We start from the raw sequence: 130051 nt of genomic DNA, 5'->3' as shown, positions 1-130051 counted from the left end.
GTGTTGGAAAAACTATTCATAATATAGCAAGCTGTTTTTTCGTCGAAATTAGGAAGCGCATTTTAAAACGGCCTTTTTATCCAATTTCCACTACATTTAATCTAATCCAACATTTTATCTCAGTTCTACTTTTGCCAACTCTTCTAATAATTTACCCTACTAATCATAGTTATTTTTGCCTTGCATACGCCATGTTACCTTATTGGGAAAACAACATTGGGATAAACCCAACTCACATACTCACCAACACATGATTTTCCAAAATAAAACTCCTAGCCTTAGAAATGACACGTAGATGAGGCTTTAGTTTTACTTACTAGTGAAAATCAAACACATAATAGTAGACAACGGCTATGATGAATAATGCTTAATGTAAGAACTTAAGTAACGTTGGCGATGTTTTGTGTATTTTAGTAGTGTATTCTAAACTAGTAAAATAACATATTTTTTTTTATAAAATGTGAGCAAAATAACTTAAAATTTGTTTATACGAATTAGAATGATGCAAATTTAATCGCAATGTATTTGATTACACTTTTATTTATTTTATTTTTTTATTATTTACATGAATACTTATTGGTATTTTACATCACGTTTATAAAAATGTTGAACATGTGATTCTAGAATATATTTGTGTAATATTTGAAGGCAGCAATAGTTTGTAAGCTTGAATATAAATCATATTTTTATTTCAAAGTTAATACATTTATTTTTATTTCATTAAATTCTGATTTGTCTTTTAAGTGTAAGAAAATGAATGTCGAATAAAAAAAAACAAATAAAGCAACGCTTCTGCTATTATGTTTTTCCTTTAAGTTCATTTAAGTGTTTTTTTTCTATAAAAATAATAATGCTCATGAAATAAATGGAATATCGGAAATTCCCGCTATTACTTTTGAAAAAACCCGAATGGTAATTTTTTTTTCCTACTTTAGCCAATCACAAGGTGTAACTGGTGAAAAAAAAACCCTGGAAGGATTGGATACTAATTCATACATCCTAAAAGTGCATTTTCCTGCTTCATATCCTTGTTTATATTGTGTTACATTGCGTTATATTGAACATGGATAGAAATACAATAAATACAATAAATACATTAATTCATTCAGAAAATAAATCGTTGAAGTATCGCGTTATATTGAAATATCGATATCAGTTTTTACATTAGTTTTCAGCCTAACTACCGCAATATAAAAAGTCACTTTGAAGAATAAAGGAAAAATATTTTTCCTAAAATGTCGATTGTACTAAGAAATCAGTGCAGGCGCTATTATGGTGTGACCTTCCTAGTTGGAAATATCTTCAAGGATTGGTCTGCCAGACTTTAAGGTATCCTGAAGAAAATTTCTGAGAAAAAAAAAACGTTTTCCTGCTAAAAAAAACACTTATGTCAACTCGTTTCGTTTTTTCGAAAAAAAAAGTCCAAATAAATTTTTTAACCAATAATTCTGAAAAAAGTCCAAGTAAATTTTTAAAAAATAATTCCGACAAAAAGTATAAAAAAAAAATTAAACGAACACTTATACTGCGAACGAATTCATTTTATTACTTGGAGACAAAAACACTGCAAATTGTTTTTATTTTGTCCATTGGTTTAGTTGAATTAATTTATGTAAGCGACACTGATTGGTCAAGTAGTACAATATACCAAATCACATGTTTGAACAACAAAGTGCTTTCTGTGTTACCGTTATTATATATATATATATATATATATATATATATATATATATATATATATATATATGTGTGTGTGTGTGTATATTTATATATATATATATATATATATATATATATATATATATATATATATATATATATAACATACTTTGTTTCTTGGGGGGGGGGGGGGAGAATGACACCACGAAGTTCCGCACCGGGTGATACCCGCCTTAGCGACGCCACTGAGCCTGAACTTGGCACTATTGTGTTTTGGTGAGGTTCTGCGGTTTATATAGTTATACCTTCCAAGAAAAAACATAATATATTCGGGGAATCGATTCCCCTCGAGTCACGATGTCTATGTTTCGGAATCGATTATTGAGGGAATAATACTACCAAGGAATATATACTATAGCTATATTGCTTTCTACAATACGAAACAAGATAAAGTAGAAAATAAATAAATTAATAAAAAAATAATTTAAAAAAAAATAAAAACTTAATAAACCTTCCATCTGCGCCTAACTTGTTTTATTTTATATGAATATGGTCGTAATTAGATGTATAATTTGTATCGTAGAAGTTGGAGACATGCATCGTAGTTTAACTACTAATGGAAACAACAATTAAAATGACAAAATTTATTTAACCTGGGTGAATGTTCTTTATAGGGAAATTGACACATGTTTTTATTTATGTTTAAACCATTTTTTGTGGCTTAATTTAAGCACTGTTCTTTCTTACTTTATTAATATCATCATCCTCATCTTTTACCCGTTCGTGCCCAAGACACATGGGGCAGATGAAGTAGAGTGAATCTCTTTCAGAGTCCTCGGCATATGAAGATGCCCACCCTCTTCTGCCTTCCATAACTTGAGTTAGTTACTCATCGAGTTGCGTGTACTAAAGGACGTTCTACTTTCATGAACTCGGATTAGAACTCGAGTTGTCGAGTCGGTTAAGCTCATGTTTGCTAAACCGTAAAGTCTCGTGTTCGAACCCTGCTGCCTTGTAGTTTGTTCTTGGTTGGAAAAAACAGGCTGAAAGAAAGTAGAAAGAAGACTACATCGAAGGAACAACTCCAATTACAAATCTTGCAGCATTCTTATACAGAAATGATTGCAATGTTTATAATTAAACATGTGTGCTAATATGTAAGGGCAGATAATCAGGCCTTCCAGATCTAAAGTACCATAGGGCTAGAATCCGAATATGCTGTCATGCATAATGCTATTCTACTTTTGACGAAAATACAAGTGGCCTCAACAAGAATGTAATTTTTTTTATTACACTTTTGTTTATTTGTTATAAATAGGGTTGGTGTGTGTACTAATGGGAACTGTGTTTGTCTTTGGTCTAGCTACAATTTTGTTTATTTTATGTCTTAAATCTATGGGTGTTGGAAATTGCGAGACGCGAAAACCAAAAGTCGAGGCGGTAAACTGCGAGAAGAGCGCGAAAACCGTCGGTCACGTGATATTTTTGCCTCGCATTTTACCCGTGATTCTGCAGGTATGTCTCGCATTTTCTTCTCGCAGTTTACCGCCCTGCATTTCGCTTTTCGCGTCTGGCAATTTCCCAACACCCTAAAGTTATATACTATGGGACCTGTGTCTGTCATTGGTTTAACTACACTTTTGTTTTAGTCAAGTTTTAAGGAGCGATGAAAGCTGTTAGACCCCTAGGGAAAGCAGAAAAGAGGGCGCCCAAGACAGACCTGGAGGCGGAGTCTTCTTGAAGAACTGGAGCCAACAGGGATAACTTGGGAGATGATAAAATTAAAAGCCGGGGATCGGAAGAAATAGAAGGAAATGGTGGAGGCCCTATCTTCCCAATTAAGTCAAGAAAACTGTTAGAAAAATTCGACAGCCTGAATTGTCAAATTTTAAATATATTTAGTTCACATTGTTATGAAGTTAATTGTTATGAACGCAATAGCGATGTTTGATTGCATGTTTAAAAACGTGATGCAATTTATATTATATGTTTGTGAAATATACAAATGAAATTTAAAATGTGTCATTTAATGCTATCAGGTTTATAAATCACGCACACACTTTATTAAACCTGGCATCCATACAAGAGACTCGCCATGGTCTGGGAGACTATGAGTTTCGTCTCTAAATTACGCTCAACAGCAAGATATGAAGACGAAGTGATTCATTTGAGGTGAAACATACAATTTTATTAATACGAGCCGACCCGAGGCGTATCATTCACCACTGTTTAGTGACGGATGAAGACTTCCAGAAAGACAGTTGTCCAAATGGGGTGGGTGGGTACACACTGTTGCGCATGCCTGGAAAGCGAGAGAGGGGGCGGGAGGAGGGCTAGAGAGTCGGCGTGCGTGCGTGGTGTCCCGCATGGTTGGGCGACATAAATATATATATATATATATATATATATATATATATATATATATATATATATAGAGAGAGAGAGAGAGAGAGAGAGAGAGAGAGAGAGAGATAACTAACACAATGTTTTTTTCTTTGCTCAGCTAAACTTTAACGTTAATCTAAGTGAGCCTAGATCTTAATACAAAATTATATTATTACAATTTTTATTTAAAATGCGCGTCCAAATTGTTGGCGGAGATTCCCAAACAATTTAAAACTCTTACAAAATTGTTTACTGAAATAAAGCTTTGTAGCGTATGAACAACAGGAAATATCAGTCCATTTGTGTTTTTGAACAACAAGAAATGTGATTTAACAGCTAGAAGTTCTAATAATGTAGATAGATGTTGCAATCCCTTGTCATTTCCCCGTTTATTCCCCACGTCATTAAGCTCCAGATCAGTGATTTCCCTTGTTAATTACCCCTTGTTACTATAACCCAAATATCTGAGGTATGACATGACCCCCCCCCCCTCTGTCTCATTCGCGGTAGTCATTTAGAAACAGAGATACGGATATGGATAGGTCAGGGGTCGGCAACCTTTTGAGTCCGAAGAGCCAAAAGTTAAAATCTATAAAATTTCCCAGTTTTTAAAGAGCCGCCAAAACTTTTTTTTAATATTATGATCTTTATTTAGGATTTGGTATATATATATATATATATATATATATATATATATATATATATATATATATATATATATATATATATATATATATATATATATATATCAATGTTTGTTTGTGTGTGTGTGTGTGTGTCTTGCGTTCTGCATATCGGGTAAGGGGTACTACTATGTTCAGCGGCAAAACTGCAACAGGTGCAACCACCGGCGCCTCGTCGATTGCGCGATCCGAAGCGCCCCGGGCTCACCTGCGAGCACTATGTCGCCTACGTTCGTTTTTTAAAAATAGGCTATACACTTTAGACACGCGTCGATTTAGTCGCTTACTAAATCGAATCAGGCTCATCCTCCTGCTTCTCTGCAGGGTGCGATTTGGCGCTCAGGGTTATCCTGCGAGCACCAAGCGCCTATCTTAGTTTTAAGGAGCACCCTACAATACGACATACGATGATTAAACCGAGCTAGGGGCCGTACGCAGCGCCACTGCGGTAGTGTAATCGGGTTCACGAGAGCGTCACTTTCCGTCCTCGACATTTAGGCGGTGAGTGATTAACTTCGAACGAGGAGATGGAGATGGCTGGGCCATGTCCTACGCATGAGCAAAAAAAGACTCCCCAACATGGCGCTGAAGTGGAACCCACCCGGAAAGAGAAATAGAGGAAGACCACCGGGAACATGGAGGAGGGAGATGGAAGAGAAGTACAGGCTTCTGGCAAAACCTGGCATGAACTAAAGTGGCTCGCCCAGGACAGGGTGGAATGGCGGAGATTTGTTGCTGCCCTATACTCCACAGGGAGTGATGAGGATTAAGTAAGTAAGTAAGATTAACTTACACTCAAGTCTTTCATACAGCACGCCATTGTGGTAGGCGGTAGTGTAGGTAACCAGTGCCTCGATAAATATGATTCAAACACGGGCATTGTTTACATTTAAATAACTCAGCTTTAGAAAACAAGGAAGTACATTGAAATAGGGAGTAACTAAATATTCTAATAGAATAGCGAGTGTTTATTGTTTATATTTGTTATTAAATCGTTCATTACCGAGTGTTGCAGACTAAAAATTTTATGAGTTTTAAAAATAAATTAAACAATTATTAATAATTGTGCACCGAGCTGAAGAGCCGCACCGTAAGACCAAAAGAGCCGCATGCGGCTCGCGAGCCGCAGGTTGCCGACCCCTGGGATAGGTTAAGGATAATATTGAGTTTTAGGATATAAAACTATAAGAATAAGGATAACAATACTGATAGGATAATGATTAGGTCAGGGATAAGGTCAAGGATATAGTAAGGATAAAGACAAAGATAAAGTGAGGATAAAGCATAAGGAAGCGTATAATGATATGGATAAGGTAAATTATAACGTCAAGGATATTATCAATTATAATTCCAAGGATAAGGTCAAGAACGAAGCCTAAGAAAGGGTAAAGGATACGGTGAAGGATAAGGTCGAAGATAAGAATAATAATACCAAAAAGGATAAGGATTGGGATAGGGTTATGGTTAATGCTAGGGATTAAAATATTTTTTTGTTAAGGATACAAATTCAAGGATAGGATCAAGGATGAGGTCAACTATATGGTCGATAAGGTGAAGGAGAAGTTCGAGGATAAGTATGCTAATGAGGATAAGGATCGGTATTGGGTTACTGTTAAGGTTTATGCTTGCAATTTGATAATACATGTTTTTGTTAAGGATATAAGTTGTTGTTTAATGTTATGGCTAGGGATATGAATTAGAATCTTGATATGGAGATACACACAGATAATGATAGGTATAGGTAAGTATACTATAAAAGGGGGAGGGGTGGTAGTTAGCAGAGTGTATTTTACAGGTAGGTAATTGGTAAGTGGGTCATGATTTGGGGTCAAAGGCATTGTCTGGGGTAACTGACCTGGTTTTTTGTTAGATCTCTAATTGTAGTGACGTACATGGTAATACAATGTACAGGCTTATTCATAGTTATTGTATGCTTATTTTGAATAATTATATCCAGATAATTTTTTTTTAATTGTTAAGTTTTTATACCAAAGCTTTAAATCATGTTTAGTATTTATGATGGTATAAGATATAAACGTGAGGTTTTATGCTTAGCAAGTCGTAAAAATAGTTCTTATATTTATGGGTCCGACTAATTGACATTGTACGAACGAAATTTTGTAATGTGTCTAGCCTATTTGGTTTAGGTCGCCGATTGATGTAAAGGTACAATCAGCATCTTAACTCTGGCTCTAAAACTGCATTAGCCGAAAATATAATGAAACAAGAAGTCCCTTTAAGTAATTATTTTTGGTTGCAGATGGCTCAGCTATAAGGCACAACAGATAAGCATTAAAATATGAGGCTGATATCCTTAGTTTGTTTGCTTTTTCTTCCTGGTAAGGTGTTGTCTTTGTTGATTTGTTTTAGCTATTTCTTACTGTTAATATTTTGCCTTAGTTTATCTAATAGTTCTTCCTGGTAATCGTTGCGTCTGTTGATTTGTATTTATTTCTTGTTTGGTTGTTGGTCCATGATTAATTCGTTTGCTAATTCTTACTGTTAAGATTTTACCTCTGTTAATTTGTATTTACTTCTTGGTTGGTTGTTGGTCCATGTTTGATTGGTTTGCTAATTCTTACCGTTAAGATTTTTCCTCTGTTGATTTGTCTACTATCTCTTCCTGGTAATTGTTGCGTCTGTTCATTTGTTTCTTATTCCTTAATATGCAAAACATATGTTTATTAGGGGGTTTAAACTTGCCCTCATTCTTTCCACGAGAACTTCACTTTTCATCAGTTATAGTGAGGTTACCACAGATTAAATTATTTTTTTTAAAGAAAAGAAGACTTATTTCTTTTCATCTACCTGTTAACGACAAGTGATTAAACAATGAAAATTTAAGCATTTCACCCTTTTTTGGATTACCCAAAACCTTCGCTAATATGAAGGTTGTTGAACGGAATCCTTTACTGATCAAATCTTGTCCATAAACTGTATCTTTACTTTACTTCTACAGTCGTCCTGTACAAAAATAGTGCGTGTGTATGGAATCCTTTACAAATCAAATCTTATCCCAAAACTGTAGCCTATATCTTTACCTTACTTCTACAGTCGTCCTGTGCAAAAATGAATCGTTTGTAGCGATTATACTAGGCCTGGAAAGGGACTGTATCAATTATTACTGCCGGTACACGGGTCGACTCAATGGCCATTTTTGGCAGCCTTACAAGATTCTACCCCCGGAAGTGGTGATCAAACCTTGCGTCACTCTGGAGATTGAGTATTGCTTCTTTGATACTCTTGATGAGTGCCATGAGAAGGAAGAATTTTGGGTACCCGTGAGTCGTGACATTGTCTTGTAATTAGTTTTGTGAACACAGTCTAATTGCTGGTTTTATTTAGAATGAAAAGTCACAGTTAAATTGGGTGTTTTTTGTTATGCCTTTTTTTAGGGGAGGGGGGTCGAAAATGTATAATTTATATAGAAAATGCATTATTTGAACAACATCCTCCCCTCCCCCCACACCAGAAATTTAAGTCCACCTTCACCTTCTGAGCGTTTCAAGTGCCCTACCCCCCCCCCCCCTCCCCAAGATCAGAGAAAAATGTTAAGAAACACTGGTCTTAGTTCTGCTCCAAATATGATTATTGCAAGACATCTTTTTTCTGCTTTTTAGCGCAATTTCCATTATGGAGAATTGCGTTTATTAACTCGTCATTTCTGGGAATGGATGGATGAATGAATGAATGTATGGATGAATGTGTGTCCGGGCTTTAAGTCGTATCTCCTCCTCAACGAAGCAATATCGATGACTAGTCCCAAAAGCAATTATGTTAAGCAAGTTACGAGAATGAGCATAGGCCATAAAAATTCCGGGTTTCTTTCATGTCTTTCCAGGAAAAGCCAAAAAACCTCGAAAAAATGCAGTTTTTGGCCCATATCTCGGCAACCAGACCACTTAGCGACTTGAAACATGTACCAATCGATTCCTGCCATAAATTAGAACAATATTGCCGAAGAAAGTTTTCAAAAATATCCTCTCGTTCCGTCACAAATTTTAAAATTACATAAACACCTACAAACCGATCGTTCTTCTAGCTTGAACGCACCCCAGCATTATACGTCAGAGCTATTTTTGGATAACAAGGAAATTGCGCATTAATGTCACTAGACTTTTTTAATTAACTTGTTTTTTCAAAAATCGTTGTCACTAACACCTTAATTTCATAAAAAGAAAACAATCTATAATTTGAAAAAAAAATATTTTTGGCTCCTGTCTTCTCCGTATACGAGAAAGTGGAAAGAGGTCACAAATTTAACTAACCGGGACATAGCAGTTTTACCTTCAGAAACTGAAATAATTGGTTTTAAAATTTTAGTATAATATCAAATTTAAAATAAAACTTACAGCTTAAATTTAGTTGTTTCCCTTGTCAAGGTATAACGCTTATATGTCATCTTTCTGTACATTAGCTTTTTTACTTTCTGGTATATACGAAGTATAGAGAAAGTCTTGTAATCGTGCAAAAAAAAACGTGATTTTTGCAAATCTCGACGTTTTACATCTCACTGATACGGAAAAACATAATTTTGCAATCTTTTCCGCATGTCTGTGTGTCTGTGTGTGTGTGTGTGTGTGTCCGTGTGTAAACACGATAACTTGAGTACCGTTACAGCTAGGTTGATGAAATTTCATATATAAGTATTTTATCAAAATCGTAGATCTGTATCAACTTTTGAGCGATTTCCGATAACCGGAAGTGGTACTTTTTCTACTTTGAATTTTTCAAAAGCCTATAACTTGAGTACTATTTCAGATAGATATATGAAATTTGATATGTAGGTAAAAGATCTATTCTCTACCTTCTGTCAAATTTTGAGTAATTTACGTTGACCGGAAGTACTTATTTACACTATTTCCGATTTCTCAAAAACGCATGTAAATTTATAAAGTACTAATAATATTGCGCACTATTATGCACATCTTTATTTAGCGTTCACTTGGTGTGCATTTCTTTTTTCTACGAGATTATATTCTATTTTTAAAAATTTGAGTAATTAAAATGGATTAAAAATTATGTCTAGAAGTCTATATCCCGAGTTGCCATCCCCCATAGTGTTATATTAGAATATTCGAGAAAGTTTAGGGGAGATCACTCCCGTTTATTTTTTTTTTCATGTAGATGTTTCAGCTTTTAAATTTCAAAATAGTAGTAGTAGTAATATTATATTTAGCACATGTAACTGAAAATTTGTGTAAAATGTTGCTTATTGTCTTTACATTTTGGCGAAGATGCACTAACTGTGTTAGTATCAAACAGTTAATTTTTAATGAAACCTCTTTCAGATGTGCCCAATATGGTCGTTCTGTCCCAATTATGAATACTGTAACGATCAATCAATGGGGTATAGATGCTCATGCAAGAAAGGTTCACCATACGCTTTTACCGTAAATGTGACTCGTAACGGTAAACTGCGTATAAACTTTTACCGGCTGCTTTTTTTAAGCCAAGCGATAGGTCATCCTCGCATAATAGTGGCATCAAGCAACATCTTTGACCTCCGGACTACCCCAGGTAAGTCACATTACCTTCTAGTAAACTATTAGTGTAGATATTAAGCCAGTTCCAGCAATGGTGCCAGAGTTTATTCCAGGTATCTCTTTGGATGGGGAGGGGGGATAAAAGTCTACCGCCGAAAGAAACAGAATTTATACAGCAGAAAATAAACACCTTTACCAGTTTCCCCCCCCCCCCCACCCGGAAATTTTAATCCCCCTCCCTCCCCCGGAAAATAAAGTCTAGAAAAAGACTGAATGGTACTTGCTAGAATATACACGACGCATGTTTAAAACTATTTACGTTTTGATAACATTTTCTATGATTTCATTTTACAGCGCTTAATAATACATTAAATTTAATTCGGTTGTTGAATTAACACGTTTTTCTTTTTAAATCTAATTGCAAGAGGCAATTATGTATTATATTTGGGAAAAAAAACTATTGAACTAAAAGAATTTGAAAGATATATTTAAATATGTACATAGATCTGTATAAAAGAAAGTAATCATTTCTCGTAATTTTTGCTTCTCTAAATAAAGTTCACTATTACTTTTTGACAGTGAAGTTATATGTATTTAATGTTATATTTTCTTAAACAGAGAGTACAAAACAGGTTGTGTTGTGTGTTGTATTTCTTGTGCTTAGTGTTGCCTTTTGTTTAGGCTGATGTTTCGTTTTATGTTGCTTATTGTTTGTGTTTTTTTTTTATTTTATTCAGAAAGTTCTATTTAAAAATTATATTTAAATATACATATATTTTGACAGATGACTGGGATCCTATTGAACTCAATGGAAAGAAAAATTTGACCTTTCGGACAACGAATGGTAACCCTCCACTACGTGCAGGTATTTGCTATTAGCCTGCAACAATATTAATTATCAGAAATATGAGCAACCTAAAAGTGTTTCACTTCTGGTTGCACACATGCTCTGTCCATATATGTATAATGTTTGTTTTTATATCAAATTTCAAGTTAGGCAATTAAACTGTAACTATTGCTTATACATGATCTCATACCTAAAAACTAATCTACAACTTTTTTATTGACACTTGTGTTTGTTTATGTCTTAAACAGGGTCGATGTGTGTACTCATGGGAACTGTGTTTGTCACTGGTCTAGCTACACTTTTGTTTTTGTCAAGCTTTAAAGATCGATGAAAGCTGTGAGAATAATTCGGCAGTCGGAATTGTACCTTTTTAAATATAGTTTGTTCAATATTTATTTACAGCTAATTGTTATAAATGCATTCACGATGTTTGTTATTACTTTTCAAATTATTAAAAAAAATTATTAACTCATACATATCACAAATCTCCACTAAAATTTACTTAAATCACAGTATTGAATTTTTAAACTGTTGACTTATACTTTGCAAATTACTAAACCTCAAATTCTCCGGATGATTAATATTATCAATAAATAATGATAACGCCTAATGCAACAATGGTTTTGATTGAAATTAATACTTATAAATCATTCAATAATTTCATATTGAATGGGAATGTTTTTTTTATAAAAACTCTAATTAGAATAATTGTGTTAAAGTATCAATAACTACCTTTTACATTCATTTTTTTTTTCAATTTTTTTTCATTAAATTTACATATTAGTTTGAGTTTAACCTGGTTTATGTTTTTTTTTAATTTAACAAATATACAATATACTTATCTAAGTTTCGTAAAAAATAAACAACCTTTCAAATTTGCATTCAGCTTTCATACACACAGAGTTAAACTGTAACATAAATGCAAATCCAGCTTTTTTTGTGTCATGATTTGCTTAAGTAGACTTTGTTCAAAAAGAACAAACTACATAGCTGTAGTTGTTTGATTTTGGAGTTGTCTCTCCTGGAAGAATGGCTGTCTCCAGTTGTCTGGGAGTTCAAACTCGGGACTTACCGGTTCAGCAACCATGAGCTTTACCGACCCGACCACCGTGACCACCTTTACTAATTGTTAGAGAACGACGTAATAACTCAATACTGACTCATAAAATTTAGTAAAACTAACAAATAGGTGGTACTCTATCTGTCTTGTTATCATACAGACATGGATAGACAGACAGACATACAGACAAACATACAGACAATATTGCAATACTTGATTGTTTTCTGACTCAGGGTGGAGTAAAACGTCAGTACTTGTTTTTTATGTATACAAGAGGAAAAATAAAGGGAAGTAGTCCAATAATTGAAACTCTGTAAGGCAGTGTAAGAGTTATTCTAGTTGATAAATGTATCCAGTCTCGAAAAAAAGAAACGTAGCTTAATAATGTAAAACAGTTTAAAAAGGGGAGTAAACCATAAAATAATATTTGACGTTGTATTGTTAGTGTTACGGTTACTGTGTACATCGATCATGATCGATCAAATAACTGCAAATGAAGAAAGATTGTTTAACAATATGTTGATGTTATTTTTTTTATTACACCGTTTGTCTAACGATAACTCCCCCCTAAACTTATTTTGTTAATTACTCAGAATGAAAAACTAATACATGTGTATATTATTTAAGAGCAATACGTATACTTAATGTGAAAAAATGGACACAAATGAGCTATGTGTTAATATTATGCTGCTACAAGAGTTGAAACGCTTGTCTCACTCCCCCTCCCATTTATATATTTTACCTTTTATATTGTTTGTTTTTTTAAATTGTTTTTATCAAGAATAGTTTTACATGACATAAACTGATTGAAAATCATATAAAATAAAAATAAAAAAATTCTGCAAATGGCCTTCGGGCTAGTGTACATTCGGGCATTTGTCCCATTCGGGCATTTGTCCTATTCAGGCATTTGTCCCATTCGGAAAAAACGGTCATGAACAATAAGTCTTTCGGGAATTCGTCATATACACCACACCAGTATTAAAATCTAGTTTCCAAATTGTTTCAACCATAATTAAGCTTCCTGCAGTGAAGAAAAAATAAATCCCACTTCTCAAAATTAGAACGTATGTGAAATCTGCTTCCTGCAGATTATACATCTAAGCATGCTAGTACTAATCTCGTTACGTGCTGTTTAACAGGCCTATCGGATACTTTCACACACATGTTATATCCAGATAGTGTATTGACTTGCTGACACAGCCTATTCAAGTTAAAAATAAAAACTAAGTTGACGTTTAGTTTGTGAAACGATCAGCGCTATGGCGTGTGTAGAATAGATAGTGAGCCATGGGGTAGTTGGGGGGGGGGGGGGGGGGAGGAGAGATAAAGGTACTTGAAATTTTCGGGGGGAGGAGTGGAGGCTTACTAAATTTTCCGGGTTGGGGGGGGGGGGAGCCGGAGCGGACACGGGTAAAAATATATATAATATCTGTATTAATTATTTTTCGTTATGGTGGTCGTGTGGGGGGGGGGGGGGGGGGGCTTCAAGAGATGCATGAAAGACACTCTGATGGTGAGTTATAAATTGTTAGCTGGGTTGTCACGGGGTCGGTTTAAAATAGTGTCACAAGATGTCAGACGACCCACTTCCCACAAAGGCTGACGTCACACTTCAGCCACCCCCCCCCACACACACACACACACAATTTTCTTTAATCCAGTGTTTGTCATTATTGTGTTTATAAAGTATTAATTGAAATGAATCAAGATATAAAGATAAGCCACATCGGCATGTTTTATCACAATTTAACTTTTTTTAAATTATGAAATTGCGTTGTAGTATTCAGTTATTAAATAAAAAAACGACTTTCTAAAATGTACAGCATGTCGTGTTACTTGATAAACACCCTCCTCCCCCTCCCACCCCCCACCCTCCTCTCACACATACCTCAATCTCCTTCACGTCACATCGATACAAAAATCCATCCCCCAAACCAGGAGTCAGAACTCCATTAGGGTTTACCCGCTGATCAAAGAAACAGAAAACCAAACCCATAAGTCCCAGGGCAAACTAATTCCTCCCCCGTCCCGACCTAATTATGTCCTTGAGAGAAACAGGATAGAGTAGTACCTATTTATGTTATCTATATTTTCCTATGTTATATTTTAACAGGGAATTTAATCCCGTAACATCGAAATAGATACTATGTTTGCATGGCAATTACTACCATGAAAAGAGGTATGTTTCATGAAAAAGGTATGTGATTCACGCATACTTTGTAATAGAAACAAAGGAAAACCAGTATCTTTTTTTAGTAATGTTTAAAAATAGATCGGTGTTTTCCCGTTTAATTATATCCTCATAGCTAAGCCACTTGTAGAATAAGTAGATTCACGATGGGGGCGGTGTAATGAAAGTGGGCAACTTTTAAATTTTCATTTAAGGAAACAAAATTTTGTATCTTGAAAGATTTAATCCGCTGCTGGAAAAGACTTTCAAACAGTAAAGTTGAATCTGATATATACAATGGCGAAAAGTGGACCAGAGGATGGGGAACGCACAGACAAGATACAAGTACATTTGAGGTAAAGAGATTTAATTGGGTCTAAGTTTTAATTATATATAAATGTGTTCGATTATTGTTCTTCTTGTTCTTTTTGTTCTTCTTTTTCTTTTTGCTCTTCTTGTTCTCGTTGCTCTCCTTGTTCTTGTTCTTTTTGTTCTCGTTCTTCTCGTTCTTCGTGTTCTTCGTGTTCTTCGTGTTCTTCTAGTTCTTCTAGTTCTTTTTGTTCCTCTTGTTCCTCTTGTTCCTCTTGTTCCTCTTGTTCCTCTTGTTCTTCGTGTTCTTCGTGTTCTTGTCGTTCTTCGTGTTCTTCGTGTTCTTCGTGTTCTTCGTGTTCTTCGCGTTCTTCGTGTTCTTCGTGTTCTTCTTGGTGTTCTTGGTGTTCTGCTTGTTCTTCTTGTTCTTTTTATTTGTAGTTTTAGTAGTAGTAGTAGTAGTAGTAGTAACAGTTTGTTTTAACAAACAGCCCTTTTCTATACCCGCCAAAACCTGACGGTCAAGTAGGGTAGGTGAAGTAGAGTGCAACTGTTTCCGTGAAGGGATAGTGTGGTCAAATACTATGCCTTAACTTTCCCTAACGTGAGTTAGGTACCCATCAGAGTTGGGTGGACTCAGGGACGGTCTACTGACTTGAACCCGGATTCGGGTTAGCAGTCCGGCTCTCTACCGCTAGACCACTCCGTCAGGTACCCATTCTATATAGCGACGTCTGGTAGACGTGAGTCCGGGATCCCAACACGAAACTACTGGGTTACGTAACGGTGAGTTCTACCTCCCGACCACGTTGTGAGGAGACCACGACAGTCTAAACTTTCAGACCTTTCCGAGCCCAGTGTTTCTTCCAGAGTTTTTTTCTCTCCGGGGGGCACTTGATATTTTCAGAGGGGGGCGGACTAAATTTTAAGGGGGGGGAGGAGAGCGACAACTGGGTATACTGTATGTTTTCTATTTAAATTCCATTTCTTTCGGGGGTGGGGGGGGGGGAGGGAGGGCAGTAGAACTTTTTAGGGGGGAGGGGGGGGGAGGGGGGTGGCCTTTAGCTCTCTGCCCCCCCCCCCCCCCCCCGGCCCGAAGAGATGCCTGAAAAATCATATATAATATAAATATATATAGTATATATATATATACTATATATATATATATATATATATTATATATATATAGAATATATATATTATATTATTATATATATACTAGTATAAGTATATATATACATAACATATCTATATATATATATATATCAGATATTCATATCTTGTCCACTAGGATACTTTTGAGCAGTGGTGACGTTGTCGCATTGCTTTGAGTTTTAGTGGTCTTCGCGCAGTGGCTTATAAGTACATCACTAGCACTCAAGGTTGGTTAGTTTAATATTGAAAAAGAAAAAAAAAGAATCCTCTTTCGGACTTAACGATCAATTGGGGCAGATGAAGTCAGAGTTCATATGTTTCTTGACCTCGGGCATGTGAATGGAAGGTGTGGTCAGCATTTTGCCCAGCCGCCTAACGTGAGTTAGGTACCCATTAGTGCTTATTGGACACAGGGACGTCTACATACTTAGACCCAGGATTTGAACTCGAAACGTTCGGGTTTTAGCAGCCTATCGCTCTACCGCTAAGGCCACGGCCGTCACATAGTTAATGTTTAGCCTACTTCAAAATTGTTTAAAAAACTAATCATTAATAATTAGAAGAATTGCATAATTGTCTTGATCACATCCTCTCAATTATCAAGTTTATATAGTTGGATTGATATTGTCAAAGAACCTTTTACACAGTTCAAATTAATTATTTATAAAGTAAGTAGTTGTAATATTAAAATTGGAAAGGATCTATAACTACTTTACCTCGTATTTAAAGTCACGTTTTCCCTTAGGCATTTTTACATGGGGACTTCCCTCCCCCCCTCTGAATACATCCACCCCCACCCCCGAATACATTCACCACAACCCCTTTATAAAAGAAACCCTTATCTAGAAAAAATAATGATATGGTGGTAGCAAAGAATATTAAAAACAACTAAAATTGGGGACGCTATGATTACCCATGGTACAAAATACCACGGAGAGTGACACCTAAGGCCTTATGTTCCACCGGGAAACCATAAGGACTACAATTAACTATCATATTGTTGCATTTGTATTGTATCACTAAAGAGCAGAGGCGTAGCGAGGGCGGGGCGGGGGGTGGGGTCCGGCAACCGGGTGACACCATTTAGAGAGGTGACACCAGGGAAAAAAAAATTGCCAAATTTTTTTAAGTAGGCCTACAAATTTAGTTATATATATATATATATATATATATATATATATATATATATATATATATATATATATATATATATATATATATATATATATATATTTATATATATATATATATATATATATATATATATATATATATATATATATATATATTTTTTTTTTTTTTTTGGGGGGGGGGGGGGGTGACACTACGAAGTGCCGCACCGGGTGACACCCGACCTAGCGACGCCACTGCTAAAGAGTCTTCTGTTCCTCTCTGAAATTGTAAAACTATTTGCTTTCTTTCACAGCCATGGCAGCAGCCCATAGCGTGTGTGTCTTGTTCAAAGTTTGTCACACAGCAAGACCCCTCGGCTAGCGACACGCTACTCAGGACATTATCGAGACGTCCAAGAAAACATGGCGGGGACATGTGCTGCGCGTTTAACGACTCTCAGATGTCAGCTCTCATGGCACTGGTGAGGCGCGTGAGGTTAAATAGAACGAAAAGTGTGATGACGATAATTTAGACGGTTTTTTAATCAGATTAAATATTCCTTATCTTCTTCGATCGTACTTGTAAAATTTAAGGGCATTTCCTGTATTATAATTAAGTATATGCATACTAATAGTAGTAGTACTATTCTACATTGTATACGCCGTATAGGCCGTTGATTCCGATTCAGACTGCTTTTCTTGTCGGATTTACTTCCATAGCCTTTATTTAACCAAGAACAAACTGCAAGGCAGAAGTTGTTTGTTTTGGAGTTGTCTCGCATAGATGGGTTACTGTCGCTAGCTAACAAGTTTCATCTGTCCAGGGGTTCGAACTCAGGACTGTTGGAGATAGCAGTCATACGATCCCCCGCCGCCCCGATAATTAATATAAATTATAAACTTAGATTTTAGAAACGGGTATATTCAGATTTTATGCTAATGAAGCTAGTTTAACATGACGTATAGGCCACTGTATTGAATATTTAAATATATTTACGATCTGATTTATTGTTTCCGACCTTTTGAAATCCTTTTTTTTTTGTTTTAGAGCATGCGTCGTAACAACACCCTGGAAGGTAAGAAAATTGAATGAATAAGGCACGTCTAAATAGGACATCACTTCTTTGTCTGGTGTGTGACACCATATACTAGGCGAAGATCAATTTTTTTTGTTCCAACTTCTCATTCACTGACACGTGTGTTCCCTTTAAGACACGTACTGAACCAAAGACCTCAACATATCTGGTTGTCTTTCAGCTCCCCTACCCGAGTTCAATGTGAGCAAATTTCAATTCAGCCCAGTCTCCGCCCACAGAGCTCTATGCCCACCAATCAATGCCTTTCTTACAGAGCCCAATGAAAACAGAGGTAACATATGTTTGAATGTCTGCTATATTTTTATTAATTTTGTTTTTACTCATAGATGTTTAGCTAACATAAAATTATTTTCAAAATACATATATATTTAAATAATGAAATAAAATAAACAGTTTCTTGGCATTTTTCTAGAGTGTAAAATGTTAAATAAAAGAGTTTATATTTAAAAAAAAAAAATTTTTTATATATAGTTGACTCCGATCTTCAACCTTCGATTGCCTTTTGTCCCACCAAGAACAAACTACAAGGCAACAGTTGTTTGATTTTAGAGTGGTCGAACTCGAGACATTTCGGTTTAGCAACCCCGACACTCGGTTATTATTGTCGAAATTTTATTTTTTTCAATTGTTGTTTAAAACAAAACAAAATTAACATCTTCTACTTGTTCTATAGCCCCACAGTTCGAGAGCGGTAAAAACATTGTGGTCAGGTTTGAACACGCCAACTGCATCCCCTCCCCCCAGACCGAGCATGTGAGGGGGGTGGAGGTATTGACCTACGGGCTACGTATACAACAGCCAGGGATGTACTACGTCTACAGTAACATCCGCTTCCGGCCAGAGTCCAATCAACCATGCAAAGAGTTCAAGTTTCAGGTCAGTATTTTATAAACATACGAGCTGACCCGCGACGTAGCATACGCCGCTGTTTAGTTGTTCTATATTTTTCATATTTTGATAATTCGACACTACCAATGCTGCGACTGAAAATATTTTGCTTTAAAACACTGTCAGTAGCTAGTGAAGGACGATTATCCTCACCCTCACTTTCCACTCCTCTCCCCCCCCCCCCTCCCCAGTGAAAGCAGCCATCCATGACGACAAATTTACAGACGACAATGAAAAAATCAAGCAGAACGTGTTATTACCTCCCTTTAGTATCAAATAGTTTAAAAACTAAATTATCTGCCCATAATAGCCGTAACTAATTCGACCCGATATTAAACAGCTCACCAGACTGGTGGGAGTGGGGGTGGCGGGTGGTAGCGATATGGTTTGTTGAGCTTACGTCTTTGTGTCTCGTATGATCCCCATGAAGAGAATTATATATATATATATATATATATATATATATATATATATATATATATATATATATATATATATATATATATATATATATATATATATATATATATATATATATATATATATATATATATATATATATATATATATATATATAGTTCTGCCTATGTAGGCTGGGCTTGTAACAAACCAAAGAGGCGATTTTCATCATCTTTCTTCCGATCGCCAGTGTTATCTTCTTTTATCGTTTATGCCCAAGACCCATCACACAGAACAAGCGTACTCAGCGTTATATCCTGCCGTCTTAGTTTCCCTAACGTGAGTTAGGCACCCAATAGAGCTGGGTGGACTTGTGGACGCCCTCAAAGACAGACCCGTGCCCTCGATCCGAACTCGAGACTTTTCGCTTTCCAGTCATGAGCTCTATGATCCGACCACCGAGTCGGATTCGTTTCTCCAAAAACCATCAGATCAAGCCAGACCCAACCCCAACCTAAAAAGAGCAAATAATTCATAATCTCTATCCCTAAAAAATGTTTAAATGAACACGTTGCAGCGTGTCTTTTTTTAATGAAACGCAAATTGCATATGTACATGTTAAAACCACCTCTATTTACACCTGAAGCTTAGAGTCACGAAAGTATGCACTTTCTTCCAATTTTTCTTTCTACTCCAATTAATTGGGTGATGTGTTTTATGGACGATACGCAGAATATAAAATTAATAAATGCTGCATAAATAAAGATTCAATATATATATATATATATATATATATATATATATATATATATATATATATATATATATATATATATATATATATATATGTGTGTATATATATATATATATATATATATATATATATATATATATATATATATATATATATATATATATATATATATATAAGGCTACAGTCTATTTTAACAACAATGCTATCATGATTGACACATCCAACTAAACCAGACCTGGGGACATTACGTCCACAAGACAAGGGTCAATGACCCAGCACACACTGGACGCCTGCTGCAGACAACCTACACCTGCTGTGACGAATGTGCCGCACAGGACGAGACCAGTTACTTAGGTGAGATTCACATCCATAGGCGGCTTCAGCACATTGCTTGATGAGGGGAGAGGGCAGCTAAGGATCACACACTATTTAGCCCACTATGTATATATATATATATATATATATATATATATATATATATATATATATATATATATTGATTTATTTATATATATATATATATATATATATATATATATATATATATATATATATATATATATATATATGTATGTATATATATTTAAAATGGGTATATATATATATATATATATATATATATATATATATATATATATATATATATATATATATATATCCACACCGCCATTGCTGCATCATTCAATCATTTACAAGGCAGTGTTGATTTAATACATCGACTATTATCTAATTAACTCAACATGTTTATATGAGAAACGATGAATTTGTTATTCGTATTCTTTTAAATTTTTAATGTTAACATAATATCTATAAAATAATATACTATACGAGCCGGCCCGCGGCATAACATACGCCGCTATTTAGTTGTTTCTAATTTTCAATAATTCATAATTTGTGAATTCGGCAGTACCAACGCTGACACTGAAAATATTTCTTTAAAACACTATAAGTAGCTCGTTAAGGACCATAACCCCCCCCTTCCCCCCCCCCCCTACCTTTAAAATCGTTGGCTCTGCTTGTAAACATTTAGAGTGAACACAGCTCACTAAAACCATGTAGGGGTGGGGAGGTAGGGAGAGCGTTTGCAGCTTGTTTTCTAACGGCTCCCAGAAGAGAATTATATATATAGATTATAATATTATATTATTATAAAAATTATATTATTGTAGTGATATTTATAATATCCCGTGTGTTTTAAAAAATACGCTTGCACAAATTTATTAAAAAAAAAACTATTAAAAAAAAATAAAAACGATGTCTCTATTATGGATCCGTCTGTCTTCAGGTGGCGTGTTTCACTTCCTGGATGGTGACGTCATCAGCATCCACGTCTCTGGTCACGGTCTGGTCAGCTATGAAAACAAAACCAGCTTTGCCGGGTTGTTGATGCTGGGGTCTCCAGACTCAACGGCTGACTGAACCTGGTGTAGAGGAGAGTCAGAGAGGATGGGAGAGGATGGGAGAGGATGGGTGGATGGAAGAGGGTGAGAGGAGGATGGGAGGATGAGACGGGGTGCGAGGGAGGTAGGGGGAGAGAGGGTGGTAGAGGGTGAGAAAGGGTGGAAGAGGGTGAGAGAGGGTTAGTGAGGGTGAGACCGGGTGAGAGAGGGTGGTAGAGGGGGAGAGGTGGGGGAGAGAATGAGAGAGGGTGGGAGATTGAGGATAGTAAAAATTAGTTAAGGATGGAAAAGAATGAGAGGATGAGAGAAGTTGAAAGGTGATGAGCTATCGCTTGGCTGTGAACATTTTTTTAGCCGGCTCTGTTGCAATAGTAAATTGTTGAAGCTGGTGAACCTCTAGTCCGTTTTCCTTCTGTACTAGAGGCTAAAGAAGTATCCTTTACTATACCATTCAAGTAAGCACTGTAATGAGTTCATTGTTAGACCAGCATTTCACAAAACTAGTGCGTAAACGTATTTTTTAAGAATTGTCGCACCTGTTCTTGACAGAATAATTGTTTGTAATATCAGGAAACACCTGGTAATAATTATTGGATCTTTGGTGATCACAGTGTTGAAAAGAATAGCATTTGGCATTGGGTGTTTTTTTTTTATTTATATGTTATTGGGATCTACGCACCATTTCGCCAAATATCATATGTGTTACATACGTTTAGCTGTCTTTTGTTACTGTTTTTTTAATCCCAGACAAAAATACAATAATTATTCCAAACGTTATTAATTTATTTTAATTATTTTTACTTTTACACATACTTTTTTATCTAAATTGTTGCCTAAATTTTTAAACAAATGAAACGTGTGTAATGAAATTGACAAAAAAAATGCTTTACAGCAATGCAAATACTTGTTATGACTACGTTTAATTTAGCAACGGTGTTTTTGAACAATTAAATAATATTTAAAATATAGAACACATATGCAACGTATAAAATAATCAATAAGAACAACATATCATAATAAAGTTGACTCATTTTGTGCCATTCACTCTTTTGAATAGCGTATTATTAAAAAAGCCACTTATTTCTGTATTTTGTATTAACAAAGGTTACTGATACTGCCAAAAGAAAAAATATATATAATAAATTGAATTTTTAGGAATAATAGTTGAGACAGAAATGTGAATCTATAAAAGTAGCATACGCTTTAGGAGCTTTAAAGAAAATACCATGTTATTTAAGTTGAAAAATAAAATAAAAAGGTTGTATCATAAGCAGAGGCGTAGCGAGGGGGGGGGGGGGGGGCTAGGGGTCGAACCGCTCCGAGTGACACCATTAAGGGGGGGGGTGGTGACACCAAGGCAAAATATAGCAAAATATATAGAGAAAAATGATAATTCCAATTAATTAAGTGATTAATTCGAGTGTTAAATAGTCTTTTAAGAGGTGCAAATCGAAAGTTTGAAGAGATTGCAAATCCAAACTTGAAAGTTTGTCCCCGCAAAGGGTCGCTACGCCTCTGGGGTGTGACACCATTAAGTGCCGCACCGGGTGACACCCGACCTCGCTATATATATATATAAGGTAAAAAAAAATTAATTAAGACAAACGTTTCAACTCTTGTAGCAGTATAGTATTAACATAGCTAATTTATGTAAATTTTTCAAACGGTGAGTATACTTGCTCTTTAATAACATGCAAATGTATTAGTATTTCACTCTGAGTGATTAACAAAATAAGTTCAGGAGGGAGTTATCGTTAGACAAACGGTGTAATACAATAAAATAACATCAACATAGTATTAAACAATCTTTATTCATACGCAGTTATTTGATCGATCATGATCGAAGTATGTCTACACAGTAACCATAATACTAACAATGCTAAGTCAAATATTATTTTATGGCTTACTCCCCTTTTTAAAATGTTTTACTTTATTAAGCTACGTTTCTTTTTTCGCGACTGGATACATTTATCAAGTAGAATAACTCTTACACTGCCTTACATAGTTTCAATTATTGGACTACTTCCCTTTATTTTTCCTCATCTACACAGAAAAAACAAGTACTGACGTTTTACTCCACCTGAGTCAGAAAACAACCAAGTATTGCAATATTGTCTGTATGTTTGTCTGAATGCTTGTCTGTCTATTCGTTTCTGTATGTTAACAAGACAGCTAGAGTTTCGCATATTATATAGTTAGGTTTACTAAATTGCATGAGTCAGTATTGAGTTATTACGTCGTTTTCTAACAATTAGTAAAGGTGGTCAGGGCGGTCGAGTCGGTGAAGCTCACGGTTGTTGAACCGGTAAGTCCCGAGTTTGAACCCCTGCACAACTGGAGACAGCCATTCTTCTAAAATCAAACAACTGCTGCTTTTTGGGAAAGGCTATGTAAGCAAATCCACACAAAAAAGCAGACCAAAATGGTACATAACCAGTTGACACGTATTGTCTTGGAGGAAATCCCATCCAACACTAAAATTAAGAACGGAGCAGGTAACCGCAAGTGGTCGGCCATTTTTATTCTATTTTTGTTTTTCCACAAACGTTCAGAATTTCAGAATTTGACATCATCTGGCAGCCCGTTCAGTGAACTTTTTGAATCTACGTGTTTTTCCCAGAAACGATCGGTTTGTCATTAACTAATCTGCGATTCATATAGCCGATTTCTACTAGAAATACCATCCCAGCCTTTACACGAAAAAGAGTATAGGAAAGCTCACAGCCGCTTTATTAATAGTCAGTGTAATCAAATAAAATGATGTCAAAATTATTATACACTTTTTGTTCAGCATATTTGATTGATTTACAAAGTAACCACAACTCTTATAATGCAATGTCATTTACTATTATTTAATAAACTCCCCTTTTTACGTTATTTAGTAACGTTTGTTTTGCTGCGACTTGACCCATTCTAGCAACAATAACTCTTAACAAGCCTTACATCTTTTTAATTATTTGATCACCGCCCCTGTTTTATTGTAACGAGTATATTAGTAGTAGCAGTGCTAACCGGGTAGGTCTATAGTCTGTGAGTATTTGAAAGATAGATTGTAGGGACAGAGTACAGGATGATTAGATACTACAGAATATACTTCATTGATGGGGTTAAAATCGATAAGGGGGGAAATGGGATGTGCAGTTCATGGGTGTCTAAGTGGGTAGATGATGTGAGTGTGTGGGTTAGTTGCCAGTGTGGATGTGTAGGTGTTTGAGTGTGTAGGTGTATGAATGTGTAAGTGTATGGGTGTGTAGATGTGTGAATGGATGGGTGTGTTGGTGTTTGAGTGTGTAGGTGTTAGGTGTTTTGAATGTGTGGGTATGTAGGTGTATTATTGTGTACAAACTGCATGTTGGTGTGCTGTTAGTGTGTTTGCATTCTGTGTGGCTGTGTTGTGTGTGGTTGCGTTGTGGTATTTAGTCCAAACACTGCATTTTGTCGTTTACGCCTCATCACTTATTCTTAACGTGATAACGTTTCAACTGTATGTCTCAACCCTCTGGCATTATATTAAAAACCTAAGTCTAACACAGAGCACGTAGTCGTATTGGAAGCTCAGCGTGGTAGGAAAAGTACGCGTCGTCTGTATCTGGTTGTAATGTATTCTAAGCAGTGGCGTCACTAGGTCGGGTGTCAACTGCTGTAGTTATTGAGGGTGTCACCCCACCCCCTTTAAAAGTTCTGCATTTTCGGGGTTGGTATCACCCGCCTACGGCTACTATTTTATTATTTTAACGGAATACAACATTGTTTAGATATTACATTTTTCCATTTTTTAAATTATGGTGTGTAACAGTTAAATGTAGATGAATGTATGTTTCGAGTATGTATCTTAAAAAGGCGATATGAATATAAAAATATAGGATGGGTGAGTGGATGCGCTAAGGAAAGGAAGCAGAGAGAAGTAGATAGAGCGCGAGGAGATGACGAAACGGAAAGTCGTGGTTCTAGTAGTGTAGCTGCTATATATCTGATATCAATAAAAGACTGTAAAATCACCAATAATGTGGTTTGTATTTGCCTTTAGTTCGTGCCATGAACCCAGTCATACAAAAGGGCTGTGACATGGTGTCACTCCCTGAATGATGCCACCCAGTGCGGTCCGAAACACCCCGCCTTGTGACGCCACTGGTTCTAAGTCTACAGTTGGTACAGACACCTTTATCCACCCTGCATCGAGCGTCAGTTCCACAACAGGAAGTGGTTGGACGCTGGGACGTTGTACTAACGCCACCCAGAGGCGTAGCGAGGGGGGGGGGGCGGGGGGTGCGGACCTCACCGGGTGACACCAATGCAAAAATAGCAAAATATATAGAGGGGGGTGTGCAAACCGAAATTTAAGGGGAGGGGGGGGGGTGCAAATCGAAAATGTGTCCCCGAAAAGGGTCGCTACGCCTCTGGGGGGGGGGGGGGGTGACACCATTAAGTGCCGCACCGGGTGACACCCGACCTCGCTACGCCACTGACGCCACCGTCGTCCTCCACCAAGGCCTTGATGATGTGATTAGTGCTCGACTGCTGACTCAGAAGTCACGAGTTCGGATCCCTAGATGGAGTCTTTAGGACGTCCCTGAGGCTACCAAACTCTAATGGGTACCTGACACACGTCATGGAAAGTGAACGCGATTGGGGTGTAGTACTGACCACACTACGCTGTCACATTCCGAGGTCACAGAAACAGATAAACTCTTCCTCACGAACACCATGGACCGCCAGGTTCGAATGGGTATCATTTTATTTTACTAGTTTGCCTAGTGGTGCTACATATTGGTTAGATTAATTGCGAGGTACCAAGTATAACTCTTGTTAAGTCTCATGGGTATAATCAATCAACAAATATTTAAGTTAATTAAGCGAGTGACATTTTTTTTTCTTTTCCCCCAATACAGTGATAACCTCGACATACGAGATTTTTGAGACACGAGCAGCATTGTCTGAGATTTTTGCTTTGTGTTACGAGCAAAATTTAAGATAAGAGGAACCAGGTTTCAGTTTTCATGGAAAAAAAAACACCCCGAAAAATGAGCAACTGATCGTGCAGCTCAAATCGTTTGATCTCCAAAGAATATACTTTTAATTAAAAAAAATGGTTTTCTTTACTTTCTGCTTTATGTTTTTATACAACACTTATTATTTATAAATACATTTTTCTTATTAAAACTATGTTGGCATTTTGAGGTCTGAGACGAGATATTGACATTTTATACAAATTCATTGGAGAAAATTATCGCATCTCGAGGTAGCACTGTATTTGTAGGGATTTTTAAACTGCAATTCGACGCTCGTGAACCAAAAAAATAAAGCGAGTTACGCGTATTTATGTATAGAACCGTGTAGCCCTCGGAGTCACGCTAATATTTTCTTTTCACAACGAGGGGTACTTTGTTGTCTGCGTCAACGTGTAAAGGCTGTACATAAATCTTGGAACTTTGAAGTTAATTAAGTGACAACTCCCACCCCCGCCCCCTGCTTACACAGAGACCGCATGCACAACACTGAGGTACAGGTACAGGTACTCTCATAAACCATGGCACACGTCTTCGTCACGTGATCGAGCCTGTCGCAGGTTTGTCACCTGGATTTCGTGACGTCATCGCCCACCACCCAGACACCACTGCGATACCTTGATATCCGGAGCCAAAGCCGCTGGTCAGTGCTAGAACTATTCTCTTTTGTCTGGTGCCCCGAGAGATAACTGTGGAAGTCTGCAGAACCAAGGAACAGGGCAAATAGTGATATACATATACAAATGACTTACATTGGAATATATTTTCTTGGGATATAACCTGCACCGACTTGTGTGTGGATAATTTGACAGTGGATGAACTAGCGTTGGCAACATTAGACAATGATAAGTGGACTATTTTACTGAGATAGAATTAGCAATGGCTGACAGACGAGGGAGTAGATTTACATCCAAGCAGAGATAGACTTTAAACTAGATTTTAACCATTACGCGAAAAAAACCATCTAAAAAGCAATTGGATCATTCCCAATCTAAATTCCAGGTTTAGGTAAGTTAATGTTTTCTAATGTTGCCTATGTATACATACATATATTCAGATTCACTTTTGCAGCATGTTTATAAATATATATATATATATATATATATATATATATATATATATATATATACATATATATATATATATATACATATATATATATATATATATATATATATATATATATATATATATATATATATATATATATATATATATATATATATATATATATATATATATATATGGAAAGGAGAGGCGGAAGAGCATTGTGCTGTCCACACTATCTCTTCATATATCGAATTCACTGAAAAGGTGAACTCTACTTCAACTGCCTCGTTGACTATAAGGTTCAAACAGGTACTTTTATATATATATATATATATATATATATATATATATATATATATATATATATATATATATATATATATATATATATATATATGCAGAAAATTACAAAATCATGGCATTCTATAAATTTGCTAGTCATCGAATGCCTATTGGTGGTTGACAAATTATAACATTTTTGGAATAATATTTTAAAATGACATACTTTATCTCGGTATTGTAAAGAATTACTAACCATGTAGTCGAAACATTATGGGACGTGGTCAAACAGTAGACATTTGACTGTTAACCTGTAAGTCGCGAGTTCGGGTCTCTGGTTTAGAGTCGTAGCACGTCACTGAGTCTACCCAGCTCTAATGGGTACCTGACTTACGTTAGGAAAAGTAAAGGCCGCTGGGCTGATCACACTTCTTCTCATGCGGAGGTCACAGAAACAAGCGGACTCTACTTCACATGCCCTATAGGTCGCCAAGGTCGATAGGGATAATTACTATTGAATCATTACTTTTTTTTCAGTTTAATAATGAAATGTAAAATTTGGAGGGGAGTTAAAAACGAAAGTAAAAATATCAACTGAATATTTCTGTCGAGGCCTATAAGCAATGTTTTTAAACAGAAAAAAAGCAAAGCATCGTCATTTGTGACTCGACTTATAAAAATAACAAAGACAAGTTGTAACATGAAAAGGGTACGGCTTACTATTCTTTTATTTTTAAATATCAACTATAACGCTGTTACATAACACTGCAGCTGATTTTTATAATTCTAATTTTTACAAGTTTTTTCCGCTGTTTTCAATGGATGTGTAAAGTTTGCCACAATAACACATGCTTGGAAAATCAATCGAACTCCAGATAATTGTTTCTCATGCAGATGTTCCAGGGTTAACTCTAATTTGATGTGATTCTTCTTGCTTATTTACATAATCACAAAGTCGTTTTAGTACATAATCAAACCGTAGCTGGTGAGTAGGGTAAAGCGTTGGAATACACCCACTGCAAAATTGTCAGTTATAATAAGCAGCTTGTTCTACATTTTTATCTATAGTCCCTGTATGACATTCCGTGGTTTTTTTTTTTTTTTTCAATTATTGTCAAAGAGAAGCACTCCTTAAAGAGCCATGTATCAATTCCTCTCTAAGTCTGATCAAAGGTGGACTTACCTAAGAGGTTTGTCAGAATCAGTGGCGTCACTAGGTCGGGTGATACCCATTTCAGTAATCCTGGGGTCACCCCCTCCTCGGGTAACGACTATATCTTATTTTTTTATCTATGATATGATAAAACTTAAGGCAATTTGGTGTCACTCACCATCCTGAATGGTGTCACTGCCCATCTTGAATGGTGTCACTCCCCATCTTGAATGGTGTCATTCCCCATCCTAAATGGTGTCACTCCCCATCCTAAAAGATGTAACTCCCCATCCTGAATGGTGTCACCCCCCATCCTGAATGGTGTCATTCCCCATTCTGAATGGTGTCACTCCCCATCGTTAATAGTGTCATTTCCCATCCTGCATGGTGTCATTCCCCATCTTGCATGGTGTCACCCCCATCTGAATGGTGTCACTTCCCATCCTGAATGGTGTCACTCCCCATCCTGAATGGTGTCACTCCACATCCTGAATGGTGCCATTCCCCATCCAACATGGTGTTATTCCCCATCCTAAATGGTGTCACCCACACCCCATCTGAATGGTGTCACCCTGTATCTAATGATAAAAATAACTATAATACGCGATTCAACTGACTGTAAAAGAAGTTGATTTCCATTTAAGTCAGCTATATTTCATTTTCGGTTTCATCCGGGACTGTCGCCCTCTCCCACCCCCCCCCCCCCCCCCCAACCCCCCGCCCACCACAACCACCTCATTTGGGACGTAACTAATTCAAGTTTGAACATAAAATACAGAGCATGCAGAAACAACGTTAATAGAATTACACCAACTATACAGAGTTTTCTATTCCTAATCTGGGACGGCGTGGTCGAATGGTAGAGCGTTTGGCTGCCAGCCTGAAGCCCTTGAGTTCGAGAATTGGGACTGCAGGACGCCTCTTAGTCCACCCAGCTTTAACGGGTACTTGACCCTAGAGTCCACCCAGCTTTAACGGGTACCTTACCCTAGAGTCCACCCAGCTTTGACGGGTACCTTACCCTAGAGTCCACCCAGCTTTAACGGGTACCTGACCCTAGAGTCCACGCAGCTTTAACGGGTACCTGACCCTAGAGTCCACCCAGCTTTAACGGGTACCTGACCCTAGAGTTTGTGGAAAATAAAGGCGGCTGGGCATAGTACTGACCACATCATCTTTTCTTATGCCTAGGACAAGAAACATGAGCTCTACTTCATCTACTATAGATCGATAGGACTAAAAGAGAGATAGTTGGGCATTTTTCCATTTAATTAAAGTTGTTTTTCCGTATGTAAAACTACTTGCAGACTTTATGCTGTTTGAAGTTTTACGGGTAAAGACATTTTATGCAGTGGGCAGGCAGGGAGGGGAAACGTCGGTTAGCTTAATTGGCCCGAGCTGGGAAATGGTGGTCAGGGGTGAGGGGGGGGGTCTATCAAAGCTATAGCGACGGGCTGAAATTCAGTGCACAGTTTTAGAATGTAAATACTTGAGACTATCGAATGCTGTAGCACGATTTGTTTCTGTATTGATTCAGTGTTAGAATCGCTAAACTTAAATCAGTCCCAAACGTTTGAACATATTCATTGGTGCTATAAGGTCAACATATGGGTGGATAGTAGGTCAATCACATGGGGCTATTAGGTCAACATATGTGTGGATAGTAGGTCAATCACATGGGGCTATTAGGTCAACATATGTGTGGATAGTAGGTCAATCACATGGGGCTATTAGGTCAACATATGGGTGGATAGTAGGTCAATCACATGGGGTTATTAAGTCAACATATGGGTGGATAGTAGGTCAATCACGTGGGTCTGATATGTCAACATATGGATGGATAGTAGGTCAATCACGTGGGTCTATTATGTCAACATATGGATAGTAGGTCAATCACGTGGGACTATTAAGTCAACATATGGATGGATAGTAGGTCTATCACGTGGGTCTATTATGTCAACATAATAACATATGGGTGGATAGTAGGTCAATCACGTGGGACTATTAGGTCAACATGTGAGTGGATAGTAGGTCAATCATGCGGGTCTATTAGGTCAACATATGGGTGGATTGTAGGTCAATCACATGGGTCTATTATGTCAACATATGGGTGGATAGTAGGTCAATCACTTGGGTCTATTGTGTCAACACATTAACATATGGATGGATAGTAGGTCAATCACGTGGGACTATTAGGTCAACATATGTGTGGCTATTAGTTCAATCATGTGTCAACTTGTAGGCGGATAGCAGGTCACTCAGGTGCGGCTATTAGTACAAGCATGTGTAGCTATAGTATCGACAACAGTGTAGTCTTTTATTCATAACTTTGGACCACTTCGTGTCATATTGTGGCTATTGAGATACTGTCCATCTAGATTTAAGTGTATGTTATAATAAGGTCTAAACCTATGAATTTGCCTTTGGATGGTAAATGCTAACAGTGTGATTGAATCAATTTCATCTAACAGAGATTTTTGCGTTTGTATCTTGCAAAACTTAATTTCAAAGAAGGCGTTCACTTTTTTTCCTCGTCGATTTAGAATCAGTAAATTAAGGGGATTAAGTCTTGATACGATCAAACTAGAATCGGCCGTAGATGATCAGTTATTGTCCTAGTAAATAAGGATTTGTAAATATAAAGATTTCAGACGTGGGGCGCTATGAATAGGATTGGTAAACAAATGGAGAATGAGATGTGTTTACCCTGATACCAATACCCTACAACCCCCCCCCCCCTTCGACAGTTACAGGTGTTGACCGATTTCAAATTGGAATGTTCTATTGTTGTATTTACCTCCACCTGATTAGACACGTCACGTGATTGTTGCTTTATGACCGAGCGAGTTCAGACTGTCAGTTCTGAGAGACTAGGGTGAACATGCACAGACATGCAACCCACGACTTAATTAAGTTCTGACTCGTTGTTGCCGAAGAAAATACATCTAAATCACAATAAGACATGGGGAACTATTCGACACTTGAGATTAAAAAAAAACACATCTAAAGAAATATAATTAGGACAAGAACTTGAGACGAGTCCTGATTTTATAGATAGTAAGAAAGTAGTGAAACGAAAAGTTCCCTTCCAAACCTGACGGTCTACGGGGCAAGTGTAGTAGAGTTCACTTGTTTCTGTGACCTCGGCCTATGAAGAGATAGTGTGGTCAGCACTATGCCCAGCCGCCTTTACTTTCCGTAACGTGAGAAGTAACCATCAGAGTTGGGTGGACTCAGGTACGGTCTACTGATTTCAACCGCTAGACTACTCCGTCCCCTAGATTTAATAGATAGAACTCATTCTATTTACACACAAGTAAAGAAACACTATTCAACTAATTCAGGGGTCTCCAAACTTTTTAGACCGAGGGCCACATTAACTATCGAATTTCAGTTTGGGGGCCAGTTTCTTCCAGGCATGTCTTTGATTTCTCTGGGCAAAGGTCCTCAACCATCACCAACAAACGATATTTCCTTAGACAAAAAGATCTCCGCGGGCCGGATGAGAGGCCCGCGGGCCGTAGTTTGGAGACCCCTGAACTAATTCATCAGAGGGTAGTGTATGGTAGTGTTACGGTTGCCTTTATTTCTTAAAAATGGATAGTGACAACGTTGCACGTTACATACCAAGCCTGTTTAATTAAATAAAACAAGAAAAATACCATTTCCAAGCAGAAGTTTATTACGGGCAGATGAAGTCCATCTGTTGATCTGACCTAGTAATACGAATTGTTACAGTGGTCAGCTGTGGACCCGATACTTTCACCGCCTGAGGCCAGGTACCCATCAAAGCTGAGTGAACGAAAAGTCTCAAGCCCATAAAACCAACCTGAGGCCAGCGCCCTCTATAACAGCGTATATTTGCATTTAAATTGATTGTCTATTGCGTGGGGTAGGCGTGAAGTTTTCTTGGGGAGGGATTTTCAAATGTTTTCGATTATATATATATATATATATATATATATATATATATATATATATATATATATATATATATATATATATATATATATATATATATATATAGGCCTATAATTCACGTGAAACGGGTACCGATGGCTAGTCTTGTATGTTTAGTACTCTGACATTAACACTTGCTCCAAGTCCCTAAGTCTAACCCACAACATCATCTCTGACTCAAACCCAAATGTAAACCCCTAACCGTGTCCCTAGCGACGATAGTGGCGAATCACTGATATACAATACTAAAGAATAGTGACCTACAAACCTGTTCTTAAAAACTTTTTTTTCTTAGCTTTTGCTTGACAGAATAGGGGAAAACATGTCACTGTCGTTAGCCTTCTCTTCAACCTCTGTGAGAATAGCTCTATTCTTGGGAGTCGCCATGACAATGCTAATGCACACGAGTGAGTATTTTACTTAAAGTTATTTTTAGATTTTGTGGGTCCTTTGTTTGGTAAGCCTAAATTGTTTAAATTATTAGAATTTTAGTTAAAATTAGAATATATATATATATATATATATATATATATATATATATATATATATATATATATATATATATATATATATATATATATATATATATATGTGTGTGTGTGTGTGTGTGTTTGTGTATGTGTGGTTTGTCTAATTTTTTAAAAATATTTAAATTTTAGTTATAATTAGTTAAACTATAGAGACCTAGGCTTAATCATAGATGTGTCTACACAAATTTTATTTATTAGACCTTAGCTTTGATAGATATCGCTGTACCATGTGTAATGAAAATGAAATAGGTTATTAATATATGCTTTAATACTAAAAGCTACAAAACGAGAACAAAATGTAATCGTATTTGTCAAAACAATTTTATTCCCTTGGGATCGAATTTTGGAGAGTTTTTAAATATGTTCGAAAAACGAATATCATTTATGAATGTGTTTGATTAAATCGAACACTGATTGGTTCTGATCGCAATCCACACATATCTCATGGGTACCTGGCTATAGTCCACACATCTCTCATGGGTACCTTGCTATAGTCCACACATCTCTCATGGGTACCTGGCTATAGTCCACACATCTCTCATGGGTACCTGGCTATAGTCAACACATCTCTCATGGGTACCTGGCTATAGTCCACACATCTCTCATGGGTACCTGGCTATAGTCCACACATCTCTCATGGGTACCTGGCTATAGTCCGCACATCTCTCATGGGTACCTGGCTATAGTCCACACATCTCTCATGGGTACCTGGCTATAGTCCGCACATCTCTCATGGGTACCTGGCTATAGTCCACACATCTCTCATGGGTACCTGGCTATAGTCCACATATCTCTTATGAGTACCTGGCTATAGTCCGCACATCTCTCATGGGTACAAGACTAGAATACGCCTAATTTTGATAAGTAGGGCCTACCTGATTAGCTTTGTTTAGAACTTGTCTATACGTCAAATTATTTATATACAACTTTGTTTTGTTCACTTAGATGGGAACCTAAACCCGGAAATAAAATACAAGGTAATCGGATATTATTATTTTTTAATCTTTTAAAATAAAAGAAAAGTATGTTTCGGGCTAGTGTCCATTCGGTAATTTGTCACATTCGGGCAAGTGTCCGTTCGTGCATTTGTCCCATTTGGGCGAGTGTCCATTCGAGAATTCGGCCTTCGGGGAAACGCATTCAGGCAAATGTCTTTCGCGAAAACGTCCGGCTACCCTATGAAGATTTTGGAACTTGAAAATATTCCAACGAAGGTTTCTGCGAAAAGAAGAAATCGAAGAGAAATCGTCCATGCAGTATGCATGCGATTGGATGCAAGAATTCCCCAGTGGCTATCTTAGTATCATGGATCTGTTGATTGGGCAAGGATAATGGGTACTACTAGATTAATCGGTCAAAATGGTCCAAGCGTATTCGTCGGCGCCCGCCGGTTGGGCGACCCGGTGCACCCCGTTCTTCCCCGTGAGCACTATCACACCCACGTTCGTTTTAAAGTGTGCCACACACTAGGGAGAAAATGGGCTATTATAATCTTAGCCTCGTCCGCCGGCACTCCGGCAGTTATATACATTTGGGCTCCCCGAGTATCCCAACAGCTACCTTAGTACAGGGGGTCTGTTGATTGGGCATCATGCAAAGGGTTAATAGGTTTTAGTTAATTCAACTGTCTAACTGCAACAGAGACGGCCTCCGCCGAAATGGCAATCAAGTAACGCGGATAAACCCCTGCATCACTGTCGGCACTATGGTGACTACATTTGTTTTAAAGAGTACCCTACACTAGAAGCGTGGTGGTCTACTACATTCGATGACTAAACCAAACCAGGGTTCGCACCAGGTGCCCGTATTGGTAGTGTAACCTGTGGTTTAGATAACGCCTCGGGACGCCTCTGACACAAGGGCAGTCGCCGAGGTGTGTTGTACTTCAACATTATATAGGGTGATTAACGTACACTCAGAGATTTTAAAACATCACTCACTAGGGAATCTGGGCGGTAGTGGGGACAAACCAGCGCACCAGCCGCCAAGATCCAAGAAACGTGGCTCCTCTTTGTTTACATTAGAATAGCTCCGTTTTAAAAACAAGGTTCTAAAACTACATGACAAGGAGTTTTTAATTTTTCGACAGAAACTGTTTTGCTGATATCAAAAATATGATTAGATACTGTCCATTTAAAAAAAAATCACAGCCTGTGTTTCTATCATTTCAGGCCGGTGCCATGGCAACAAATCAGACAAGTTTACCTCGCTTCAGCAGGATGGTGTATATTTTCGATGTCCACAACTGCGTGGATCTTAGGACGGTGGTCTCAGCAACAACAGAAGAAATCCGCGATGCCCGCATACAGATAATCCACTACAACATATCATCTCCACTGCAAGTTAGAGTCACCCGCGGTAAGTGTTAAAGTAATAGTAAAGCACCATAGCAAATATAAGAAGGGGAGGGGTGAGAAAAAAAGGTCACGTTTGAGATATTGCCGGTAAAGAAATGTTTTACTGTAGATCCTGACCATTGTTTTATGGCCTGTAGTCAGATACCATTAGAGCGTTTAGAACCAATGGACGCGAACTGAGAGCTTAACGCCTACGTTGGCAAGCAAATGCTCCATCGTCGGTTGAACATTCCTGAAGTTAAGAAAATGTATAGGGGCCTACAGTTTAAATCACTTTTTTAACTTGAGATTCAGTTCTGCTAAAATAATTATAAAGTTACAAAAAATTAAATAGATACAATAAAAATCAACTTGAAGCTATGTCTTGATTACGACATGTAAGCACGTACCTAGGGTACAATACGGGAAGGGAATTAACACAAACCGACCCTATAGTCATGTTAAGTAAAAACCATAAAATTATTTTAAACTTTATCTTATCTTGTATTTTAACTATGTAATATTATTTCTTTATTCCAAATTTTTATTGCTATGTTACTGCTATGTCGTTACTATGCTATTGCTTTTTTAAATGTTGTTATTAAATCGTGGTTTTTATTTGTTTATTTTAAAACGGCCAATGTGAAAAAAAGGCCTCAGTGCCTACTATTGTTAACGTAATTGAATAATGAATAAATGAACATAAAAAATATAGTTTTTGGATTTGTAAACATCTATTTTTAAATCTTGATGTATCGCGGGAACAAAAGAGAGCACTTTCAAAAATAAAACTCTGATTTTGCCTTCATAGCCAAAATTTCTTTGTTTGAGATTGATGTTTCCAGACATAAATTAAACTGTTTTACTTTTGAAAATACCCGCAGTAACAACGGACGAACCATCTGATCAATTAAAATTCTTTCCTGATTCTGGTCCTAAAACGTACGGACATTTTCATGCAGACCAACTCAAATTTGACGATGCAACAATCGTTAGATTTAACATTACGGTAAGTGCTTTGTTTTTATTATCAACACATGTGTACTTACCCCTACACTTACACGTGCTGTTTCTTTCATTAAACGTGTAATCTCATACTTTGTTAAATCAAACCATACATCCTCAAGTCATGAAATAAGTCATACAAAAGGTCTGAATGTTCTAAAGGTTTTATTTTACACAACTTTGTAATCGAACATATTTTCTGAGATGTAACATGTAATTAATAGGTGAGTGACAACTGGAGGGTTACACATTCAGCCATGGTCATATTTAAAGAATCACAAGAGCCAGTATGCAAAGTGGTCTACAGTGAAATGAAGAAGAACACTTTAGCACGTATTTTCTGTCATTATCCCGAGCTTGCTGTTAAAATAGCTAACACAGAGGTCATTGGACCGACCACTGATGGTTCGTAATGAAACTTTAATTATATAATATAATAACAAATAAAATACATTTATTTTGTAATTAAACTTGTTAATAAATATTTTATAATTAAATTTAATATTATATATTAAGAAGCATAAAAAAATGTCATGTGTGCAACTTGTTTTAACTAATGAATTATAAGCAGTAAAAAAATATTTGCAGACTGCATCGCCGTGAGCAATATTGGTGAAATTATGGCAACAAAAAAGTTTGATTTGATTCCAGCCGGAACATATAATTTCATAGTGATAGTACACTATTATGTAGAGAGTATTGGAGCTTTCACAGAGGACGTGCCAGTTCAAATTACCAAAAACTCAACTGCAGCAACTGACTTGGACTCAAAATCAGCAGAAACCAGGAATCCTCAAACAAACATTTCATCACACACAGCGCCAACTCCGACGGATTACATAATACCATCCTTTGTACCCATAACTTCAACAACAACACAATCTGCAACCTCTACCATTTCATCCATTGTGCCCATAACTCCAACAACAACACAATCTACAACCTCCACCATTTCATCCACTGTACCCATAACTCCAACAACAACACAATCTACAACCTCCACCATTTCATCCACTGTACCCATAACTGCAACAACAACACAATCAACAACCTCTACCATTTCATCCAATGTTCTCATAACTCCAATAACAACAACATTACATTCCACAACCTGTATCATTTCATCCACTGTAACCATAACTCCAACAACAACAACAACATCACATTCCACAACCTCTACCATTTCATCCACTGTACCCATAACTCCAAAAACAAAAACAACATTACATTCCACAACCTCCACCATTTCATCCACTGTAACCATAACTCCAACAACAACACAATCCACAACCTCTACCATTTCACCCATTGTACCCATAACTCCAACAACAACACATGCCTACAATACAGTCTCAACATCAATTAACTCTACTGAAACACCAACAGTGACAACATGCGTTCTAGGTAGGTAAAAAATTCTTCCACTATAACCGTAATAAGTAAGTAGTAATAAGTAGTTACTTATTTTTTTATGCCGTTTTTCGCATTCGGGCAAGTGTCCATTCGGGCATTTGTCGCATTCGGGCAAGTGTCCATTCGGGCATTTGTCGCATTCGGGCATCTGTCCATTCGGGCAACTGCCGCATTCGGAAAAACGGCATTCGGGCAAATGTCTTTCGGGAATTTGTCGTAGACCCATATATATATATATATATATATATATATATATATATATATATATATATATATATATATATATATATATATATATATATATATATATATATATATATGCATTAAAGTATGACTTATCTTTCAGGTACAAAAGGCACAGTTTTGATTGCATTCTTCTCGCTTATCGCAATCTGTTTGGTTATTTACTTGCTGTGTTGGTAGGTTTTAAATTTGCAGATTTATATTTAGATTTAGATGCATAAAAGCTTATAAGCTTCTATAAATTGAAAATTCGTATTAATTAATAAAAAAAAAACCTGTACTAAAAATGCATAAAAATTACAAGCTTTTTTATAATAATGCACTCAAAAAATCAGAAAATATTTTTTTAAAACATTCTAATACACTACTATTTTAATAACAAAAGGTAAAGCGTGGGTCGTTTTCATTTTTAGTCATTTAAATAGTAGTTCATTATGATTTAATAAATTAGGATGTAGTGCAGGACATAGTTTCTAGTATGTAGATGTAATTCTTATGTATTTGGCAGAATCAAAGAATATTCTGTGTTTAGTAGAATCAAAGTATCTCTACTTGCTAAATCATACAATTGATTTATATGTTTATGAATACACGTTTCAGTTGGGGACTTTGTTTTACGATTAGATTTGGATTTTTTTCTGATTTATAACTGCGCAGCCAATCTTCTTGATGTATTTCTAATCCTCTAATTTATTAAGGATCAATATACTGTACAGCAATCTATCTATCTCTCTATATATAAAAATCAATGTATGTGTGTGTGTGTGTGTTTTTGTCTTTTATGCATTACTACACCTCTCATCACATACATCGTGAAAATTTGGGAAGTTGTTGAGAAAATTTCTGGGGAGGTTTCAGCGAAAAAAATATTTCAAATTCGCAAGGGTGGCGCCCCAGCAGAGCGCAATTTGTTTTTTTTCTCAATAAACGGTATATAAAAATAAAAGTCGATTTCGGTTTAATATTGTTCTTCTGATAGCCATGAGACTTTGGAGAGTTGATTAGAACACTCTGAGGAAGGGTTCTGTAAATTTTTTTTTTATTTTGCAAGGGCGGTGCAACGGGAGGGTGCGATTTTTCTCTATATACAGTAAATAAAAGTAAAAGTCGATTTTTGTTTGACACCATTCATCCGATCGCCATCAAACTTTGGGAAGTTGTTAAAAATATCCCTAGGGATGTTTCTGCCCAAAAAAAACATTTCAAAATTCCAGGGGTGGAGCCCCGGTAGGTCGCGACTTGTTTTCTCTATATATACGGTATATAAAAATAAAAGGAGGCCCCCGACAGGATTCGATTTGGCGCCCTGGTCTTTCCCGTGAGCGCTATGGCGTCTACGTTAGGTCTAAACAGTGTGATAGACAATGGATAGGATGGGGCGTTACAAAAGCTTACTAAATTGAATCAGGCGTATCAGGCTCACATGGGGCGCTGAGGGCCATGTAATACATTTTATTTTAATAATCACAAAATTAACTATGGTTAGACTATTAACTGGGATGTTTCTTTTTGTCCGTAAAAAATCAAGACAGTTTTGTCTCTTTGCGAATGATGCAATTAGAATCTATTTTTTTGACAATCCAATCAGAAATTGAGATCGAGTATCTAATGATAGACCATTAGTAACGCTAACATATTGCATCAGTCACACTGATGTTTAAAACACGTCAAATAATTATTTTACGTGTTAAAGAAAAAAATCCTGTTCATTTGTGTCACTTTAGCGAACGACGCAATCTGCATCATTGTTAACAGGATGCTATTTGGCATGATGGCGCCTGTTAGTTTTAAGGAGCCAGGGGCAGTACGCGGCGCCTATGCGGTAATGTAATCGGGGGGGGGGGGGCTCCTGAGAGCGCCCCTCTACCTCCCTGATACATGTCCGGTCACCGAAGTGTGTTCTACCTTATTATTTCGGTTAGTGATTAATGTACCCTAAAGGTATTTATGCGATAGTGTAGGTAAACCCGTGTCCCGATATTTATGATCCAAGCACAGGCATTGTTTACATTTAAATAACTCAGTTTTAGAAAACAAGTGTCACGCGTCTAAGAATAAAGGATTGGTAACACATTGAGGAAACCCTTCTTATATATTTCGTCGGACTTTCTTCTATTCCCGCGGCAACGCTTGAGGACGGGTACGCTAGTTATATATAAAGAGAGCTTGAAAAGAAAATAAGAAATAATAACAGCCTTATAATGTTGCGCTACGATTAGTTGGTCTTTTTTAATAATATTGCCAATATTTCTTAAAATATTTCAAGTCTTTCGAGAGTCTTACTTTTTTCAAGTCATATAATTCGATAATTTTGTGTAAACTACATAAGCGAATATGTTATTTATTTACATTACCTGACTCACACAAAATATATTTTAAAAAAAACCACAACTAAAACATACCACTTGTGTTGAAAACTAATGATGCCACTGAACTAATTATTGTGTATCTTCACCAGTTGTCGAGCAAAGTGTTTACATCTTGAAATTACTGATCAATCCGACGGTTCTTCTAGTGCTGGTGAGACACATGTGGCATGGGTAGAGATGGACACACACCTTTAAAGACGAAAGCTACACAATCTGAAGTACAATATTTCATCAGGAAAATGCTGGGGAAAAAGTTACACATTTTCAGTTTTCAATGTGTTCATATTCACATTTTTGGATTACATTTTTAAATTAATACATTTATATTTACATTTTATGATGACAATAGTAAAGCTGTAAAGTATGACGAAAACAGTAAATTTGCACTATTTTAGCTAGTATTTCTACTTAATATATTCTACATGGAAACGTATTTGAATATGAAGTGAGAGAACAACTCATAATTCCTTACCAATATATTAACACCAATAAAACTAAGACCCCCCCCCCCCCCAATCAGTTAATGGTAAAATTGTGATAAAGTCTACCTAAACACTTTTATATCCTAAACGGAATTGCTTAGCGATTATTTTATGGTTTGCACAGCTGCAAATTTAGGAATTTTTAATTTCAATTTTTAACATATTTTGTACATTTTATATTGAAATTGTTTTGATCTTCGAAAACAAAATTTGTGCTTGGTTAACAAACCTCATACGATTAAATCACACACTTCTTCTTTTTTTTTTTTTGTAAATTTCACATTCTCGCATAATATACCGAAATTATTTTAAATTCTTTTTTATAAAATCGGATACATAAAGGCCAAGGTGCATAATCTCTTTAATGAACTTTATTTATTAGTTTTTGTCTCATTCTTTATTTAACTTGATGATATGAAAAATACTTTTCATACACGTTTTTTAAGAAATGTGTTTTGCAACCTACCTTTGCATTTTGATATGTATTTGATATATTGTATAACTGCACACAATTTAGTTAATTTTTAGTAAAATGCATTGAAAATTTCATTTTAAGAAACGATACTTAAAGCAACAAATGTATTTATTAAGATTTTCTTTCAATGCTTCTCCCTTTCAAATAATACGTTTTGACATCATAGTTAATTATTGCGTTAATCAGTAATTAGAAGAACTAATCTTACCGTATAAGTGAGTACTAAATTTTGTTTTATTTGTTAAAACAAATAACCTTTCTTGGTAAAGGCCTACTTTCGCTAAAGAAAGATTAGTAAACATTAAAGGTATAAAATATAAAATATTATTTGATGTGGTTTTATTTGCTATATGTTTCTCTTTCCGTCTCGTTTCGTATATATATATATATATATATATATATATATTTAACTCTGTGTGTATAAGAGTGGATTGAAAGCTGAATGCAAATTTGAAAGGTTATCTATTTTACAAAACTTAGATCAGTATATGGAATATTTGTTATTTTTTTTAAAAATACATAAAATCAATTTAAACAGTATACAAATAGTCAAAGTTAATAAAAAAAGAACTTAAAACTAATCATTAATAGTCAAACACAATGATTCAAATTAATGTTTTTATAAAAAACATTCCCATTCAATACAAAATTATTAAATGTTTTATAACTATTAATTTCAATGAAAACAATTGTTGCATTCGGCGGTATCATTATTTATTGATAACATTAGTTATCCGGAGAATTTGTGGTTTGGTAAATTTGCAAAATATAATAGTCAACAGTTTAAAAAATTCAATAATGTGATTTAAGTACAAATTTAGTGGAGATTTGTGATATGCAGCAGTGAATATTTTTTTTAAAGAATTTGAAAAGTAATAACAAACATCGTGAATGCATTTATAACAATTAGCTGTAAATAAATATTGAACAAACTATTTTTTAAAAGGTGCAATTCCGGCTGCCGAATTATTCTCACAGCTTTCATTGATGTTTAAAGCTTGACTAAAACAAAAGTGTAGCTAGACCAATGACAAACACAGTTCCCAAGAGTACACACATCGACCCTGTTTAAGACATAAACAAACAAAAGTGTCAATAAAAAGTTATAGATTAGCTCTTAGGTATGAGATCATGTATAAGCAATAGTTACAGTTTAATTGCATAACTTGAAATTTGATATAAAAACAAACATTATACATATATAGACAGAGCATGTGTGCAACCAGAAGTGACTTTTAGGTTGCTCAAGTTCAATTTGAATATTTCTCATAATTAAAGTTTTTACAGGCCAATAGCAAATACCTGCACGAAGGGGAGGGTTACCACTCGTTGACCAAAAGATCACTTCTTTCTTTCCATTGAGATAAATAGGATTCCAGTCAGCTGTGAAAATATATGTATATATATATATCTATAATATAAGCGGGCTGAGCGTGTGTCAGTCTGTCATCGCTATAGATTTTGAAACCATAAAAGTAAACATCGCACCATGCTGTGCTTTTCAGTGCACCGCAGTGTCTTATTATAAGTAACAGAGTTGGGTTTGTTTATATAACGGCATAGTGCTATTTTATATTTTCCACTGTTTGTACAATTTTGCATAACGTAAAGAGAATATTAAATACACGCACACTGCTAAAACATTTTAAAAGGATCAATGTCAAATATCGTTTTCGTTAATATTCCCAGAAAAAGTGGATACATATTAATAACATAATAACAGTACGGTAGAAAAATCTAATTAAACTGCTTAGTAATTTTGCCAATGGAGGTAATTCAAAGATAAATTGAACTCACGCTAAAAATGTGAATGCAAAATCTGCAAGACGGAATAATTGTTGGAATAATATAATTAGCAAAATGTGAATGCAAATTATGCAGACGTGTAAGAGTACATTAATGTTGGAATATTATTATTAGCATTGATTGATAAAAGGCTATCTTTTATTTATTTTATTCACTGAATGTACTGTTTGCTAATTATAATTTTTGATCAACTATTCTCCATTACTATATTAAGTCATCACGTTCATTAGGTGCGCAATGGTTTTAGTCATGAAACTTTATTGTAAATTTTTAAAAGTACTGAAAAAAATGCATGAATTTATAAAGTGCAATATGGTCGGTAAAAAACGGATATTCTAAATACTGCCTTTAATTTATTTGCGGAAAAGCTAGGGGTTTTATAAAAGAGGCGTAGCAAGAGGGGGGGGGGAGGGTAGAAATCGAAAGTTTGAGGGAGGTGGGAGGGTGTAAATCGAAATTTTCCGCCGGCGCTCGGAAAGGGCGCGATTTGGCGCTACGGGATAGACTGTGAGCAATATGCCTTTATGATTACATTTAAATTGAGTTTATGTTGAGTGTTGTGTTTGTTTTTTCGTTTTTGTTTTTTCTTTGCGTTCGTTTGTGTTGTATTTAGTTTTGTTCTGTTCCCAACTTGGTACATTTAAAAAAGATTTACCGTGTGTTGTGGTTGTGGTTGTGTTGTGGTTGTGGTTGTGTTGTGGTTGTGGTTGTGTTGTGGTTGTGGTTGTGTTGTGGTTGTTTTGTGGTTGTTTTGTGGTTGTGTTGTGGTTGTGATTGTGTTGTGGTTGTGTTGTGATTGTGTTGTGGTTGTAATGTGGTTGTGTTGTTGTTGTGGTTGTGTTTTGTTTGTGTTTGTGTTGTGTTTTTGTTTGTTTTTTTCTGTTCCAAAGTTGGTATATTTTAAAAAGATTTACCGTGGCGGAGCACGGGATGCAGCTAGTATATATATATATATATATATATATATATATATATATATATATATATATATATATATATATATATATAACAATTGTAAATAATACTTTCTGAATACAAAAAAATAAAACAAAAAAGAAACAATATAAAACGAATCATCAGCCTAAACAAAAGACAACACTAAACACAAGAAATACAACACACAACACAACATGTTTTGTACTCTCTGTTTAAAAAAATATAACATTAAATACATATAAATTCACTGTCATAAAATAATAGTGAAATTTATTTAGAGTAGCAAACATTACGAGAAATTATTACTTTCTTATATACAGATATATCTACAAATGTAAATATATATTTTTCAAATTCTTTTAGTTCAATAGTTTTTTTCCAAATATAATACATTATAGCTTCTTGCAATTAGATTTTTTTTAAACATGTTAAGTCAACAACCGGACTAAAATTTCCGAATGGAAGATACTAGTAAAGGTATACATTTTCTGTACAAATTCTATTTCTTTCGGCGGTAGACTTTTATCCCCCCCCCCCCCCCCAATCCAAAGAGATGCCTGGAATAAACTCTGGCACCATTGCTGGTACTGGCTTAATATCTACACTAATAGTTGTTTAGAAGGTAATGTGACTTACCTGGGCGAGTCCGGATGTCAAAGATGTTGCTTGATGCCACTATTTGGCAAGGTTGATCGTAACCTTTCGTTTGGCTTAAAAAAACCAACCGGAAAAAGTTATGACGCAGCTTATCGTTAAAAAACAGATTCGAGGCAAAAGTGTATGGTGAACCTTTCTTGCATGAGCATTTATGCTCCATTGATTGTTCGATACAGTATTCATAATTGGGACAGGTCGACCATATTGGGCACATCTGAAAGAGTTTTGAATTAAAATTAACCGTTTGATACTAACACAGTTAGTGCATCTTCGCCAAAATGTAAATACAATAAGCAACATTTTACACATATTTTCTGTTACATGTGCTAAATATAATATTACAACTACTACAATTTTGAAATTTAAAAGCTGAAACATCCACATGAAAAAAAAATAGCTAATATACAGAAAGATAACATATTAGCGTTTTCCCTCAACAAGGGAAAAAACTACGTTTAAACTGTATGTTTTATTTTAAATTTGATATTATACTGAAATTTTAAAACCAATTATTCTAGTTTCTGAAGGTAAAACTGCTATGTCCCGGTTAGTTAAATGTGTGACCTATTTGCCTTTTCTCGTATACGGAGAAGACAAGGAGTCAAAAATATTTTTTTTTCAAATTATAGATTTTTTTTTTCTTTATATGAAATTAAGGTGTTAGTGTTTACGATTTTTGAAAATAGCAGAAAAAAGATTTCTTGAGATAACCATATATGGAGCAGAACCAAGACCAATGTTTCTTTCTAACATTTTTCTCTTGGCTTGTGGGGGTGCGGGCACTTGAAACGTTCAGGAGGGGAAGGCGGACTTAAATTTCTGGAGGGGGAGGGGAGGATGCTCTTCAAATGAAGCATTTTCTATTTAAATTTTATATATTTTCAACCCCCCCCCCCTTAGAAAACAAAACAAAAAACACCCAATTTAACTGTGGCTTTTCATTCTAAATAAAACCAGCAATTAGACTGTGTTCAAGAAACTAACTACAAGACATTGTCCCGACTCACGTAAAACCACATGCCTTCCTCCTCATTACACTCTTTAAGAGTTTTAAGGATGCAATACTGAAACTCCAGAGTGACGCAAGGTTTGATCTCCACTTCCGGGGGTAGAATCTTGTAAGGCTGCCAAAAATGGCCATAGAGTCGCCCCGTGTACCGGCAGTAATAATTGATACAGTCCCTTTCCAGGCCTAGTATAATCGCTACAAACGATTCATTTGTGCACAGGACGACTGTAGAAGTAGGGTAAAGATACAGTTTATGGACAAGATTTGATCAGTAAAGGATTCTGTACAACAACCTTCATATAAGCGAAAGTTTTGGGTAATACAAAAAAAAAATAATTTAATCTGTGATAACCTCACTATAACTGATGAAAAGTGAAATTTCGTGGAAAGAATGAGGGCAAGTTTAAATCCGCTAATAAACATATGTTTAGCATATTAAGGAATAAGAAACAAATGAACAGACAATTAACAGGAAGAGATAGTAGACAAATCAACAGAGGTAAAATATTATCAGTAATAATTAGCAAACCAATCAACCATGGGCCAACAACCAATCAAGAAGTAAATACAAATTAACAAAGGTAAAATCTTAACAGTAAGAATTAGCAAACGAAACGAATTAATCATGGACCAACAACCAAACAAGAAATAAATACAAATCAACAGACGCAACGATTACCTGGAAGAAATAATATGTAAACTAATGCAAAATATTAACAGTAAGAAATAGCTAAAACAAATCAACAAAGACAACACCTTACCAGGAAGAAAAAGCAAACAAACTAAGGATATCAGCCTCATATTTTAATGCTGATCTGTTGAGCCTTATAGCTTAGCCATCTGCAACCAAAAATAATTACTTAAAGGGACTTCTTGTATCATTATATTTTCCGCTAATACAGTTTTAGAGCCAGAGTTAAGATGTCGATTGTACCTTTACACCAATCGGCGACCTAAACCAAATAGACTAGACACATTACAAAATTTCGTTCGTACAATGTCAATTAGTCGGACCCATAAATATAAGAACTATTTTTACAATTTGCTAAGCATAAAACCTAACGTTTATATCTTATACCATTATAAATACTAAACATAATTTAAAGCTTTGGTATAAAAACTTAACAATTTAAAAAAATATTGTCTAGATAAAGTTATTCAAAATAATCATACAATAACTATGAATAAGCCTGTACATTGTATTACAATGTACGTCACTCCAATTAGAGATCTACTACAATAACCAGATCATTTACCACAGACAATGCCCTTGACCCCATATCATGACACACTGACCAATTACCTACGTGAAAAATACACTCTGCTAATTACTACTCCTCGCCCTTTTAAAGTATACTTCCCTATACCTATCATCATTTGTATCTACCTCCATATCAAGATTCTAATTCATATCCCTAGCCATAACATTAAACAACAACTTATATCCTTAACAAAAACATGTATTATCAAATTGCAAGCATAAACCTTAACAGTAACCCATGACCGATCCTTATCCTCATTAGCATACTTATCCTCGAACTTCTCCTTCACCTTATCGACCCTATAGTTGACCTTATCCTTGATCCTATCCTTGAATTTGTATCCTTAACAAACAAAATATCTTAATCCCTAGCATTAACCATAACCCAATCCCAAATCTTATCCTTTTTTGGTATTCTTATTCTTATCTTCGACCTTATCCTTCACCGTATCCTTTACCCTTTCCTAGGCTTCGTCCTTGACCTTATCCTTGGAATTATAATTGATAATATCCTTGACGTTATAATTTACCTTATCCATATCATTACACGCTTCCTTATGCTTTATCCTCACTTTATCTTTGTCTTTATCCTTACTATATCTTTGACCTTATCCCTCACCTAATCATTATCCTATCCGTATTGTTATCCTCTTTCTTTTCTGTATCCTTATCCTTATACTCAACTTTATCCTTAACCTATCAATGTCCGTATATCTTTATTTATAAATGACTATAGCGAATGAGACGGGAGGGTCATGTTATACCTCATATATTTGAGTGGGTTAAAGTAACAAGGGGTAATTAACAAGGGAAATCACTGATCTAGAGCTTAATGACGTGGGGAATAAACGGGGAGATGACAAGGGATTGCTGGCCCTTCTCCATCAAAAATAAAAATATAAAAAAAAGAAAAAATTGAATCCAGTGTTAAAATTATAAATTTATATTGAAGACTGATGTTCTTTTTATTTGAGATGTTTATTTAACCCAATCTAGATCTAGATCTTGAAACAAAGTCTAGATTCTCTAGATTCTACTTGATTTTAGATCTAAAACTAATCTAGATCTAGATCTAGATCTAGACTCCAGATCAAGTTAAATTAATTAGTATTACTTTGATATCAAGTTTAAAGTATGAATTTCAAAAAATAAAAATAAAAGCTTTCAAAATAACTTGTCACAGTATACCAAATACCTACTTACCACTGCAACATCTGTCTAAATTATTAGAATTTCTAGCTGTTAAATCATATCTCTTGTTGTTCAAAAACACAAATGGACTGATCTTTCATGTTGTTCATAGGCCACACAGCTTTACTTCAGTTAACAATTTAGTAAGAGTTTTAAAATGTTTGGGAATCTCCGCTAACAATTTGACGCGCATTTTAAATAACAATTATAATAATATAATTTTGTATTAAGATCTAGGCTCACTTAGATTAACGTTAAAGTTTAGCTGAGCAAAGAAAAAAACATTGTGTTAGTTATCTCTCTCTCTCTCTCTCTGTCTGTCTGTCTGTCTGTCTGTCACTCTCTCTCTTTCTCTCTCTCTCTCTCTCTCTCTCTCTCTCTCTCTATATATATATATATATATATATATATATATATATATATATATATTTATATATATATATATATATATAAAATTCTCTACGTCACCCACCCAACCATGCGGGATATAACGCACGCACGCCGACTCTCTAGCCCTCCTCCCGCCCCCTACATCGCTCTCCAGGCATGCGCAACAGTGTGTACCCACCCACCCCATTTGGACAACTGTCTTTCAGGAAGTCTTCATCCGTCACTAAACAGTGGCGAATGATACGCCTCGGGTCGGCTCGTATAAATAAAATTGTATGTTTCACCTCAAATAAATCACTTAGTCTTCATATCTTCCTGTTGAGCGTAATTTAGAGACGAAACTCATAGTCTCCCAGACCTTGGCGAGTCTCTTGTATTAATGCCAGGTTTAATACAGTGTGTGCGTGGTTTAGAAAGCTGATAGAATTAAATGTCACATTTTAAATTTCATTTGTATATTTCACATACATATAATATAAATTGCATCACGTTATTAAAGTTGCAATCAAACATCGCTATTGCGTTCATAACAATTAACTTCATAAAAATGTGAACTAACTATATTTAAAATTTTACAATTCAGGCTGCGAATTTTTCTAACAGCTTTCATCGCTCCTTAAAACTTGACTAAAACAAAAGTGTAGTTAGACCAATGACAAACACAGGTCCCATAGCAGAGGCGTAGCGACCCTTCCCGGCACCCGGGGACAAACTTTCGATTTGCATTCCCCCCCCCCCCTCAAACTATCGATTTGCAACCCCTTCAAGCTTTCATTTTTATTTTTCCAACCCATTTTGGCACCCCCTTACGTCGGCGCCCGGGAACATATGTCCCGTTCCTCCACCCCCCCCCCCCACCCCTCTCTCGCTACGCCTCTGTCCAATAGTATATAGCTTTAGGGTGTTGGGAAAATGACAGACGCGAAAAGCGAAATGCCGAAGAAAATGCGAGACACCTGCAGAGTCACGGGTAAAATGCAAGGGAAAAAATATCACGTGATCGACGGGTTTCGGGCTCTTTTCGCAGTTTACCGCCTCGCCATTTTGCTGTTCGCGTCTCGCAATTTCCCACACCTATAGAATTAAGACATAAAATAAACAAAATTGTAGCAAGACCAAAGACAAACACATTTCCCATTAGTACACACATCAACCCTATTTATAACAAATAAACAAAAGTGTAATAAAAAAATTACATTCTTGATGAGGCCACTTGTATTTTCGTCAAAAGTAGAATAGCATTATGTATGACAGCAGATTCGGATTCTAGCCCTATGGTACTGCAAGGCCTGATTATCTACCCTTACATATTAGCAAACATTTTAATTATAAACATTGCAATCATTTCTGTATAAGAATGATTTGTAATTGGAGTTGTTCCTTCGACGTAGTCTTATTTCTTCTTTCTTTCAGCCTGTTTTCCAAATAAGAACAAACTACAAGGCAGCAGGGTTCGAACACGAGACTTTACGGCTTAGCAAACATGAGCTTAACCGACTCGAAAACTCGAGTTCGAATCCGAGTTCAAGAAAGTAGAACGTCCTTTAGTACACCCAACTCGAAGAGTAACTAACTCACGTTGAGGAAAGTAGAAGAGGGTGTGCATCTTCATATGCCGAGGACTCTGAAAGAGATTCACTCTACTTCATCTGCCCCATGTGTCTTGGGCACGAACGGGTAAAAGATGAGGATGATGATATTAATAAAGTAAGAAAGAACAGTGCTTAAATTAAGCCACAAAAAAATGGTTTAAACATAAATAAAAACATGTGTCATTCTCCCTATAAAGAACATTCACCCAAGTTAAATAAATTTTGTCATTTTAATTGTTGTTTCCCTTAGTAGTTAAACTACGATGCGTGTCTCCAACTTCTACGATACAAATTATACTAGTTACGACCATATTCATATAAAATAAAACAAGTTAGGCGCAGATGGAAGGTTTATTAACTTTATTTTTTTTTTAAATTATTTTTTTATTAACTTATTTATTTGCTACTTTTTTCTTGTTTCGTATTGTAGAGAGCAATATAGCTATAGCATAATTATATTCCTTGGTAATATTACTCCCTCAATAATCGCTTCCGAAACATAGACATCGTGACTCGAGGGGAATCGATTCCCCGAATATATTATGTTTTTTTCTTGGAAGGTATAACTATATAAACCGCAGAACCTCACCAAAACACAATAGTGCCAAGTTCAGGCTCAGTGGCGTCGCTAAGGCGGGTATCACCTGGTGCGGAACTTCGTGGTGTCATCCCCCCCCCCCCCCAAGAAACAAAGTATGTTTATATTATATATATATATATATATATATATATATATATATATATATATATATATATATATATATATATATATATATATATATATATACCTGGCTATAGTCCACACATCTCTCATGGGTACCTGGCTATAGTCCACACTTTTCTCATGGGTACCTGGCTATAGTCAACACATCTCTAATGGGTACCTGGCTATAGTCCACACATCTCTCATGGGTATCTGGCTATAGTCCACACATCTCTCATGGGTACCTGGCTATAGTCCACACATCTCTCATGGGTACCTGGCTATAGTCCACATATCTCTCATGGGTACCAGACTTGAATACGCCTAATTTTGATAAGGACCTGACTAGCTTTATTTAGAACTTGTCTATACGTCAAATTATTTATATACAACTTTGTTTTGTTCACTTAGATGAGAACCTAAACCCGGAAATAAAATACAACGTAATCGGATATTATTATTTTCTAATCTTTTAAAATAAAAGGAAAGTAAGTTTCGGGCTAGTGTGCTATCTTGCATTTGTAACAACTGTCGCATTCGGGCAAATGTCTTTTGCGAAAACGTCCGGCTAACCTATGAAATTTTTTGAAGTTGAAAATACCCCAACGAAGGATTCTGCGAAAAAAAAGAAATCGAAGAATAATCGTCCAGGCAATGTGCGTGCAATTGGATGCAAGAGTTCCCCAGTGGCTATCTTAGTATCATGGATCTGTTGATTGGGCGTCAGGGGCAAGGAACATGGGTACTACTTGATTAATCGGCCAAAATGGTCCAAGCGTATTCGTCGGCGCCCGCCGGTAGGGCGGCCCGGTGCACCCCGTACTTCCACGTGAGCACTATCACACTCACGTTCGTTTTAAAGTGTACCACACACTTGGGAGAAAATGGGCTATTATAATCGTAGCCTCGTCCGCCGGCGCTCCGGCAGTTATATACATTTGGGATCTCCGAGTATCCCAACAGCTACCTTAGTACAGGGGATCTGTTAATTGGGCATCATGCAAAGGGTTAATAGGTTTTAGTTAATTCAACTGTCAAACTGCAACAGAGACGGCCTCCGCCGAAATGACAATCAAGTAACGCGGATAAACCCCTGCATCACTATGGGCACTATGGTGACTACATTTGTTTTAAAGAGTACCCTACACTAGAAGCATGGTATTCTACTACATTCGATGACTAAACCAAACCAGGGTTCGCACCAGGTGCCCGTATTGGTAGTGTAACCTGTGGTTTAGATAACGCCTCGGGACGCCTCTGACACAAGGGCAGTCGCCGAGGTGTGTTGTACTTCAATATTATATAGGGTGATTAACGTACACTCAGAGATTTTAAAACATCACTCACTAGGGAATCTGGGCGGTAGTGGGGACAAACCAGCGCACCAGCCGCCAAGATCCAAGAAACGTGGCTCCTCTTTGTTTACATTAGAATAACTCCGTTTTAAAAACAAGGCTCTAAAACTACATGACAAGGAGTTTTTAATTTTTCGATAGAAACTGTTTTGCTAATATCAAAAATATGATTAGATACTGTCCATTTAAAAAAAATCACAGCCTGTGTTTCTATCATTTCAGGCCGGTGCCATGGCAACAAATCAGACAAGTTTACCTCGCTTCAGCAGGATGGTGTATATTTTCGATGTCCACAACTGCGTGGATCTTAGGACGTTGGTCTCAGCAACAACAGAAGAAATCCGAGATGCCCGCATACAGATAATCCACTACAACATATCATCTCCACTGCAAGTTAGAGTCACCCGCGGTAAGTGTTAAAGTAATAGTAAGGCACCATAGCAAATATAAGAAAGGGAGGGGTGAGAAAAAAATGTCACGTTTGAGATATTGCCGGTAAAGAAATGTTTTACTGTAGATCCTGACCATTGTTTTATGGCCTGTAGTCAGATACCATTAGAGCGTTTAGAACCAATGGACGCGAACTGAGAGCTTAACGCCTACGTTAGCAAGCAAATGCTCCATCGTCGGTTGAACATTCCTGAAGTTAAGAAAATGTATAGGGGCCTACAGTTTAAATCACTTTTTTACTTGAGATTCAGTTCTGCTAAAATAATTATAAAGTTAAAAAAATTAAATAGATACAATAAAAATCATCTTGAAGCTATGTCTTGATTACGACATGTAAGCACGTACCTAGGGTACAATATGGGAAGGGAATCAACACAAACCGACCCTATAGTCATGTTTAGTAAAAACCATCAAATGATTTTAAACATTTGTGGAACAATCTTCCTAATAAAATAAAACTATCTAGATCTGAAAATATATTCAAAACTAAACTTAAACAACAATTATTTAATGACCTCTCTAACTGACTCATTGAAACATTTCTCTTTCATCTATTATATTCCTATTTTATCTCATCTTGTATTTTAACTATCTAATATTATTTCTTTATTCCAAATTTTTATTGCTATGTTACTGCTATGTCGTTACTATGCTGTTGCTTTTTTAAATGCTGTTATTAAATCGTGGTTTTTATTTGTTTATTTTAAAACGGCCAATGTGAAAAAAGGCCTCAGTGCCTACTATTGTTAACGTAATTGAATAATGAATAAATGAACATAAAAAATGTAGTTTTTGGATTTGTAAATATCTTTTTTTAAATCTTGATGTATCGCGGGAACAAAAGAGAGCACTTTGAAATTTAACTCTGATTTTGCCTTCATAGCCAAAATTTCTTTGTTTGAGATTGATATTTCCAGACATAAATTAAACTGTTTTACTTTTGAAAATACCCGCAGTAACAACGGACGAACCATCTGATCAATTAAACTTCTTTCCTGATTCTGGTCCTGAAACGTACGGACATTTTCATGCAAGTCAACTCAAATTTGACGATGCAAAAGTCGTTAGATTTAACATTACGGTAAGTGCTGTGTTTTTATTATCAACACATGTGTACTTACCCTACACTTACACGTGCTGTTTCTTTCATTAAACGTGTTATCTCATACTTTGTTAAATCAAACCATACATCCTCAAGTCATGAAATAAGTCACATAATAGGTCTGAATATTTTAAAGATTTTTTTTTTACACAACTTTGAAATCGAACATATTTTCTGAGATGTAACATGTAATTAATAGGTGAGTGACAACTGGAGGGTTACACAGTCAGCCATGGTCATATTTAAAGAATCACAAGAGCCAGTATGCAAAGTGGTCTACAGTGACGTGAAGAAGAACACTTTAGCACGTATTTTCTGTCATTATCCCGAGCTTACTGTTAAAATAGCTAAAACAGAGGTCATTGGACCGACCAGTGATGGTTCGTAATGAAACTTTAATTATATAATATAATAACAAATAAAATACATTTATTTTGTAATTAAACTTGTTACTAAATATTTTATAATTAAATTTAATATTATATATTAAGAAGCATAAAAAAATGTCATGTGTGCAACTTGTTTTAACTAATGAATTATAAGCAGTAAAAAAAACTTTGCAGACTGCATCGCCGTGAGCAATATTGGTGAAATTATGGCAACAAAAAAGTTTGATTTGATTCCTGCCGGAACATTTAATTTCAAAGTGATAGTACACTATTATGTAGTGAGTGTTGGAGCTTTCACAGAGGACGTGCCAGTTCAAATTACCAAAAATTCATCTTCAGCAACTGACTTGGCCACAAGATCAGCAGAAACCAGGAATCCTCAAACAAACATTTCATCACACACAGCGCCAACTCCGACGGATTACATAATACCATCCATTGTACCCATAACTCCAACAACACAATCCAAAACCTCTACCATTTCATCCTTTGTACCCATAACTCCAACAACAACACAATCTACAACCTCCACCATTTCATCCACTGTACCCATAACTCCAACAACAACACAATCTACAACCTCCACCATTTCATTCACTGTATCCATAACTCCAACAACAACATTACATTCCACAACCTCTACCATTTCATCCAATGTTCTCAAAACTCCAACAACAACAACAATATTACATTCCACAACCTCTATCATTTCATCCACTGTAACCATAACTCCAACAACAACAACAACAACACCATCACATTCCACAACCTCTACCATTTCATCCTTTGTACCCACAACTCCAACAACAGCGCAATCCACAATCTATACCATTTCATCCATTGTATCCAATGTTCTCATAACTCCAACAACAACAACAACAATATTACATTCCACAACCTCTATCATTTCCTCCACTGTAACCATAACTCCAAAAACTCCAACAACAATTCAATCCACAACCTGTACTATTTCACCCATTGTACCCATAACTCCAACAACAACACAATCCACAACCTCTACCATTTCATCCAATGTTCTCATAACTCCAACAACAACAACAACATTACATTCCACAACCTCTACCATTTTATCCAATGTTCTCATAACTCCAACAACAACAACAACATTACATTCCACAACCTCTATCATTTCCTCCATAACTCCAACAACAATTCAATCCACAACCTCAACTATTTCATCCATTTTACCCATAACTCCAACTCCAACAACAACAACAGCACAATCCACAATCTATACCATTTCATCCATTGTATCCAATGTTCTCATAACTCCAATAACAACAACAACATCACATTCCACAACCTCTACCATTGCATCCATTGTACCCAAAACTCCAACAACACAATCAACAACCTCTACCATTTCACTTATCGTACCCATAACTCCAACTACAATTCAATCCACAACCTCTACTATTTCACCCATTGTACCCATAACTCCAACAACAACACAATCCACAACCTCTACCATTTCACCCATTGTACCCATAACTCCAACAACAGCACATGCCAACAATACAGTCTCAACTTCAATTAACTCTACTGAAACACCAACAGTGACAACATGCGTTATAGGTAGGTAAAAAATTCTTCCACTATTTTCTTTAAAACCGTAATAAGTAAGTAGTAATAAATAGTTACTTATTTTTTCATGCCGTTTTTCGCATTCGGGCAAGCGTCCATTCGGGCATTTGTCGCATTCGGGCAAGTGTCCATTCGGGCATTTGTCGCATTCGGGCATATGTCCATTCGGGCAACTGCCGCATTCGGAAAAACGGCATTCGGGAATTTGTCGTAGACCCATATATATATATATATATATATATATATATATATATATATATATATATATATATATATATATATATATATATATATATATATATGCATTAAAGTATGACTTATCTTCCAGGTACAAAAGGCACAGTTTTGATTGCATTCTTCTCGCTTATCGCTATCTGTTTGGTTATTTACTTGCTGTGTTGGTAGGTTTTAAATTTGCAGATTTATATTTAGATTTAGATGCATAAAAGCTTATAAGCTTCTATAAATTGAAAATTCGTATTAATTAATAAAAAAAAAACTTTACTAAAAATGCATAAAAATTACAAGCTTTTTTATAATAATGCACTCAAAAAATCAGAAAATATTTTTTAAAAACATTCTAATACACTACTATTTTAATAACAAAAGGTAAAGCGTGGGTCGTTTTCATTTTTAGTCATTTAAATAGTAGTTCATTATGATTTAATAAATTAGGATGTAGTGCAGGACATAGTTTCTAGTATGTAGATGTAATTCTTATGTATTTGGCAGAATCAAAGAATATTCTGTGTTTAGTAGAATCAAAGTATCTCTACTTGCTAAATCATACAATTGATTTATATGTTTATGAATACACATTTCAGTTGGGGACTTTGTTTTACGATTAGATTTGGATTTTTTTCTGATTTATAACTGCGCAGCCAATCTTCTTGATGTATTTCTAATCCTCTAATTTATTAAGGATCAATATACTGTACAGCAATCTTATCTATCTCTCTATATATAAAAATCAATGTATGTGTGTGTGTGTGTGTGTGTTTGTCTTTTATGCATTACTACACCTCTCATCACATACACCATGAAAATTTGGGAAGTTGTTGAGAAAATTTCTGTGGAGGTTTCAGCGAAAAAAATATTTCAAATTCGCAAGGTTGGCGCCCCAGCAGAGCGCAATTTGTTTTTTTTCTCAATAAACGGTATATAAAAATAAAAGTCGATTTCGGTTTAATATTGTTCTTCTGATAGCCATGAGACTTTGGAGAGTTGATTAGAACACTCTGAGGAAGGGTTCTGTAAGTTTTTTTTTTATTTTGCAAGGGCGGCGCAACGGGAGGGTGCGATTTTTCTCTATATACAGTAAATAAAAGTAAAAGTCGATTTGGGTTTGACACCATTCATCCGATCGCCATCAAACTTTGGGAAGTTGTTAAAAATATCCCTGGGGATGTTTCTGCCCAAAAAAAAACATTTCAAAATTCCAGGGGTGGAGCCCCGGTAGGTCGCGACTTGTTTTCTCTATATATACGGTATATAAAAATAAAAGGAGGCCCCCCGACAGGATTCGATTTGGCGCCCTGGTCTTTCCCGTGAGCGATATGGTGTCTACGTTAGGTCTAAACAGTGTGATAGACAATGGATAGGATGGGGCGTTACAAAAGCTTACTAAATTGAATCAGGCGTGTCAGCTGGCGCACTGGTAGTGTGCAATTTGTCTATAAACAAAAAAATCAGTTTTGGACCCCAGAGGCTCACATGGGGCGCTGAGGGCCATGTAATACATTTTATTTTAATAATCACAAAATTAACCATGGTTAGACTATTAACTGGGATGTTTCTTTTTGTCAGTAAAAAATCAAGACAGTTTTGTCTCTTTGCGAATGATGCAATTAGAATCTATTTTTTTTGACAATCCAATCAGAAATTGAGATCGAGTATCTAATGATAGACCATTAGTAACGCTAACATATTGCATCAGTCACACTGATGTTTAAAACACGTCAAATAATTATTTTACGTGTTAAAGAAAAAAATCCTGTTCATTTGTGTCACTTTAGCGAATGACGCAATCTGCATCATTGTTAACAGGATGCTATTTGGCATGATGGCGCCTGTTAGTTTTAAGGAGCCAGGGGCAGTACGCGGCGCCTATGCGGTAATGTAATCGGGGGGGGGGGTGCTCCTGAGAGCGCCCCTCTACCTCCCTGATACATGTGCGGTCACCGAAGTGTGTTCTACCTTATTATTTCGGTTAGTGATTAATGTACCCTAAAGGTATTTATGCGATAGTGTAGGTAAACCCGTGTCACGCGTCTAAGAATAAAGGATTGGTAACACATTGAGGAAACCCTTCTTATATATTTCGTCGGACTTTCTTCTATTCCCGCGGCAACGCGTGAGGACGGGTACGCTAGTTATATATAAAGAGAGCTTGAAAAGAAAATAAGAAATAATAACAGCCTTATAATGTTGCGCTACGATTAGTTGGCCTTTTTTAATAATATTGCCAATATTTCTTAAAATATTTCAAGTCTTTCGAGAGTCTTACTTTTTTCAAGTCATATAATTCGATAATTTTGTGTAAACTACATAAGCGAATATGTTATTTATTTACATTACCTGACTCACACAAAATATATTTTAAAAAAACCACAACTAAAACATACCACTTGTGTTGAAAACTATTGATGCTACTGAACTAATTATTGTGTATCTTCACCAGTTGTCGAGCAAAGTGTTTACATCTTAAAATTACTGATCAATCCGACGGTTCTTCTAGTGCTGGTGAGACACATGTGGCATGGGTAGAGATGGACACACACCTTTGAAGACGAAAGCTACACAAACTGAAGTACAATATTTCATCAGGAAAATGCTGGGGAAAAAGTTACACATTTTCAGTCTTCAAAGTGTTCATATGCACATTTTTGGATTACATATTTAAATTAATACATTTATATTTAAATTTTATGATGACAATAGTAAAGCTGTAAAGTATGACGAAAACAGTAAATTTGCACTATTTTAGCTAGTATTTCTACTTAATAAATTCTAAATGGAAACGTATTTGAATATGAAGTGAGAGAACAACTCATAATTCCTTACCAATATATTAACACCAATAAAACTAAGAAACCCCCCCCCCAATCAGTTAATGGTAAAATTGTGATAAAGTCTACCTAAACACTTTTATATCCTAAACGGAATTGCTTAGCGATTATTTTTTGGTTTGCACAGCTGCAAATTTAGGAATTTTTAATTTCAATTTTTAACATATTTTGTACATTTTATATTGAAATTGTTTTGATCTTCGAAAACAAAATTTGTGCTTGGTTAACAAACCTCATACGATTAAATCACACACTTCTTTTTTTTTTTTTTTTTTTTTTTTTTTGTAAATTTCACATTCTCGCATAATATACCGAAATTATTTTAAATTCTTTTTTATAAAATCGGATACATAAAGGCCAAGGTGCATAATCTCTTTAATGAACTTTATTTATTAGTTTTTGTCTTATTCTTTATTTAACTTGATGATATGAAAAATACTTTTCATACACGTTTTAATAAGAAATGTGTTTTGCAACCTACCTTTACATTTTGATATGTATTTGATATATTGTATAACTGCACACAATTTAGTTAATTTTTAGTAAAATGCATTGAAAATTTCATTTTAAGAAACGATACTTAAAGCAACAAATGTATTTATTAAGATTTTCTTTCAATGCTTCTCCCTTTCAAATAATACGTTTTGACATCATAGTTAATTATTGCGATAATCAGTAATTAGAAGAACTAATCTTACCGTATAGGTGAGTACTAAATTTTGTTTTATTTGTTAAAACAAATAACCTTTCTTGGTAAAGGCCTACTTTCGCTAAAGAAAGATTAGTAAACATTAAAGGTATAAAATATAAAGTATTATTTGATGTGGTTTTATTTGCTATATGTTTCTCTTTCCGTCTCGTTTCGTATATATATATATATATATATATATATATATATATTTAACTCTGTGTGTATAAGAGTGGATTGAAAGCTGAATGCAAATTTGAAAGGTTATCTATTTTACAAAACTTAGATCAGTATATGGAATATTTGTTATTTTTTTTAAAAATACATAAATTCAATTTAAACAGTATAAAAATAGTCAAAGTTAATAAAAAAAGAACTTAAAACTAATCATTAATAGTTAAGCACAATGATTCAAATTAATGTTTTTATAAAAAACATTCCCATTCAAAACAAAATTATTAAATGTTTTATAACTATTAATTTCAATGAAAACAATTGTTGCATTCGGCGGTATCATTATTTATTGATAACATTAGTTATCCGGAGAATTTGTGGTTTGGTAAATTTGCAAAATATAATAGTCAACAGTTTAAAAATTCAAATTATGTGATTTAAGTACAAATTTAGTGGAGATTTGTGATATGCAGCAGTGAATAATTTTTTTTAAAGAATTTGAAAAGTAATAACAAACATCGTGAATGCATTTATAACAATTAGCTGTAAATAAATATTGAACAAACTATTTTTTAAAAGGTGCAATTCCGGCTGCCGAATTATTCTCACAGCTTTCATTGATCTTTAAAGCTTGACTAAAACAAAAGTGTAGCTAGACCAATGACAAACACAGTTCCCAAGAGTACACACATCGACCCTGTTTAAGACATAAACAAACAAAAGTTTCAATAAAAAAGTTGTAGATTATCTTTTAGGTATGACATCATGTATAAGCAATAGTTACAGTTTAATTGCATAACTTGAAATTGGATATAAAAACAAACATTATACATATATGGACAGAGCATGTGTGCAACCAGAAGTGACTTTTAGGTTGCTCAAGTTCAATTTGAATATTTCTCATAATTAAAGTTTTTACAGGCCAATAGCAAATACCTGCACGAAGGGGAGGGTTACCACTCGTTGACCAAAAGATCACTTCTTTCTTTCCATTGAGATAAATAGGATTCCAGTCAGCTTTGAAAATTATATATATATATATATATATATATATATATATATATATATATATATATATATATATATATATATATATAGGTATATATATATATATATATATATATATATATATATATACCTATATATATATATATATATATATATATATATATATATATATATATATATATACATATACCAATTGTAAATAATACTTTCTGAATACAAAAAATAAAACAAAAAAGAAACAATATAAAACGAATCATCAGCCTAAACAAAAGGCAACACTAACACAAGAAATACAACACACAACACAACCTGTTTTGTACTCTCTGTTTAAAAAAATATAACATTAAATACATATAAATTCACTGTCATAAAGTAATAGTGAACTTTATTTAGAAAAGCAAAAATTACGAGAAATGATTACTTTCTTTTATACAGATCTATGTACAAATGTAAATATATATTTTTCAAATTCTTTTAGTTCAATAGTTTTTTTTCCAAATATATTACATTATAGCTTCTTGCAATTAGATTTTTTACAAACATGTTAAGTCAACAACCGGACTAAAATTTCCGAGTGGAAGATACTGGTAAAGGTATACATTTTCTGTACAAATTCTATTTCTTTCGGCGGTAGACTTTTATCCCCCCCCCCCCCCCCATCCAAAGAGATGCCTGGAATAAACTCTAGCACCATTGCTGGAACTGGCTTAATATCTACACTAATAGTTTATTAGAAGGTAATGTGACTTACCTGGGCGAGTCCGGATGTCAAAGATGTTGCTTGATGCCACTATTTGGCAAGGTTGTTTGTAACCTTTCGTTTTGCTTAAAAAAACCAACCGGAAAAAGTTATTACGCAGCTTGTCGTTAACAAACAGATTCACGGCAAAAGTGTATGGTGAACCTTTCTTGCATGAGCATCTAGACGCCTTTGATTGTTCGATACAGTATTCATAATTGGGACAGGTCGACCATATTGGGCACATCTGAAAGAGGTTTGAAGTAAAATTAACCGTTTGATACTAACATAGTGCATCTTCGCCAAAATGTAAATACAATAAGCAACATTTTACACAGATTTTCTGTTACATGTGCTAAATATAATATTACTACTACTACTATTTTGAAATTTAAAAGCTGAAACATCTACATGAAAAAAAAATAGCTAATATACAGAAAGATAACATATTAGCGTTTTCCCTCAACAAGGGAAACATCTACGTTTAAACTGTATGTTTTATTTTAAATTTGATATTATACTGAAATTTTAAAACCAATTATTCTAGTTTCTGAAGGTAAAACTGCTATGTCCCGGTTAGTTAAATTTGTGACCTATTTGCCTTTTCTCGTATACGGAGAAGACAGGGAGTCAAAAATATTTTTTTTTCAAATTATAGATTTTTTTTTCTTTATATGAAATTAAGGTGTTAGTGTTTACGATTTTTGAAAATAGCAGAAAAAAGATTTCTTGAGATAACCATATATGGAGCAGAACCAAGACCAATGTTTCTTTCTAACATTTTTCTCTTGGCTTATGGGGGTGCGGGCACTTGAAACGTTCAGGAGGGGAAGGCGGACTTAAATTTCTGGAGGGGGAGTGGAGGATTCTCTTCAAATGATGCATTTTCTATTTAAATTTTTTATATTTTCACCCCCCCCCCCTTAGAAAACAAAACAAAAAACACCCAATTTAACTGTGACTTTTCATTCTAAATAAAACCAGCAATTAGACTGTGTTCAAGAAACTAACTACAAGACATTGTCACGACTCACGAAAAACCACATGCCTTCCTCCTCATTACACTCTTTAAGAGTTTTAAGGATGCAATACTGAAACTCCAGAGTGACGCAAGGTTTGATCTCCACTTCCGGGGGTAGAATCTTGTAAGGCTGCCAAAAATGGCCATAGAGTCGCCCCGTGTACCGGCAGTAATAATTGATACAGTCCCTTTCCAGGCCTAGTATAATCGCTACAAACGATTCATTTGTGCACAGGACGACTGTAGAAGTAGGGTAAAGATACAGTTTATGGACAAGATTTGATCAGTAAAGGATTCTGTACAACAACCTTCATATAAGCGAAAGTTTTGGGTAATACAAAAAAAAATAATTTAATCTGTGATAACCTCACTATAACTGATGAAAAGTGAAATTTCGTGGAAAGAATGAGGGCAAGTTTAAATCCGCTAATAAACATATGTTTAGCATATTAAGGAATAAGAAACAAATGAACAGACAATTAACAGGAAGAGATAGTAGACAAATCAACAGAGGTAAAATATTATCAGTAATAATTAGCAAACCAATCAACCATGGGCCAACAACCAATCAAGAAGTAAATACAAATTAACAAAGGTAAAATCTTAACAGTAAGAATTAGCAAACGAAACGAATTAATCATGGACCAACAACCAAACAAGAAATAAATACAAATCAACAGACGCAACGATTACCTGGAAGAAATAATATGTAAACTAATGCAAAATATTAACAGTAAGAAATAGCTAAAACAAATCAACAAAGACAACACCTTACCAGGAAGAAAAAGCAAACAAACTAAGGATATCAGCCTCATATTTTAATGCTGATCTGTTGAGCCTTATAGCTTAGCCATCTGCAACCAAAAATAATTACTTAAAGGGACTTCTTGTATCATTATATTTTCCGCTAATACAGTTTTAGAGCCAGAGTTAAGATGTCGATTGTACCTTTACACCAATCGGCGACCTAAACCAAATAGACTAGACACATTACAAAATTTCGTTCGTACAATGTCAATTAGTCGGACCCATAAATATAAGAACTATTTTTACAATTTGCTAAGCATAAAACCTAACGTTTATATCTTATACCATTATAAATACTAAACATAATTTAAAGCTTTGGTATAAAAACTTAACAATTTAAAAAAATATTGTCTAGATAAAGTTATTCAAAATAATCATACAATAACTATGAATAAGCCTGTACATTGTATTACAATGTACGTCACTCCAATTAGAGATCTACTACAATAACCAGATCATTTACCACAGACAATGCCCTTGACCCCATATCATGACACACTGACCAATTACCTACGTGAAAAATACACTCTGCTAATTACTACTCCTCGCCCTTTTAAAGTATACTTCCCTATACCTATCATCATTTGTATCTACCTCCATATCAAGATTCTAATTCATATCCCTAGCCATAACATTAAACAACAACTTATATCCTTAACAAAAACATGTATTATCAAATTGCAAGCATAAACCTTAACAGTAACCCATGACCGATCCTTATCCTCATTAGCATACTTATCCTCGAACTTCTCCTTCACCTTATCGACCCTATAGTTGACCTTATCCTTGATCCTATCCTTGAATTTGTATCCTTAACAAACAAAATATCTTAATCCCTAGCATTAACCATAACCCAATCCCAAATCTTATCCTTTTTTGGTATTCTTATTCTTATCTTCGACCTTATCCTTCACCGTATCCTTTACCCTTTCCTAGGCTTCGTCCTTGACCTTATCCTTGGAATTATAATTGATAATATCCTTGACGTTATAATTTACCTTATCCATATCATTACACGCTTCCTTATGCTTTATCCTCACTTTATCTTTGTCTTTATCCTTACTATATCTTTGACCTTATCCCTCACCTAATCATTATCCTAGACCTATCCGTATTGTTATCCTCATTCTTTTCTGTATCCTTATCCTTATACTCAACTTTATCCTTAACCTATCAATGTCCGTATATCTTTATTTATAAATGACTATAGCGAATGAGACGGGAGGGTCATGTTATACCTCATATATTTGAGTGGGTTAAAGTAACAAGGGGTAATTAACAAGGGAAATCACTGATCTAGAGCTTAATGACGTGGGGAATAAACGGGGAGATGACAAGGGATTGCTGGCCCTTCTCCATCAAAAATAAAAATATAAAAAAAGAAAAAATTGAATCCAGTGTTAAAATTATAAATCTATATTGAAGACTGATGTTCTTTTTATTTGAGATGTTTATTTAACCCAATCTAGATCTAGATCTAGATCTTGAAACAAAGTCTAGATTCTCTAGATTCTACTTGATTTTAGATCTAAAACTAATCTAGATCTAGATCTAGACTCCAGATCAAGTTAAATTAATTAGTATTACTTTGATATCAAGTTTAAAGTATGAATTTCAAAAAATAAAAATAAAAGCTTTCAAAATAACTTGTCACAGTATACCAAATACCTACTTACCACTGCAACATCTGTCTAAATTATTAGAATTTCTAGCTGTTAAATCATATCTCTTGTTGTTCAAAAACACAAATGGACTGATCTTTCATGTTGTTCATAGGCCACACAGCTTTACTTCAGTTAACAATTTAGTAAGAGTTTTAAAATGTTTGGGAATCTCCGCTAACAATTTGACGCGCATTTTAAATAACAATTATAATAATATAATTTTGTATTAAGATCTAGGCTCACTTAGATTAACGTTAAAGTTTAGCTGAGCAAAGAAAAAAACATTGTGTTAGTTATCTCTCTCTCTCTCTCTGTCTGTCTGTCTGTCTGTCTGTCACTCTCTCTCTCTCTCTCTTTCTCTCTCTCTCTCTCTCTCTCTCTCTCTCTCTCTATATATATATATATATATATATATATATATATATATATAGTCTATATATATATAAAATTCTCTACGTCACCCACCCAACCATGCGGGATATAACGCACGCACGCCGACTCTCTAGCCCTCCTCCCGCCCCCTCCCTGGCTCTCCAGGCATGCGCAACAGTGTGTACCCACCCACCCCATTTGGACAACTGTCTTTCAGGAAGTCTTCACCCGTCACTAAACAGTGGCGAATGATACGCCTCGGGTCGGCTCGTATTAATAAAATTGTATGTTTCACCTCAAATGAATCACTTAGTCTTCATATTATCTTCCTGTTGAGCGTAATTTAGAGACGAAACTCATAGTCTCCCAGACCTTGGCGAGTCTCTTGTAGTGATGCCAGGTTTAATAAAGTGTGTGCGTGGTTTAGAAAGCTGATAGAATTAAATGTCACATTTTAAATTTCATTTGTATATTTCACATACATATAATATAAATTGCATCACGTTATTAAAGATGCAATCAAACATCGCTATTGCGTTCATAACAATTAACTTCATAAAAATGTGAACTAACTATATTTAAAATTTTACAATTCAGGCTGCGATTTTTTCTAACAGCTTTCATCGCTCCTAGCGACCCTTCCCGGCGCCCGGGGACAAACTTTCGATTTGCACCCCCCCCCCCACAAACTTTCGATTTGCAACCCCTTCAAGCTTTCATTTTTATATTTCCAACCCATTTCGGCGCCCCCTAAGGTCAGCGCCCGGGGACATATGTCCCGTCCCCCCTCCCTCGCTACGCTTCTGTCCAGGGGCGTAGCGAGGGGGGGGGGCGGGAGGTGCGGACCGCACCGGGTGACACCATTTAGGGGGGTGACACCAAGGCAAAAAATAGCAAAATATATATAGAAAAATGTGAGGGGGGGGGTGCAAATCGAAAGTTTGAGGGGGGGGGGGGTGGTGCAAGTCGAAAATTGAAAGTTTGTCCACGGGAAGGGCCGCTACGTCTCTGGGGGGGGGGGGTGACACCACTAAGTGCCGCTCTTGGCGACACCCGACCTCGCTACACCACTGCCTCTGTCCCATAGTATATAGCTTTAGGGTGTTGGGAAAATGACAGACGCGAAAAGCGAAATGCCGAGGCGGTAAACTGCGAGAAGAAAATGCGAGACATACCTGCAGAATCACGGGTAAAATGCGAGGCAAAAGTATCACGTGACCGACGGTTTTCGCGCTCTTCTCGCAGTTACCGCCTCGCCAATTTGCTTTTCGCGTTTCGCAATTTCCCTCACCTATAGAACTAAGACATAAAATAAACAAAATTGTAGCAAGACCAAAGACAAACACAGTTCCCATTAGTACACACATCAACCCTATTTATAACATAATTAAACAAAAGTGTAATAAAAAATTTACATTCTTGATATGGCCACTTGTATTTTCGTCAAAAGTAGAATAGCATTATGTATGACAGCATATTCGGATTCTAGCCCTATGGTACTTTAGATCTGGAAGGCCTAATTATCTGCCCTTACATATTAGCACACATTTTAATTATAAACATTGCAATCATTTCTGTATAAGAATGCTGCAAGATTTGTAATTGGAGTTGTTCCTTCGACGTAGTCTTATTTCTTCTTTCTTTCAGCCTGTTTTTCCAAATAAGAAAAAACTACAAGGCAGCAGGGTTCGAACACGAGACTTTACGGTTTAGCAAACATGAGCTTAACCGACTCGACAACTCGAGTTCGAATCCGAGTTCAAGAAAGTAGAACGTCCTTTAGTACACCCAACTCAATGAGTAACTAACTCACGTTATGGAAAGCAGTAGCGGGTGGGCATCTTCATATGCCGAGGACTCTGAAAGAGATTCACTCTACTTCATCAGCCCCATGTGTCTTGGGCACGAACGGGTAAAAGATGAGGATGATGCAGAGGCGTAGCGACCCTTCCCGGCGCCCCCCCCCCTCGAACTTTTCATTTGCACCCCCGTCAAACTTTCAATTTGGCGCCCCCCCCCCTAAGGTCGGCGCCCGGTGACATATGTCCCCCCCCCCCCTCGCTACGCCTCTGGGATGATGATATTAATAAAGTAAGAAAGAACAGTGCTTAAATTAAGCCACAGAGAAATGGTTTAAACATAAATAAAACATATGTCAATCTCCCTAAAAAGAACATTCACCCAAGTTAAATAATTTTTTTATTTTAATTGTTGTTTCCCTTAGTAGTTAAACTATGATGCATGTCTCCAACTTCTACGATACAAATTATACATCTAGTTACGATCATATTCATATAAAATAAAACAAGTAAGTCGCAGATGGAAGGTTTATTAAGTTTATTTATTTTATTTTGTTTTAAATTATTTTTTTTATTAATTAATTTATTTTTTTATTTTTTTCTTGTTTCGTATTGTAGAAAGCACAATATAGCTATCTATCTATATATATAATTCTCTTCTGGGATCAGTTAGAAAACAAGCTGCAAGCGCGCCTTTGCAGTCCCCTCTCTTCCTCTCTATCAATATCACTACCACCCCCACCCCACCCCCACATGATCTGGTGAGCGGTGTTCACGCTGTTTACATTTTACAATCACAGAGACGGGTTTGGTGACACTATTAGGGGCAGATAATTTAGTTTGAAACGATTTTAAACTTAGAGGAGGTAACTAAGAGGAGGCTGCTTTCACGTGGGGGGGGAGGGGGGTTTAGTGTTTTTAAGCAAATATTTTTAGTGGCAGCATTGGTACTGTCGAATTCACAAATTATAAATTACTGAAAAGTAAAAAAAAAACAACTAAATAGCGGCGTATGATACGCAGCGGGTCGGCTCGTATATATAATTCTCTTCTGGGAGACGCTAGAAAACAAGCTGTAAACGCGCTCCCTACTACCCCCACCCCTACATGGTCTGGTGAGCTGTGGTTCACTCTAAATGTTTACAAGCAGATCCGGATTTAGTGACGACTATTAGAGGCAGATAATTTAGTTTGAAACGATTTTAAACGTAGGGGGTGGGGGTAGCTAAGTGGAGTTTACTTTAACGGAGTGTGGGGGGAGGGGGGGGGGGGGGTTATCGTCCTTAACGAGCTACTTATAGTGTTTTAAAGAGATATTTTCAGTGGCAGCGTTGGTAGTGTCAAATTCACAAATTATGAATAACTGAAAAGTAGAAACAAGTAATTAAAAAAAGTCTAGTGACAATTTTAGCGCAATTTCCTTGTTTTATCTAAAAATAGCTCTGTCGTAGCGTAAATCAAGAGCAGGGTTAGTAAAACCATTGGTTAGATATTATAACGTTTTTTATTAATTTTTTTTTCAGTATTTTACATGTTTTATTTACAATAGAGTAACATGACTAAAAACCATTGCGCGCCCAGCTACCGAACGTGACGTCGCAGCCATTGAACGTGATGGCGCAGCTATTGAAAGTGATGACGCGTGTGGTGTGGTTGCATAAAATGCCTACTAATTCGGTCCAAATTTTAATTAATTCAAAAAAAAAATTGTGACCGAACGAAAGGATATTTTTGAAAACTTTCTTCGGCAATATTGTTCTAAATTATGGCAGGAATTGATTGGTACATGTTTCAAGTCGCTAAGTGGTCTGGTTGCCGAGATATGGGCCAAAAACTGCTTTTTTCCGAGGTTTTTTGGCTTTTCCGGGAAATCCATGAAAGAAACCCGTAATTTTTATGGCCTATGTTCATCCTCGTAACTTGCTTAACATAATTGCTTTTGGAACTAGTCATCGATATTGCTTCGTTGAGGAGGAGATACGACTTAAAGCTGCGGACACACATCCATCCATCCATCCATCCATTCATCCATCCATCCATCCATCCATCCATCCATTCATTCATACATTCATACATTCAGAAATGACGGGTTAATAAACGCAATTCTCCAGAATGGAAATTGCGCTAAAAACAACAACTAAATAGCGGCGTATGATATGCCGCGGGTCGGCTCGTAGCATAATAATATACTCCTTGGTAGTATTATTCCCTCAATAATCGATTCCGAAACATAGACATCGTGACTCCAGGGGAATCGATTCCCTGAATATATTATGTTTTTTTCTTGGAAGGTATAACTATATAAAACAGTAGCGTAGCGAGGGGGGGGGGGCGGGGGGGGGGGGGGGGAAACATATGTCTCCGGGCGCCGACCTTAGGGGGCGCCAAAATGGGTTGGAAAAATAAATTGCAAGGATGAGGGGGGTGCAAATCGAAAGTTTGAGGGCGGGGGTGCAAATCGAAAGTTTGTCCCCGGGTAAAAATTGGAACCCCCCCCCCCCCCCCCCCTTGAGACGATCCTGGCTACGCCACTGAAACTGATGGTGTTTTTATTGTTTTTAAGAAAAGAAATTTGATAATATTCCATGTTATTTTATTAGACAAATGTAGTCTAGTCTAGAATCTACCTTGTTCGCGGCCAGAGGCGTATCCAGGTTTTCGTTGTAGGGGGAGCGAAAAGAACAAAAAAAGGCGCCGAATTTTTAACACGTTCTATATACGTGTATAATATATATATATATATAAATATATATATATATATATATATATATATATATATATATATATATATATATATATATATATATATATATATATATATATATATAATTACTAGATGTATGTCATTACTTCGCTATGATGTAAAAGAAATTGAAATAAGAAAAAACACACAATGTAGGCCGACAAAACAACAATTGTATCAATCTAAGCAAAACAAAATATACACACGCTACAACAAAAACAATGAACGTAACACAATCTGTTTTGTAATTTTTGTAAAAATAATTTCTTACATAATAATTCCTGGGAAATTATTTAAGACAAGTGAAATAGGGGAAATAATCACTCTCTTAATATAAATATGTATCTATCTATACATTTAATTATAAATGTCAAAACAAAAAAATAATTACTTTAGAATATAATGAAATTGTTTAACACTATTCGTGTTTACAAAATGTTTTTGTCTATAATCAGAATTTAATATATCGTTATCATAAAATGCTAAAGTATCACAGCATAATGAAAGTTTTTAAAATCAGAGTTGGTATATAACCAAGCTTTTCGATATAATAGAAAAACGTTCGAAATAACAGCCAACATTTAACTATTCATCGAGCTTTTAGTATAGATTATATTTTTTAAAATTAACTACTGCTTCTTTGTGTTCTTTAAAGATCATTTTTTTAATATAGTGATAGGTATAGGTTAGATCACTGTATTGATCACACACCTTTTTACTGGTAATTGCAAAAACAATATTCACAGAGTTTTACGTTTAAAAAGCTAATTTTCTGGCTGCATGGTACTTTGGTACATCGTTTTTCTACATGTATTTAACAGATCTGTTCGGGGTGGGTTGGGGGGGGGGGAGGGGGGAGGTGGGTTGAACCTCATTCACCACTGTCCGGTCACTTTAAGTCAATTATCCAACCCAGTGTATACCTAGGTGTGACATTAATGTCGCTCTACACAATTGTGGTGGTGAGGTGTGTGGGGGGGGGGGGAGATAACCAACTCAGAGTGAACATAGCGTCAGTTTTTAGATGACTGTTCTAAGCATACATATATATTACACAAACATATATTACACAAATATATATTACAGAAATAGACTTAAATAAGTAGCAGTGGTATTATGAAAATATTTTTTTTACAAAGGGGTCCATGGGGGAGGGGGGTTGTAACTGTTTCATATAATTTGTAATCTTAATCACTATCGCCCACACTGTAAGAATTCTACTACTTCATCGTGATGACGTTGTTGACCTTGTCAATTTCCCCCACCACTACGCAGTTTGCTCATAAGTAAATTTAAATAGAGGTGCCACATCAGTTGTGTTTGTTTCTGTATTGTAATTTTTAAAAAATTAATCACACGATTCAAACTGTGTATATAAAGTAATTATGTGTGAAGTTTTATGTATAACATTTCTAATTCAATTATTCGTAAGCAAATACATTATACAGTTGCCTTAAACTAAACACCCCTCTTGCCAAGTGATACTACACGTATAGGTTTTTTAAACATTGCAATGCATCGTAATGGTTATTTTTAGAATGGCAAACTGATGCAGTTGTTAATACGTGTTGTAAACGTAGACACTTTTAGACTAGTACAATAATGCTTAATTGCTGCATGAAAAGAAATCTTGTGATTTACATAGATGTGCCGACCAAAAAAATATTTTTAACAAATATCATTGTTTAAAACTTTGAGTTTAAAAAGTTTTCAAAAAGGCGCCACTTTGCTGAAAATGGCCAGAGGGGGAGCGGCCGCTCCCCCTGCTCCCCCCCTGCGTACGCTACTGTTCGCGGCCTAACTTACCTTGCTTGTTACTTGATAAGGGCTACAATAGCAGACGACGTTGTTTCGCTGTCGGTAAAAGTAGGAATAGTAGTTTTTAATTGCTGCTGTCAATGTCAACAACATGTCTGCTCTTGCTGAGCTTGGTGGAATGTTTGGAAATCGACTGTGTTTATTTAGATCTAGTGGGCCTAATTACTGTGTTTTTTAAGTTTTCGTTTCAAAGCATATTAGAAAGAGTGATATTCTACATGTATGGTTTTTTCAATTTTTAATATGAAATATTAGCTAGATCTAGACTAGATCTAGATTTTTAGATCTAAATAATAAAATAATAGTAGTAGTTAGTAGTAGTAGTTAGTAGGCCTAACTAAATGTAAAATCCTAAATATTAAATATTAAAATATTAAAATAAACAGTTTGCTCTAGAATTCTAGATCTAGAATCTAGATCTAGATCTAGATTCTAGAATCACTCACTGTTCACTGAGTCAGTAGTTTTTCAATAATGGAGGCGAGCGAGTTGACGAGATTCCTTCCATAACGTTGTTGTCATGGAATAAAAACGTGCTTTTTAGATTTAGGCCGTAAAAAAAAATAAAAAATAAAAACTTAAGCCTAAAATTAATTTAGAAATTTTATATTTTTAGAATAAATGCTATAAAAGTTGCAAATCCAGAGAACTTGAAAATAATTTGTTGAGTTTAAGGCTACATTTCTATTTATTTTCATCAAGCCTAAGTTATAACCGGATGTTTCACTTTCGTAAGACAAATATTGATTGGCTGTACAGTAACTTAGTAATCGATAACTATTTGTTTACAAAACTTTGCAGATCAAGTTTTTAAATTACAATGCAAATTTAAAACCCCATGACCTAGTTTTCTATTTTTAGCTTACAATGTGTACAATAAAATCTATGGCAGCCTATCCAATAGCAGGATGCCATGTTTATGTCGCCATTACACGTGAAAACCAAATTGTTTTTGCTTTTTTTTTAATTTTTATTTAGTTACCGAAAATATTATAAACATCAAATACATCCAATCTTTAGTAAAGTCCGAAAAAAACCAGACAGGCAGGATTTTATAACCATATTAATTGTAAATACGCTGTGCATGATTTTTTAATGAATTTATACACCTCTCAAATACCTTTGAGACTTTTCTCGCTCGTGTCCATTGTAAACTCTGAAGAATGCCATGATGGCGCAGTATTGCTGGTTGATCTAGAATCTAGATCTATCTTGATCTAAATCTAGATAACAGCCTGGAATCCCTAAATCTAGAATTTAGACCTAACAGTAATAATACTAGTAATAGTTAATAGTATTTTAATAGGGAGTAACGGGTAGATCTAAATTCTAAATTATTAAATATTGAAAATAAATAGGGCCTAATAATTAGGCTACTAGGCTATAACTAATAAATAGTCTAGATAGTAATACTACACAATAGTTAATAGGCCCTACTACTAATAATACTAACTAAGTAACTAAATACTTCTTGTAAATACTATTTGAAATAGTAGTATTAGTAGGCTAATTAATTAGTAGGCCTAGTGATAAATTAAGAATGTAAATAAAATAATAAAAATATAGCATGGCACACTCAGTAGCTCAAAACTGGATCATTGATCTTATTTGTCATAAAACTATATTCTTGATCTAGATTCTAAACAGATCTGGAATCTAGATCAAAGTAAGTAGATCCACTTGCTAGATCTAGGAAACAGATTACATTTTCAAAAAACAAAGGGGAAAAAATAACTTTAACCTGAGAAAAAATTTATGTCTTTTTGTTTCTTCACATTTGTGTTTGCCTCACTTGCTTGCAATTTATTTTAAATTACATTTTTCTTTAGCATTTACCATGATAAATAAATAGTGGAGTAGAACAAAAAAAAAACCCAAGAAAATGGCTTTCATTGGTGTGAGTGATGATTTTGATCTGGATGATGATGGCATTCTGCGAGATTCTATGAGTGGTAAAATATCTTATTCCTTATAAATATCTTATCGTTAGGTTTTGATTATTACAACATTATAATATTATATATTGGAACATAAGTTACACTCAGATGTTAAAAACCTGTTTAAACACTGACATAAAAATAAGCTTTTCAATTATTTAATATTGGAAGAACATTGAGTTAACATTTGTGGGTCTTTTAGCGGTAAATATGTATCTTGTTTTTGTAGGTGACCTGTTGATGGACGATGATGGAATTTTACAAGATGACCACCCCATCTTTAAAAACGTGGCACGCAATCACTGGACTGACTCCGGCTTCAGTGGAGACAAGCAGTCTGGCACCTCGACACTGCAGCATCTACAGAACAGCTTTGAGGAAGAGATAATCCCATCAGGAGATGAAAGCATCAACATCAGCGAGCTGGAGGTGAAACCTTGCGTCTCTGATTTTATTATAATAAATTATCGTTTCAACTTAGCCCCAGCAACTAAATGTTGCAATTCTATGACTGAACTAAAAATAACCCAAGACTCAACCCTAACTCTGACCATTTCATCCATAAACCAACACAATCTTTTAAAAACAGTTGGCCTATTTACTGGCTATAGTACATCCAACTTGGCAGCTGCTAGACTCTTATGTTTCCATCATGCATTTACTTCTTTCCTGGTATGTTTTTCCACAAGATGTGGTTGTTGAAGAAGTGGGTGTGGGTCTATTCTGACACATGAAGCTGTTGTATTATCAACTGAACATTCTGACACTTGACCATGCATCTCATTGTAAATAAAATAGTGTAATAGTTTTATTGCAAGTTTCGTAACTTAGAATTTTAAATTTTTTTTCTAGGCATCTAAAGATGAGCTGAGCTTTGAAGGTCTGGAAGATAACTATAGAAGTAGAGGCAGCAAGCGAGGAAAGAACATTTCTTCCGATCTGCTTGACACACTAGGAAGTACCCTAGAAAAGCCCCAGGATTATCAGCATGAACCCCATGCTAAACAAAACAAAAAGGTGGTTATGTTTTACATTTCATTATCTTAATATACTAAATTAGGCTAATGTCTACAAGTTTGTATAGTTATTTTTAGTTTTATTTATTTGTCGGTTTCGCTAGATCAGAAAAAACTACAATATGGGTAGAGTTTTGAAATGCATACTTTCTTTAGAAAAAATTGTTCTGTTTAATGTGAATGTAAAAAGCAAATTATTGATGGTAATAAAAATTAAGAGAAATGTTTCAATGTAAAAACACACATTTAATTATGCAGACAAAGAACTATGGCTACATTTTTTAACGTGTAGAAGGTATACAGCTTTTAAGCAAAAGGTGTTTTGTTAAATAAAAATTTATATATTTTGTTGGTTATTTTTTTAATATGTTGGATGAGTGGACATTACCACTAAGCCGACCTCCACAAAACTCAAATTCCCTAAGTGCCTCACCCCCCCTCCCCTTTATTTTTCCCCTGGGTGTCATAAATGTTAGCCTCAAGGGTAGTGGGCAAAATTTCTGGTCTAAGTAGAGGGATTCATTTGGGGGTGAAGTGACTTTATAGGTTTGGGGTGGGCTTAGTTGGATATGGATTTATGATGTGCTATGCAGCTGCCAACTTGAATGTGACATACAATCAGTTACTTATCCTTTACTAGTTGATCTTGCTTAGCAGCATAGCATGAGCTGGTGCTATCCATATAAGAGGAAAAATGTAATGATACCCATCCTAACATTTGCTATTTTATTATAGTTTTATTTTAAACAAATAAACCTTTTTGTGTTGTTTTTTTTAGATATTTTTATGATGGAAATGTCTATATATTTAATCACAGAAAATCTCTATGAGTTTTGTTTAGATATCTTATGACGATAATCTTTGTTTTTTGTCTAGATCTTTGATGACAGAAACTTCTGTTTTTGTCTGGGTAATTGCTGATGGAAAATCTTTATGTTTTTTGTCTAGATATCTGATGATAAAAATCTTTATTTTTTTTATGTAGATATTTGATGATAAAAATCTTTATTTTTTGTGTGTAGATATTTGATCATAAAAATCTTTGTTTTTTGTCTAGATATTTGATGACAGAAACTTCTGTTTTTGTCTAGGTAATTGCTGATGGAAAATCTTTATGTTTTTTGTCTAGATATCTGATGATAAAAATCTTTATTTTTCTGTCTAGATATTTGATCATAAAAATCTTTGTTTTTTTTCTAGATCTTTGATGACAGAAACTTCTGTTTTTGTCTAGGTACTTGCTGAAGGAAAATCTTAATGTTTTTTGTCTAGATATCTGATGATAAAAATCTTTATTTTTCTGTCTAGATATTTGATCATAAAAATCTTTATGTTTTTTTGTCTAGATCTTTGATGATAAAAATCTTTATTTTTTTTTATGTAGATATTTGATGATAAAAATCTTTATTTTATTTTTTGTGTGTAGATGTTTGATGACATAAACCAAAACCCAGTGGAGTATGACAAAGAGTATTACCAGCAGTTGCATGACCTGGGGATATTAGTGGATGGTGTGGATTTATCCAGGGATTCTATTGATGATGAAGTGGATTCAAGAGCAGACAGCAACGGCGCTGATGGTAATAAGGAACAGCAAGACCTTATAGCAGCGTACCTGGCGAGTGAGTACAGGAGGGAGGAAGAGGAGGAGGATTCACCTCCTGCAGGGAGGCGGAGTGGTCTCCGTGACGCACAACACTCTCAGCAAAGTGAATCTGGAGTCGGGGCTGAGCCGTATTCAAGAGCAAGCTCAGCTCGGACGGTTAGCAGTCATAGTTTCCCAGACGATGCTGAGGACTTTGCCAGTGAGAATCTGTCTCAGAATTTAGGTAGTCAGGGGGCGACACTTTCCCAGAAGACAACAGGAGATGATGAAGAGATATTCAGCATTACGAGTAGGATACTCCCGACCTCACCAGCGGATGTTATGAAACCTGGTTATGAGCCTCCTAAACGTGGCAGTTTTAGTAGGAAAGCGGGTGGAGAAGTATACCCGGCATACAACAAAAATTCCAGCTTCTCTGGAGTGGTGAACCATAGCAGAGGAAACACACCCAAATTCAGACCCAATGACTCACAAGAAGATGCTAGATCTGTGTACTCTGAATCCACGCCCATCAGATCTCGCCCATCATCCACAACCAGCCACATGTCAACCACGTCAGAAATTGTGTCGGCCCGGCAAAAAAAAGCGGAAGAGCTCGCCACACAAAGAATGTCCAAGGCCAGGTCACAGGAGAGCTTTTTCGAAGGGGAGCAAACTCCTAAAAAATCTGTCGAGAAATCCCACCAGAAGCGACTGCTTCCAACAATGAGTAGCTCCGAGCCTAGCCACTCCTTTAAGGTGAAGAGTAAAAGTGTGAGCAACATAGCCAATAAATCAGGCCCTGTAAAACCAACCCACATGACAGTGTCGGAGATCTCGAGGCTGACCAATATGGAACAACCCCCAGCGCTACCATGGGAAGACAACCAGGTTGTGAAACGAGAACCAGGGGAGGAAACTCCTGTTGATCTCTCAAATCGGCTAACGCAAGAGGCGCAGAAAAGGAAGCAAGCGACCGAACTTGTGCAGCAACTGCAGAAGGACTACGACAACCTGCTGACCAAGTACGCCCTGGCTGAGCTCACTATTGACCAGATGCGTCTTGGGGCTAAGATAACCCTACACACAGACTCCCCAACACCTGGCCAGGCGCACACAGGTGTGTTATCACCTGTGCCTGGACAGAGCTTGCAGGTCATGTCCTTACGCCACTCACCCAGTCAGGCACAGGTGATGAGGTCCTCACCCTCGCAGGGCATGATGGGACACATGAGTACATTTACAGGTAGGAGAACACTACTCACTCTTATTTCTTTTTAATATTTATTTGATGGTATTTTCTAAGAGTACTTCTTGGATTCATCCTATTTGTTATTTGAGAATTTTTATCGTGAATGATTATATGATAGTCCTTTATATCCTTTTTAAAAGAAATCTTCATTCATTATTGGCTTTTTAATCCTTTTAAGGATGTTTGTATATGATGTCAAATTAAAATAGGCGGCCTATACGAAACCAAATATGTCAATTAAAATATAAATTTAGTAAGCTATGCTCTAGTAACAAACACTCATTCAGTTTAAATGGTAAAACTGCTTTATACGTTTTCTCTTCTCAACCATTTTAATTATCACTTTTGTTTTGCTTTTGTTGCTGTCTTCTCATTCAACCTTACTAAAAAAAAATCACATAATACATTAAGTCAATGACATTGTTTATTTAGTCATCAACATATATCTATACATTTTCAGTTAATACTAATGTATAATAAATACATTTGTAACTAACCAATGGTTTTACTAACCCTGCTCTTGATTTACGCTACGACAGAGCTATTTTTAGATAACATAAGGAAATTGCGCTAAAATTGTCACTAGACTTTTTAATTACTTGTTTATTAAGATAAAATCATCTTCAATTCACAGGACATGACTTATGCCTATCTTAGTATTTAATTAAAATTTTTAAAAATCATGTTTTGTAAACATAACCATGCATACAGTAAAAAAATATGTTACATTGTAACAGGTAACCAGTAGGCTACAATAAGTATGAACTAGCCCACTACACACCATGTACACCGTACACATTCCTGACATTCTCTGACGCGTCATTTAACAACACATTGTGGATCTATTGTTTACGTTTTATTGGGGGTATAAATATTTTTTAAGGTTAAATGACCCCCCCCCCCCCCCGCCTCCCCAATCATAATGATTTAACACTCCTTATCCACATTAGATAACCTGATATCTATTTCAAAAACTAGCACCTAACATGTAAAAAAAAAGACACGAATCAAATTACTTAGGCTTAGTTTAACACCAGCGTAATGTTATTTTAGATATGTCGGTTTGTTTATCCCCTGAATTTTATACTGGAAGCGTACGACGCTATTCCATTCTTGACCCCTCCCCCCCCCCCGTCCCCGTCCCCCGTCAATCTCACCCCCCCCCCCCTTTCCCTACATACACACCCACTTTTGACAACGTTAAGTTATTGACTCGGGTCTTCAATGGGCAGAATACCTGACCTGAATTTTTCAAAGCGCAGTATCGATCGGCCCGTTGTTGATCGATTAACCGACTGGAATGTGCCCTAAACCCTGCAACCCTTATAGGTTTACAGAACTTGATCTTTTTGGCAGACTTCTGACAGACGTAGACTACAGCCCTGGCATATTTGGTTACTGATGGTATCTACACCTGCACATAGAAATAAAAACATATTTTAAAGCACTAGGCGCTGGGTCAGTGTTTTTACAATTCTAAAATCTATACGCATGACAACTTAGGGAATTTGCCAGCTATGAACCCCCTTTGATCTATATGCAGTGCCGGCGCCAGGTTATTTAGCGCCCTAGACAAAACTTATTAAAAGCGCCCCCCCCCCCCGCAATTATTTTCGTGCCCCCGGGGACAAACTTTCAATTTGCACCCCCCTCAAACTTTCGATTTGCACCCCCCCGTCAAACTTTCGATTTGCACCCCCCCCCCTCAAACTTTCGATTTGCACCCCCCGTCAAACTTTCGATTTGTACCCTCCCCCCCCCCTTCAAACTTTCAATTCATTTTTCCAACCTATTTTGGCGCCCCCCTACGGCCAGCGCCCTTGGCGACCGCCTAGTTCGCCTTATAGATAGCGCCGGCCCTGTCTATATGATATCTATTAAGTCCATTTAGTGTTAAAATTATAGCCCTTTTTAAAAATAAATTACTGTACCTTGCACATTTTCTTATATAATTACTTGATTTCTCGATAAAGGTATATCTGACTTCTATAGCCTAAATTTAAATCCTGTTTCGATATTTTAAAAAAATGTATTCAACTGTCCCATTTATTTTGCATACTCGTGTTCATTATATTTTTTTTTTTAAATTTTCGAAACGTTCCGCTGCATATAAAACGAACCGTTCATGTTATTTCAAAACAACTTTCAGTGGGACAAATAAAAAGACATATGAGCCGTCACACCGTCAGTTCATTCACAAAATTTTACTGCTTTATTTTCATTTTAACGTCAGGCATTAGGGCGTAAGGTCACACACACACTGAAGGCGCGTTACGTTTCACTGATTCAATCACCGGCAGATCAATAAACCGAACCGGTGATCACAACACAAGTTGAACTATATTTTGTTTTCTTTTTTTTTCGTTATTGATTGCCGATCAACTTTTTTTTTTTTGCTTTAACATGTTCCAGTAGGTTTCTTGTTAAAGGGATACAATTAATAGGGGAGACAATCGATCGACAATTATCGTTTAGTTTATGGGACTTTGCCTGGGTAGTTTCCCCTGAGTAGGCAGTTTTTTTTTTTTTAATTTTATTTTTGGGTTGCCTAACTTTGATAAGGGCTAGGGCTAGTGTGTGTTAATATAATCTTTAGCAGATATTGTACGTTACAATTACATTGTATGTTAAACTGGACTATAGTTGGAAACAGCCTATTCTGATAATGTGTCACCATACCGACATTATGTTAGGGTGTTATGCTCTACGTTACATTGTATGATAAACTAGACTACAATTGGTATAAAAAAAGACAAAAAAAAAAAAAAAAAAAAAAAAAAAAAAAAAACTAGACTACAATTGGTAACATATACATTACATTGTATGTTAAAATAGACGGATTAGTAATATGTCACCAGTATATTAAGGTGTCCTGATTGAACGTCACCAACCCTGATTGCTAGGGTATCAGCATCCCACACAGTTTGATATCATGGTATTGCCAGTTTCGACTGTTCGATATAGCGTCACTAGTCTGTACAGTTTAATCATGTGGCACCAGTGGCGTCACTGGGTCGATGATACCCTGTGGGCTACTCAGCGTGCACCCCTACCCGTCACGACTAGGTATATATGATCTGGTAAAACAATACGTGATTTTAGGTTACCCCCCCCCCCCCCTCACTCATCTCTGGAGGTGTTACACTGTGACTAATGATGTATACAACTTCCAAAAGTGATTAAGTTAACTGGAAACAAAAACAGACGTTCGAATTAAAATTTGATATTTTTCGTTTTGGTGTCACCCTGTTTGCACCCTTCATACACCCCTTCCGCCACCCCTGTTGTTACCTACCGAGACAGTTAGATTCTCCAACTCAGACAAAGAATAGGGACGCAACCACATCTCTCCACCGTACTCGGTTCTGGGTGATTCCTCCAAGTTTGGTCCACGTCATTCCGGCTCCTTCTGCTTCACTGACAGTTAACCTTTTCTGTTTGTTTTGGCCAACCTTCTTTCTTCTTGCCTTTGGGATGCTAATCTAGTGTCTGTCTGGTGATGTTGCTAGTTGATTTACGCAAGGTGTGTCCAATCCATGTCAATTTTAGTTTTTGTATTTCTTTGCCAATAGAGTTGTTGTCCAGTTGTTCTCCACAGTTCGGCATTGGTAATCAGGCCACCTGATATTCAATATGAGGCGGAGGCATCCGTAAATGAAAGTCTGAAGTTTGTTGTTATTTGTTTGTTTTCAATCTCCACGTCTCACAGCCATAGAAGAGAACGGATTTCACATAGCTAACATAAATTTCATAACTAACCTAAACAGTTTAAATGAAAAACAGTTTTGGTTTAATGAGTAACGACGTACATATACGTGGATATTTGTATTCATTTGTTGCGGTGCTAAAGTCAGTAGAAATAATGTATTATATTCCGAATGTCTGTCGATCATTAAAAAATGAATATGTTTTTTTAAAAAAATGCCCAAGGCATATTAACATTATAGGAATGTAAGTTCTTTCATAGCGGAGTGAGGGTTCATTTTATTAATGTGAAACCATCACTCCGCTATGAAATAACTTTTAACTTCTCAGTTAGACCGTAGTTCTAGTTAAAAAAACAACTTCATTAAAAATTCATTCAAGCTGTGATTTCCTAATCGTTACCCAGTTTGTACCAACTACCTGCTGGTTTCTGAATAATTGAGTGTTCTAATTGGTATACACACGTTCATTAACTAGCCCATTATACAATCAATAACTAGTCCATGTTATTCAAATGTTCATTTACTAACCTGTTATAGAAAAGTTTATTAGATAGCCTGTTATACGAAAATTCATTAACTTGACCGTGTTATATAAACGTTTATTGGAGAACCTGTTATACATGGCTTCATTGACTTGCCTGTGCTATATAAACGGCCATTAAATAGCCTATGATATACAAACGTTCATTAATTAGACTGTTATACAAACATTCATTAACTAGCATGTGTTATACAAACGTTCATTAACTAACCTGTTATACAAACGTTCATTAACTAGCCTAATACACAAACGTTCATTAACTAACCTGTTATACAAACGTTCATTAACTAGCCTAATACACAAACGTTCATTAACTAGCCTGTTATACAAACTTTCATTAACTAGCCCATGTAATACCAATGTTCATTAACTAGGCTGTCATACCAATGTTCATTAACTAGACCGTGTTAAACGTTCATTAACTATCCTATGTTATTCAAGCATTAATTAACCATCCCGTGTTATATAAACGTTCATTAACTGGCCCGCGTTATTCGAACATCTATTAAGTAGCCCGATGTATACAACTTTCATTAACTAGCCTGTTATACAAACGTTCATTAACTAGCCAGTGTTATACAAACGTTCATTAACTAGCCAGTGTTATACAAACGTTCATTAACTAGCCTGTTATACAAACGTTCATTAACTAGCCTGTTATACAAACGTTCATTAACTAGCCAGTGTTATACAAACGTTCATTAACTAGCCAGTGTTATACAAACGTTCATTAACTAGCCTGTTATACAAACGTTCATTAACTAGCCTGTTATACAAACGTTCATTAACTAGCCTGTTATACAAACGTTCATTAACTAGCCAGTGTTATACAAACGTTCCTTAACTAGCCAGTGTTATACAAACGTTCATTAACTAGCCTGTTATACAAACGTTCATTAACTAGCCAGTGTTATACAAACGTTCATTAACTAGCCTGTTATACAAACGTTCATTAACTAGCCAGTGTTATACAAACGTTCATTAACTAGCCAATGTAATACAAACGTTCATTAACTAGCCAATGTTATACAAACGTTCATTAACTAGCCTGATATACAATCGTTCATTAACTAGCCTGTTATACAAACGTTCATTAACTAGCCTGATATAAAAACGTTCATTAACTAGCCTGTTATAAAAACGTTCATTAACTAGCCTGATATACAAACGTTCATTAACTAGCCAGTGTTATACAAACGTTCATTAACTAGCCTGTTATACAATCGTTCATTAACTAGCCTGTTATACAAACGTTCATTAACTAGCCTGTTATACAAACGTTCATTAACTAGCCTGTTATACAAACGTTCATTAACTAGCCTGTTATACAAACGTTCATTAACTAGCCAGTGTTATACAAACGTTCCTTAACTAGCCAGTGTTATACAAACGTTCATTAACTAGCCTGTTATACAAACGTTCATTAACTAGCCAGTGTTATACAAACGTTCATTAACTAGCCTGTTATACAAACGTTCATTAACTAGCCAGTGTTATACAAACGTTCATTAACTAGCCAATGTAATACAAACGTTCATTAACTAGCCAATGTTATACAAACGTTCATTAACTAGCCTGATATACAAACGTTCATTAACTAGCCAGTGTTATACAAACGTTCATTAACTAGCCTGTTATACAAACGTTCATCTTAATTAGCCTGTTATACAAACGTTCATTAACTAGCCCATGCTATACAAACGTTCATTAACTATCCCATCTTATACAACGTTCATTATATATTCCATGTTATACAAACGTTCATTAACTAGCCTGTGTTATTCAAGCGTTAATTAATTAACTAACCCGTGTTTTATATAAACGTTCATTAACGGTCCGCGTTATACGAACATCTATTAAGTAGCCCGAATTATGCAACGGTCTTTAACTAACCTGTGTTATACAAACGTCCATTAAGTAGCCTGTGTTTCACAAACGTTCATTAACTAGCTATGTTATAAAACACAATCTGATGCACGTTAATGAGCCTGGTGTTTGCTACAGTATGAAGGAATGCCTTTTTTTTCTCAAACGTTCTTTAAAAACAATTACATTTATAGACAACCGTATAAAAAGTCGCAGGCATTTTAATGCAAGGGGCACAACTATATGTAAGTTAATTCTGCTGAACGTTGAACGTCTTATACCAGGGGCAATAACCTAAAGCTGATTGAGACTAATATATATATATAGCTTTGTTTCCCTTAGAGTATTGGAAACTAAAGCGAATCAATTTTCCACAATTTTCATTAAATTGAGGCGCACATTTTGTAGTAGATATCACACTGTTAAATATATTCCCCACCTAGTATCATATTACCCATATTTAAATGTTGAAAAAGTACGTTGTTGCTTTTTGTCCAAAGCCAATCGAGTAAACGATGCTTGTTCTATATCTTGAGCTCTGTAATCCATGAGTGCAAGAACCCCAATCCTATTTGACATTTTATAGATGGGCTGAGTTTTCTTTTCAAACATATTTTTACGGAGGGGGGGGGGGAGAGGGGGGGGGGGGCTTAATTATTTGTTTTTTGGTCGGACGACGAACACTGGGTAAAGTTCTCTATAAATAATATATTTTCTATTTCATTGGGGGGGGGGGGGGGGCAGTAGACTTTTTCGGGGGCGGGTCGCTTTTCCCAATGCTGACTAAAAAAAGTAAAATTTTGTTTATCTTGGAGAAATTATTTTGAATAGAATGTTCGATAACTCTGTAGCTAGACAGCTCTGCGGTAACCTCCCTTTCCGTTTGATGGTGAATAGAATGTACGATAACTTTGTAGCAAGACAGCTGTGCGGTAACCTCCCTTTCCTGTTTGATGGAGCATATAATGCACGATAACTCTATAGCAAGACAGCTGTGCGGTAACCTCCCTTTCCGTTTGATGTAGCATATAATGTACGATAACTCTGTAGCAAGACAACTGTACGGTAACCTCCCTTTCCTGTTTGATGGAGCATATAATGCACGATAACTCTGTAGCAAGACAACTGTACGGTAACCTCCCTTTCCGTTTGATGGAGCATATAATGTACGATAACTCTATAGGAAGACAGCTGTGCGGTAACCTCCCTTTCCGTTTGATGGAGCACATAATGTACGATAACTCTGTAGCAAGACAACTGTACGGTAACCTCCCTTTCCGTTTGATGGAGCATATAATGTACGATAACTCTATAGGAAGACAGCTGTGCGGTAACCTCCCTTTCCGTTTCATGGCGGACATTTGATCAATTGTATTTTTTTGTCACTGATATCAAACAAATTTATAACTGCAGTCAGTGACAGCCATATGCGTTCTGTGACGTACAGCTAAGATTGATCTATATCAGGTCGGCAACATGTCTGTCAATGACAAGTCGTTCTATAAACTTATAAGGCAGAGGCGGATAGACAGTGAAGCGTATAGTGATAGTTTACCTAAGATTACTGCAAAGTCTCCTTCTATACACCTTCTTGAAAAACTCTAAGTGAAAGTTAAAAAAAAAAAAAAAATAGAATTTTTAACTTGTTTGTGGCTACCAGATCACCATGTTGATTTACCTTCTAAATATAACTTTTTCTTGCAAAAATAATGAAAATAATATTTAAAAAAGAAATACAGAAAGCATCTTGTATTACTTTTATCAGCTGCATGGTCTGGTCAAATTTTTTCTTTTAAATTTTAAGTCCCAAACCATTTGCTCCATCATTATCCAAATCATTTTCCTCCCTGTTATCCTATAAAAAAAATAAACTTCGATACAATACCGTAGTTCCTCTGTCGACGTTTACAGGAAACCTGAACATACTTACTTAAACTGCTACACCTTATAAAGGTTTTTTTAACGTTAAATTACATGATATATGAACGACAAAAATGTTTTGGATTGTACCCCCAGAGCAGCATGCATTTTTGTTTTGCTCATCGATACTCTAATTTCTGGTACCTAACTATTTGCGATATCATAACCCAAATCCTTTCAGCTCTCTATCCCCCCCCCCCTGGACGAAATGGGAAAATCAGAGTCGAAGCGAGGGGGGTGCGGACCGCACCGGGTGACACCAGGCAAAAAAATAGCAAAATATATAGAGAAAAACTTGAGAGGGGGGGTGCAAATAGAAAGTTTGAGGGGGGGGGTGCAAATCGAAAATTTGAAAGTTTGTCCCCGGGAAGGGTCGCTACGCTTCTGGGGGGTGACACCATTAAGTGCCGCTCCGGGTGACACCCGACCTCGCTACGCCACTGGGGAAAATTATATAATTTTTAAAGAAAATATATAGCTCAACGTTTACTAGTTTTTTTTGGTCCCTAACTATCTGCGTGATCTTAAGACAAATCCTCTCTCCTCCTCTCCAACCCCCCCCCCCCTCCCCCGCCCTGGACGAAATAGAAACATAATTTTATAGAACATATAATGTATACGTTACGCCCTGAGTAAATTTGGTAGAATCCGCCGCTGAATAAACCGTTCCACGCCGTGTGCTGATAAGAGGTTGATTAAAAAATTGTGACCGGGGGAAATTTACGAACTGCACAACAGACATCATCAATCTTTACATGAAAGCTGTATGTTGGAATAAAGTACCGAAACGAGACATGACAAGGGAACTAATAAAATAGTCTTGAATCTGGAACAGGGTATAGCTCGACGTTTTTTTTTTTAATACAAGCTACCGACATAGCAAAAACAAATACATTTTACTGAGAATAATAATGTTTAATTTTTATTTTAACAATCCTCATTAAATAATAAGAAGCAAGAAAAATGGGGGGGGGGGGGGGGAGTATCGAAGTATTGATTTAATTGGTCATATCATGTGGCGGTTGCTTTTGTTAAGTAATGCATTACTCGGCGATCATCTTTTTAAAGAAGGGTCGGTTATCTTTCTCCGATTTAAAAAATAAAAATAATTTTATAGAAAACAATTTCTTAAAAAATTATGGCACGGTGTAAATTGTATTTTAGTGCCTTTTAAGTAGAGTGAAGTAGAGTTCACCTGCTTCTCTGATCTCGGCATATGAAGAGATAGTGTGGTCAGCGCTATGCCCAGTCGCCTTTGTTTTTTCAAGAACGTGAGTCATGTACCCATCAGTTGTATGGACTGAGGGACCGCTCGACTGACTTGATCCGGATTCGAACTTGAGACTTTCGGGTTAGCAGTCTAACGCTCCACCTCTAGTCCACTGTAAACTTTATCTATTATTTTTCTGATGGGTTTGGTATTCATTCTTTTTCTATGAGGCCTTACACACAGTTCGTGGTAAGGAAAGTAAAGACAGATGGACATAGTGTTGACCACACAACCATGGACCAACTGATCTGTAAGGGAACTTGACATTTACTTTACACAAACACAAATGTGAACACACACTTACCTTACAGGCAAACTCACAAACACAAACATACTTTACACAAACTTATATATAGTTAACAAAGACACTTAAACGCATGCATACCTTTCTTACCATACATACAAACACATGTCCACAAACACATTAACTCGCAATCTTTCCTCACAAACACACACATCCTTTACACTCTAACACACAAACTCACGCATCATATACATAAACTCTCACACAAACTCGAGCCCACAAATACACACAAACACGCATACTTTCCTCAAAAACATACAAAAACACACATACTTTACACACAAATACACACAATCACGCATGCTTTCCTCAAAAACACACACATACTGTACACACTAACACACAACACACGCATAATACACATAAACACTCACACAAATGCACACATCTTACACACACTCCCTGCACACACTTCTACATGAGAGGCTAACATGCCCCACGTATTGTGACTTGTGCCACTACCACGAAACAAAGACACAACTCTCCCACTCCAAGTGTGGCCATGCAGAACGACATTAAAGCTCTCTATTCACCCTAACCATTCAGGACAATCCTTCAGACTTTTCTCTCCACAAACCCCACAATTCCTGCCAACGACGCATAAGTCAATCCCCTTACGTTGATAAACCCACTTGAAAACAACAAGGGCTAGAGGCTCGCCTCTAAAAACACGATGATATAGAACTAGATCTATACTGTTTTTTGTTTTATTTTCCTCCCACCGTGGGTAGGAATTAAGATTGATTATTTTTAGTTACGCGGGTAGGCTGACAGGGGGAGGTTTGGTAACATTGTAGTGTAAACTGTCGAAAAAACACTTATATATTGTTTTGTCAGATTTGAGATTTTAAATTATGTAAATCCGTCGAAGCTTGACGTTCTCAAGTAATGTCGTGCCCCAAGTACTCTAATTAGCTTTATCGCCGTGTCAATATTTTTTGTGTTAATTACCCAAGTAATTATGACGTGTTATTTTTTTTACCAATGTTTTGTTCAGGTGATTTAGATAAGGAATACCTGGTCTGATACTAAGTGTTCTTTGCTTATGAAAATAACATACAGAGTGTTCTTTGCCCATGCAAATTACATACCAATTGATATATGCCCAAGCAAATTACATACCAAATGTTCTTTGCTTATGAAAATGGCATACCAAGTGTTCTTTGCTAAAGCTAATAAGTAAATTACATACCAATTGTTCTTTGCTCAATCAAAATATATTCCAAGTGCTCTTTGCTCAAACAAAATACATACCAAGTGTTCTTTGCTCAAACAAAATACACATCAAGTGTTCTTTGCTCAAACAAAATACATACCAAGTGTTCTTAGATCTCTTGTGATGTGATAAACATAGCATGGTCTTTGTTTCTGTAACGTACTAATCATCTGATCTTGAATCGCGTGTTGAGTGTGTTTGTGTGTGAGTGTGAGAGTGTGTGTGAGAGTGTGTGTGTGTATGTGTGTGCTATGACTTGAAGATCCCACCTTCTAGAATCCCATGCACTGTTATTTTACTCTTATGGCTGAAAAATCCTTTTTCTTCACATTTACCACCGCAGATCCACCTCACTGCTTAAGTATTGTCTATTCGCTTATGTGAGGCGGAAGTGGGGGGGGGGGGGTGATTCGGACTTTTATAAAGATGTGTGAAGAAGGCGAGGGCACATTCAAAAAGAATAATGTTAAAAACTTAATTTTTTGCCCTTTTTTTAAAGGACTTTATTTTTTTTTTTAATGTAATAAAATTAATCAATAATCTCAATGTTGATCGAGCTTGGTAAACTTTTTTTAAAAATGCAATTTAGTTGGGGGAGGGTGGAGATGTGGCATCATTTTAGAGGGGGGGGGGGGTCTGGCTTTTAAGGCGTTGTGTGACTATTGGGAGGTAAAAATTGTTTTAAAAAGCGTGACGTTTTTTTATGGATGTCCTTTTAGACGGCGTAAAGAAACCCTAGAAGTAGAACATAGAGTTAAAAGCAACAATACATTTCAAACAGCGCAGAAAGAGAGGGGGGGGGGTGGTTGTAAAGTACCTCGTTCATTGGCTCCGTCCAGTCCCAGCAAAGCATCTAACGACAAAATCAATCTGATCGATCTTGTGATCGAAGCCTAGCGTGAAAGATAGATAAGAAATCCAATCAGAAGGGAGGTAACTGCGTCTATTTATAGCAGGGAGCTTGTTTTTTTTTTCCCCAATGTGCGAGTCCATGTTTTAGACTGCTGGAGTTTCATTGTTGTTTTGGTGGTTGTATGTGTGCGATAGTGAATCAGTTCGTGGCTACTGCTGAGGGTCATAGTGGATTAGACATGCTAATACTTATACATACTAATATAGGGATAATGTATGAATTGTTATTTATCTTTTAAAGCGTGATGTATATTAATAATTATAGCCCTATTTCTGTTCGAATTTGGTTTATATATTGTTATCAGATAAATCATTGCTGTGGTTGTGGGTATTTGTCGGTTACCCTGTTTAATGTTATAGATAATACTGTGTATAAAAAATACTTTATGCCCTCTATCAGTAGCTCTAACCTTAACTATACAAGTAGTGTTCACGGTGATATTAGTGATAAAAATATGATGGTACAGCTAATCGATTACAACCCGAATATATTGGTTAACTTTCATCTAGTAAGAAAAAATGCATTTATATAATCAACTATTATTTAAATTATATTAAATATACATATATACATATACATATACACTTACACATACATTTACACATACACATACACATAAGACTTAGGCTAAACTGACTGATTTCTTACTGGATTCTCCCAACCTGTGTTGTTGTGGCATTGAATGTGAAGGCAGTTCAAAGGTCAGACTTGTTGTAGATACTTCAGAGACCAGCACCAAATGCCCACGTCCAACAGCGTAGTCTAATAAAATCTAATTTACCGTTAACTGTGTTTGCCCCTTAGATGAAAACAAGAACATTAAAAAAATTGGTGCGCATACAAATCTTGGTGTGATTTCTTTTAAAACTAATGGCTGTGCTGATAAGAGTTTTCACACTATGGTGCGTAGCCGAGTAGGCGTAGAGTGTTCAATAGGTTGTTGAGATCTAAGCAGGGTTTGTGTCGAGTTGAAGGGTTTTACTTAAGCGTTTAGTTTTAGACTGGGGGGTATGGAAGCTTTAACACGAGGGGGCCTTGTTGATCCTGTTTTATGGACGTGTTCACGATTTGTTTGAAGAAAAATTAAGTTATTGAAACACATGCTAAGGTTGAAAATGTGGTAGTTATAGGCCTATATGCTGGCTTGTTAGAAATATATTTTTTTTTACTTGATTCTGTTTAAAGTTTGGATTTTGCAGTTGTGTTTTTGGAATTTCGTTATCGTTGTTTAAAAAAAAATTCTATAAATGTAACATTCGCCATGTGACGTTTGATAAGAAATGGTATACACTTGGATCTATGTTCCTTATAATTGCTGTTTAGATATGTAAGTAGCTGAAAACTTATTTTTTTCACACGGAATTAAAAAAAAAGTTTCTTTAAAACTTTAAAAGGATAAACAAGAAGATTGGAGTTTGATACTTTAAATAAAGTAAAACAACAGACAGAGGAAAGCGACCGATTCACGGGGATTAAACACAAATCTTCTGGGAGTAAAATCACATGAAAAGCCAGTTAATCGGAGTTTACTGTATTCAGGCCAGTCTGACAAATGGGTGGCGGCCCCTGAGCCGGATAAGTCGGTGTCTTTTGAGGAAAGGGAGGATACACTATGATGATATCGCCACACTTGTTACTAGACCTATTTCGTTTTCTGACCGTGATAAAGAATTAAGGTTGGATGAACGATAAACTAGCCAGGGACATATAACACTCTGTAAGGATTAACCTTGGATTAGCGGTAAACTAGCCTAGAAAATGTACCGCTGTGTATGGTGTGTACCAACTGGCCAGTGACCACATATGTTGCTAGAGCTATTTTGTGTATTGGCGGTGACAAAGGATTAACGTTGGATTAACGATAAACCAGCCAGGGACATCTAACGATGTGTATAGTGTGTACCAACTGACCAGTGACCACATATGTTGCTAGACCTATTTTCTGGCCGTGACAAAGGATTAACGTTGGATTAACGATAAACCTGTGACATGTATCACTGTGTATGGTGTGTACCAACTGACCAGTGACCACATATGTTGCTAGACCTATTTTGTGTATTGACCGTGTCAAAGGATTAGCGTTGGATTAACGATAGACCAGCCTGGGACAAGTAACGGTGTGTATCGACTGACCACGAACAAAATCCAACGGTTCTGTCCCCTGATGCCATGTTCGAGTTGTTGGCTGGCAACATAGAGATAGACAAGGTCGCTAAATTAGAACCCCAGGCGTTTAGTCAAGGTAAGTCGTGGCAGGTAGATAACTCTAGAACAGGACCGGCAACTCCAGCGGTTGTTCGTTGTTTTTTGTTTTTTGTTCCCACGTGTAAAACCACAAAAAGGTCTTACAGAAAATGTGTATGCTTGTATTGCTAATTTTAACCATAACTTCACTCCTAATGTTTACCTTCTTACTAATCATAAATTTACCCCAAATCATTACCCTAAGAGTGATTATGGCAGAAGTAAATACCCAAACGATTATGTAATGTATTATCGATGATTATGTACGAAAGTATATAAAAATTCACTTTCTGATAAGTTTATTTATATTTTCAGGGGAAAATAGAACGAGTGTCCATAAAAGAAGTCTCAACATCTTTTTAAAATAATTCCCCGCCTTTCACTGCATTACTAGCCCTTCTCGACATTCTAAGCGTTATTATCGATTACTGTATTAAAGACATAGTTTACGGTCATTTCATAAACTTTTATGATACGTTGGTAATTTTAAGTTGTCTCTCAGATTGAATGCATATTCGTTTTCTTAACTTTAAGCCAGTAATTTAGCATTAACTCTACATTGGTCGCCCTAGCTTCTCACGTATGTCCTACTAAACTTGACATTAGTGTGTCGGGTAAATTATTCTCATTATAGTATAGCTCCTTTTTATCTCCTGGCGTCTTAGATCCTTCTGTAACTTGGTGCGCTATATGTTAATGGATACGGTGGTTTGAATAGGTCCAAACTTTAGACATAGGTTGACGGCTGACTTAGGGGTCGTGTATGTATTATTTAACACCCGTATGTTATATCGTGATATACGGGGCAGAGTGTGGTATAGAGCGGTGTCTTATAACATTGACTTTGATTCCCTGTATTCTTACATCTGCAGAATGGTTAATGAACCCAGAATGGTTAATAAGGCCAGAATGGTTAATGAATACGCTGAAATAACTGGTTTACATTTTTTTTCTTTTAACAAGATCTACCATTGTTTTTTTTTTTGTATTGGAGATAACTTATCTTAATAGCAAGTATGTTACTCCTGCCAAATTATGTCGAGGTATCTAGGAGGGTATGTAGTTTCTAGAAATGCTATATAGTATTGACGGCGGTGGTGGAAATGTTACATGATGTATGTAACGTTATGTGTGTGTTAGGCACACGCTTAATGCTGGGCTGCAGAGGCGTCGCGAGGCGGGGGCGCGGGGTGCGGACCGCACTTGGTGACATTATGTAGGGTGGAGTTGAAGGGTTTTACTTAAGCGTTTAGTTTTAAGGCGCCACCAAAACACAAAAAACTGCAAGATATATAAAAAAAAATATTTTTGCCAGTAAGTACATAATGACGATCATAACTTGGGGGGGGGGGGGCGGCACCATGACATAAACTGCTAACTATAGAGAAAAAATGCAACAACCGACTATAGATAAACATCATTAGATTAAATGTGAATACTTTAAGCTTTAACCGGGGGGGGGGGGGGGGGGTGAAACCAACTTCAAAATTTACAGAGAAAAAAAAAGGGGGGGGGGTGACACCATGAGGTGCCGCAACGTGTGACACCCGACCTAGCGACGCCACTGCAGGACTGTAGCTTGTGTTGGTTGGAAACATAGTAAAACATAAGAGTGAGAGAAAGGATAAATTTTAAATGGGAAAGAAAATAGTTGGAGAGGAGTTTTTTAAAGATATGTCATACTTTTAACTTACCTCCCCCGACCCTCTCCAAACTCATGAGAATTGATTTGCTACTTATGCAATCAAAACAATAACAACAACAAAAACTTCAATCGGAAAATTTCAATGCCCGTAAAGATGTTTTATATTTTGTGATGATGTTTGGGTATGTTGAATATAATGTCATAATCTTTTCCCGTTTGTGCGTAAATCACATGGGGCAGATGAAGTAGAGTTTATTTGTCTAAAATGTGGTGGCAGTTTATCATCTCAAGTTCGGCTTTTAATTTTGTTTCTATCAAAAAATCCGCTACTGGTTCAACTGTTTTATATTTTATTTCACACAAAAAATGTTTACCTGCTACAAAACTTTTTTAACTGACAGTTTACACACACATTGCGCTTCATAATTCCTAATCAACCCATCCGGATCTTAACAACCATCAGGGGCGTAGCGAGGGGGGGGGTGCGGGGGGTGCGGACCATTTAGGGGGGTGACACCAAGGCAAAAAATAGCAAAATATATAGAAAAAAACTTGAGGGGGGGGGGTGGAAATCGAAAACTTGAGGGGGGGTGCAAATCGAAAGTTTGAGGGGGGGGGGGTGCAAATAGAAAATTTTAAAGTTTGTCCCCGGGAAGGGTCGCTTCGTCTCTGGAGGGGTGACACCATTAAGTGCCGCACCGGGTGACACCCGACCTCGCTACGCCACTGACAACCATCAACGCTTTCGTCATTCTTTCATTTACTTTGATTCTCAAAGAACCTATATCCTTAACGCAGCTTCAATGCACTACAATTTTTATTTCACAACTTTCAGATTCGGGAGATCAAACGGATGGCAGGTCACGCGGTTCACCCGCCGAGCCGAGGTCAAGGTCACGACCCGACCTCCAGAAAGGACCCCTGTCCCTGGTGCACCAGTCCGTGACGGAAATCGAGGATGGCCTGCAGGAGGTGCCCGAGCACGTGACACAGGTCGTCAAGGCCGACATGTTGGTCAAGGCCAGGGACATGGATGAGAGGGTAAGGTCGTTAGGTCATGGATGACTGGGTAAGGTGGTTAGGTCATGGGTGGCAGGGTAAGGTGGTTAGGTCAAGGGTGGCAGGGTAAGGTGGTTAGGTCATGATGGCAGAGTAAGGTGGTTAGGTCATGGGTGGCAGGGTAAGGTGGTTAGGTCATGGGTGACTGGGTAAGGTGGTTAGGTCATGGGTGGCAGGGTAAGGTGGTTAGGTCAAGGGTGGCAGGGTAAGGTGGTTAGGTCATGGGTGGCAGGGTAAGGTGGTTAGGTCAAGGGTGGCAGGGTAAGGTGGTTAGGTCATGGGTGGCAGGTTAAGGTGGTTAGGTCATGGGTGGCAGGTTAAGGTGGTTAGGTCATGGGTGGCAGGTTAAGGTGGTTAGGTCATGGGTGACAGGTCATGGGTGACTGGGTAAGGTGGTTAGGTCAAGGTCGACATGTTGGTCAAGGCCAGGGACATGGATGAGAGGGTAAGGTGTTTAGGTCAAGGGTGACAGGTCATGGGTGACTGGGTAAGGTGGTTAGGGAGATATGTTGGCCCAGGCCAGGGACATGGATGACAGGGTAAGGTGTTTAGGTCAAGGGTGACAGGTCATGGGTGACTGGGTAAGGTGGTTAGGGAGATATGTTGGCCCAGGCCAGGGACATGGATGACAGGGTAAGGTGTTTAGGTCAAGGGTGACAGGTCATGGGTGACTGGGTAAGGTGGTTAGGGAGATATGTTGGCCCAGGCCAGGGACATGGATGACAGGGTAAGGTGTTTAGGTCAAGGGTGACAGGTCATGGGTGACTGGGTAAGGTGGTTAGGGAGATATGTTGGCCCAGGCCAGGGACATGGATGACAGGGTAAGGTGTTTAGGTCAAGGGTGACAGGTCATGGGTGACTGGGTAAGGTGGTTAGGGAGATATGTTGGCCCAGGCCAGGGACATGGATGACAGGGTAAGGTGGTTAGGTTAGAAAGGTAGTGAAGTCATGGATGATGGGGCAAGATAGTTAGGTCATCAATGTCTGGTAGTTTAGTCATGAATTACAGAATGATGTCATTTGAGCAATGTTAGACAGGGCATGTATTTGTAAATTAGTAAGGTCATTCTTCCTATTGGTGACATCCTAAGTAACCATAATTGGTGACACCCAACCTAGTGATGCCATTAGACAGTTGTAGCTTAGACTACCCTGCAGTAATTCTCAACTCTTCCCCAGCTGGAGTCCTTCTACAGCCTCCTAGAGGATGGTCAGCTGAACCTGGAGGACCAGGAGAAGGTGTTTGAGAAGATCAAGGCTGACCATGACACACTCAGGAGGGCGTACCTGCAAGCTAAAGATGATTACAACGTTCTTAGGCGGTCAGGGGCGATAACTTCAGAGTCACAAAATTTTGATCAGAATAAAGAGTTAGAAGGGCATTTATTTAGGTAAAGTTGGTTTTTGTGTGAATTAAAGTTTTAGTGAACCTAATGTCCGAAAATAGAAAATAAATCTTATAACTTCATTCAGAGTCAAAAAATTTTGATTAGACTTAAATGAAGGGCATGTTTTTAAGATAAATTTGGTTTTTGAATGTCATAGAAATCCAAATACTAGACAACAGAAAATTAATCAAATGGGATTAATTATTACAATAAGTCTCTCTTGATGTTACTGTGTGCAAAGTTAAGTAGGCCTACCCTTGCAAGTCTGTAAGTGCATAGAATAGAGTTGATAAAATCTAGGTTCTCTTTTTCATTGCCAGCAAGATTGTGTTGCTAGTATAGTACTCAATCAGCTTTAGTTTGTCTTCATTGAATCAGGCATTTGTTTATGACTGATGCACTTAGAGAGATATCCTTCAGCCTCTCACCATTAACTAAACTATTACCCAACTGCTAATCTAACCCCTGTTAATATTTGAATGGGGATAGTGTGTGAGTGATTACGCTTGAAGTTACTAAATCAAAAGTCTTGTTTTGTTTTTGGTAACCAGATGAAATTAGGAAAAATAATATCTGCCGGGCATATTGCTTACCAAACTATTCCTTCATTTGCCAATGTCAGAGAAATAGAGGAAAGGCATTGCATTTGGTTAATGGACTATCTGATTTGAATGAGTACCTTACTTGTTAAGTAAGTAAAGTTCTCTTTTGAATATGACGGTCCATGGGCAAGTGAAGTAGAGTTCACCTGTTTCTGTGACCGTGGCATATAAAAGGATAGTATGGTCAACACAATGCCCGGCCGCTTTACTTTACCTAACATGAGACAGGTACTCATCAGAGCTGAGTAGACTCAAAGACATTCTACAAACTTGAACTCGGATCTTAACTCAAATCTTTTGATTTAGCATTTGTATGCAAACACAGTACCACACCGTCCCATACTTGTTACTTGTAATAATTAATTTAAGGTGGTATTATATTTTCATTCTAACATGTTTAGTCAAAACATGTATAGGGAATAAAACTAGCAGCAAGTTATTGTTATGTGAAAAAATTTATCCTGCAGAATATGTATACTAACTTTCTGTGAGCTTTTTTGCTAGACGTATGTAGTATACATGTTGCACGCAAGTGTAAACGTTGTATAATAGTTCCTTGATTCTGTTTTCCTATGTAATCAACTCAACTGGCATTGTCCTTGATCTAGGCTGGGCATGAGGTTTGATGAAGTTCAAGAGAAAGTGGAGAAAAATTTGACAGAAAACCCATATATAAACCCAAATATAAACGTTGTATAATAGTTCCTTGATTTTGTTTTCCTATGTAATCAACTCAACTGGCATTGTCCTTGATCTAGGCTGGGCATGAGGTTTGATGAAGTTCAAGAGAAAGTGGAGAAAAATTTGACAGAAAACCCATATATAAACCCAAATATAAACGTTGTATAATAGTTCCTTGATTTTGTTTTCCTATGTAATCAACTCAACTGGCATTGTCCTTGATCTAGGCTGGGCATGAGGTTTGATGAAGTTCAAGAGAAAGTGGAGAAAAATTTGACAGAAAAACCCCTACAGAGACAGCCTTTTCAGACAGACACCAAGGCAAACAATGAGAAGAATAAAGGTCAGTTGATTTATTTGAACCAAGTCATAGTGAAGTTAAGCGCTATTTGAGTGAAAATCTGGACTGATAATAGATTTGAATTTCAACAGCATTATCTGATCATTATCTGATCATGATAGCGACAAAATGTTCTCACATATAAGTGATCTCTCTTGACCTGATTACCATGCATTTAACTAATCAAATACACTGTTAGAAAAGTAACTTCACAAAAAAAATGTCAGGTCAAATACTACAGAAGGAAAAAATGTTTCTGTACTCTAATTCATTTAGTATTCATAATATCATTCAAAATAGGTTTTTATTTATTTAAATGGACATTTTTTTAACTAAATGTATTTTTGTTTTAAATATTTTGTCTATGAAGACATTTCGTCAAGGTCACAGTAGCGTAGCGAGGGGGGGCGGGGGGGGGGGACGACGACATATGTCCCCGGGCGCCGACCTTAGGGGGCACCAAAATGGGTTGGAAAAATAAATTGAAAGGTTGAGGAGGGTGCAAATCGAAAGTTTGAGGGGGGGGGGGGTGTGTGCAAATCGAAATCTTGAGGGGGGGAGGGGTGCAAATCGAAACGTTTGTCTCTGGGCGCCGGGAAGGGTCGCTACGCCTCTGCAAGGTCATAACACATTCGCCTAAGTCATGTTTTCATTTTTTGAGAAAACCTGAAAATACTTCCACTATGTCACTTTGGTACAATTTAAAACTTAGGCGATTTGCCATATAATAGAATAATGTGTAAACATTGTATTTTAACTATTGACTCAAACCCCCATAAAATGACATAGGCAATGTGTTATGACCGTGGCGAATTGGAACATTTTTTTAACTGTGCTTTTATATACTTGAATTGTATTTTAGGTGGTGAAGGAAAGAAAGACAAAAAACACGATGACTCTGATGGGAAGGGGGGCGGTAAGGTTCAGGCTGATCAGAAGAGGGCTGTGAATTCAAGCAGGACAACATCTGTCGACTCCACAGAAGATGTCATTTTTGAGCAGAGAGTTACGGAACTTAGGCAGGAGTATAACTCTGGAATGGATGCCTACAGGAAGCTGAAATACCTGGCCAGTACACCTGAGGGGGAGAAGCAGGTGGATGCAGTGGTTAGGGTAAGGTAGTTGTACCTGTGTGGATGCTGTGGTTAGGGTAAGGTAGTTGTACCTGTGTGGATGTAGTGGTTAGGGTAAGGTAGTGGTACCTGTGTGGATGTAGTGGTTAGGGTAAGGTAGTTGTACCTGTGTGGATGCTGTGGTTAGGGTAAGGTAGTTGTACCTGTGTGGATGTAGTGGTTAGGGTAAGGTAGTTGTACCTGTGTGGATGCTGTGGTTAGGGTAAGGTAGTTGTACCTGTGTGGATGTAGTGGTTAGGGTAAGGTAGTTGTACCTGTGTGGATGCTGTGGTTAGGGTAAGGTAGTTGTACCTGTGTGGATGTAGTGGTTAGGGTAAGGTAGTTGTACCTGTGTGGATGCTGTGGTTAGGGTAAGGTAGTTGTACCTGTGTGGATGTAGTGGTTAGGGTAAGGTAGTTGTACCTGTGTGGATGTAGTGGTTAGGGTAAGGTAGTTGTACCTGTGTGGATGCTGTGGTTAGGGTAAGGTAGTTGTACCTGTGTGGATGTAGTGGTTAGGGTAAGGTAGTTGTACCTGTGTGGATGCTGTGGTTAGGGTAAGGTAGTTGTACCTGTGTGGATGTAGTGGTTAGGGTAAGGTAGTTGTACCTGTGTGGATGCTGTGGTTAGGGTAAGGTAGTTGTACCTGTGTGGATGTAGTGGTTAGGGTAAGGTAGTTGTACCTGTGTGGATGTAGTGGTTGGGGTAAGGTAGTGATACCTGTGTGGATGTTGTGGTTAGGGTAAGGTAGTTGTACCTGTGTGGATGCTGTGGTTAGGGTAAGGTAGTTGTACCTGTGTGGATGCAGTGGTTGGGGTAAGGTAGTTGTACCTGTGTGGATGCTGTGGTTAGGGTAAGGTAGTTGTACCTGTGTGGATGTAGTGGTTAGGGTAAGGTAGTTGTACCTGTGTGGATGTAGTGGTTAGGGTAAGGTAGTTGTACCTGTGTGGATGCTGTGGTTAGGGTAAGGTAGTTGTACCTGTGTGGATGTAGTGGTTAGGGTAAGGTAGTGGTACCTGTGTGGATGTAGTGGTTAGGGTAAGGTAGTTGTACCTGTGTGGATGCTGTGGTTAGGGTAAGGTAGTTGTACCTGTGTGGATGTAGTGGTTAGGGTAAGGTAGTTGTACCTGTGTGGATGCTGTGGTTAGGGTAAGGTAGTTGTACCTGTGTGGATGTAGTGGTTAGGGTAAGGTAGTTGTACCTGTGTGGATGTAGTGGTTAGGGTAAGGTAGTTGTACCTGTGTGGATGCTGTGGTTAGGGTAAGGTAGTTGTACCTGTGTGGATGTAGTGGTTAGGGTAAGGTAGTTGTACCTGTGTGGATGCTGTGGTTAGGGTAAGGTAGTTGTACCTGTGTGGATGTAGTGGTTAGGGTAAGGTAGTTGTACCTGTGTGGATGCTGTGGTTAGGGTAAGGTAGTTGTACCTGTGTGGATGTAGTGGTTAGGGTAAGGTAGTTGTACCTGTGTGGATGTAGTGGTTGGGGTAAGGTAGTGATACCTGTGTGGATGTTGTGGTTAGGGTAAGGTAGTTGTACCTGTGTGGATGCTGTGGTTAGGGTAAGGTAGTTGTACCTGTGTGGATGCAGTGGTTGGGGTAAGGTAGTTGTACATGTGTGGATGCAGTGGTTAGGGTAAGGTAGTGAGACCTGTGTGGATGCAGTGGTTAGGGTAAGGTAGTGAGACCTGTGTGGATGTAGTGGTTAGGGTAAGGTAGTGAGACCTGTGTGGATGTAGTGGTTAGGGTAAGGTAGTGAGACCTGTGTGGATGTAGTGGTTAGGGTAAGGTAGTGAGACCTGTGTGGATGTAGTGGTTAGGGTAAGGTAGTGAGACCTGTGTGGATGTAGTGGTTAGGGTAAGGTAGTGAGACCTGTGTGGATGTAGTGGTTAGGGTAAGGTAGTGAGACCTGTGTGGATGTAGTGGTTAGGGTAAGGTAGTGAGACCTGTGTGGATGTAGTGTTTAGGGTAAGGTAGTTGTACCTGTGTGGATGTAGTGGTTAGGGTAAGGTAGTGAGACCCGTGTGGATGTAGTGGTTAGGGTAAGGTAGTGAGACCTGTGTGGATGTAGTGGTTAGGGTAAGGTAGTGAGACCTGTGTGGATGCTGTGGTTAGGGTAAGGTAGTTGTACCTGTGTGGTTGCAGTGTAACATAAGAGTTTAGTGGGTTGGCGTGGGTGGGTTGGTAAAGTTCATGGTTGCTATGGGGTCGTCCATAAATGATGTCACACTTGTAGGGGTAGGGGGGGTCCATAATTTTGTGATGGTGTGTGATGAGGAGGAGGGTGGGGTTCAGATGGTGTGACGTCACACTTTTGCATTATAAAAAAGCAATGTTAGAAAACTATCAATGTTTTAAGAAAAATTCAACTGCAATTGTGTGTGTGGGGGGGGGTTGTAGGCTGAGTGACGTCATTTTAGACGGGGTCTAGCTTTTTGTGACATGTGTGAAGGAGGGGAGTGGGGAGGTAAAAATCGTCTTAAAAAGCATGACGTCATTTATGGATGACCCCTATACCAAAAAGCCAGAGTTTGAACCCCGAGGCTCTAAAGCTTGGGACAGCAATCCAAAATCAAACAACTGTTGCCTTGTAGTTTTTTTTTGTGGATGTACAAAGGCTATAAAGCTAATCCAAAAAGAAAAGCAGGCCGAAATCTGAGTCAATGTTTAACAGATTGACATAAAACTATCCCTTCATATGCTGATGTCACTGAAACTGTTGTACTCTACTTCACCTGCCCCAATGAACCATCAGATTCCAAAGGATAATTTACTTCAATTTTATCTGACCAGAAACTCCACACCATCTGCAGTGAGATGCCAGACATGTTCCGGCTGTCACCAGAGATACAAGAAAGGTGAGGTGAATGGCTGGTTAGGTCACCTGGTATCTCATCAGCTTAATATTTGTGTACATGTATCCACTTTATCCGTTATTCTTTGATCAGTTTAAAATTATGCCACCATTAAACTAAACATACCTACATATACACTTATTATACAAATAGATTTATACACATTTATACACATACACACATAATATACATGTACAACACATATAGGAACTCATATACATAAACATACATTTACATACATATACATATGCTTATACATACACACATATACATGTACGTCATGTACAGGTACACATACATATATGCCTACTTATACATATAAAAATGCACACATTCACACTGTTTTTTCTTTTTTACTAATTTTGTTATGCATGCATAAGCATTACTTATTAAATGTGTCTAGAATTGTTATTGCTGGTGGTGTAGTTAACGAATTTATGTTTCAAGTAATAACATAACAGTAAAGTGCAACTTATTAATCAACTCAATTTGCTTACATTTCATTTATTGTGTAATTTTATATTAAGTGTTTTAAATTTATATTTTATTTATTATATAAAATATTTTTTATTACTATTATAATCAAGAATATTATTTGTTAAAATTCTAACTTTACAAATCCAGCTGAGAATATATGTTTTTAATTTGCTTACAAAAGTTATAAAAGTGTATCATAACCATTGTGATTTTCTCATTGTTGTACGTGTGGCTCACATCATAACTTTCTGTGTCATTAGATGTAACATAATGGAGCATGAGAACAGATTACAACTGAATGAAAGAAAAAATGCTGTGTAAGTCACCTTAGTCCAGGGATTATGGGTATTTAGAACAGGAAGTGCCTAGGGTATACACCCCCCTGTCTTCCACATGTTTAGCATAAACTTTGTCCCGATTACTTTAATGGAAGTAACAACTTGTACCTGTTATCCTTGTTTTTCAGACACAACCATCTTAAAATGAAGTAAGATGGTTGTGTCTAACGAAATAGGATAACGGGTAACAGCTTTAATTTAAAAGGAAGTCATTTGGATAAGTCCGTTACATGATCCCCCACCCCCCACATGTCTTTGGATCTAAAAGTAATTCCACATACACGATTCCAGTCACCCACATTGACCTTAACCTTTGGGGAGCCCATTCTCCTTACACCTCCATCCTGTCACTTACTCTCCCCCCCTTTCAGTTTTATTCAAAGGTGTTTTCCAGCACAATCAACAATGACCCCAGTGGCTCTCTAATTATTTTTCCTTATAAAATGACTTAACTATTAACACACAAGTTTAGAAACTGTCAAGTGCTATTTCGGCTGTTCCCTATCTCCAAGCACTGAATACTTATTATATACTTAGCAGATACTTATGTATGCTAATTAACACCGTAAGCTCTAGTGCAGTGGTTCTTAACCTTTTTGGAGTTACAGAACCCCACTAATTTTACATGCGTATTCACCTAACCCTTCTTTATAGTTCTATCGTCCGCACTGACAAAATCAGAATGTGAATCGAATGAGTTGGTGTGTGTTCGATTGAACCCAGGTTTAGAACCACTGCTCTAGTGCATACTAAAATAGGTTGTTTCAGAAAATGCTTTATACAAATTGTAATGAAAGCATACTGTCGTTTTTAAGTGAATGATACAAAACTCCATTTTATTTCAAACTTCTGTATTGTATTGTATTTCTCACTTAAGCTTATCATTTGATGGTAAAGCTCTTTTGATGTCTTCAAAAAATTTTAATTTTTGCACTTTTTAATCTATCATTGCTTGAAATATTGACATATTTTGACACAAAAAATATGTTTAGCAAGTTAATTCTTATAAACATTTTTTTTAAAACCATAATTTCAAAGAATAGAAAGATTGAATATAAACAGATGGTAAAAACTAAAAATATTTTTCATTGAATGAATGAATGTTGTAATTTTCATTTGGATTTTTTTCCCCATATTTTTCATTAAGGATCTGTAAAATATATTGCAGATTGATTGTAGGTTGATGATTCATGTGTTGATGATTGTAGATTGATGAGGCTTGTGTTGATGATTGTAGATTGATGATGATAGTGTTGATGATTGCAGATTGATGATGCTTGTGTTGATGATTGTAGATTGATGAAGCTTGTGTTGATTATTGTAGATTGGTGATGCATGTGTTGATGATTGTAGGTTGATAATGATTGTGTTGATGATTGTAGATTGATGATGCTTGTGTTGATGATTTTAGATTGATGATGTGTGTGTTGATTGTAGATTGATGATGATTGTGTTGATGCTTTTAGATTGATGATGCTTATGTAGATGATTGTAGATTGATGATGTTTATGTAGATGATTGTAGATTGATGGTGCTTATGTAGATGATTGTAGATTGGTGATGCATGTGTTGATGATTGTATATTAATGATGTTTGAGTTGATGATTGTAGATTGATGATGCTTGTGTGGATGATTGAAGATTGGTGATGCTTGAGTTGATGATTTTAGATTGATGATGTGTGTGTTGATTGTAGATTGATGATGATTGTGTTGATGCTTTTAGATTGATGATGCTTATGTAGATGATTGTAGATTGATGATGTTTATGTAGATGATTGTAGATTGATGGTGCTTATGTAGATGATTGTAGATTGGTGATGCATGTGTTGATGATTGTATATTAATGATGTTTGAGTTGATGATTGTAGATTGATGATGCCTGTGTTGATGATTGTAGATTGGTGATGATTGTGTAAATGATTGTAGATTGATGATGCCTGTGTTGATGATTGTAGATTGGTCATGCTTGTGTTGATGATTGTAGATTGATGATGGTTGTGTTTTACAGATGGGAGAAACTAAACAAGAGGGAACAAGAGATGAAGAACCAGAGAAGATCTCCCGTACCTGTTCTCTCTAGGGTGAGCAGATGTTTGTATACTCTCAACTTTTAAAAAATATTTATTGCTAGACTTTCAATAATAATTATTTTATATTAATAAGCAGAAACTGTTGGTTTTAATTACAATTATGGGTTGATGTGGTTGAGTTGTTAAAGCTCATGGTTGCTAAACTGAAAAGTCTTGAGTTTAAACCCCCGAGCAGAAAAGGCTCTATAGCTGGGTACCAACTCTTCTAGGAGACAACTCCAAAATCAAACTACTGGTGCCTTGTAGATTTTTCTTGGTTAGACAAAGGAAATGGAAGAAAATTAACAAAGAATGTTGGCTGAAATCGGAGTCAACGGTCTAAATGACAAATAACAAGTTGACACATAATACTTAATTGTATTGTAGGGAATCCCTTCCAACATTAGAAATAAAGAAAAAAAAATAAGAAGAAATTAAGATTAAAGACACAAAAAAGTGTGTTATATCTGTTGAATCATAACTTCATGTTTTTTATTTTAGCATGAGGGGAGATCGTCAGTTTCAGAACATTCAGACACTGACAGCCTTAGGGGTCGTTTTGGTAAGTTGTATGTTCCAACCATTCTGTGTACACCTGTTTAGTTTTGTTGAATGTCTATGTGTTTGTATGTGTATGTGTCATTTCAAATTACTGATTTAAAGTAGGGTGAAGTTCCCTTTTTAAAATGTAGTGTTTTTAATGGATCCACATTTTGAAAATTCATAATAAATTAATTTGAAGATTTGCACTTAAAATTTCTAGCTGAGTACCCCAAAATATGGTAGACAGTTATGAATTAATTCTTTATTGGGCTTAAAATATAATACTTTATGAATGGTGGAAATCCTACAAATAGGTTAATATTTCAAGATGGCCACTGTTGTCATAGTTACTAAGATTTTCCCACCAATTTTATTTAAAGGAAATACATGTGTGGATGTACGTTAAAAAAGCTGTAGTGAAAAAATTCTTTGCTCTCTAGTATTAAAAAGGTTTTTTTCACAGGAGCCTACCCCATCTTAATTAAATATTTTAATTTTGTAATCAGTCTATGTTAAAGTCACATAGGGTGATGATTGTAGGGTGATGATTGTAGGGTGATGATTGTAGGGTGATGATTGTAGGGTGATGATTGTAGGGTGGTAATTGTAGGGTGATGATTGTAGGGTGATGATTGTATGGTGATGATTGTAGGGTGATGATTGTAGGGTGATGATTGTATGCTAGAAAAAAAAAACGTCCTGTTTCAGATGGCAGCACACGTTCCAGTCTGGGGTCTCTCTTACCTGACCGCATGGACCGCCCACCTTCAAGGAACCACAAGTTCTCCAATGGTGACCATGGCAACCCAGAGAGACCCGCCTCCCGTGGGAGTGGCTATGGTTATGAGCACAGAGAGTATGATAGGCCTTTATCCAGGACACAGAGGCTGGAGGCGGACCAATCATTGGCTGACAGGTTGGCATTGTCTCCTTAGATTGTGTATTCACATTCCACTGTTATGCTCTTGTACAACTTTTATTTTTTTTTAATTTGCTGGAGGGAGATCACTCAATAACCATCAAATTGTAACTATCTCCCTTGATTTACTATACTCATCATATTCCATTTTATATTTTTAAAACTGCTGGAGGGAGTGTACTCAGTTTATGTCAGATTATAATTATCTCCCTTGATTTAGTATTCACCTCAATTTCAACTTTTGTGGCCTAAGAAAAAAATTTTTTTTTGTTTTTTAAATAATTTTTAAAAAATATTTTACTGCTAATTAGCAACAAAAGATTATCTTCATTAATTACACTCTTAAAATGTCTTAAAATTGTAGTATCAAAAAGAAAAGTTTATTATCTCATCTAAACACATTTTTATAAAATTATTTTTTTTTTTCAGTTCATTCAACACTCATGATACCACCAATCCAAACCTACCCAGGCCAAAACGTCATGGGCATGAACTCAGGGATCCCAAGCTTTCTAAGGTCTCACAATTGATAATGTTATTAGCGCTTTATTATTATTGTTACTATTATGTTACTATCTAAAAAATCGAAATCATCCCTTAACCGGTAGGTGGAGGGATCGATGTGTTTTGAAAACTTCTGGTGTGGCGGCAATTTCAATCTCTACCTGTATCGGTAGTTCACAATCGTTCTGTACATATTTCACATGTGTTCCTGATTTCCCTTTGTTTTACCTTATTCTTCAAGTTTTCAACGTAATAAAAATGATGACATTTATTGCAGATTTATTGAGTTTGGTTTCTACTGAACCACACTAGTGTTAAAAAAGTTAGCGTTTGCAATAATATATTTCTATCCATCAGTCAGTGTACACTATGACATGTAATAAAGTTGAATTTAATGTAAAAGTATGACATGGCCTAGTGGTAACCCAAATGTCCTGGACTTCAAAACTGGGTTCAAGTCGGTAGAATCTCCTTTAATTCCACCCAGCTGTGATAGGTATCTAACTCATGTTATGGAAAGTAAAGCCGGCTGGGCATAATGCTGACCACATTATCCCTTCATATGCCAAGGTCACATAAACAGGTGAACTCTACTTCACTTGCCCTATGGACTGTCAGGTTTGAAAAAATAACTTTAGTTACTTATAGCTCAACATTGATTTTTACCGTGTATTTAAATTGTATTTAAATTATATATTCATGATTTTTGCAAGCAATCTAAATTACAACATTTCATACACTTAGTTTAGCTATTCTGAATCCAGGACCAGGCTCAGAGTTATGGCTAAGTGTTGGGCAGAAGCTTAGAACAGTGCTAGGGTTAGTTTCTTTAGAGATAGTGGGCTAAGTCATATGCAGTCTTTAAACTGAAAGTAAAAAATTCTTAGGCCTAAATTCATTCTATAGTTTTTAGGGTTGGAGTTACGGTTACTGAAAGTAAAAATTGTTTACGTATATATTCATTATATTGTCATTAGGGTTAAGGTTACGGATACTGAAAATAAAAATACTTGAGCATAATTCATTATATTGTTTTTAAGCTTATAGTTACTGTTACTGAAAGTAAAAATAAACTTGAGCCAAAATGTATTGTTTTGTTTCTGGGGTTAGGAATACTGAAATTTAAAAAAAAACTTAAGCCAAAATGTATTGTTTTGTTTCTGGGGTTAGGATTACTGAAAGTAAAACAAATCATTTAAGCCAAAATGTATTGTTTTTTTTTTTAGATGCCAGATATGCCAGGCTCACACAACCTGCTTGACAACAGACCACCTGGCCACGACAACCATCAACACAGCTCTCCAGGTGCCAGAGGTTCTCAAAGTTATGGGGCATCGGCCACTGGTGCCACTAGCAGCGGTGCCACTGGCAACCCTCACCCATTCACCGATGACACAGAGGGCGCTCTAGCAGCACTCCCAGGACCTGGTAAATTCAAACAAATGACCAAGCAGCGTGCTGCCGATGATGCAGACAGCGGGTTTATAGGGTCGATGGTGGGGTCAGGTGTGGGGGAGCCTCCGGCATTTGTTCAGCAACGTCAGGAACAGGAACAGGCTCTGAGACTTAGGCACCAAGCAGATGAGAGGTGAGAAATATTGTTAAAGCAGGCGCTAAGTTTCTAATATTCAAACATAGAAAGATATAACTTACACTAATTAGAAAATGTTTTATTAAGTAGTGCAGAGTTTTTACTAAGTATGACTCATTTTAGGTTTCATTTACTAGTAAGCAATCAATTTAGAACCTATTTTGTTTTTAACTCATCTTATTGGTATAGGGTTTAAGTTCATAAATGGAAATAAAAAAATTGAGGTATATGATTGACTGCTTGTGCTTTTTTATGTTTGTTATTATAATGTGTATCAAATAAATAATATTGTTTTCTTATTGTGCAAGGTGTTTATACTGTAATGGTAAAGTTGGACATCAGTGTAAAAGAAAAAAGAAAGATAGAATCCAAAAAAAATTAGTAAAAGCTATTGATATTGCTACTAGAAATAATCATCATATTTATGTCTGCTAGAATTTTTAACCAGATTTTTATTTCTAGAGGTTTTTATCAAATTCAGTACTCAATTCAATCTCTAAAGCAGTTATATTTCTTTTCAAAATTATTAGAGATCCGCTATAAAGTTTAATATTGTTTACACACAGCTCCACAGTAACAGATGAGTCATTAGACACATCCACCCTGCCTTCTGAGAGGTCACATGACAGATCACATGACAGGTCACATGACAGGCCAAAGAAGGACAAGGGCCAGGCCACACACCACAGTAGAAGCAAAGGTAGGCAGGCAGTTCATCATTGCTGTAGTTGTTGCTACTGTTTGTTCAGATAAAGTTTTCACCAACTAGATCTACTGTTTTCATTGCTGGAAGACAAGTAATCTTTTATAGTAGGGGGTTTAATATGTGAGGTAACTATAATGGTTACCTGTGACTCTTGTTAGTGGAAAGTTAAGCCTGCTGAGCATAGAATTGACCATACTATCCCTTCTTATGTCAAGTTCTCAGAAACAGGTGAACTCTACTTCATCTACCAGATTGACACCATGTTCAAAATTGTATTTTTACTTGTTTGTTTTTTGTACTATAATTTTTACCATGTAGGGTAAGAGGTGTGTCTCAGAAGGGAGGTTATTTCCAGGGCAACATGTACATAGGATGTCCCTGAGTCAACACAGCTCTATTAGGTACCTGACCAAAGTCATGGAAACTGTTAGAACTGATAACACTATCCTTTCATCAAAGTAACAGAAATGATTGTCAGACAATAAAAGGATAAATGTTATGTGATAGTTTGGGCATATCACATGAACCAATGTCATAACCATAATACTGGGCACTGTACCAGGGAGAAGAAGGGGAAGGCAAAGATGTTACTGGATGGATGACATCAAGATTGGACTGGACCCCCAGTTGCAGATCTACTCAGAGCAGCAAATGACCAAGACAGATGCAAAAAAATAATGATGTAATCAACTGTGATGCCCTAACTACCCCAATAAGGGTTAAGGAACAATTGATTGAATTTGCTTTTTGACTGTAGCAGTGAAATTACCATTTCAAAGTTTGTTATAGAACCACTGTCCAGAGTGAAATCTATCTACACAATAACCATGGTTCATTGTAGGCGTAGGCAAGGGGGGGTTAGGGGGGTTATAACCCCTCCCACGGACCCTGACACCTATATATATAGTCATATATATATAAATGTATATATATATATATATATATATATATATATATATATATATATATATATATATATATATATATATATATATAGGATTATATAAGATTATATACATATGGAAACATTTTTGAACACCTCCCATGACCAATTCCTGGCTACGCCACTGACCACTGTTGACTTTTTCATTATGCTTTGCCACCCTTCCCTTTTATCAGCTGCTTTTAGTGGTTCTGTAAGGAACAATCAAGTAACAAAAGCTTTCCTATATGAATGCAGTAACATTTTAGTGTTGTTTGCAGGTCGTGGGCCAGGCAGCAGTAGAGGGGAGGGCAGCTTTGATGACAGCCTGGACAGTGTGTCCAGCGCGTCCAGCAGTGCTGCGGCCAGGGGTAAGACACAGAAGACAAGGAAGAGGGACAAGACAGAGTCAACACTGGAGGCCACACTAGAGGATAACACTGCAGGTGGGTGGGGTTTGGTCTGGAGTATTTTCTGGGGGTGGGGGGGGTCACGCAGCTACTTTAGTTGTATCACTGGAGGCCACACTAGAGGATAACACTGCAGGTGGGTGGGGTTTTGTCTGAGGGGGGGGATGTCACGCAGCTACTTTAGTTGTATCACTGGAGGCCACACTAGAGGATAACACTGCAGGTGGGTGGGGTTTTGTCTGTGGGTGTCTCACACCTACTTTTGTTTTATCACTGGAGGCAGAAATATCTATCTATATAATTCTCTTCTGGGAGCCGTTCAAAAACAAGCTGCAAACGCCTCCTTGCAGTCCCCTCTCTTTCTCTCTATCACTATCACTACCACCCCCACCCCACCCCCACATTGTCTGGTGAGCTGTGGTCACACTAAAAGTTTACAAAGCTAAATGTTTACAAATCGAAGAGCCGTACAGCCGGGTTTCTATTAGGGGCAGATAATTTAGTTCGATTTTAAACTTACAGGAGGTAACTAAGAAATAACTAAGAGGAGGCTGCTTTCTGTGTTTTCCTCATTGTATGTGATACATGATGTGGTACATATAGTCTTTAAGATATGATGTTCATATAAGAGTTATTACTTATTGTGTGTCACATTGTCTCTGATATTGCATTTTACATATGATTTATTCCATATAGTCCATAAGTTATGGTAATTACCAGTGTGTGTTATGATACTTAAATATAGTATGTAATTGTATATCTTATAAAACGTAACATGTAACACTATCTCAGAAATATTGTTTGTTCAATGATATTAAAAATTGTCATATAAGGACTCTTACAAAATTTGAAAGTTCTATATTTAAAAAATTTTAAAATTCCAGAACTATGCTTGTAGAAAACTAAAACGTTGGTTGCTAGGTGGGGTTGCGTTTTAGGGGTGTATGGTGGGGTGATGTGGATTGGTTGTGGATTGTGTATTTTGTCCTCCAAAAATTAATTAAATAATTATGTAGTGAAGCATGGGTTATATATATATATATATATATATATATATATATATATATATATATATATATATATATAAATATATATATATATATATATATATATATATATATATATATATATATAATGATAAAAAAAGAAATATTTTAGACTCAGATGTGTCAACACCAAGAGCTGTCAATCAACCAGCAACAGCTAAGCCAGAAAGAAAAGACAGCAAGAAGAAAGATCAAGCAAGTCAACAGTTGTCAGCCCCACCAGCCTCCCCTTCAGTCAAACCAGCAACATCAGCAACATCAAGCTCAGCTAAAGCCATTGGTACTGAGGAAGTAAAGAAGGAGACCACAGCAAAACCAAAGTTAGTCGCCATCTTTACTTACAGTATAGTACAGTCCCCTGTATGTTTAGTAAAAAAAATAAGCCACCATCTTTACTTACATTACAGTACGATCTCCGGTATATTTATTTTTAAAAAAGCAGAAGCAGATATAATCCCCTCCACCATTCTTAAATCGATTACATTATGTTTATTTTTCCCACATTGAACCCCACTCCCACTGAATTCATTACCCCCCCCCCCCCCCATAATAACCGCCGTGTACATCAACCCCTTCTCCCACCCAATAAACTGCAGTTGAACCAGTGGCGTAGGCAGGGGGGGGGGGGGGGGGGTTAGGGGGTCATAACCCCCCCCCCCCCCCATAGACAAAGTAGATAAAGTATGAGGGGGGTGCAAATCGAAAGTTTGAGGGGGGGTGCAAATTGAAAGTTTGTCCCCGGGTTAAAATTGGAAACCCCCCCCCCCCCCTTGAGACGATCCTGGCTACGCCACTGAGTTGAACATTATCCTTGGTTATTTATTCATAGGAATACATACTGATAGGGACTGTTTAAGGATAAGTTAGGGATAGGGTAATAAAGATAATGATAGAGTTAGTAATATGGCTTGGGGTGAGGCTATTGATAAGGAGTAGGATTGGGGTTAGGGTTACAGATAGGGTGAGGGTTAGGGAATAATGTGCAATGTTTGGGATTGGGTTAGGGAAAGGGGGAAATGTAGATATAAAGTTTGGTTATAATTTGTATTCATCACAGCATAGATGAACTGGGGGCAGCGTGGTTGTGGAGTTGTCTCTCCTCAATTGGTTGTTGTCCCCAGCTATTGGGCCTCATTTACCCGGGTATTGAAACTCATGACTTTTTGGCTAAGCAACCATGAGCTTTACCAAACCAACCATGTTGACGCATATATCTAGATACATTTTTATAGAAATAAGCAACATCCAAATGAAATACAATTGTTAAGAATGACACTTTTAAAAAAAAAAATTAATATTTAACATAATTATTTAACTTTTTTTCTGAAGATCAAAGGGAAGTAAAGCATCAACAGAACAATCTACAGAGACAGAGAACTCTTCACAAGTGAAGGTACCAAAATCCCAAGCCACCCCGCCTCGCCCCAGCAGCAGGGGCTCCCCCACCACCGACCTGTTCACCACTAGAGCCAGGAGGGGGAGTGAGGAGAGTGGGAGGAGCCGTAGGAGCAGTGCTGGGAGTGGCCAGAGCAGTAGGGCAGCCGGAGAAATTTCTAGGCGCGAGAAGGAGCTAAGACAAGAGAGACTTGAGCTTAGGTGAGTGTTACCTCATTTTGTAGGAGCTAAGAGACTTGAGTATAGCTAATTCTTAGCTCATGTTTGTGGAGCTGAGACAAGAGAGAATTGAGCTTAGATGAATTTTAGCTCATGATTGTATGAGCTAGGAGATTTGAGCTTAGGTGAGCACTTGCTCATTTTTGTTAAAGCAAAGAGATTTGGTGAGTGTTTAGCCTCTGTTCAGTATTTATATATCACTATTTTTTATTACAAAACAATTGTATATTTTTTTATACAGTAGGCCTATAAACTCAGCTACCTTATATATGTACAAAATTATTTTATTTTGCCATGAGTGCAGCATATAATAGATAATTGTGTTGGAGGCGATCCCTTCCATCACTAAAATTAAGAACGAACAAAAAGAAGAATAATCCCACATGGACATGTAAAGCTACAAGTAAGCCCACATTTTCTACAGACAAAACCGTATAGAGTCTCACTTGAAAGGACCAGTATCAAGACCAGACCAGGTGTTAGAGGAGGGGTCAGCCCCGCCCCCTCTACTGCTACCCCATGACCTCAGGAACACAGAGATCGCCGCCAGAGTGAAGGAGTACGAGGAGAGGAGTGTTGGCTCTGATGTGGAGGTGGGGTCCAGCATCACTACAAGGGCATCCAGCGTCAGCAGGTAGTTATGTCCCTTGATCACACTTTAATATAGATGTTAAGAACAGGTAGTTATGGCCCTTGATCTCACTTTAATATAGTTGTTAAGAACAGGGGATTATGTCCCTTGATCATATTTAACATAGATATTAATAACATGTAGTTATGGCCCTTGATCTCACTTTAATATAGATGTTAAGAACATGGGATTATGTCCCTTGATCATATTTAACATAGATATTAATAACAGGTAGTTATGGCCCTTGATAACACTTTAATATAGATGTAAATAACATGTAGTTATGGCCCTTGATCACACTTTAATATAGATGTTAAGAACAGGGGATTATGTCCCTTGATCATATTTAACATAGATATCAATAACAGGTAGTTATGGCCCTTGATAACACTTTAATATAGATGTTAAGAACAGGTAGCTATGTCCGTTGATCACACTTTAATATAGATGTTAATAACAGGTAGTTATGGCCCTTGATCTCACTTTAATATAGATGTTTATAACAGGTAGTTATGGTCATTGATCACACTTTAGTATAGATGTTAATAACAGGTAGTTATGGCCCTTGATCTCACTTTTATATAGATGTTAACATGTGATTATGGCCCTTGATCTCACTTTAATATAGATGTTAACATGTAGTTATGGCCCTTGATTAAATTTAAATATAGATGTTAATAACAGGTGGTTATGTCCCTTGATCACATTTTAGTATCATATTAATAACAGGTAGTTATGCTTCTTGATCACACTTCAATATAGCTGTTAATAATAGGTAGTGACCCTTTACCAAACTTTAATGTAGTTATTAATAACAGGTAGTTATGGTCCTTGATGGTGTATCACTGTTTAATATGATGCTGTATTACACTTGAATAATAACAAAGTTGTGGCTTGTGGTTATGTCCCTTTCTTGCTTTTATATATATCTTAATAACATACTAGTGCCTCCAGTGTCAATGGCTAGTTTGATGCTGTATAGAACTTCAGTAATCATAATAGTAACAAGATATTTTGGACAGGATTACCAAACACATTGTGTCCATTTTGGTTAATAATTCAAATCTGTATGAAGTATTTAAGTCTTCCCAATTCTGATGATTATTTAGCTTAAAGATAAGTTACTTGGACATGATGGTTCTAAACACATTTTTTTAAATTGCTGGTCCAAAATAATTACTGAAACAATGATTTTGTACATTTCATGAAAAAAAGTTAATTATTATTTTCATGTGTTTTAAATCTAGTTGACACAAAACTTCTATGCTTTTAGTTGTGTTGATGAAATACGAATAATTTATGTTTTCCATCTTAAAAGATGTGTTTTTTATAACAACATTTTAAAATAATGTGAGGATTTAATGGATGTACTCAAACTTTCTACTTACAGTAGCAGTAGGTTAAAAGCTCTACAAGCAGACATAGAAAAATTAAAAGAAGGCTTAGCCAGGGCCCATGAGAAGTCCTCCCAGCCTCCCCCACCCCCACAGATCATCCACATGACATCCCAGCCCCCAGCGGCCGATGGCAGAAAAGAACCCGAGTTTTACGACCCGTTTGACGACCCGTACGGTTTCATGCGCATGCCCCGGCGACGCGCAAATTCCTTTTCTGGCGGCAGGGAGAGGGAGTATGATGAGTGGTACTGGAGCCTGCCCCAGAACAGGCAGTATGATGGGGGAGACATTCCCCTGGGCTATGCTGCAGCTGATGCTTATGCTGAGAACCCCAGGGTTCCAATCCTGCCTGGTCAGGAGCGCACCAGGAAGCAAAGTGGCAAGGACAGAATCAGACAGCGCAGGCAGGAGCGCAAGTCAAGAGGAGGTTTACCAGTAGGTTCAATGTTTTTTTTATTTAAGAAAACAAGTTCAGAAGATTTATTCCATGATGAGGAGGGGGGGTATTTGGTTATCTTTTGATAAATGTTCCTGAGGCTATTTTTCTGTCTATAGTATTTCACAATACCTAATAGTGTCTTTTCAATTTATTGCTGAATCAAGGTGCTTTGTTCTGCAGATTATTTCTATTTGGGTTTATTTTAACATCCTTTCTTTGTTTTTGTTTTGTTGCTACCTTGTAAGATGACATTTAAGTTCTCCATTGAGGTTTACTTTTAGCAAGTTTGACAGTTTTCAAGTTATCTTTTTCTTCAATGTATAAAATTAGAATGGGAAAGGAATATTACATTTGTTAGCTAGAGCACATTTTCATAAATCCCAGTTAATTCCTTAATAGCAAGTGTTCTACCCATTTGTTATCTAAGTCAGTATAGCAGATGTTGTCTACCCAAGTCTTTTATCTTAATTTTTAAAAAGTAAAGTTAGCCTTTCAAACTGGTGGTAACTAAGGAAGATGAACTAGAGTTCATCTATTTCTGTAACCTCGACATATAAAGTCAAAGTGTGGTCAACTCTATGCCCAGCCATCCTTATTTCCTCAATGTGAGTCATGTACATATCAGAGCTGGATGAACTCAGGGATATCCTATGGCCTCGAGCGCAAGATTCGAATTCAAGTCTTTTAAGTCAGTAGTCACGTGCTCTACTATCCTCTACTACCATACAATAATAACTGAATTAACTTAATGACTAACTTCAGAAAAAATACATTATTATACTTAATTTTTATTTTTTTAGCAGTCGGAGTCAGACCCAGGCTTAGCAGCAGCGGCGGCCATGGAGCAGGGTGTGGCAGGGGCCACAGCAGCCCCAGCGGATGCCGAGACAGCGGCGCTGTACGACTACTACCTGCCATCACGCTTCAGCACAGAGTCCATGAGACAGCAGCTGTCTACACAAGGGTATTTTGTGACCCCCGCGGGGGGCAAGATCTACTCTAGCACAGGTGAAGAGGCTGACAATGAAGACGACAGGGCTGTTTTTAGTGACACTGGTTTGTACTTGTGCTTCAGTCATCATTAGCTTTGTTAAGGCTTGCTGGTTGATTAGGCCTACAGTTGTTTTTTTTTTTTTAAATGGTAAAATTTTTAAAATAAATTTTTTACTTTAAAATTTGATATGCTAGCTTAACATGTAATTATTCATGAACATATAAAATCAGCTTAATACTTAAAGCTGCTCTTTCTTTTTTTTAAACCTTTAAATGACAATCTCAGATTAACCCTTTATTTACGAAATTAAGTTCTGAAAGATATTTTGTCTGAAACAGTGTGTTACTATATTGTTTTTGGCACACGTAAAGCATAATTTGAAGGAAATTTAGTTTCGATAATTTTTAATGGTCGAAATAGGTATTGGTACTTACAAGTACCGTCAGGAATGTAGGACATTTTTTTTTTTAGAAAAATTAAAAAATTACAAAACATGAATAAATTGTAAAATTTATTAACTAATATCATGGCTTTCATTATAACAATCATTTTTATAAATTTCACACATAAACACAACTCAAAATATATTGTGAGTATTGTTTTAGACTGGATTTCCTATGGGCACACAACTTAGACCTTATTCTGACTGTACCAAACACAGAAAAAGGTGCAGACACGTCTTACTTCCTTATTCCTTAGTGACACATTCTTGTCTGCGGTCCTTCTGGTGTAGTAACAGTCGCTGAACTAAACCTGCTTTTGCTGGAAGCTTCCAATAGAAGTTACAATGAGCCTCAAAAATATTTTGAAAATAGTACTAGTAGTACCCTTCTACTAGTATATTATTGTAGCCTACCAGAATGTTATGATAGACCTACACTACAGTGTAAATTTCATAAATAGAAGTGAGCTCCATGTGTTTAGAAGGCTTTGTGACTTAGTGTTTTATATCTCCTAATTAAAATTTACCAAAAGATTTATATTATATGCTGAAGTAAGGACTATTACTAGTCTACGAGTATACATTCCGTACATACTAGTTATTATATGCAAGACAATTTTCTGCAATACATATAACAAACAAATGGACTTAGCCATACAAGTTAACTTTAGTAGCCTTGTAAACTAGCCTGCAACTACTATCTTCATTCTTGTTATTCTTTTACTAAAAGAAATCTAAATTTTGGTTAGGTAAACCTTATGCTAAAGATCTTCTGAATGTATAAATATCCTTTTTTAACAAAACTTTGATAATTGGTTATCAAGATAATTAGTATGTCACTCCACATCGAAAAACGTTTATTTTCAAGAAATCCTAAAAATATGACTGTGTGGCCTAACGGTTCTCACAAGTTCTCGTGTAAACATTGATCTAATAAGTTAAAAACACTTACCTGACTATTGAAGATGCCAATAAAAAATATTTTGGCTTGAAAAGTTGAATATTAAGGTAAAAGGAAGCAAAATTAAGAACAAGTGTGAGATCTGTAATGCACAGTTGTGAACTACTGATACGGAAAGAAATTGAAAATACCACCGCAGGGATAATTTTCAAAATAAGTCGATCTGGCCAACCACCTGATACTCAGGGGAGATAATACTATTCATTATATCAAAAAATTTTAAAATTCAACTTAGACTATAATAATCATTAAAAAAGTTTGAAAAAACCCACGTTTTCTGATTGAACTAAAAAGTAGAAAATAAATACTATACATCACAATAATGCAAGCGATCACTCTACTATAAGCGATGAAAAACGTGGGGCGCCGAAGTAAAAGTTATATTACTATTGATTAGATAATACTATTGACTTTTATTAGGGAGCTTGTAGAGAGTCAACAGTATTGGAAACTGTAAGAAAATCACGGCGCCCCACGTTTTTGATCGCTTATAGTAGAGTGATCGCTTTCATTATTGTGATGTATAGTATTTATTTTCTACTTTTTAGTTCAATCAGAAAACGTGGGTTTTTTTAAACTTTTTTAATGATAATTATTTTCTACTTTTTAGTCTTTGTCTGTTTGTTTGCATTAAAATCTTGCTATCGATTTTATCTTTTCACTTTTTTTTTTTTGGGTAAACGAAGACAACTCAAAGACAACTTGTAAAAAACACGTTGTGTGAATACGTTACTGACTAGAACACATAGATTTTAACCCGTGTCGAGTGGGATAGCAATCCTGTACCCAACCACTCGACCATATCGTCTCCCCCATACTGGCCACCAGTTGTTACCACCGTGTGAACACTACTCAGTAAAAAGAGGGAAAGTACCGAACCTTGTTTTCATCAAATTACAGTTACTGGGTTATGTCCCCTTTTCCCCACGTTTTTACTACAATTATATAGCGGTCTAAAATGCTCAATAAAATGTTTCCATGGATCAATTTAGTAATAATAACAAATGAATATTCTATTGTCATCCAAAACAAAGCTTCCCTGAAAATTTCAGCGCGCTAGCTAACTGGGAAGTGCCAGAAATTTCGATCGCAAGATTTGATTGGAGAACCGGACGCGAAAGCAAGTTAAAGAAAACGTGGGAAAAAAATAATACAGGCGCTTGATAAAAGTGGTACTTATAAGTACCGTCAGTAGATAAAGGGTTAAAATGATTTAATTTTAGATTAGTTGTGCATAAATTTATGATATAAAAGTATACATTATTCGTATAAAAAAAACTAAATCTAAAAAAAAACATTTTTATTTTATCAACTGGTAATGACGGTGATTTCATTTTATGAACATGTATGCAATGATTCAATTCTATGCTTCATTTTTTTTTAAAAGACAGAAAGTCAATAACCAGCAAGTCTTAACACATTGTTTGCTTAATAATTTACCTCTTGGTGTTGGATTTGGTGTAATTTAACTTAACTATTGATAGAAGAATTATTTACTCCTTGGTGTTATATTTGGTGTAACTTAACTATCGATAGAAAAAATTGTGAACAAATCTATATAAATGAATTAATGCTGCCTGCTTCTGTCAATTTTAGCCAGTATTTAACCCCACATAATTGATGTGACCATTCTTTAAACCCTTATTTCCCTTGTTCTCCACATATATTAGAAAACAAAAATTCTGTGTTTCCTTTGTGTTTATCATGTTTAATTCTAACCTTCTTCGTGTATAATCCTGCTTCTGTCGATTTTAGCCAGTATTTAACCCCACATAATTGATGTGACCATTCTTTAAAACCTTATTTCCTTTTTTCTCCACATATATTAGAAAACAAAAATTCTGTGTTTCCTTTGTGTTTATCATATTTAATTCTAACCTTCTTCATGTATAATCCTGCACAAAGTAACAAATTGTGTTATTTTCCCTCCAACATCCCTGTTTACCAGCTTATATAATCTTCCTTTTGGTAACCTGAAAGTGATTGATTTCTGCTTACATAACACCATTTTCTATTTCTGTAGTACATGGATTTTAAAAAGAATTATTATATTTCACATCCTTTCTTTAAAACTGAAGTGTTAGGAATAGAAAAATTCATTGCAGTATCTGTAATCAAAGGCTTAGTTTAAAATGTATTTTAATGAAGGCAGTTTTTTACTTAATAGAGTATATCTAATTGAGATGAATTTTTTGTAACGTTACCTGAAGTAAGAAAAAATCTGTTGTGGCCTAAACTCTTGGGATGTTATCAGTAACGGAGTTCAGCTTGTAAAGTAATTTTTACAGAACATTTTTTGTGGGTCCTATATATATTAGTCCATTAGTAAACAAATCAAATTCAGTAAACAGTAAACTTTGGAATAATTTCACTTTCTTTGGTTTATTTTTCTGTTTGATGTTCTGCACTCATTTTACCCACTTCAGATATCTTCTAGTATAAAAATTGCATTTTTTTTAATACAAAGGAAACATTGCAGCTGGCAATTGAATTATAGATATTTCTTAGAATTATTTATCTAAAGTTAAGCGCCAGCTGAACGAAACAATTTGTTTCCACTAGGCTATCAGCAAAGGTCAACAGGTCAGCCTCAGCACAGACCATGGTACCAGATACGTCGTGCACCCCGGCCACATACAGCGCACCAAGCAGGATACATTGCCACCCGCACACAGTCATATGATGATGTACGTATTCCTTCCTGTTTAGCTTAGGTATCCTGGTCAGTCTAATAATCTGGACCCCCCCCCCCAGTCATATGATGATGTAAGTATTCCTTCCTGTTTAGCTTAGGTATCCTGGTCAGTCTAATAATCTGGACCCCCCCCCCCAGTCATATGATGATGTAAGTATTCCTTCCTGTTTAGCTTAGGTATCCTGGTCAGTCTAATAATCTGGACCCCCCCCCCCAGTCATATGATGATGTAAGTATTCCTTCCTGTTTAGCTTAGGTATCCTGGTCAGTCTAATAATCTGGACTCCACCCCTCCCCCCCCCCCCCAGTCCTATGATGATGTAAGTATTCCTTCCTGTTTAGCTTAGTTATCCTGGTCAGTCTAATAATCTGGACTCCACCCCTCCCCCCCAGTCATATGATGATGTAAGTATTCCTTCCTGTTTAGCTTAGGTATCCTGGTCAGTCTAATAATCTGGACCCCCCCCCCCAGTCATATGATGATGTAAGTATTCCTTCCTGTTTAGCTTAGGTATCCTGGTCAGTCTAATAATCTGGACCCCCCCCCCCAGTCATATGATGATGTAAGTATTCCTTCCTGTTTAGCTTAGGTATCCTGGTCAGTCTAATAATCTGGACTCCACCCCTCCCCCCCCCCCCAGTCCTATGATGATGTAAGTATTCCTTCCTGTTTAGCTTAGTTATCCTGGTCAGTCTAATAATCTGGACTCCACCCCTCCCCCCCAGTCATATGATGATGTAAGTATTCCTTCCTGTTTAGCTTAGGTATCCTGGTCAGTCTAATAATCTGGACTCCACCCCTCCCCCCCCAGTCATATGATGATGTAAGTATTCCTTCCTGTTTAGCTTAGGTATCCTGGTCAGTCTAATAATCTGGACTCCACCCCCCCTCCCCACCTTCATGTCAGAGCCCCTTGTAGCCTACTCCTTCACTCTGACATTGATCCATGTGATGTAGTTGTAAAGAGAGGGGGGGGGGGGGCTGATCCCTCCTATAACACCTTGTCTGGGCTTCATACTTATCCTTTCAGGTGAGACTCTAAACTGATTCACCTGCAATGTAGACTCACACGTTACTAAGGTTATACAAGGTGTATGGCTACCTTATGCAGGATTTAAATTTATTTTCATATTGCGAGATAAATTATAAGGTTAGGGTTATGGTAATAGTCAGAGTCAGGGTTAGGCTTAAACTAATGTCTAACTTTGGGGTTGAGTTTGGGTTTAGTTTTAGGCTGAGGTGAATGCTTAGGTTTATGCTTTTTCTTAATGTTAGAATTAAGGTAATATATAAGTCTAGAGTTGGAGTTAGAGTCAGGATTCTTGAGCTTGGGGGAGTGGGGTAATTCCCCGGGGGTATAATTTCTCAGAGGGGTAATGTCAGGGGGGATATGTTCGGGGAGGGGGGGGTAATTGACAGGGGGTTAATGTCCTAGACCCCCGACCACTACATCTTATTGACTATTTGTTTGTAAAATGTGAACTAAACCTCTGCAACCTCCGCAGGTGAGTCAGCACCCAGGTGTGTCATACAGAAGCCAGTCCTGTCCCATGTGTGGGGGATCAAGCTTCCACACCCACGGTGGATTTGTGTTCAGACCCCCTCCACCAACCACAGCTCCACCGCCTGCCAGGGTACCTCCACCTTACCCAAGTGCCAGGTCAAAATTTTGTTATCTTTTAGTTTTTATGTTACATGTAACATCCCCCATTTAATACATTTTCACATTATACTATTGCAGTTTCATTGAAAAACTATTTTTTTACTTTGTTTTACAAAGTAAAACAAAATATTTCAGAAAAAATTTACTAAGGAAGATAATTTTTTCACTGTTCTATTAGAGATTTAAAAATGTATTTATTTTAAATTTGCATAGAATAGACCTGTTCATCAATTGACATTTATAATTACTTCATTTCATATTTAAGGGTCCTTTGCAATTTCATGTTATTTGATAAATTCACTACAATTTGATGTTATTTTGATTAAATATTACCAATCAACTTTCAAGTTTTTAAATATCCACAATTTCACACTTCTCATTAAAAAGTCACCATGAAATTAATTAATTTTTACTCCACTATAATTCAAAGCATACAAAAGACATGATTATTTTAAAAATGTAATAATTTTGCATGAGATCACAAACCTATATCCATTTTTGATTTGTCCTATGTTCATCCTTGTGAAGTACCTTTATCTAAATGTTTGCTCTGTAAAAAAAAAACCAATCAGAAAATATATCTTGACTATTTATTGTCTAGAACAGAAATACCATATTTGGTAAGCTAAAACTATAACGATTCATTAAAAAAAAAAACAGCATTGAGTTAACATTCTTAGGAAATTTAAATTTAGTAAAATAATGCAACTTTTCATCCAATCTCCATAACTGAGCAATTAACTATTGATTGTATATGTTCTATTAACAACATACATAGTCCTCAGACATAGGTTAAATATCCTAGTTAAACTAAATTAAAAAATAATTAGTTTATCCTGGTTTAATTAATAATTAATTTAATCTTCATGTACACAGGGATGTCTCACCTGTTAGACCCAGCCGTCCAAGGTCAAGGTCTACCTCACGTAAAAGGAGCTACACCCCTGAGTCAAGATCACGTTACCGAGTGAGGGAGTACAGCCAGATGAGTGACTCGGACGGGGAGGAGAGGGGCACCAGAAGGTGAACCACCTATTTTTTATTTTAAGTCAGATTTTTTTACCATCTCTCTCCTTGCACACATTTTTTGAAGTTATCATTCATACTGACCATGGAGAAGAGTATGACACTGACAATTCTAGCACTACTTAATTTAAGTCACTGACTTTTGTAACCCTGTAGAAAGTTCATCACGTTACTCTGACCACATAAATTTTATTTCTAAAATCAGAAAAAAAATGAAATTCTTAGCCTACAATTTTACCTATGTTTTTATCACCTACTTAAACACATCTAACTGTTACCTTCTGACAGACCTCGTAGCTTGTCCCCTGTTTACCTATGTTTTTATCACCTACTAAAACACCTGTTACCTTCTGATAGAATTCGTAGCTTGTCCCATGTTTACCTATGTTTTAATCACCTTCTAAAACACCTGTTACCTTCTGATAGAACTCGTAGCTTGTCCCCTGTTTACCTATGTTTTTATCACCTTCTAACACACCTGTTACCTTCTGATAGAACTCGTAGCTTGTCCCATGTTTACCTATGTTTTAATCACCTTCTAAAACACCTGTTACCTTCTGATAGAACTCGTAGCTTGTCCCATGTTTACCTATGTTTTTATCACCTGTTACCTTTTGATAGAACTCATAGCTTGTGCCATGTTTACCTATGTTTTTATCACCTGTTACCTCCTGATAGAACTCGTAGCTTGTCCCATGTTTACCTGTGTTATTATCACCTTCTAAAACACATACCTTCTAATAGAACTCGTAACTTGTCCCATGTTTAACTGTGTTTTTATCACCTACTAACACACCTACCTTCTGATAGAACTCATAGCTTGTGCCATGTTTACCTATGTTTTTATCACCTGTTACCTCCTGATAGAACTCGTAGCTTGTCCCATGTTTACCTGTGTTATTATCACCTTCTAAAACACATACCTTCTAATAGAACTCGTAACTTGTCCCATGTTTAACTGTGTTTTTATCACCTACTAACACACCTACCTTCTGATAGAACTCATAGCTTGTCCCATGTTTACCTATGTTTTTATCACCTGTTACCTTTTGATAGAACTCATAGCTTGTGCCATGTTTACCTATGTTTTTATCACCTGTTACCTCCTGATAGAACTCGTAGCTTGTCCCATGTTTACCTGTGTTATTATCACCTTCTAAAACACATACCTTCTAATAGAACTCGTAGCTTGTCCCATGTTTACCTGTGTTATTATCACCTACTAACACACTTACCTTCTAATAGAACTCGTAACTTGTCCCATGTTTACCTGTGTTATTATCACCTACTAACACACCTACCTTCTAATAGAACTCGTAACTTGTCCCATGTTTACCTGTGTTATTATCACCTACTAAAACACATACCTTCTAATAGAACTCGTAACTTGTCCCATGTTTACCTGTGTTATTATCACCTACTAACACACTTACCTTCTAATAGAACTCGTAACTTGTCCCATGTTTACCTGTGTTATTATCACCTACTAACACACCTACCTTCTCATAGAACTCATAGCTTGTCCAGAGGAAGGACAAGAGCCAGGTCCCATCACAGAAGTGGAAGTCGCAGCTATCGGCGCCATAGCGGATCTTCTAGTGAGGTGGGTTGATTTTAAATGGTCTTTAAATTATCTCCCTTATTTTTTAATTTTTTAATCATTCTTTTCTGAAGATTTTAAATATTGATAAAAAGTTTTTTTTCTTTCTTCTTTGAGTGATTTTAAATATTTAGTTAAATTCTGTTTTATAGTTAGTTATATTTAAATGTTCATTTAAATTCTGTTTTATGATTATTTCTTTTTTTTTTTATTTAACATGTTCTGCTTTTATTCTTTCCCCAACTGTTCTGATTATTCCCCCTAGCTTGACCAAACCTGTTAGGATGGTTCTGCTAATTTGACCAAAACTATCATAATTGTTATCCTTCTCCCCCTATCTAAACCAACAATATCATGATAGCCATCATTCTGCCCTCTATCTGCCCTATATCATGATAGCCATCATTCTCCCCCATATTTAGACCAACACTATTATGATTATCAACATTCTGCCCCCCCCCCCCTCCCTCCACTCCCCCACATTGACCAAAGCTCCCAGCATTAAAACACTTACCTTTGCTCTCACCTGACAGTCAGGGGATGATGACATCAGCCTGGACAAGAGCCTGAGCCTCTCTATGGACATCAGCAGACTGACCAACAAGCTGCTGGGCAAGTTAAGATATGAGCTCAGCAGCTCCAGTGAGAGAAGAGACTACGGCTCGTCCTACTGGTGAGTGCCACAGGACACTTGCACTGACCACCAGGCTACTACTCACAATGACATTGTTGATTGGTAAAGGACTGCTGAGGAAACCAGACAACTCAATACTAACTGGTTGTGTTTTAAATCTGTGATAAATATAAGTTGGTAGTTATGGTGTTTGCTTCCAAAGAAAAGGGATTAAAAGCTTTAGTTTAATTTCGTCAATGGGCACAAATAATTAGATTTGTCAATTTAAATTTGCTTAATTTGGTTAATCGTTTCTGAGCTACAGATCAATATATTAAACAAAACAAAAATATCATAAAAACATCTTTATTTCAACAGTAATTTTTTTTTAATTTAAAATACCAAAAATGATGCTTCAGTCTTGCATTTTAAGAAAAATATTCAAAGCAAAAAGAAAAGTAAATATGTAATGATTTATTTGAAGTATCTTCACTTATGCTCAATTGATTATATCAGTAGGTGATAGTGCTCAAAGAACCCAGGTTGTGAAGAAAACTGTGTTGTATTATTTTTTTTATACTGCTCTTTGTAAGAGCTACGTTATTTTTATTTTTGTTATACTCTGTAATTAGCTGATGCAAGCTTAAATAAGTCTTTATGTAACTATGTATTTAGTATATGTTTTTATGTAATCAACATATTAATTAGCAGTTTAATTAGCAGTGTCTATTTTGGATTTATTTATGTTGAAAAATTCTAACATGTATCCTATGGTAGTAGATCTTTAAAGATTATTTTATTTGTTGATTTGTTTGTGTTATCTGCAAATAAGATATGGAATTAGATTAGCTAACTAAAGTAAAGAAAATTAATAGTTAGTCTGGATTCATGGTTAGAATGACCTATGGTTAGATAAAATCTTTGGCTACATTTTCCTACAGTTGGACTGTCCTGTGGCTAAACTGATTTATGGTTTACAACTAACCTTGTGCTGAAGTTACCAATAACTGCTAATTTGTTGCTAGATTAACCAGTAATTGTAAGTGTTCTTTTGTTGTGGCTAGCATTAATGAGAAGTCATTCACAATCAGAACATTTCAAATCAGTTGTGAAGTGTTCAGTAAATGATTATAGAATTGTCACATTTATGGACATTTAAGCTGTTAATACAAGATTACCTACTATTCTTTTTGCTAAAACTATTAGTGAAAATATAGATTACTTTGTATAGATCAATATTATATTATTTGATTTATAATATTTATCCATATTGTAATGTTTTTTAAAGAAAAAATATCAGTATGTTATAAATGAATTTTCACTGACAGCTGAAATATATTTCTGCTGTTTCATTAATTTTGTTTTTTTATCTCCTTTTGGACTACAGAATGATTTTTTAATTTAAATTTTAGGATATAGATCTAGAAAACAAATGTCGAAACACAAATTTAAATATACAACTTTTAATTGTATATACTTGTTAAATAGATATAAACTACATTGTGTTATCTGTATTAAATATTTTAAAATGTCAATATCCGTCCAGCTTTTTGATATTCCAGTCAACTTTTTTATTGTTGATTTTTTTCCATTTATCCTGTGATGTTTTACATTATATACAGATATTCCCAAACTAAAAAAAAAACAGTATAATTTGAATACATATATTTTTAGAAATGGAACAAATCAAAGCAGTTGAATTAAAATCTGATTATTATTTCCTATGTTTATTATTTATATTCACATTCCATTTTATCTCAACAGATTTTATTCAAATCATAATATATTATAGTTTTACTCAAATTGTCACAAATACCCATTTTTCCTAAAAAACTGTCTGTGATAACATTCTTTATTTTAAAGTGATATCTCAGCTAAATTATTATTCATAAATCAAACTCCAACTTTTTACCTTTCTGGATAAATATTTTAATGTCCAATTATTTAAACTTACTGTCACTTTGTAATTTAAAATAAATTTATTTATAATAGGTTGTGCCACAAATATTCTTATCTTTCACCAAAGTTATTTAAATGTGATACTTCTAGGTAATATGTGTGCCTTACATTATTTATTGAAAAAAAAATGTTAAAATGAATAAAAGAATCTTTTTAAACTATAGCATTTTAACTGCTGGTGTGTAAAGGTGAATCCAGTAGTCTTTCTTGCTGTTAAATCTGCAGATTACAATATAATAGTTATGATTCAGATTGTCTTAAAGATTGATGATATTTTAATAATTCATTTTCTCATGTAAAATGTTGTCCGAGTTAAGTTTAAATAACTGTTTAGTCATTTTTTTTTAAATTCTATCTAAACTGAATCTGAAAGAAAAAAGAGGTTAGATGAATGACATTATGGTTTTTTTAAAACAGGCCTATCCCTCCCTCCCCATGGTCACAGTCAGACCACACTACCCCCCCCCCCCCCCCCCACACACACACCCTTTTTAAAAGATGTCTCAAACAGTGTTTCTTCCAGACTTTTTTCTCCGGGGGGGGGGGGGGCGGACACTTTTAAAAGTATATATTTTCTATATAAACTATATAAATGATGCCTGGAAGAAACTCTGGTCTCAAATCAGCCTACCCCTCTCCTTACCTTCCTCTAAATTACCATTTTTTTATAAAAGAAAATTGGCCTGCTTATAAAATTCCAAAAACACCCAAACAAATGTGTGTTTGTTACAAAAAAAAACATCCTCTATTATTTATGTAAATAATTGTATTAAATCACTCTTAGATATTTTACTTATCCTCATTCCACCCCACTGCTAATGATGTGTCAGCTTTTTATTTTTTTATGTCAACTAAGGGATCATCCATTTTTATGACGTTCACACGGGGAGGGGGGGGGTCTAAAAAAATTGACTTTTGCTGACGCAAGTGGACTTTTAAAAGGGAATTGAGTGGACTTGGGGGGGGGGGGTGTCCAAAATAAAAATAAAAATGTGGACGTCATAAATGGATGACCCCTAACGAGTCTTGTTCTACCTCTTGTTCATCACCTGCTACTCCAGGCCATGGGAATATTCACAGGCTACTTATTGCAAACTTGATTTTAATTATAGTCATTAACCCTCTAATGCTCAAACTACATTTTTAGCTAGAGTTTGCATTAAAACAATTATTAAAATGCAATAGAGGGCTATTTTTATTAATGAACACAATTATATTAACCACAGCAACTAAGTAGTGAAATATTGAAATGTATTAATCTACATTGTATGTAATTCTTTATATGTAAGTTTACAATTCACAAATAAATTGTGATTTTAATTTCAATTATGCTATATTATGTCTATGACAGTAATGTGTGTCTGTGTATAAAATGGATAAAACCATGTATGGTTGTGTATATGTGTGTATGTGCCAGTTTAGAGTATACATTCGAGTGGGTAAAATTAACCTGTATTTTTTACAAGGTCTATGTATACTTTCATATCTTGTTACAGTTGCTGTGACTAACTTGTCAGACAACATTCTGAGGTAAATGAAGATCATAGGACTATTTCTGCAGCCCAGTCAACCCCTTCTCCATCCAAATCAATGCTCCATTTTTTTTTAAAAAACAGTAACAAATGTGATTAGGCTTCAGCTATCTATGAATATTTTTAAAACTTTTGTGAACACATGTCACATAAAAGTTTTTTCCAAGTACCTTCTGAATAATTTTTTTCCCAAATTCCAAAGCCAAGGTTATTAACTTTTGCTAAACATCAAAATAAATAAATGGTTTACTGCCAATGGGAACACATCAGATTATAAGGTGTGGTCTTCTTCTTTATTATTTTTTAACTGTATTTAAATTTAATGTATACTGTTTACTAAATTGTAATTTTTATTTAAAATGTCATCATGATTAACACACTTAATTATTAAATACATGCAATTTTAAGAAATAAAACTTAAATATATATCTTTACTTTGAGTGCTTTTTCTTTTTTTTTTCATTAAGTCAAATTATGAAAAAGACTACACCAATTCACAACCAAAACACAACCACTCAAAACACAACCCAGACAACAACAGCCACCAGCTCAAACATCAAAAACAAGAAATTAAAACTTGTTACAAAACAACATTAAAAATAAGAATGAAGGCATGGAAACTTGTTTGAAAATATGAAAAGTTTATATTGAGTTGAGTGAAAATACATGTAACGAATTACACAACAATAATTCTGTACAGATGAAGAACATGTAGAATTCACATAAAATATTCCAACAAAAAAAAATAATATTAAGATGTTCACATTTTGACTAGTGAAATCTATCTATCAATGATCTTAGTGCAATACACTTAAACAGTTATGTCTATACCAACATAAGTAATCTTACAACAAGTAAGCCAAACTGCCATTTGTATAACTAAAGGAATGATGTCATTTATTAAGTTTTAATTTGTGTCTCATTATAGTAGGCTAGCAGTGTAAAAAATACAAACATTATGCTTCACATTGCGTATAATTCAAATTTCATCAAACTAGCAGGCAAATGAGCTGGAACAACTTATTCCATGAGCAACTGTTTATCAAGCCAAGTTTAGCAAGTAAAAAAATAACAACTCAAGATATAACCTGAGGAATAAAAACATATATGGTTGACAACACCTTTAAAACTGTCACTTTGAATGGAGGTGAAATGGCTATTGTTCTATCTCTCATATTGATCTTTGATGTAAATAATTCACCGAAGTAAAAGTTGTAGGAAATAAATGACAAAAATAAAAGTGGAGTTCCTTTACCAAAAAATGAATGATGTCACTCAACTGTTTTAGAACACTTGTCTGGATTTGCAGATACACAAATATCAAAAAGTAAAGTCAGTCAACTGAATATACCCATCTCTAAAACATAACAATTAGACAATTTAATTGTAATGCCAATACTGAGGGAAGGTGACTAATATAATAATGATGCATTCAAGCACATGATAATAATAATAA

At 36.1% G+C, this 130051-nt stretch overlaps 5 protein-coding genes across 7 annotated transcripts; 3 read left to right on the top strand and 2 right to left on the bottom strand.

Annotated features, from left to right (window-relative positions):
• Positions 1–6982: 6982 nt before the first annotated feature.
• On the top strand, positions 6983–11739 carry LOC131948778 (uncharacterized). 2 transcript variants are annotated; one of them, XM_059310460.1, is made up of 5 exons: positions 6983–7066; positions 7782–8002; positions 10019–10247; positions 10998–11078; positions 11309–11739. In XM_059310460.1, the coding sequence occupies exons 1-5, from the start codon at positions 7027–7029 to the stop codon at positions 11389–11391; spliced, it is 654 nt and encodes a 217-aa protein (XP_059166443.1). In that variant the 5' UTR covers positions 6983–7026; the 3' UTR covers positions 11392–11739. The 2 variants fall into 2 exon arrangements, with proteins under 2 accessions (XP_059166443.1, XP_059166442.1); XM_059310459.1 differs by having other exon boundaries at positions 7782–8008.
• A 5448-nt stretch (positions 11740–17187) lies between these two features.
• On the top strand, positions 17188–21508 carry LOC131948775 (uncharacterized). Its single transcript, XM_059310457.1, has 6 exons — positions 17188–17351; positions 17918–17945; positions 18127–18237; positions 18640–18842; positions 20241–20361; positions 21293–21508. The coding sequence occupies exons 1-6, from the start codon at positions 17304–17306 to the stop codon at positions 21424–21426; spliced, it is 645 nt and encodes a 214-aa protein (XP_059166440.1). The 5' UTR covers positions 17188–17303; the 3' UTR covers positions 21427–21508.
• A 20842-nt stretch (positions 21509–42350) lies between these two features.
• LOC131948774 (uncharacterized) lies at positions 42351–48695 on the bottom strand. Its single transcript, XM_059310456.1, has 6 exons — positions 48581–48695; positions 46878–46956; positions 46115–46341; positions 45087–45321; positions 43011–43091; positions 42351–42772 (listed from the first exon to the last, which is right to left on the bottom strand). Exons 2-6 carry the CDS (start codon positions 46915–46917, stop codon positions 42711–42713), a joined length of 645 nt encoding a protein of 214 aa, XP_059166439.1. The 5' UTR covers positions 46918–46956; positions 48581–48695; the 3' UTR covers positions 42351–42710.
• An 11721-nt stretch (positions 48696–60416) lies between these two features.
• Positions 60417–72110, bottom strand: LOC131948773 (uncharacterized). Of its 2 annotated transcripts, none has more exons than XM_059310455.1 (6): positions 72044–72110; positions 63628–63706; positions 62866–63092; positions 61844–62078; positions 61021–61101; positions 60417–60781 (listed from the first exon to the last, which is right to left on the bottom strand). In XM_059310455.1, exons 2-6 carry the CDS (start codon positions 63665–63667, stop codon positions 60720–60722), a joined length of 645 nt encoding a protein of 214 aa, XP_059166438.1. In that variant the 5' UTR covers positions 63668–63706; positions 72044–72110; the 3' UTR covers positions 60417–60719. The 2 variants fall into 2 exon arrangements, with proteins under 2 accessions (XP_059166438.1, XP_059166437.1); XM_059310454.1 differs by lacking the exon at positions 72044–72110 and adding an exon at positions 65336–65450.
• Positions 72111–72146: 36 nt separating this feature from the next.
• Positions 72147–126382, top strand: LOC131948769 (uncharacterized). The gene is made up of 28 exons (XM_059310445.1): positions 72147–72275; positions 73885–74007; positions 74222–74421; positions 74845–75009; positions 76435–77839; positions 94307–94512; positions 95710–95921; positions 97429–97544; positions 98404–98654; positions 101441–101505; positions 102240–102296; positions 104327–104399; positions 104889–104949; positions 105639–105846; positions 106279–106366; positions 107580–107941; positions 108511–108644; positions 109854–110018; positions 111141–111348; positions 112358–112624; positions 113067–113276; positions 114664–115105; positions 115910–116165; positions 120069–120193; positions 121708–121862; positions 122742–122888; positions 124401–124494; positions 125025–126382. The coding sequence occupies exons 2-28, from the start codon at positions 73938–73940 to the stop codon at positions 125166–125168; spliced, it is 5886 nt and encodes a 1961-aa protein (XP_059166428.1). The 5' UTR covers positions 72147–72275; positions 73885–73937; the 3' UTR covers positions 125169–126382.
• The last annotated feature ends 3669 nt before the right edge of the window (positions 126383–130051 follow it).

Source organism: Physella acuta, unplaced genomic scaffold, assembly GCF_028476545.2.
Source record: "Physella acuta isolate Inbredline_101_S28 unplaced genomic scaffold, ASM2847654v3 ptg000659l, whole genome shotgun sequence".
Taxonomy (NCBI): Eukaryota; Metazoa; Mollusca; class Gastropoda; family Physidae; genus Physella; species Physella acuta.
This window is presented reverse-complemented; position numbering and strand designations above follow the sequence as displayed.

What these genes read in the sequence shown, in the direction of transcription:
- LOC131948778 (XM_059310459.1), top strand. Translation starts at nt 7,027, where the DNA reads ATGAGGCTGATATCCTTAGTTTGTTTGCTTTTTCTTCCTG. An exon ending in AGGAAGAATTTTGGGTACCC is followed by an intron (nt 8,009 to 10,018) that starts GTGAGTCGTGAC and finishes AACCTCTTTCAG; the next exon opens with ATGTGCCCAATATGGTCGTT. An exon ending in TAACCCTCCACTACGTGCAG is followed by an intron (nt 11,079 to 11,308) that starts GTATTTGCTATT and finishes TGTCTTAAACAG; the next exon opens with GGTCGATGTGTGTACTCATG.
- LOC131948773 (XM_059310455.1), bottom strand. Translation starts at nt 63,667, where the DNA reads ATGAGGCTGATATCCTTAGTTTGTTTGCTTTTTCTTCCTG. An exon ending in AGGAAGGCATGTGGTTTTTC is followed by an intron (nt 62,079 to 62,865) that starts GTGAGTCGTGAC and finishes AACCTCTTTCAG; the next exon opens with ATGTGCCCAATATGGTCGAC. An exon ending in TAACCCTCCCCTTCGTGCAG is followed by an intron (nt 60,782 to 61,020) that starts GTATTTGCTATT and finishes TGTCTTAAACAG; the next exon opens with GGTCGATGTGTGTACTCTTG.
- LOC131948775 (XM_059310457.1), top strand. Translation starts at nt 17,304, where the DNA reads ATGTGCTGCGCGTTTAACGACTCTCAGATGTCAGCTCTCATGGCACTG. An exon ending in TCGTAACAACACCCTGGAAG is followed by an intron (nt 17,946 to 18,126) that starts GTAAGAAAATTG and finishes GTTGTCTTTCAG; the next exon opens with CTCCCCTACCCGAGTTCAAT. An exon ending in AGAGCCCAATGAAAACAGAG is followed by an intron (nt 18,238 to 18,639) that starts GTAACATATGTT and finishes CTTGTTCTATAG; the next exon opens with CCCCACAGTTCGAGAGCGGT.
- LOC131948769 (XM_059310445.1), top strand. Translation starts at nt 73,938, where the DNA reads ATGGCTTTCATTGGTGTGAGTGATGATTTTGATCTGGATGATGATGGC. An exon ending in TCAACATCAGCGAGCTGGAG is followed by an intron (nt 74,422 to 74,844) that starts GTGAAACCTTGC and finishes TTTTTTTTCTAG; the next exon opens with GCATCTAAAGATGAGCTGAG. An exon ending in ATAGCGGATCTTCTAGTGAG is followed by an intron (nt 124,495 to 125,024) that starts GTGGGTTGATTT and finishes CTCACCTGACAG; the next exon opens with TCAGGGGATGATGACATCAG.
- LOC131948774 (XM_059310456.1), bottom strand. Translation starts at nt 46,917, where the DNA reads ATGAGGCTGATATCCTTAGTTTGTTTGCTTTTTCTTCCTG. An exon ending in TTGTTTGCTTTTTCTTCCTG is followed by an intron (nt 46,342 to 46,877) that starts GTAAGGTGTTGT and finishes CTACTTCTACAG; the next exon opens with TCGTCCTGTGCACAAATGAA. An exon ending in AGGAAGGCATGTGGTTTTAC is followed by an intron (nt 45,322 to 46,114) that starts GTGAGTCGGGAC and finishes AAACTCTTTCAG; the next exon opens with ATGTGCCCAATATGGTCGAC.